The following is a 107,207-nucleotide window of genomic DNA, read 5'->3' as shown; positions in this document are numbered from 1 at the left end:
GAAGGCCAAGTATGCACCAAGTATGTAGAACATGGGTGTGGTCCAAGCGAGTAGGGAAGAGTATCAAGCTTAAAAGTATATAACGTCATTTCGGTGTTTGGTCATTCAGCCAAATATCTACGGGTTGGCCTTCTATGGTAAATGGATTTGCATATAACAAGTGTGAACAACATTGTTAAGAGACACCAGTACCTTCAAATTCAAAATGTGTTTCACCGAAGGAAGTGATTCTTTAATGAACAGGTATTGGTCTATTGTCTGAGTGTTACATACCAAATGAATGGGTAAAAAACACAATGACACAAATACAGTTAGAATACAATAATTACAATTCCATAAAACGAAGGGTCCATGAGGATGTTTAAAAGGCAGTTTAAAACAGTCCTAACTGTACGCTGTACTAAAGAGGAAAGTCTTAGCCTACTCTTAAATGTGTGGACACTGTCTGCCTCCCTAATCAGCACTGGAAGTTGGTTCCAGAGGAACAGAGCTTGGTAGTTGAAAGCTCTAGCACCTGATCTTATTTTATTGACTCTGGGAAACACCAACAGACCTGCACTCTGGGATCTTAGTGCCCTAGAGGGGCAATAGGGGATTAAAATATTCTGTAGGTAGGATGGTACACTGTAAAAAAGGATTTTGGAGTGTAGTATATATTATCCAAGCAAATCATTTAAATTGTAGCCTACTCAAGGTATATAAGTGAGCATTGTTAGTATATATGAATGGGTACATTCAAGTTGTGTTTCACGTTAGCATCGTGCATGCTTAGCAGAGAAGGCTATTGTTTGCTAGCTAAGTACTAACAAGAAAAGCGCGCGGAAGGCAGCATTCGTTTAAATCAACCTTTGAAGTTGGTCGTCCTCTATATAAGGTGTGTTTGTCCAATGTTATTTTCCACACAGTATCCAATGGACATGTTGACATGACTGACCCGGTTGAGTAGTATTGAGTACAGTAACGGCTTGCGGGGGACACATTCAAATGATATTATTTTAGCAACTGCTTGAACGGCAACGCGATGTTTACAGTGACAACAGCTGTGGTCCGTGCAGAAAGCAGAGCAGTGTGTAAAATATATATCACTCAGTAGAACCGGCCTACATTACTCTCTGTATTTGTATGCTGTAGTTTAGTAGATATCTACAAACAAAGAGTCGATATTTTCTAAGACCATTTAGTGCTTCACATAATAAAATACACAACGGCTGTAGCCTGATTATGCTTTAGGAGCTAGGTGTGTGTGTTGTACAGTGTGTAGATGTGGCGGACAGACGGGTCTCAGTTGGTTTGGTGTCCTATGCTTAGCTACTTTTAATACTTGTAAATACAACTTTTGGCCCGTAATTTCAATTCCCCATTTCAGCGACCAGAGAGAGGGGGGGGGGGATATATCCAGTCTCTGATTGTGTTACGTTATTATGAGAGTGCTCTCATACTTGTTTGATTCTGAAATTGTATATATTTATATAAATATATGTGTGTGTGTGTATATGTCCGCATCTGTAGCCTGTTATTGTCTCATTATACCGCACTGTGAATGAATTAAAAGTAAATATATAAGTCATCATGAACACATCTGTCCATCAGACAGAGGGCTGCTGTGCCTCCTGTCATCATTAATGGACGTCTCTTTAAAATGACCGCTCCTCGGTTCCCCTCCTCAGTCCTCCGCTCGCATCTCCTGTGGGCGGGACTAAGTCTCGAGGAGGAGTCGAGGATAGGAGTCGAGGAGGGGACATTTGAGTATTGAGAAACCTCTTGAGACAACTATCTCGCGACTATCTCTTAGTGAAAAATAACCATCGTATATTCAGCCAAGCGACAGTAATAATGATTTATGATTAATTTGTCTTTTTTGAAGTATAGCTACAGCAATAGCCTATAGACTTATGTTTACATTAAACTTACTGTATATTATCGTGAGGACTGGATAGATTACCACGGAGCAGAGCCAAAGCTCATTGTTATATATTTTAGGATTTTTCTACATATAAATGTTTAATTGTGTTTATTTTTTCCCATTTCAACTCACTGTTGTCAGAGTTGTGAGTAATGAGTGTTGTCCCCTATGCTTTTTATTAGATCAAGGAGGAGTTCCGACACATAACAACTCTTTCACTGGAAGAGACTTTGATGCTGAAACTGGATGGGTAACACCACTCGCTCCAGCTGATGCGTGCCAAAGGAGGAGATGCTGGCTCCAGGATGCGCCCTCTTTTGAGCACAATTGATGAGGTACATTTATTTAAATGTTTCATTCAAGAATATGAAAATGCAGAAATAAGTCTTCTCACTAAAATGCATTTCCTCACAGGCCCAGAGTATTGGAAAAAAGGAATGCAGTGGCCAGGTGCCTGATTGAAGACCTTGGGGAACGCCAAGAAGACCTTTTTCAAGACAGCCAGGTATGTCATTAAAGAGTTATTTCGGAGGTTGCTCTGATACCATTGTTTAATTTCTGTGATTAACCACTCTTACACCTAACAAATAAATATGCAATGTATTGCTGTAAATCTGTAAACATCTTATTGTTTTTATAAATGGTTTAGCATTCACAGGAAAATGATTATGGGATAATTTACTGATGTGCTTAGCTACTTAACATATAAAACCTTCTTTTGGTGTTAAAGTGAAATAAGATAAATAAAATCATGCACTGAAAAGTTATGAAAGCTTTAGCGCAAGTTCAATAAGGAAGACCTAACACGAGTCACTTACACGTCACTCTATGGCTCCCTTCCCCCCTCATTAAATACGAGGGCGTCACCCCTCAGCAGCCAATCGCTGCACATGCTAAATGCCTTAAATGCCTGCTCTTCCTCCCTGTCAGTTGTCATTGCAGATGATCACACGCAACCCGCCTCCACCCCTCTCGCCTCCCGTCTCCTTCAGGACAAAGCTAAACCTTCCTCCTTCAGACCGGTCTCACCTACTCATCACCACCACCAGTGTCTAGACCCCGGGGATTTCATCGGAGCGGTTCTTTCCCTGCTGAATGATTATCCTGCAAACCGGGGCCTAATCGCCGAACACCATTACATTCTCCTGTTGTATTATCGTGGCAATCATTTCATTCATATGACGTGTAAACAAATACATATGTAATTCTTACATCACGTCTCTCCGGTTTGAACTGTTTATGGGAAATAATCAATTTAATGTCATTGATTAGATCGATGGGCAATTTGACTGGGCCTGACATTTTTTATTTAAGTTAGAAATATTTTTTTGTTTTTAATCGCTGCCACACATTTTTTCAAATCATTTAAAAAAAGTCAATCCCTGGTTTTATTGATTAGGCCTAATGCTAGACCACAAAGCCTATATTGTATAATAGCTTCTTGTTAATATGCCTAATTTAAAGTGAATATGCTTTTCTTTAATTATTTTCAACATGGAGGACGAACATGACAACGTCGTGGACCAAACTATGAAGGTGCTTGTGATCCATGATGCCAGGGACAGGGGACCAGCAGATGTGTCCATTGTCATAGAGGGAGACAGAGTTTTGAATTTGTGCGGAAACCAAACAAAGGCATGTGCATTGTTGATGGGATTCATCTACGCCTTCAACCTGGAATACCCCAACAAGCTCAAATACACCTTTGAGGTATTCTAAAAACTGTTTTTGGAGCTTGATGGAGCCAAGCTGCTCAAACAGGTCCAGAGCCTCAAATAAACAATTTGTTCTGAAGTGGAAGTGGATGTTGACTTGTTTTAGTGCCGAGTGACACAAACACAAAATAATGTGATGTGGAATGTAACCTTTTTCTATTAAAAGTGGACTGTTTACTGGCACGTAAAGGTTTTAATAGTTGAGTAAATTGCACTTGGAAGATTGTATTCAAAATGTTTACAATTTCCATGCACTTTACTGTTAAAACAATGTGATTGTATGACTATTTTGAAGATTCTGCTCAGTGTTAACAATTGAAATGCACTTAACTGTTTAAATAATCTCAATGTATACATTTTTTATCATTTGGTCAATAAAAAAAAACATGATCAATAAAATCTTGTGTGTGGCAATATATTGTTTGCTGGTAACCTTACTAATAAAGTAATATTAATGTGTAATATGGATCAATTATTAAGTAAATAGCTGCCTATGATTAGGAGTAAATATTACTCATTTATAAATAATATGTTTTATTAAGTAATTGAGTTAGATTTTACTTAATTTCTTAAAGTAAGTCTTATATATTAAATATTAGTAACCTTTACACAAAAACATTGGGTAAAAAATACTCAAAAGAAGTGTGTGCAAATTTTTAGGAGTGGTTGTGAGTGACTCATGTCAATCATCTACACATTTAACATCCTCATACCTTACCAGGTTTAAATAAAATGTGCCAGTGACTGCCAACCACAAGATATAATCTGCAACAGTCACGCAAGGGCTGTCTACTTTTAAACTTGTTCTGCTAAACAATTGGTTATACATATTATTTAGCACAAAGGATTACTCAGTTAGGTTTAGGATCGATTAAGGTTTGGGTTAAAATAAATGAGTTTTTGTTGCAAAGGTTACAACAAAACAAAGGGTACTACGTTACATACGTGACTTGGTTACATAAGTGACTTGGTTACATAAGTGACTTGGTTACATACGTGACTTGGTTACATAAGTGACTTGGTTACATACGTGACTTGGTTACATAAGTGACTTGGTTACATACGTGACTTGGTTACATAAGTGACTTGGTTACATAAGTGACTTGGTTACATACGTGACTTGGTTACATACGTGACTTGGTTACATACATGACTTGGTTACATAAGTGACTTGGTTACATAAGTGACTTGGTTACATAAGTGACTTGGTTACATAAGTGACTTGGTTACATAAGTGACTTGGTTACATAAGTGACTTGGTATAACTTCGGTATATCAGTTCAACAAATTGGTTATTGGTTATGCAAGGGACACAATCAGTGGCCCAACTTTGTTGCTTTATACTTCATCACCTGAGTTGTACCTTAGGTTGTATTTACTTAAAATCATTTGTATTTATTTGTAACTTTACATTTTCATGTATCGTTAGTTTTTGATATGTTTGTATGCACCTTTTACTACTTAGATTCTTCTTATGAACATCTAAGAGCCATAGTGTTTTGTACACTGATTTATTACATACCAGTACTAATGTACAAACAAACATTAAATGTCATTAAACACTTTAAGATCGACTATCTGGCTGCCAGAGGGTTGTGTTAAATCATCTTCACACCCTGTTCTGTAGATCATGTTACGGTTGAGTGAAGCAGGCAGGACCCAAATGCAGAAAAAACTGAAAATACCTTTATTTCAAGGATATGGAACACGGACAATCAGAACACAGTCACAGACAAACGACGAACCAACAATGACAGACAGAAAAACCAGAACTTAAATACACACAAGACTAATCACACAAACAAGACACAGGTGAGGAGGGAGGAGAAAACACAGGGGCACCAGGTGAACACAATCGGGTAATTAGGTAGGAGGGAAAACAGACAGACAGCAACAGGCAAGACAGGAAACCAAAGACAGATCTAAACAAGACAAAACACAACGCAGACATATCGTGACAGATCCGAGACGTCTTGAAGACTCCAGCTATCAACAGGTCCTTGGCCTAATGTGGTTTACTCACTCACCCACACATACAAGAAGCTCATTCATAAACACATCAGTTCATGTAACTGAAGCCACTCTGGGCTTCTATGCTACCCATTGTAAGTAGTTAAATAAGAAAGTGAGGGCTTAACAACAAGGAGAAGAATGAGTGTCTGGGAGGACTGGTGAACGATATGAACAAACAATCAAATATCAGAAATTCCTGAAAGTTGTACATCCGTGAGTTGTCCACAAGTCAAGGAAATATGTAATTAACTTGGTGGAAATTCCCTTTAGCTTCTAAAATTTCAAAGAACAGGTACTTATCATGCTGGCTTCCTGCTTACCTTGCATGATGAGTCCAAATATTTTAAATGTGATAAGATTAACCCCCTACAGTGACACAATGAGAGACTGAAACAGTTCTACAGGATGGAGGAAATGACAAAGGATTTGTCTGTGTGGAAAAGTCACCTTTAAGTCTGTGTGTTGCTGAATAGAAAAATATGAAAAAGTTTATTTTAAAATGTTTCTAATATTTTCTTGTTATTTTAAGATGGAAATATTATGCTCATGTTCAGACTCATATTATATGTAGTGTCTCTACTATGACATGTCTCCATGCTTTAATGTTTAAAAAGCTCTTTATTTGGTGCAGCACCTCCTTTCACCCTCTGTCTGAAACCATTACATTACATTACATTGCATTTAGTTGACGCTTTTATCCAAAGCCACTTACAATAAGTGCGTTCGACCAAGAAGATATAAACCTGAAGAAAACAGAATCATATAAGTACATCAGGTTTCATAGAGCCAATACATTTCAAGTGCTACTCAACTGGTTTTAGATAAGCCAGCCCTTTATTAGTATATAAGTGCTTTGTTAATAGTTCTATCGCTCGAAGTGGAGTCGAAAGAGATGAGTTTTCAGTCTGCGCCGGAAGGTGTGTAAGCTTTCTGCTGTCCTGATGTCAATGGGGAGCTCATTCCACCATTTAGGAGCCAGGATAGCAAACCCACGTGTTTTTGCTGATGGGAACTTGGGTCCCCCTCGCAGTGAGGGTGCAGCGAGCCGTTTGGTTGATGCAGAGCGGAGTGTACGTGCTAGGGTGTACAGTTTAACCATGTCCTGGATGTAGGAAGGGCCAGATCCATTCGCAGCATGGTACGCAAGTACCAGTGTCTTGAAGTGGATTATAGCAGTTACTAGAAGCCAGTGAAGGGAGCGGAGGAGCGGAGTAGCGGAGGAGCGGCGTGGTGTGGGAAAATGTTGGAAGGTTGAGGAGGGAGTTGCAGTAGTCTAGTCGTGAGATGACGAGAGCATGGACCAGAAGTTGCGTCGCTTTCTGGGTCAGCTGGGGATGTATCCTCCTGATGTTGTAAAGAGTGTATCTGCAGCAGCGGGTTGTATCAGCGATGTTTGCAGTGAAGGACAGGTTGTTATCTAGGGTCACACCCAGATTCCTTGCAGTCTGAGTCGGGGAAACAACAGAGGTGCCAATGTTGATTGTCAGGTCAAGAGTGGGACAATCTTTTCCCGGAAGGAAAAGCAGTTCAGTCTTGTCAAGGTTGAGCTTGAGGTGGTGAGCAGACATCCACTGAGAGATGTCAGCTAGACAAGCAGAGATGCGTGCGACGACCTGGGTCTCTGAGCGGGGAAAGGACAGAATTAATAGGGTGTCATCAGCGTAGCAGTGGTATGAAAAACCATGCGGGCTAATGACAGATCCGAGCGAGTTTGTGTACAGAGAGAAGAGGAAGGGACCAAGAATAGAGCCCTGAGGGACCCCTGTAGTTAATTGACAAGGGTCGAACTCGGACCCTCTCCAAGTAACCCTGTAGGTGCGGTCTTTGAGGTATGAGGTGAGGAGGGAAAGTGCAGAGCCTGAAACTCCAAGTTCTTGGAGAGTGCGAAGGAGGATCTGATGATTCACCGTGTCGAATGCAGCAGACAGGTCCAACAAGATGATGACAGAGGAGAGGGATGCAGTTTTGGCAGTGGGCAGTTCCTCCGTGACAGCAAGGAGAGCAGTTTCTGTGGAGTGACCTGCCTTGAAACCAGACTGGTGCGGATCCAGAAGGTTGTTCTGATGGAGATAACAGGAGAGTTGTTTAAAGACAGCGCGTTCAAGTGATTTAGACAGGAACGGGAGTAGAGAGACAGGCCTGTAGTTTATAACATCTGACGGGTTGAGAGTGGGTTTCTTTAGGAGAGGGTTTACTCTTGCCTCCTTGAGACTGTTTGGAAAGTGACCAGAAGTTAGAGAAGTGTTGATAAAATGGGTGAGAAACGGTAGAATATCAGGAGCGATAGTCTGAAGGAGGTGTGAGGGGATAGGGTCCAGAGGACAGGTGGTAGGGCGGGCAGAGGTAATGAGGGTAAGAACCTCACTTGGAGAGAGAGGGGAAAAGGAGGTAAGTGTGTTGGTGGAAGGAGGGTCTGGTGACCCAGCGGTGAGTAAAGGTGAGTCAGAAAAAGAAGAGCGAATATCATCAACCTTTTTTTCAAAGTGGATAACAAAGTCGCTTGACAGAAGTGAGGAGGGGGGAGGGGCTTTGGGAGGGTCCAAGAGGGAGGAGAAGATGGAAAATAGTTTTTTGGGATTGGAATAGGAAGAATGGATCTTATCTTGAAAGAAAGTGCTTTTTGCCTGAGAGATCGAAGCAGAGAAAGAGGAGAGGAGAGCCTGATAGGTTAGGAGGTCGTCACGGTGTTTGGATTTCCACCATTTCCTCTCTGCCGCCCGAAGGACGGTTCTATTAGCACGCAGTGCGTCATTTAGCCAGGGAGCAGGAGGGGCCTGACGAGCCTGTCGAGATGTGAGAGGACAGAAAGAGTCCAGAGAGGATGAGAGAGTAGAGAGGAGAGTTTCTGCAGCAGAGTTTGGAGGCAGGAGATGGAACGAGTCAGAGGAAGGGAGGGCTGAGAGCACCGACGAGGCAAAGCTAGAGGGGGAGAGGGAGCGAAGGTTACGGCGGACAGGTGCAGGATGAGAAGAGATTAGTTTTTTATGTTTGGAAAGGGGTAGAGAGAATGAAATGAAGAAGTGATCGGATGTGTGGAGTGGGTTTACAGAGAGGTTAGAAGTAGTGCAGTTCCTTGAGAATATGAGATCAAGGACATTGCCAGCTTTATGAGTCGGTGGGGAAGGAGACAGCGAGAAAGCAAAGGCGGTTAACAGAGATGTTAGTTCGTCTATCTTCCCCATCTGGAGGTTGAAGTCTCCGAGAAGTACAGCGGGAGGGCCAGAGCCCAGTCTGCTCTGATTGGTTAGCTGGCTGGCTCTGTTGTGATTGGTCAACCGCTTAGAGATGTACCGCCCCTTGACATATCAAGTACAATGTGTTGGATCGCTAACCAATAGAAGTGTGAGAGTTAGTGATGTCATTATGCTCCAGAAGTGAGTCCAATGGAGGCGTTTCAGGCAGGGGGGAGTGTGTGGGAGAATAATTGTAGCCTTCGCAGACCATTTACATGCACTAAAACCTGTATAACACCCCATAGGAAATTATAACACAAATGTTGAATTAGTGACAACTTCACACAAAGTATAAGAAATGCTTCGAGCTTTATTGGTTGATTTTAAGAGGTTACATAGTAGTAAACATACTGGTTACACACGTGAAGTTTGTTGAAATCATCCACTCGAGCCACATGTGCGTTTCACATCTCACCTTCATCCTGTCAAACTTCCTTAGAAAAACTCACACATTCTCATCCTCATCATCACCGACAACATGCCACATTTCGCAGCAGCACGACCCTTTATCTTCTTCATTTAGTCTGGAATACTTGAAATAGTTATAAGTCGGGGCTGAAGGAGCCCTGTGTCAGGCCAACCGGTGAGAGTTCACATCTAGCACCTTAAAAGAAAGAGTACATTATTTCTTCCTCAATTAAAATAAGTATACTTCAAGTCTTCTTGTCACACCAAGCAGTCGGGGGGAATACATCTGAATGCCCATGACAATATGAGCTACAAAGAATCAAACTAAATGTAGAAAACATTAGGACCAAAACAAATGTTAGTGAACTGCATTTTTAAATTAAATAAAATGCAGGAGAATGAAATGTCTACCTCTCCAATAGAAAATATAATTAGTGCATCATTATTACATTTCTATCAACTTCATAGATCATGTAGCAACATAGCACTGCATGAAAAACATCACTTGTATTCTTTTAATTGTAGTAAACACTCACACCTGAAGCTCCGAAATGTATCACTTTATCAAAGCTACATTTGTTGAGGCAAACAAGGTTAGCTAGCAGAGATTTGAGTGAGCGTACTTGTAGACGTGCTTATACCCTACTGTCCATGAGTCCAACTGTACTAGAGCAAAGCAACATATCTAAAACATTTCAGAAATATTGCTTTGGTTCAATAGAAGCAGGCAGAGTCAGTAAACACTGCACACTTCCTGTTCAGTTCATTTTTAGTTTTGAACCCTTTTTTCAACAACTTTTCAAAGACAAAGCCATATATCATAGTATTATATTAGGTTTTGGGTTAATGGTACTCCAATATTGCAATATTTGCTTGTTTATTATGTTTAATCCAGTATTTTTGATATATGGCTTTGGATCTGGAGCAGATGAGCCCTCTCATCTAGCACTGCCCCCTGCTGGCTGGCGCAGTGCTTACAAGCTATTATGCTAAAACCAAACAATGATCTGTTCCAGGTACAGGCAACTGGAGTCGGTGGAAAAAAGAAATGAAGGGCTGAGAAAAGCTCAGGCACACAACTTACAGGTCAATTCATACCTGGCCAAAATATATATGAATGTGGTTTCAGAGAAACTCTAAGAACAATACCAGTGTCATTTAGAGTTATAGCTTATGTAGTTTCTCTTGTTGCCAATCAGTAAGCAATAACCATCATGTTAAATGAACACTGACATCTTGTTAAAGACAAAGGGAAAGCCTGGAAGATTAGTAGAACCTACACAAAACTGTGGAATTACCCTTTAAAAGTGAAGGCGTTGGCTAGTTATGAAAACAAAGTGCTTTATATGTTTTTTCTTCAAACAAGGTTGGAGACTCTTTGGCCTAATTTCGAAGGTCACAAGTAACACTCAAGGACACCTAAACATACTTTAGAAAAATTAAAAAGTGCTCCCCTGCAGGGTTTCCGTTAGCCGGTAATTACCGGTTTTTAGCTGGTAAAATTAATTCAAAACCGGTAAATTCAAAACCTGCCGGTCAAAATGTCTGGTAATAATTAGGGATGCTGCGATCGATCGGCCACCGATCATAAACGGCCGATATTCACTCTTAATAGTTTGATCGGTGCTCTCTATAAAGGCCGATCAGGAGAGCTGGATCTGATCGATATGGACATAAACGCAGTGAAGTATAACCGGACACGAGAGAGAGATCAGATCAGCTGCTGAGTCTGACACAGACACCAGCTCTGCATAATCACCTGAAGCCCCGCCCTCTGTTTAGCGAGCTGCATGAGAAACTGACGGGCTGTCAGGAGAGAGAGAGAGGGAGAGGGGAAAAGAGAGGATCCGTTTCTCCCGTGTTATTATTCAAAGTTAATGTAAACTTTTGAATAATGTACTTCATCTACTACAAGTAGTTTGTTTGAATGTAATAATTATGTTGTTTGTGGAATCATTTATTGAAAAATGAATCTACATTTTTTCGATCTGTTACGATTATAGACTGAAGCAATATAAAAATGAGCCCCGTGAACTGAGTTTTAAACCTCAGCATATCCGCTCATAGTCCGGTAATTACCTGCTAACGGAAACTCTGCTACATAACTCTTATTATTATTATTGAAATATGACCGGTAAGTTTCAAATGTATCCGGTAAAATAAATTCTGCCCGGACATTTGACCGGCGAGAAAAAATCCTAGCGGAAACCCTGCTCCCCTGGTGTGACACTAGAAGAACATTGAGCGTTGACCCTATCTCATGACACACAAGACCACTGATGCACATTGGAGGGTAAGCATTAGACTATCAGTGAAGTTTGGAAAGAGTCTTTTGAGGGAGTAGATTACAACTACACCTAGCTCAAATCTTGTGACAGTGTGACATAACACATCGTACTCAGATGTTGGGGAAATATTTTCCAAGGTCCATAACTTTGACCCAGTTTATCAGTTCTGTCCTGACTGAGCACACGCACCTGTAACCCTGGCTGCTGTGCTCTCGGTGTTCTGTCTCCCTGTTCCTGCCTGATGGCGTCAGCTGATAGAGGTGTTATCGTTCAATCGTCAATCTGTGTAGTTCCTTCCTCCTTTATAACAGGTCAGGGAGGTGGCTGTAGACCGAGTCCAGAAGCGTCTGGCTGGCCTCTTGACTCTTGACCCCCGCGATCTGAAACAGCTGGTCCAGCTTGTTCTCGTCGGCTGGGATCTCCTCGATGATGTGCAGCTCTTCTGGGTTCAGGATGTGCAGCATGTCGTGGAAGATGGGCTGCATGTCTCAGGGGTCGAGAAGCACCTGCTGCAGAACTGTGTCTTTCTTCTCTGGAGGCGAATTGGAGAAGGGAAGCAATTACTATACAGCTTCTCCAATCAATATTTATATATTAACAACAGATATGTGAAAGGGGGTTGCTTGTGGCATGGAACCATAGACTGTATTAAGATCAGTGGCGTTTTTATATGTACAAAAGTGGTGGGGCACAAAAACGTAGATGTCTATATATAAGCTTCTGCAGTGAGGTTCATGGCTGCTGAGGCTCTGACTCTTCAGGTTTACAAATATTATATTTTGACCTAAATCAAAATATATTATTTTCAAAAGCTTTTTTTGTCTGATGCTTCAATTAATTTTAAACAGACAGTTCAACAAAAGGATACCCAAACAATTTAATTTGATCATTTAAATATTGAATTGTTCTCTCTCAGTAAGATCCCATTTTCAATCAAATTGCAGTCTTACCTTGACATGAAGATGAAGTCCATTTGCCTATCCCTCTGGACAAAAATCTCTATTACTTTTTTGTAAAAGTCCTCCTAATGTTCTTGTAGTTTCAAAAGTCTATCATAAATCTGATCTAATCAATAGATTTATGATTAGAAAATTATAAAAGTAGGGTAGACATGTGGATATTATCCGGCTGAACAAAACGTGCATTTATCTAACAGGTTTGTTTCCCACAGATCTTATTTGGAGCTATTTTCTAAAATCCTATGGAGAAATATCATTGCTTTTTTGTGGAGGGAAGCCATGCGCAGCTTACTTCCGGGTTTTAGGACGCCTCACTGCAGCTCTCTCTCCTCCTCTTCACCTACCACACTTTTCGCAGCACACGTACTTACAGCCAATCAGCTCTGAATGATGTGAGATGACGTATGGTGGGGATGGCAGCTCTATGCCCCTATGGTCATTATTTTTTTGCCACACATAGGACATAGGAAAATACTCTGAGCATGCGCAGTGTAGTTTTTACAGTCACCATTGACTTAAACAGGGAGAGGGAGGGGCAGGATCGGGTTTTGTCCCACATGGCTCTAAACAGCTCAATAGGCACACACTGTAGACACTAATTAGAAGAACACAGACTAAAACAGCAATGAGACGAATCAGATGATTAAACATGATCTTAAAATATATTTTATAATTTATTTGTTGCCTTTTTTTGTAATCATTATTTGTAATACTTTCTGCTGACACTAGGTGGGGCTGTGCACCTGCCCCTAATGACCAGTCGCCACTGATTAAGATGGACGACATGACAGCTCCTAGTGAACCCGCAGCATCTAAATCACTCCCTGGTGACTGGCGGCATTATATATATTATAAACGTCCATGTTAGCAGATGGGACATGGGCACCATTAAAACATCAAAGTACACATTGAATACATTTTTCTCATGGTTGTCATTTGAGGTAGTTCTTATCACACAGATTTTTGTTTAAGTGTATACTTTTTGGAAGAGTTAGGTTGAATTGGTTGTTTCATATATAAATGTTTTTTTGATGACAGCTGCTGTAAATTAGTCAAGGAGTAAGAATGTTGAGAGGATATGTAACTCAAACATTCTACAACCATAATTGTACAAGATTTGTACACAAAGATCTTTAGAGTAACCTCTTTTAAAGATAGTCCCTGACCAATCACTAACTAGCTTAGCAACATGTCCCGTGACAGTGAGGTGTCAGAGGACGAAAACAAGCCATCTGAAATATAAACCCTGTATATGAGATCTTCCCAATTACAATACAATTACATCTTAGTTCTGCAATCATCAGTCCCAATCACCATCATTGTAAACATTTTAAACATGTTACTTAAATAGAAAAGTATTACATTTTATTTTTCATTAATTAAAATACAGCTATTGCTATTACAAAATTAGATGTAAGGAAATGCAGAATTTCAAACATTAACGCACAGTGACCACATGAGGGCAGTCAGCATCCAAAGATCCAGGAGCATGTTTTGCAATATTGTCAACATTTGCTGGTGGTGTAAATAATGTGAAATGCTGAAAAGTATTCACACAGGCCTCAGACAACCAACCCGAGTCCCTGAGAACAATAATCTGCCTCGCCTACCAAAAGTGCCTTGTCAGGGTAAAATGTGCGACAAGTGTTTGTTTTTCTTTGCATTGTGAGAGTCTGACTCACATAACACACAGCTGATTTTCCTGTCATCTTTTCGGTTCCTTCAACTTTAAAGCAGACTGGGTTCGCCTGGTCTGTAAAAAGTGTTGATTGATCAGTTGCATTGTTCTGCCAGTTGAGGGCACCAATATACAACGCTTAATTGTTGACCAATATTGGACGACTCCCTTCAGAATGGCTACATCAATTAAAACCAAAGTCTTAAACTCTAGGAATTATTATCAATAATAATCTTTAGTGAATCAGAGATTCAGCCGCCAATGCTACAGTAAGTTACCACCAAAGCAACTGCACCTATACTCTAGGGCAGGGGTGGCCAACCAGTCAGAGGTTAAGAGCCAAATGTTTTCTATGTTACTGCAAAGAGCCACATCAAACACACTGATACCGCTTGTTTCAGTTTTTTGTTTTCTGGAGACACGATTTCAACCACGTCACTGATGCATTTTTGTGGCATTGGGATATATATTTTTAAAATCCTCTGGAGCAGAGAGAGGAGCTGTGGATTATTGTTATTGATTAATGCATCAGTGTTTCTTAGGGTCAAAAACACTAAACTCACAACTTAAAATGAAAGCGTTTAGTTTATTTAATAAAAGAGCACATGTTCAATGTGAAAAGTGACAGTAGTTATAGATTATTTGCAATTTGGTGCTATATAATATATTTTTAAAAAAAATTATATATTTTTTTTAAACACCTTGAATTTCAGGGGGTGCACGGGGCTCCGTTGGCGGGGTGCAGCGCCCCTCCAAGACAATGGTAGGGGAAACACTGGATAATGTTTAATCAACGATAGGTTTTCCCCCCCTCAAAGATGATTGGTTCACTGCATCGCAGGTATTATTGTGATTGGCTCTTGGGCCACATCAAAATTAGACGCGCTGGCATCCTCTCATACTGACACCTGACACCACACATACACACGTAGGGAGAGCCGGGACGAAAGTAACACGGGACCAAAGTAACGGAGCGATTTTATCCGAGCCCAAACAACTTTGACCGGCCAAATTACGTCAGAATGATCAGCATTCAATACTTAACAGACCTACTAAATATTAGGTTTAACTCTGAGGAGTAGTGTTGTCACGGTACCAGGGCCGGCCCTGACCAATTTGCCGCCCTAGGCGAGATTTTAGATGGCGCCCCCCCCCCCCCCCCCCCCCCAAAAAAAATAAAATAATAATAAATCACACAGAAGCTGTATACGTTTTTGGGATATTTTTTTATTTTAACACAAATACAACATTAAAACCTATAATTGCAGTCAGCAGCCTCGCCAACACACCAGTGCTTTCTAAAGGCCTATTCACACATGGCCCCTCCACTTGCTCCCTGCTGAGGTCAGACAGGGCAACAAGTTGCTCCTCTGCTGACAGGCACACAATCCACCTGTACTGATATACAGTCCGTGAGAGACTAATTGCCTCACCTTAAGAGCTGGATGTGTAAGAAGTACAACCCAGAAACATTTACTAATTTAAAACAAAAGCTGCTTTGCTGAACACTTAAACATACTACTTCTGGGTACCGAAATATTTGCTATCAATCACTTCAGTCTTGGTTAAAAGCAAGATTTAGCCAAAATCCAACCATTAAAATACTACAGGCCTCAATCTCACACCTCAACACCTTACCTTAGCCTGACTCTCCTTGCCTTTCTTGAAGCAAAATGATCTATGACATCATCATAAGACAGCTGTTTTGAGACCACATGGTTGATGCTTATGATGGATAGTCCACTGAGACGTTCTTGTCCCATAGAAGCTCTCAGGTAAGTTTTGACCAGTTTGAGCTTTGAGAAGCTTCTTTCAGCAGCAGCCACTGTAACAGGAAGAGTGGCAGAGATTCTCAGAGCAACCCACAAATTGGGGTACATTTCTGTCAGCTTCTTCTCATGAAGGAAGGTCAATAGTTCCATGTTTGTCATCTTCTTTGATGGCAAATGTGGAACATTTTGCATTTCTGCAGCAAGTTCCCTGCCATCATGGGTCAGAGCAGAGCTCAGGGTTTGACAGTGCTTTGGCAGTTCTTCGTTTGATGTGGTGGGAAAGTTGATGAGCACTCCAAACTTGTCATTTACCTCTTCAAGGTGCTGAAATCTCTCATCAAGTGAAGAGAGGGCTGTATCCACAACCACATTAAAAAAAAGGGATTTCCATTTTTTTAAGTGCATCATCAATAGGCTCATCTGGAGACTCATAACCAAACTGCCGTTTTGTGGATCTCAACCGCTTTTGCTTGAGAACAGACTCCACGTTCATCTCCTCACACATCTCCTTTGCAGTTGTCTGTGCATCAGAAAATCCAGTCCTTCTGTAGCAGGTGAGGGAATCTCCTGTTTTCTTCAGCCGGTCGACAGCCACATCTAACTGCACGGAGGGTGACTGCATCAGTTTGCTCAAATGCTGGATCTTGTAGAGGATGTCATACCATATGGTTGTGCAAATGATAAAACGGTAAGATCCAATCTCCTCAGCCAAAGACTGGGCTTCAACTCTCACCACAGGGTCTGCAGTTGTTTCCCTCACCTCCAGAAGAGCCTCTCTGATTTGCCCAGCCTGGTACATTACTGCCTCAACGCTTTTTATCCTGCTTTCCCATCTGGTCTCTGACCACGATTTCAGGGTTGTTTTGACATGTTTCAGCAGGATGTCCCATCTATGCGTGGAGGCAGAGAAGAGTTTGTACAACTTTGTTAAATAGCCAAAGTAGCCTATAGCATCTGGTGAGCTCTTTGCAGCATCAGCTACCACCAGATTTAAGGTGTGAGCACCACAAGGGACAAAAAAAGCTCTTGGGTTCTGCTGAAGCAACCTAGCCTGAACACCTTTATTCTTACCCTTCATGTTGGCACCGTTGTCATACGACTGTCCTCTGCAGTCCTCAAAGGGGATGTTAAGTTCCTCCAGCCTTTTGAGAATGAGCAATGTCAAACTTTCCCCTGTTGACTGCTCTGCCACAAGAAAGCCCAGGAAATGTTCTTTAACCTGTGGTTTGTCTACTAGTGATACTATCCTGACAATAACAGAGAGTTGTTCTTTATGACTCAGATCAGGAGTGCAATTCAAAATGATGGAGAAATACTTACACGTTTTTATCTCTTCCACAATTGTGTCCAGTATTTTAGAGCTGATTGAGTCAATCAGTTCATTTTGAATTATTTTGCCCATATAATGTGTGTGACTGCCAGCTCCACTTGCCACCCTACCAACATGCTGCTTTATGACTGGATCGAATTTGGCCATAAGCTCCACTTCTTTTAAAAAGTTGCCATTGTCTGGTTGGTTTAATGTGTCTGTGGACCCCCTCAGAGCCAGGTTTCTCTCTGCTAAGGACTGAATTATTGCCACGAATCGGGTGAGAACGTCGCGCCACCTATTTCTCTCAGCCTGAGCAAGGGCCATCTCTTGCATATCTATTGTAAGCCCCCTGGCAAGACGGACGTCTAACTCCTTCCATGTTGCCATGTTTGTGTTGTGCTCCTTGCTTTCTTCATGTACCTTGAGCAAGTGACTTGCATTTTTCCAGTCCTTTAGTCCTTCCCTATTGAGTATGTAATTTCTCTGTGAAAACATTTTGCAGCAGCAGCAGTGCAAGCTATCATTCTTTTTTGAATACATCAACCAGCTTCTTTTGATTTTTTCTCCGTTGATTAAGACTCTGTTAAAATAGTCTTGCTGACACCTTCTCCCGTCTTTTTGTTTGGGAAAGATAAAACTAGGTTTCATTTGATATTGTCCACTCTGAACAAACTCTGTCCTGTCATTATCAGTAAGAACAGATGGCCAGTCGGCAGGGTCTATTGGTGAAGCCTTTATCCCTGATGCTGTATAACTTGGCTCTGCTGAGGTGGAGGGGACAGGAGCGCTTGATGCTGTATCACTGGGCTCTGCTGAGGTGGAGGAGACAGGAGCGCTTGATGCTGTATCACTGGGCTCTGCTGAGGTGGAGGGGACAGGAGCGCTTGATGCTGTATCACTGGGCTCTGCTGAGGTGGAGGGGACAGGAGCGCTTGATGCTGTATTACTGGGCTCTGCTGAGGTGGAGGGGACAGGAGCGCTTGATGCTGTATCACTGGGCTCTGCTGAGGTGGAGGGGACAGGAGCGCTTGATGCTGTATCACTGGGCTCTGCTGAGGTGGAAGGGACAGGAGCGCTTGATGCTGTATCACTGGGCTCTGCTGAGGTGGAGGGGACAGGAGCGCTTGATGCTGCAGGGCTGGGCTCTGCTGAGGTGGTATGAGGCCCAAAAAATGTCAATAGTGCATCTGGAGAGAGAAGAGAAGTATATGTGACCATCAAGAGATGTATTATATTTGCTAGACCAAATTATATTATAGAAATCAGAAAACAGGAGCAGCTCACAAAATAATTAGAATATCATGGAATATATTGCCTCCATGTAGAATTGATGCATTTATCTCTGCAAAAGGAGCCCCGACCAAGTACTGAGTACATATTTGAATAAACTTTTCAGAAGATCGAAATATCTGTATTATAAATCCTTATCTAATATTATACTAGATACAGGATTATTGATTTTCATGATCTGTAAGCTGTAATAATCACAATTAAAACAAAAAAGGTTTGAAATATTTCACTTCATGCATAATGAATCTAGAATATATGATTAATTTGTTTTATTAAATTAAAGAAAAACAGTTCTATGATATAGTTATTCTTTTAGATGCACCTGCATATTCTGCGACTTACCAGATGGCAAAGAAGCAGCTACATACATTGTAATATAGCATATTAAAGATAAAGGCTAAGGTATGCAGTATTTACAGTAGTGACAAGCATTTTAACACTGATGTAAACGTTACACTATTGATTATTGAACATACTTTAGACAGCATAAACTGTAAGGCAATACAATTAAAGGCCTACAACTATAAATTATTGAGGGGATGTAAAAGGAATAGCATTTTAATGACTATCATTATTAGCCTATTACTACAAGCAGGGCAAACATTGGCTCACCTCAACAGATATAGTAGATGATATATAGCAGGTGATGTAACTCTTTCCAAATGTCCCTGAATTTAAGGTGGGAGTAACGGTAATAATTGACGTTAACTCTAAATGTAACTATTGACTAGCAAACAAACGACCTCGCTATCGTCTAAAAGTAAGCTAGCAAGTTAAAACTGTTCCATCAACGGTAACTACAATCAATTTTTTGACTTTGTTTAATCATCATCACATTAACGTTACTGTACCTTTGTCTTTCTCCCGTTTGTCCTCCTCCTCTTTTCTTTTCTTTCTTCCCTGGGCGCCAGATAACTTTGTTCTTTTCGACATGCTAATTACCGTCTTTGTTTTCTTCTCCCGAGTCAAAGCAGGTCAAAGGCGGCGGGTCAAGTGTCAGTCAGTGACACTTGACCCGCCCCCCTCGCTCCTTGAGGACATAAACAGCCTGCGGGTCTGGGGCAGTTCAACTTACCTGAATTAGGGGGGGGGGGGCGCCATAGTGTATGGGCTCTGTACGCAATATAGACGTAGTTCTGTTAAGATAAGATAATAAGATGTACTTTGTTGATCCAAAATCGGGAAATTGTTTTATTTAAAAAAAAAAAAAATCACAATTACATTTTTTAATAAAATATATATTTCCCCCAATTTTCGGCGCCCCCCTGGCTTGATGCGCCCTTAGCATTCGCCTATACTGCCTATGCCAAGGGCCGGCCCTGCACGGTACCAACATTTTGGTTTCGATACCAAGTCAAGAATTGCGATTCCGATTCTTTTTCGATACTTTTCTTAAAAAAAAGGGAAACAGTCTTAAATGTAACTATTGTGCTTTATTTCACATCAGAACCATAACACCAACTTTTAAACAATGAGAACAATAAATAAAATAAATGACAATAATTCGTATTAAATACAATTAATACATGTCTTACAGACAGGCCGAGGCGCAGCGGCAGTTGCACTCCCACTTGCAGCCATGCTTCTCATTTTCTCACATGCTCTGGCAGCTAGCGCGTGCACGAGAGAGGGGAGGGACTTAGAGCGTGAAGGGAGGGGCTGCAAGCACGGCTGCAGTGCAGGGAGTGGAAGCAGAGCGCTGAACACACACGGCTCTTATTAAAACAGCGCTTTCTCACCGGAGTACTTTTCTCCGTCATTCTTAAAGTACCGATACTAATGAAACGGAGGAATCGTAACGTTTTTAACGGCAGGGTATTGCGGTACCTTTCAAGTATTGGTACACCGTGCAACACTAGTCAGGAGTCAGTGTCTCTCCCCCAAACATATAAAATTCGATATGAACTGAAGAGCCGCATGAAACTAGGCAAAGAGCCGCATGCGGCTCGAGAGCCGCGGGTTGGCCACCCCTGCTCTAGGGTATTTTCAAAAAGAGTGTGTTCTTAGGGCCCCAGAACCTAATTTTGGCCAGGAGCCTCTTAGCAGAGTCTGCTCTTGCATGATGCCTTGATATGTAAAAGTGAAAGATGCTCCATTCCTTTTTCATTGATGACCATTTGGACTAAAGTCGGAGGGCCCCCTTGGATAGGCCTAAGGCCCACTTATACCTCATTCACACCAACGGTGTTTCAGGGCCGGTTCGGAGCTGGAGCTTGAAAAGCACCGGGTTTTCCTGTTCACACCGCAGCGGAGCAGCCTCTTAGCTCCGAAATCCGGTTAGTTTCAAGCACCAAAAAATTGTCCGGCCAGAGCAAAAGCACCGCATACGTCACGCTTACGTCGAGGCGGGGGCAGGGGCGGGATCAACTCCTGAACAACAACAAGAAGCCCGCGTTTTATCCAGCTTGTACACAACGATGGAGAAACTTAACAAGCAGCAGTGGTCCACTGGAGAGACCATCTACCTACTGGGAATCTGGTCTTCCGAAGAGGTACAGAGGAAGCTGGAGCACAATCGGCCATTGTTGTTGTTGTTGGTGTGAGCTGTGGTTTGGCTTTATGAAGCAGGCACGCAAACGGTTACGTCATGACGCAAACGATGACGCAATGACGCAGCATCAGTCGGACTCTGGGCAGTGTGAAAAGAGCCGGAGCTAAACCGAAGAACCGGTTCTGAACCTGAAAAGCTCTAGCACGGAGCTTGAACCGGAGTTGCGTTGGTGTGAATGAGGTAATACACAGGTATGTTTAAAAACTGCATTTTACATCCTTACTTTTTAAAAGATCCCATCCCATCCACAATGTCTCCATTAGTGAGGGCTCTCTGAGGCGTACACTAAAGCGTGACACAGCAGGAAGTTTATAGGGGAAGTCGGAAAACGTTTTTGACCGCACACATCCGTACGCCTGCTGGTTTTGTTTGTTTATTTTATTTAAACGCCATGCATATGTTACATGTCGGTAGTGGGCCGCCAACTTGAACTTTCGAATAAAGCACTTGAAAGGAACGATGCAAGGTATCTGGATTTCTTTAAGTTTCCGCGAGTCAATACTCGAATTGATGACGTTATTTTTGTGCCTCTATCCTGAGCACGCAATGAAACATTTTGAGCATAGAAAATGTTATTCAGCGCGCAATTTAACATTTTTGAGCACAGAAAAATATATTTTGCAAGCACAATTGACTCTAAGCCCTCTCACAAACTCCTGCTCCGTGCACAAGAAGACTGCTGCACGCACTCTCCCTCCCTCTCTCCCCCTCGCTCAACCTCACCCTGTGTGCGCTCAGGGTTGCCTGTGTGCGCGCTCAAGTTGGCACATCGTTACAAATGGGCCACAAAACCAACCAATCGGAGAACTCAAGGAGGTCCATTCTGATTGGCTGTTTCATCTCCAATCATATCTTCTATCTGAGATAAGGAAAGAGAGGGATTTGAGTTTGGCCAAACTAATACATTTATAATTAATTATATATTATATATTCACAGTTAAGAATGAGATATTCATTATTAATGCCATAAATGATTGCATACATGTACAGTTTCTTATTTATCCAGTATGATAGATTATGAGCTACGTACGGCAACCCATGTAGGACATTTGACACGTTTCGCAAAAAAGTTTAAAAGAAACGACCACATTAATCTGAACGAGAGAGATGAGTTCATGTTATTACAACGTAATTCCACGATTATTTGAGAAGTAATCCTTTTAGTGGGTTAAGATCGTTCTTAGAATAGCGAGAAATGTATTTAACTTCTGTTTGACAGCTATCACACTGGAGAAATAAGAAACTGTAAATATGCAATAATTTATGATATTCATAATAAATATCTAATTCTTAACTGTGAATGGTTTTCATTTAATTACCAGACCTCGTGTGAAAAGACATTCACACACACTGGATCACCGGGGATTTCGTCTACACACACACACTCCCCAAACACACGTATCTGCTGAATCCACAAATTCATTCATATGTATTGTCACATCCATGCACACACACGCACACACACACTCAAGTATAAGTAGTGATACCACAGTGTAGAAATACTTTGTTACAAGTAAAAGTATTGCATTTCAATTCAAGGTAAGTATAGAAGTCTTAGCATCAACATAGATAAGATATATATACGTTGTATATGTATATATTATTGTCTACTTTATTAGTTTAATGCTCGATTCTGAGGTTATTAATTTTCCAATTAATTTTAGAATTATAATTTTTTCATTGCAAAGTTAATTTTTATTATTTTATTGGTGGTGTAAATGTGTTTCCATAGCGACCTGACGCTTTAATTATAATATCTGAAGAAAGTTCGGGCCATGCACACACCGCTTATTTTGCTAATGACAGCAACATAATGAAAGCATGCATCCAGTGAAATATAAACACTACATGACTTCCAATTATAACTCACTTGATTTCTGCGTCGCTCCCTCCACCTGTGTCTTCTCCAAAGAGCCGTACTGCTTTGAGGATCTTCTCTCCTTTTCCATATTGTTAAAAAAAAATGCTGCTCTTTCAGGACTCTGCGACACAAAGATCTGCAGCCTGAAAAATATGTGTAAGATACCGACCAAGTGCTCTGTGTGAGGGAATATAACGGGAGGAGCTGCAAACATATGCTCACACACTCCTTCCCATACACTGGATAAATGGAGCTCCTTCCTATAACACAGGTTGATGCTCTGCAGGACGCCACCTGCTGGAAGAATCGCAGCATGACGAGAGGTGACGAGAGGGAAGTATATTTGAGTGGTGGTATAAAAAGGCATTCAGATCCTCTTCTCTAGTGTCTCACTTAAAATTATGAATAAGAAATCCTATTGATGAAGAAAAGTCACAATTCTGAGAAAAGTCAACATTTGGAAGAAATGTATTTTCCTTGAAAAAGTCAAAATTCACATTTCTAAATAAAAGTGAAAATATTGGAAGAAAGCTGGACACCTATACAGATAACATCTCAAATTTTAGAAGCAAAACAGAAAGAATAGCACAACAGTTAAAAGGAGAAATGTAAAAAACATAAAAAATATGTTTATTTGTTTTTCACTGTCCCTTAAAGGTGGGGTAGGTAAGTTTGAGAAACCGGCTCGAGATACACTTTTTGTTATATTCCATTGAATGCTCTTAATATCCCGATAGCAATGAATATCTGAAGTGCTTTGACAAAAAATCCATTAAAAAAGTCATCTGTGGAAGCCGTAATACTGTAAAAAGTACAAACAATTGGATTGCTGCCCTGTCTGTCAGCCTTCCATCTCGTGCACGCACAAATTTATCTCGTGCCCTCATTGGGCGTGCCGTCATTGGACGTGCATTGCAGCAGTACTTCAATGACTCGCCAGCAACAGGCGGCCACTTTCACCAGTCTGCTGACGTCATGTGCGCGTTCATGTGTGTTGGAGGAGGTGCTCTGTAAGGAAGTCTGAAGGAAGGGGCGGATTCTTTTCGGCTGTGTACTTTTAAATTGTAGTGCACTCGAGCCGGTTTCTGAAACTTACCTACCCCACCTTTAAAGTCAACATTTCTGAAAAAGGCAAGATTCTGAAGAAGTTTACATTTCTGAGAAAAAAGTCAAAAACCTGAGAAAATCAATACAATTCTGAGAAAAGTCAAAATGTAAATTGAAGTGAAAATATTGGAAGAAAGCCGGACACCTATACAGATAAAATCTCTCAAACATTAGAAGCAAAACAGAAAGAATAGCACTACAGTAGAAAGGAAAAATATAAAAGGAAAAATGTTTATTTGTTTTGCACAAACAAAATATTTTCTTTTCAACACACATCTCTAATGATTTCTAACACATGCGGTATGTTTCGTGAAATTGAAATACAGGTTTGATAAACATTTTCCGGCACAGCTCAAAAAACACATTTGCTTTCACATATAACACAAGATTCTCACACAAAATTACAATCCCAGTTACCCTTTGTTTCTAAGTATCATTCAGTTTGACTCCAAGAGTTTTTTAAACCAAGACGATCAAAATATCAAACAACTATAATCCTTTTATTTTCGGCAAAATGGAAGGAAGCTCTTAGAGAACAAACATTAGACAATCAGTACATAGATAACTCTAGGACAAACGTATGGTCTCCAACTTAATACATTTTCCTAGGAAATGTAATTGAGCTGTTGATTAAACATTCACAACATCTCTCCACTGGCCCTTTTTAGGACCTTGTTTTCGACAAATAAAATAAATTATAATGAGAAACTCTTTAGAAATTACTTAAATACCATACCAAGTGATTTACATAGTTTGCATATAATGAACTGCCAGAACGATCACCATCCCGCCTTTTAAATAGTTTCAGCAGTTTAAAGGGTGTAGAATAAAAGGCATGAACACAATGCATGACAGTGGTGATAATCACATCAGATAAACAGGCTTTGGGGTGTGGTGAAACCAGACGTCAGAGCCTCATCGTCTGCAAACATCTTGTGTTTAAGCCTGAAGAAAAACAACTTAAACCCGAGCGGTTAAACTTGCCTCGTCGTCTTCTTCTGCAGAGCCATCATCCTGCTACCTTGTTTGCTTTATATAAAAGACAATGATTGCTTATGCTAATGTGAAAAGGCTCAGAGAGGAAGTCCATCAGTAACTGCAGACTGCCACTCCATTTAACTCTGGTGGAAGAAATGATGAGCAGCTAAAGTTAAACATTGGCACTTTGACTTTAATTAAAGCTGTCAAAGTAGGAAATCCATGAGCTTTCTTTCGGCTGAGCTTCCTTATGAAGTAAAGGATACAAGCAAGACAGTATGAAACAAATATATTGGTAGGATTAGTTAGGGTTAGTAGTTGTAGTTATCACACAACTTCTGACATCACTGGTGTAACATCCTGTATCAATTAGTACGTTTTTTTGTCTTTTTCTTGCTGAATCACTTTTTCTATGACACTTATGATCAGAAGAGTTTTTTTGTAACATAAGACAACATACAATTTAAGATTGACAAAGAAAATAACAAATGTTTTGCATTGTTTGTACCCTACCTCAGAAATAAAAAGGGGTTCTCTAATGTTGTAAAAGTAGGGTCAAGTATATAAATATATTATGCAGATATTTGTTTTAGAAAAGCAGAACTTTTCAGTCATAATTCACTATAGTTGTTGCTTTTGCACACATCTCTTAGAAACGGGGGTTTATAAAGTTGTGCTTTTTCATAATTCTGTCAATTAAGACAAAAAATTGATTGGTCGACAAAGTTATACGAGTGCAAGTCGACCAACAATTTCTTCATGATAACTCTTATATACCCTCTGATAGAAATGGATCTATCATTTTACTTTGGAGAGGTAAATCATCTCTTGCTACTTCACTTTTTGAATTATTTTGCTTTCAGTTCAGTGGATCTTTCTCCCCGAGTTGATTTTGCTTCTGTTCTCTTCCATCGCTTTCTCCAGCCAGTCCGATTCGCTCTCAGAGTCGCTGGCGTCGCTCCCGTTAGCCGCCAGCAGTCTCGAGTAATTAATCCTGCACTGTTGAGGGGCTTTAAACTGCAGCAGAGGCAGACACACACACCACAACATCACACACATCGCCGTCCCTCTGAACAGCCACGTCAACCCGAACCTCTGCCCCACAAAGCCCCCAGAAAAACTCCCCAAACTACTCCCCAAATTTAGCGAAAGAGAGCTGAAGATCCTCCTTACACTCCTCTCCGATCCCGGTGTAGCCACCTCCTCACACTGTATCTTCACGGCCCACCAGAGGGCGCCAGAGCTCAAACAACTCAACATCTGGGCGGGAATTACAGCCCACGGCCCCCACAGGAAGGAGAAGTAGAAACACTGCACACCGAGGCTTGCTGTCCCGACGACAAGCACCTTTCCTGGGGTGAGCAGCTTCGAAATCCGCCCTTTGAGTAAAGGATAGGCAGCCTGTGAAACTAAAGCGAGAGCTAACGAGACCCCCATGTGCATCTCGCTGCTCCCGTGGTCCTGCATCTGCCACAAGAGGAAATTATCCACAACGGATCCAGCGCACCCCACTAAAAAGGTGGTGGCGACGCAAAGCAAAGCGTGGGGGGAGTTGTGGACCAGCTGCAACGCTTTTAGGGGACCGAAACCCTGATCCCGCTTCTTATTCAGGTGCAGAGGGAGGTAGGCGGCGACAGGAAGCGCCACAAATCCGATGACAGCGTAGAGGAAGAAGTGTGCGGCCATCCGAGGGAAATTCCCGGCTATGAGGCAGGGTAATCGGCTAACGAGTAGTCCGGTTCCTCCGACGCCAAACGCGGCTCCGAGGATCCTCCAAATAGAGGTGATTCTGTATCGATCCGAAGCATCCGCGAAGTCGAGATACTCGTAAAGTCCGTCGTCCGCCGTCCATTCAAGAGGCGACGCCATTAGCTCCCACAGCGACACGGTGATGAGGATGAGGAAGAAGAGCTGGTGATGAGCGTCCATCACCTTCAGGCTGCCCAGAAACTCAAACCGTCTCTGGTTGTTCTCCTCCTCCATTTTTATTTCTGACCTTTTATTCCTAGTTTTGGATACAGAGGAAAGTGCAACACTGCTCTTAATCGCACCACCACCATCTGTCTGACTTTTGTTTGTGATATCTTCTGAAAGCGGAGGTATATCCAGATCATAAAGCGCCGTTTCGTTCGTCAGAAGCGGAGCAGGTTGAGCATCAGCGAGTGTCTTTACAGGAGTTTGAGAATCCGTAGTTCTGGGTAACGTGTGAGGTGCAACGCTGCTCTTAATCACACCACCACCTGTCGGACTTTGCGTCGGACCACCGCTCAGATCACTCGTAAAATGACAGTTTTCGTGCACTTCCACAGGCGGGAAGAACAGTAGAAGAAGAGCGACGGACGCCGAACAAACCAGAGATCCAACGATCACCGCCCTCCTCTGGTTGTAGTGTTTGGACAGCAGGCTGGAGGCGGGGCTCCACAGCAGAGCGATGAGGTGTTTAGTGCCCATGATGATGCCCGTCATGGAGGGAGAGAGACCCTGCTGACGGAGGAAGAGCGTGAGGAAGGGCAGCAGCGAGGCCCGGGCGCAAGAGGACAGGAAGTGGAAGGCGCCGGCCAGAGCGAGGGTACGCTGGATGTTGATCTGCTTGTTCCTCTTCATGGTGGAACGATGGTGGTCTGACAGGGAGTGGGTTTCAACTGGGAGACAAACAGAGGGGAGAGAGAGAGGGGAGAGAATACATTAAAGGTCACCTAGTATGCAAAAAATCCACTTTTTCACGTTCTCTTCTACATCAACATGTGTCCCCTCTTCTTCATGTCTCTTCTTATACATCAACATGTGTCCCCTCTTCTTCATGTCTCTTCGTACATCAACATGTGTCCCCTCTCTTCATGTTCTTCTTCTACATTCCAACTTGTGTCCCCTCTTCCTTCATGTCTCTTTCTTCATACAACATGTGTCCCCTTCTTCTTCATTGTCTCTTCTCCATCAACATGTGTTCCCACTGCCTGTCCCCTCTTCTTTCATGTCTCTTTTCTTACCATCAACATTGTGTTCCCCTCTTTTTCATGTCTCTTCTCCATTCAACATTGTGTTCCCCTCTTCTTCATTGTTCTCTTTCTACAATCACACATGTGTCCCCTCTTCTTCATGTCTCTTCTACATCAACTTTTGTCCCCTCCTTCTCATGTCTCTTCTACATCAACTTGTGTCCCCTCTTCTTCATGTCTCTTCTTCATCAACATGTGTCCCCCTCTTCTTCATGTCTCTTCTCCATCAACATGTGTCCCCTCTTCTTCATGTCTCTTCTACATCAACATGTGTCCCCTCTTCTTCATGTCTCTTCTACATCAACATGTGTCCCCTCTTCTTCATGTCTCTTCTACATCAACATGTGTCCCCTCTTCTTCATGTCTCTTCTACATCAACTTGTGTCCCCTCTTCTTCATGTCTCTTCTACATCAACTTGTGTCCCCTCTTCTTCATGTCTCTTCTACATCAACTTGTGTCCCCTCTTCTTCATGTCTCTTCTTCATCAACATGTGTCCCCTCTTCTTCATGTCTCTTCTCCATCAACATGTGTCCCCTCTTCTTCATGTCTCTTCTACATCAACATGTGTCCCCTCTTTTTCATGTCTCTTCTCCATCAACATGTGTCCCCTCTTCTTCATGTCTCTTCTACATCAACATGTGTCCCCTCTTCTTCATGTCTCTTCTACATCAACTTGTGTCCCCTCTTCTTCATGTCTCTTCTACATCAACATGTGTCCCCTCTTCTTCATGTCTCTTCTACATCAACTTGTGTCCCCTCTTCTCCATGTCTCTTCTACATCAACATGTGTCCCCTCTTTTTCATGTCTCTTCTACATCAACATGTGTCCCCTCTTTTTCATGTCTCTTCTACATCAACATGTGTCCCCTCTTCTCCATGTCTCTTCTTCATCAACATGTGTCCCCTCTTCTTCATGTCTCTTCTCCATCAACATGTGTCCCCTCTTCTTCATGTCTCTTCTACATCAACATGTGTCCCCTCTTCTTCATGTCTCTTCTACATCAACTTGTGTCCCCTCTTCTCCATGTCTCTTCGACATCAACATGTGTCCCCTCTTCTTCATGTCTCTTCTACATCAACATTTGTCCCCTCTTCTTCACGTCTCTTCTACATCAACATGTGTCCCCTCTTCTCCATGTCTCTTCTACATCAACATGTGTCCCCTCTTCTTCATGTCTCTTCTACATCAACATGTGTCCCCTCTTTTTCATGTCTCTTCTACATCAACATGTGTCCCCTCTTCTTCATGTCTCTTCTACATCAACATGTGTCCCCTCTTCTTCATGTCTCTTCTACATCAACATGTGTCCCCTCTTCTTCATGTCTCTTCTACATCAACTTGTGTCCCCTCTTCTCCATGTCTCTTCTACATCACCATGTGTCCCCTCTTCTTCATGTCTCTTCTACATCAACATGTGTCCCCTCTTCTTCATGTCTCTTCTACATCAACATGTGTCCCCTCTTCTCCATGTCTCTTCTACATCAACATGTGTCCCCTCTTCTTCATGTCTCTTCAACATCAACATTTGTCCCCTCTTCTTCACGTCTCTTCTACATCAACATGTGTCCCCTCTTCTCCATGTCTCCTCTACATCAACATGTGTCCCCTCTTTTTCATGTCTCTTCTACATCAACATGTGTCCCTCTTCTTCATGTCTCTTCTACATCAACATGGTTGTCCCCCTCTTTTCATGTGCTCTGTCTACATCAACATGTGTCCCCTCTTCTGTCATGTCCTTCTACATCAACATGTGTCCCCTCTTCTTCATGTCTCTTCTACATCAAATGTGTCCCCTCTTCTTCATGTCTCTTCTACATCAACATGTGTCCCCTCTTCTCCATGTCTCCTTCTACATCAACATGTGTCCCCTCTTCTTCATGTCTCCTCTACATCAACATGTGTCCCTCTTCTTTTTCATGTCTCTTCTACTCAACATGTGTCCCCTTCTTCTCATGTCTCTTCTACATCAACATGTGTCCCCTCTTCTTCATGTCTCTTCTACATCAACATGTGTCCCCTCTTCTTCATCTTCTTCATGTCTCTTCTACATCAACTTGTGTCCCCTCTTCTTCATGTCTCTTCTACATCAACTTGTGTCCCCTCTTCTTCATGTCTCTTCTACATCAACATGTGTCCCCCTCTTCTTCATGTCTCGTTCTAACATCAACATGTGTCCCCTCTTCTTCATGTCTCTTCTACATCAACATGTGGTCCCCTCTTTTTCATGTCTCTTCTACATCAACATGTGTCCCCTCTTCTTCATGTCTCTTCTACATCAACATGTGTCCCCTCTTCTTCATGTCTCTTCTACATCAACTTGTGTCCCCTCTTCTCCATGTCTCTTCTACATCAACATGTGTCCCCTCTTCTCCATGTCTCTTCTACATCAACATGTGTCCCCTCTTTTTCATGTCTCTTCTACATCAACATGTGTCCCCTCTTTTTTCATGTCTCTTCTACATCAACATGTGTCCCCTCTTCTCCATGTCTCTTCTTCATCAACATGTGTCCCCTCTTCTTCATGTCTCTTCTCCATCAACATGTGTCCCCTCTTCTTCATGTCTCTTCTACATCAACATGTGTCCCCTCTTCTTCATGTCTCTTCTACATCAACTTGTGTCCCCTCTTCTCCATGTCTCTTCGACATCAACATGTGTCCCCTCTTCTTCATGTCTCTTCTACATCAACATTTGTCCCCTCTTCTTCACGTCTCTTCTACATCAACATGTGTCCCCTCTTCTCCATGTCTCTTCTACATCAACATGTGTCCCCTCTTCTTCATGTCTCTTCTACATCAACATGTGTCCCCTCTTTTTCATGTCTCTTCTACATCAACATGTGTCCCCTCTTCTTCATGTCTCTTCTACATCAACATGTGTCCCCTCTTCTTCATGTCTCTTCTACATCAACATGTGTCCCCTCTTCTTCATGTCTCTTCTACATCAACTTGTGTCCCCTCTTCTCCATGTCTCTTCTACATCACCATGTGTCCCCTCTTCTTCATGTCTCTTCTACATCAACATGTGTCCCCTCTTCTCCATGTCTCTTCTACATCAACATGTGTCCCCTCTTCTTCATGTCTCTTCTACATCAACATTTGTCCCCTCTTCTTCACGTCTCTTCTACATCAACATGTGTCCCCTCTTCTCCATGTCTCCTCTACATCAACATGTGTCCCCTCTTTTTCATGTCTCTTCTACATCAACATGTGTCCCCTCTTCTTCATGTCTCTTCTACATCAACATGTGTCCCCTCTTTTTCATGTCTCTTCTACATCAACATGTGTCCCCTCTTCTCCATGTCTCTTCTACATCAACATGTGTCCCCTCTTCTTCATGTCTCTTCTACATCAACATGTGTCCCCTCTTCTTCATGTCTCTTCTACATCAACATGTGTCCCCCTCTTCTTCATGTCTCCTCTACATCAACATGTGTCCCCTCTTCTTCATGTCTCTTCTACATCAACATGTGTCCCCTCTTCTTCATGTCTCCTCTACATCAACATGTGTCCCCTCTTCTTCATGTCTCCTCTACATCAACATGTGTCCCCTCTTCTTCATGTCTCTTCTACATCAACGTGTGTCCCCTCTTCTTCATGTCTCTTCTACATCAACATGTGTCCCCTCCCTCTTCTTCATGTCTCTCTACATCAACATGTGTCCCCTCTTTTTCATGTCTCTTCTACATCAACATGTGTCCCCTCTTCTTCATGTCTCTTCTACATCAACATGTGTCCCCTCTTCTTCATGTCTCTTCTACATCAACATGTGTCCCCTCTTCTTCATGTCTCTTCTACATCAACATATGTCCCCTCTTCTTCATGTCTCTTCTACATCAACATGTGTCCCCTCTTCTTCATGTCTCTTCTACATCAACATGTGTCCCCTCTTCTTCATGTCTCTTCTACATCAACATGTGTCCCCTCTTCTTCATGTCTCTCTTCTACATCAACATGTGTCCCCTCTTCTCCATGTCTCTTCTACATCAACATGTGTCCCCTCTTCTTCATGTCTCTGCTACAGCAGCATGTGTCCCTTCTTCTTCTTCATCTCTCCTCTACATCAACATGTGTCCCCTCTTCTTCATGTCTCTTCTACATCAACATGTGTCCCCTCTTCTTCATGTCTCCTCTACATCAACATGTGTCCCCTCTTCTCCATGTCTCTTCTACATCAACATGTGTCCCCTCTTCTTCATGTCTCTTCTACATCAACATGTGTCCCCTCTTCTTCATGTCTCTTCTACATCAACATGTGTCCCCCTCTTCTTCATGTCTCTTCTACATCAACATGTGTCCCCTCTTCTCCATGTCTCTTCTACATCAACATGTGTCCCCTCTTCTTCAATGTCTCTTCTACATCAACATGTGTCCCCCCTCCTTCTTCATGTCTCTTCTACATCAACATGTGTCCCCTCTTCTTCATGTCTCTTCTACATCAACAGTGTGTCCCCTCTTCTTCATGTCTCTTCTACATCAACATGTTCCCCTCTTTCTCCATGTCTCCTCTACATCAACATGTTGTCCCCTCTTTCTTCAATGTCTCTTCTACATCAACATGTGTCCCCTCTTCTTCATGTCTCTTCTACATCAACATGTGTCCCCCTCGTCTCCATGTCTCTTCTACATCAACATGTGTCCCCTCTTCTTCATGTCTCTTCTACATCAACATGTGTCCCCTCTTCTTCATGTCTCTTCTACATCAACATGTGTCCCCTCTTCTTCATGTCTCTTCTACATCAACATGTGTCCCCTCTTCTTCATGTCTCTTCTACATCAACATGTGTCCCCTCTTCTTCATGTCTCTTCTACATCAACATGTGTCCCCTCTTCTTCATGTCTCTTCTACATCAACATGTGTCCCCTCTTCTTCATGTACTTCTACTTTTACTCAAGTAAAAAATCTAAGTACTTCTACTTTTACTCAAGTACATGATCTGAGTACTTCTACTTTTACTCAAGTACATGATCGGAGTACTTCTACTTTTACTCAAGTAAAAGATCTGAGTACTTCTACTTTTACTCAAGTACATGATCTGAGTACTTCTACTTTTACTCAAGTACTTGATCTGAGTACTTCTACAATTACTCAAGTACATGATCTGAGTACTTCTACTTTTACTCAAGTACATGATCGGAGTACTTCTACTTTTACTCAAGTAAAACATAAGTACTTCTTCCACCTCTGCATGAAAGCATAAACAGCTCAGTTCACCTGTGCAGCAGGATGCAACTGTTTGTCCAGGATCTGCAGATGTGGAGCTTTAGTCCACGTCACTTAAACTTTACAAGATAATACAATAAAAAATACTCTTTTACCTTTTAGACCTGTGGCCCTCAGGAACCTTCTTTAAACTTTTGTACCGGTCATCCTGCAGCTCAATCTGTTGCTTTATATCCACGATGAGTCTCTTTGGGAAGGAGTGCACCTGTTGCCGTGTGAATACGCTTCTTTATCGGTGTTTACCTGAGAGATTTTACAGCACTGCAGTGCCCCCTACAGGCGGGGAGGTCAATGTGCACCGAAGGAAAAGGAATATTTTGTTGAATAGCCATTATTGGGAAATTAATGTTCTGTTTGAATATTTTGAGTCAGTAGTTCTTTTTTGTTTTTCAACCTGTACGTTTTATATATTTCATTATTATTATTATTATTATTGACAGAAGGGGGGTAGGAACATATTTTAGTGGGGGGAAAATCTGTTATTTAAATTAACAAATGTAAACACATAAGTAGAAGTCAATAACAGATACATTTTTCATAATAATAATAATACCTTTAATAATAACAGTAATAATTATAATAACACTTTTTATTTTATATAATAATGCTACCGTTTTAAAAATGTTCCCATTTCTAATAAAAGAAAATCATTATTTCACACTTAAGTAAAATATTTAGTCATAGGTTATTTAATTTACAGCATTTTACTTTATGACACGTTTCTTTTACATAACATTCACATTGAGGAATTTAGAAACTCAACATTATTTTCCCAGAATAACACTTTATTTTGTTACCAGTTTAAACGGAAACACAAACTTAAAGTACCTTTAACTAAACCTTAAACCGTACTAAAGTAAATTAAGTTATATAAAGATTTAATACGAGATTAATTATGAACTCCACCATTAAAACAAATGATCAAGTCACTATCAGTTCACACAATGGACCGTCAATTAATGATTACTAACTTCCAGTTGCTATATATTGATGAACATGCCACACAATTAGCTGGAATAAACAAAAACGGACATTTCCAAGTGGTAGTCCGACTGCATTGAAAGCAACTCTTATACATTGCTTTAGCATTATTTTCATATTTTAAATAAGTGTGATAATAAAAAATGTATTTTAAGGGATTAAAATTACAATAACAAAGGTTTTTTGTCAAATAAGATAGAAAAATGTTGGTAATGCTTTGATTTAAGCTCCCATTTTTAGCATTTACAATTAGCATAAACATTGGATTAATTTACACTTAGTAACCCACTATTTTGTGCAACAAGAGCATTATCTACAGCGTTTTCTGCACACAGCTGACGGTCCTCAGACGGTCACACCTGTGAACGTTTGGATGGGCAGCGAGAGGGCTTTGTCCAGATATTTGCTAAAGTCCACAATTGGAACTAAAGATCTTCGGGAGCCGATGTCACATCCTGGGTCCAAACAGGGAGTGATATCTAGCCTGTAAAGTTATAACATTACATTTATATCACTTTCAATCTGCTTACTGTTAAGAGAAAATGTGAAAAAAGCTATATTTGAGTGTCGTAAATGACCTTTGAACGTCAGTGTATGTCCTGCAGGAGTCTTTGTCCAAACACACAGAGAGCGTTCGATGCTCCAGCGTCCGGATGGTGATGCTCTGGGTTTTGATCGTCTAAAATGAAAACAGAAAAGGTTTAGAAAGGTTCAGTTACAATAAAGTGGTGCAGGAATGAGTCCTAAAAAACCCTGAATTGAGTCAGCATTGTAGCACTTCCTGTTCCCTCATCTGGAAGTTTTTTTGTATGTGTTCTACGCATGGCAATGTTAGTTCAGCATTTTCATTGCGATCATGTTAGCACGCTATTTAGCATTAGCTCAAACCGCTGCTTTACCACTAGAAATATTACTTTGAATGACAGAAATATAATTAAATACTTACTGAGTTGTACACCGGGTTCAGACTGTCAAACATGACATCAAGTCGATTTACACCTGAAGAAAAAGTGATAAGGATTTCATTTTCTTGCATTGATATATATCTGTAAACGTAGTAAAAAATAAAAGAAGGTAAACCTGATGTTAAAGCTGCCGGCTCTGATGTAACCGCCACGCCATAGATCATGGTCGCCTCTCCATCTACAACCTGTCGTCTGCTTAGAGAGATCTGATGAGGATATGATAGTTAGCCAATATTCTGCTGAAGTTAATACTAAAAAGAAGGTATTCAAATGACCATTAATGATAAGGACTGTACCTTTGTGTAGCTGACAGAGATGACTGCTCCGAGGACTTTTGTTGGCTTCTTTGGCCATACAGACGTCCTCTCTGCCAAAGACAACACGTCACTTTGAGTAGCTATGATTTTAACACAGTCACAGTTAGTATACGAGGATAAAAAGAGGTCCAGAAACATACTTGATAACTTTTCTTTGAGGTGTCTGAACTCTGGGATGTCGGCCTCCAGATGGGACACAAACATCTCCTCCACCACAGATTGCCCTTCAGAGCTGGAGCGGGTTATCTAAACAGCAGGAAGTGCATGTGAACCCAACATCCCTCTGCCTTTTACATTTGCATACATGTTCATTATATCACTGTACCTTCACTGAATAGAGCGGCACGTTGACTGGCTGCGTCCCACAGCGAAGGTAGTAACACAGCGTGTCCAGTAAGTAGTGGTTTTGCACCGGTGACTCGCTTTTGTTAGCCTGCTGCAGTAGAGAAACATTGCAGAGATGTTAGCTATGATAGCATTTTCAAGATTCAAAGGTTTTAATGTCATATGCACATAAGCTACAGTGTAGAAATGGCAATGAAAATGACCCGAGCTCCTCCAACGATGCAACATGTATAATAAAATACAAAAATACAAATACAAAATTGTGCAAGAAGTCTATATACAAGTAAATAGAATATGATGTAAACAAGAATAGAATGTAAAATTAAATATTGTACAGTAAGATGAAATTAAATAACTATTTAGATAATGGCTCTATGGATGCAAATGTTAGTGCTAAATGCTAATTGCCCAAATGTTAGCATCCTTAAACAGTAGGCCTATACTATGTGGTAGATATTGTACCCTCTTAACATTAGCATCTAAGCATTTTCATTGCGAGCATGTAAGCATGCTACTTAGCATTAGCCCAAAGCACTGCTCTGCTAACAACTTCGATGTTTCGTTGTCTCAAAGTTGTTTTTGATGAGTTATGGGTAGATGCATGAAAAATGTAGTGGTTAATACAGGTTTAAGAGGTTTTGTTCTAAGCCAAAACCACGTCAGTAAATACCCCACTAGTGAATTCAAAAACGGCAGTGGCTAAATAACCAACCCAGTCTCACAGGATTTCGTGTTATAGCCTACTCACGAAATGTAATCTATTGATTCGTGTTCACCAACACGATTTCCCCATTTTTTTCGTGTCACACAGAACGATTTTAAAAGCAATGTAAATAATAACAAAATAGAAAGAAAACATATTTTAAAAATACAGATTTCAGTATTCTGAGGCTCTGAGACCAGTGGTGGCGCCAGGGTATGGCTGGGGTAGGCTACAGCCATACCAAGAAATGGCTTAGCCCCACCATGAAAAATGATGTTAAAGTAAGCTAAATAAGGTCCGCCAACTCGCGCGGAGTAAATTGCACAGACAGCGGTTAGTAAGATTGATTTCAGTAGCCACTTGTCCACTTGTCTGGAAATACCGAAGACTAGAAACGGTTTTGAAAAAACTTTTGTCACATAGTGATCGTCTTCTTAATAGAACATCTTTGATAATGTCTTCTGGCCAATCAGAATCAAGATAACGGCGTGTTGTTGTTGCAGGAAGTCCCGACGGAGAATACTTTTACTGTAATACATCTCTATATACATCGATACAACATTACGTGTTGATAGAAATCAACCCGTAATGAAATAAGACCCCACGGTTTGATGATAGATAGGTGTGTGGGCTGTCTTTCATTTTGACACACAGAACAATGGGGGCTATCCACCCTTATCCACAATGTAAAGTAATTCACAGCCTCTTCCCTCTTCTCTCTGTGAGGAGCAGCAGGTTCAGCTTTCAGAACAAAGTAACAAAAAACTAAAATGGCATTCATTTTTTTAAATATGTCGTGTAGTAATAGATTTATTTATTGTTCTTCTGAAGAGAGTACAAGAATGTGTATTTGATGTTAGTATTTCAAAAAATCTCCTGGGGGACAATCCCCCCAGACCCCCCTGCAGGGGTTGGGTTTTCAGGATGTCAACTCTTTCACCTGTGGAGAAATTGCAGGATTGGCTCCAGGTCGCCCTTTTTATTTACTACAAGACAGATGTCCCTTTTTATTTCATACAGTTCAATTTGGATTGAGACAGGGAAATAATCTAAACCTCACGCGTGGCGTTTCACTGTCAAGGGGAGCGTGTATGTAATTACATTAGAAATACTGACTTGAGCCCCACCACTGTGGGTTAGCCCTACCATAGATTACCCAACAAAAATACTCTGGAGCCGCCACTGTCTGAGCCCCATATATTTTCCTCACGGACGGCAAAAAAAGTCAGACATTATACAATTAAAAATAAAAACAATAATCGTGGCTTGATATTGAGTAATAAAATGTTTTTATGAACCGCACAGCTTCCGGTCTTCCAAGACCCAACCGGACAAAAAGACGTGGTGCAGGCACAAAACCAGGGACGTGCACAGACATTTGGACCTTTTGAAAATTGTAACTTGTTTTTAATGTAAAAGAAACGATTATTACATCAACTAAATTGAACAGTAATTCACATCTCATAACAAAATACGCTAAGGCGACTACTTGCATTCGGTGACTTGATTTTAAAAATGAAAACCAGGGAACATTTTTGTTTTGCGGTCCATATCTCATTAAAAATATCTAATGTTAGTAACAATTACAAACAAAATGGAGACAATTCTGTTTTAATGTAGTTTGATGATTGTAACTGCTGTGCAGTCCAGACATACTGATAAAATAGGGCCTCTAACTAATTACCTTAAATAAACTCACTAATTAATGAAACCAGTTCAAAACGCATTCTTATTCTTATCATTCTTTATGAGCACACTAACGGTAAGGTATCTAATTACTTATTTATTTAGTATTCCATAACTTAGTAACAGAGATTGTCAAACTGAAGTGGTAGAGACATGGCAGAAATCCTACAATGAAGCGGGACATTGAACTGTTCACCCGTGAGAGGGCGATCAAGAAAAGAGAGCGAGCGTTGAGGGAGTTTACAGATGAGAAGACACAGAAAGACAGAAGCTCAATAACAACAAGTAGGCTATATTTAGGTGTTCTTTTGTAAATAACCGACGGTATCAAGAGGAAGTAAAGTCCCCTGGTTTGTCCCTTATACCCTAACTGCCTTGAGACAACTCAAAATCAAGTTTCCAAAATCCGACACTGAGGTGGTCTTAACGCACCGGCAGATGAGAGCGCTGACAAAGTGTGTTTCCCGCAGCGAGACGCTACAATACTAATTGTGGGTTCATCATGTTGATTCGGCCACAACAGAAAAACAAACTCTCGCTCTCTCCAGAGGGGCAGGTCAGCCAAAAAGGCCAAAGGGGCTGTTGCCCAGGTAACATTAGCCCGTACCTGTGCACGTCCCTGCACAAAACATACTACCAATAGATATACATTGCTATTAAAATTGTTCTGTGTGACACGAAAAAAAGGGGGAAGTCGTGTTGATGAACACGAATCAATAGATTACATTTTATATTCGTGACTATTACACGAAATGCCGTGAGACTGGGTTGAAATAACACTACTATACGTGTCATCACACCAAACACTAGCCGCTTTTAGCTTAGCGGTGGTGATGTGAAGTCATGTGACCGTGCTGTAGTTCCTTTATAGCCCAACATTAGCCACCTTTAGCTTAGCGGTGGTGACGTGAAGTCATGTGACCGTGCTGTAGTTCCTTTATAGCCCAACATTAGCCACCTTTAGCTTAGCGGTGGTGACGTGAAGTCATGTGACCGTGCTGCAGTTCCTTTATAGCCCAACATTAGTCACCTTTAGCTTAGCGGTGGTGACGTGAAGTCATGTGACCGTGCTGTAGTTCCTTTATAGCCCAACATTAGCCACCTTTAGCTTAGCGGTGGTGACGTGAAGTCATGTGACCGTGCTGTAGTTCCTTTATAGCCCAACATTAGCCACCTTTAGCTTAGCGTGGTGACGTGAAGTCATGTGACCGTGCTGTAGTTCCTTTATAGCCCAACATTAGCCACCTTTAGCTTAGCGGTGGTGACGTGAAGTCATGTGACCGTGCTGTAGTTCCTTTATAGCCCAACATTAGCCGCCTTTAGCTTAGCGTGGTGACGTGAAGTCATGTGACCGTGCTGTAGTTCCTTTATAGCCCAACATCAACCGCCTTTAGCTTAGCGGTGGTGACATGAAGTCATGAGACCGTCTAAACTAAGAGCTGCTAGCATCACTGTCTTGTCTAATCTATGGTTACCTTTCCAGTCAGTTTGGAGATTGCAGCTCCCAGACTGTTGATGTTGTTGTTGTAACATGGATCTACTCTTCCCAATAAAGAAGAAAGAGACAATGTGCCTCCATCCTGACATGGGCTTCCCTTTGAGAAATAACAGACATATTAGGGTCATGTACTGTACTTCAATTACGGCAGTTAGTTTAGCTTTGAGTATAACTCACAGTTGAACTGAGCGAAGGATCCCCATCAGTGACTGGGATGTAGTACAACCGTATGTTCAGTTTATTGGTCAAAATTAGATGTTTTGACTCTCTTTTTCTGTTGGGAAATACACGGAAAACAGTGGTGGTAAAATGAGTAAACTTATAGAAGTGCACAGACATAATGCAAAAGCAGAAAAGGTTTAAGAAACATTCTTATTAGCAGATTCTGCATGCATACCAAGATTTTGCCATGGTTTCTGTTTTTGATTGAAGTAGTTTTAACCAATTTGAGCGGGCTGTGGTTCTTTGCAAGTAAACAGTCCGTGTCGAGAACAATACAGGCCAAACACAATGCTCTCGATGCATTATTTCTCCCCCTTTACCCTCCGTCCCTAAATCCAAAAGTGATGTGATAGCTTTGAAAAACCTACTGGCAAGAGGACAAACATTGGCTAAATGGCTAATGCATCTGCTCATCATAATTACTAGATTAATGACCTCCTACCAAAGGTCAGGTTTTTCCTAAGTGGCTCCTAAAATGCATTTGGGAAAGCGTTGATCCTATTTTTCATCCCAATCATTGCTGATTGAAGTGTTGCATTTCTAAAAAGGATCACTTTCTATTAGCCTAAAATCAGCGTGTCAAGAGTCTACTTGTGATACAATCCAATCCTTCACGTAGTCTTTCTACTCCATCTCCATTCTCACGTCTTAAGTTGCTAATTGGACTGTAAGCAATTAAGGGGCACACATACAAGGAAGTCATAGTTCAGATATCCCATAGCAATATTGCCACGTTCCTTCTAAGAATAAATTGTCATCTGACCGATGGGTTTCGAGATTAGAAACACATGTAATAATACACCTTTTGGAAGAAGAACAAACCAGCAACTCACCGGATCGAGTGATAAGCCCTGGAAAGTCTTCCAAGCACACGGTTGTCTCCCAGTACCACGACCCTGGCTGTGTGATGACCTCTGTTTTCATCGAGGAGAGGAGAACTTCCAGGACATGCTTCCATCTTCTTCATCACGAGACTCAGTTTATCTGCTAAGCTTGAGTTCTTATAGCCATTTCTTCGTGAGATTGCCGGTGCATGATTTCTGACCGGAGATGTCACTGCGTCGTCACAGTCGTTCCGATCTCTCACTATGCCACTGTCTCTAGACTGGACTGAATCCCTTTTGTCCTTCTCCTCTTCATCAACACTGGCTGAGTTAGAGCAGGCGAAGTTTGCCAGCAGATTCCCTTTGGGACAGATTCATTAAGTTTTACTGCATCAACTGGATTTTACTGACAGAAATATAGAATAGTTTGTCTGATTGACTCACATAGATCCTCTTCTTCTCTCCACAAGAGGAAGTTGATCCCTGGGAAAGGCATTGCAGTGCTGCGCACAGAACCAGGATCTAGTCTGGGTCCATCTGAAAACACAGGGTAACGTTAACGTCGTGGTAACCCTGTCAATATCTTAATTCATATCTACAACAGAGCAGAACACACACCTTCTTTAGAGGCACTCAAGATGTCTCTGTAAATGTGTTGTAGTTTGTTCAGATAGTTTGCACGACCCTCTGCACCTTGCTTCAAACTCTTCTCCACGGCCAGAATCACTTCCTGGAAATGTTTCTCTACCATGGGTTCCTCTAAAGCCTGAAACACAAAAACAAGAAGCAGGATTATACTGAATCGGAAATCCTTCATTCGTTCCAAAGCAGGGACATTTATAATACATAATCCTAGTTTAAGGGAGATGGAATTGGTCATAAACTAAATTATTGGACAAATCACAAGAGTGTTTGTAAGAGCCATTTCCTTAGTTTATAATAATTTATCAATTTAGACTACATTCTTGGGAGTGTGACACTATAGTGTGGTTCCTTATTCTCCTTTTAGTATACATTTAAGTACCAGTTTATGTAGGAAATAGTTTGTTTGAAAAAGTGTATTCATTTTTTGCATCACCTTTTGGAATATCAAGAATATTTTACTTTTCAATCGCATCTGGACATTCCTTTTTTCTCAACAACAAGCGTCTATTCATCTGTCAGCCCATGAGGGAATCACAAACAAAAGAATCAAACAAATCGATATCGTGGTCACTACAGTGTTCTTGAGGCTACTTTTCACCGCTATGAATATCAATCAATCAATCAATGTTTATTTATACAGCCCAATATCACAAATGTTACATTTGTCTCAGTGGACTTCACAGTTTGTACAGAATATCAGTATGACAATACGACACCCTCTGTCCTTAGACCCTCTGTCCTTAGACCCTCTGTCCTTAGACCCTCTGTCCTTAGACCCTCACATCGTACAAGGAAAAACTTCCGGAGAAAACCCACAGTTTAAAGGGAACAAGGGAGAAACCTCAGGGAGAGCAAGAGAGGAGGGATCCCTCTCCGAGGACGGACAGACGTGCAATAGATGCCGTGTGTAAATCGAAGAGATAATACATTAATAATATGTGTAGGTTTTGAGATTATGTCTTGCTCTGGGGAAGTATAACTCTGAAAGGATCATCCAGTGAGATGATTGAATGTCTGAACCAAATATCCAAATACACAATAGTTATATTATATAAACATATCTGTCTTACTTTACCCAAACAACTTCATAATCTATCTCACCTCCAGAGCTTGAGCCAGTCTGGAGCTCTGACAGTTAATTCCCAGCCCCGTCTGCAGCACACGTTGCAACACATTTCTCTCCATGGTTGGTGCGTCTTTGAGAAAGTTGGACGCCTCCAAATGTGCTCTTACTGCTGCCTCCAGTGGAGCAGAAAACACAGCCGGGTCAGCGAGCACAAACACCCTGCAGGACATCAGCAGGTAGTAGTAAAGGTTTAGGTAGTGTTACATTTTGCAAGTTAAAGGTCTCCTATTATGCAAAATCCACTTCTTCATGTCTCTTCTATATCAACATGTGTCCCGTCTTCTTCATGTCTCTTCTATATCGACATGTGTCCCCTCTTCTTCATGTCTCTTCTACATCAACATGTGTCCCCTCTTCTTCATGTCTCTTCTACATCAACATGTGTCCCCTCTTCTTCATGTCTCTTCTACATCAACATGTGTCCCCTCTTCTTCATGTCTCCTCTACATCAACATGTGTCCCCTCTTCTTCATGTCTCTTCTACATCAACATGTGTCCCCTCTTCTTCATGTCTCTTCTACATCAACATGTGTCCCCTCTTCTTCATGTCTCTTCTACAACAACATGTGTCCCCTCTTCTTCACGTCTCTTCTACATCAACATGTGTCCCCTCTTCCTCATGTCTCTTCTACATCAACATGTGTCCCCTCTTCTTCATGTCTCTTCTACATCAACATGTTTCCCCTCTTCTTCATGTCTCTTCTACATCAACATGTGTCCCCTCTTCTTCATGTCTCTTCTTCATCTCCATGTGTCCCCTCTTCTTCATGTCTCTTCTACATCAACATGTGTCCCCTCTTCTTCATGTCTCTTCTACATCAACATGTGTCCCCTCTTCTTCATGTCTCTTCTACATCAATATGTGTCCCCTCTTCTTCATGTCTCCTCTACATCAACATGTGTCCCCTCTTCTCCATGTCTCTTCTACATCAACATGTGTCCCCTCTTCTTCATGTGTCTTCGACATCAACATGTGTCCCCTCTTCTTCATGTCTCTTCTACATCAACATGTGTCCCCTCTTCTTCATGTCTCTTCTACATCAACATGTGTCCCCTCTTCTTCATGTCTCTTCTACATCAACATGTGTCCCCTCTTCTTCATGTCTCTTCTACATCAACATATGTCCCCTCTTCTTCATGTCTCTTCTAAATCAACATGTGTCCCCTCTTCTTCATGTCTCTTCTACATCAACATGTGTCCCCTCTTCTTCATGTCTCTTCTACATCAACATATGTCCCCTCTTCTTCATGTCTCTTCTAAATCAACATGTGTCCCCTCTTCTTCATGTCTCTTCTAAATCAACATGTGTCCCCTCTTCTTCATGTCTCTTCTACATCAACATATGTCCCCTCTTCTTCATGTCTCTTCTAAATCAACATGTGTCCCCTCTTCCTCATGTCTCTTCTACATCAACATGTGTCCCCTCTTCTTCATGTCTCTTCTACATCAACATGTGTCCCCTCTTCTTCATGTCTCTTCTACATCAACATGTGTCCCCTCTGTGGAAAGAGACTCTGAAAGTTTCAGGAACAAAGATTCTCTCTCTTTTTGATCCATTTCTATAAAAACCTGTCTGAAAATGAGCTGATCAGATTTTGGCCACTTTGTGATGTCATAACGATGTGTTGTCTTGTGTAACCATTAGCCAATCAGCAACCAAGGTAACCCCCCCCCCCCCCCCCCTTATCACCTGAATCTCCTCCTAGAGCTCCATTGAGTTCTTTGTAACCAAATCTCTCTCAGAGGGGCGTGGGGAGGGGCTCCTTATTTTCATCTAAAGTAACAGACAGAGCATCAACACTTTGGAAACAGGGCTGAAACAGAGGGGATTATGGGTAATGCTGCAATGAGCTGTTTGGTGTTTCAGCCAATCAAAGACAGGCTCTGGATATATCTGAGACCTATAATATATTGATGGAAAACAGTATAATAGGGGACCTTTAATACAAGATGATTGTCATTCAAACTATAAACTCACTTTTCCTGCAAGGCGTGATGCTCCTTCCTCAAGTTCTGCTCTGCAGTGACTGTCCTTAGATATAAGGAACCTGTTAGAGGAAGGATTAGACCGTCAAGAAAACTTATTTTACACCATGATACTCTATAGTGGTGCAGGAATGAGTCTTAAACCCCGTAATGAGTAAGCATTTTGGCCCTTCCAGTTCGCCTGTCTCAAAGGCAATGGTTTATTGAATTGGTTTTTGGTTTGAAGTCTGAAACAAGTTCTGTGCTGAAAATATTTTTACATTTTATTCTATGAGTGGTGCAATAATGCATCCTAAAACAGGTAATCAAGACAATTGTTTGGTATTTCCGGGATCTATGGTCTTGAAGTCAATGAGTTTGTGGTTAACACAACCGAAACAGATTTTAACATTTTGTTCTACTATATAAAACAAGTCATTAAATACCCCACAGGCGAATTTAAAAACAAGAGTCTAAATGAGACGACTAAACGTCATCACGCCCAACATTAGCCACCTTTAGCTTAGCGGTGGTGACGTGAAGTCATGTGACCGTGCTGTAGTTCCTTTATAGCCCAACATTAGCCACCTTTAGCTTAGCGGTGGTGATGTGAAGTCATGTGACCGTGCTGTAGTTCCTTTATAGCCCAACATTAGCCGCCTTTAGCTTAGCGGTGGTGACGTGAAGTCATGTGACCGTGCTGTAGTTCCTTTAGAGCCCAACATTAGCCTCCTTTAGCTTAGCAGTGGTGACGTGAAGTCATGTGACCGTGCTGTAGTTCCTTTATAGCCCAACATTAGCCACCTTTAACTTAGCGGTGGTGACGTGAAGTCATGTGACCGTGCTGTAGTTCCTTTATAGCCCAACATTAGCCTCCTTTAGCTTAGCAGTGGTGACGTGAAGTCATGTGACCGTGCTGTAGTTCCTTTATAGCCCAACGTTAGCCACCTTTAGCTTAGCGGTGTTGAAGTAAAACCCCTGCACCACTCTTTTGTGTCTGCTGATGCTTCATACCTGGTGTGGTCATTTCCATTTTGATGCTCCTCATAGTGCTGTGGGCCACAGTGGAGTAAGGCGACGGTAATATCAGCAATTTCATCAAACGGTCATACACTGTCTGGAAAAGGCTGGTAGGAATCATGACACCTGACTGGAAAGATAAGTACAGAATCAGCAAAACTGTAAAACTGACATCACTACCAACTGTATTTCGGACAAGGCAATGCTATTTCATTGTTAAATAAAGTCAAAAATAGTGTGTGAATCCGGATCAGATTCGTTCCCAAATGTAAAGAGGGTGTCGTTTTTCACATACTGATATACTGAACAATCTGTGCTGTTGTATTTGCTGTAAAGTGTCTCTACTGTAGGCTATTTTTATTATATGTACAGCACTTTGGCTCCACCAAAAATCGTTTATAAATGTGCTATAAATAAAACTTGATTTGATTTGATTTGAAATTTAATGAGTTCTTCCTTGTTGCATGCTTCCCCCTTTCACCAAGTTTCATTAAAATTCGGACAGTGGTTTTTCTATAATCTTACTGAAAGACAAACCACCTGAACTGAAAACATAACTTCCTTAATGAAGGTATAGAGATGTGTCTTACCTTAATAACCACAGAGTAGAGCATGTGCAGCACTGGGATCACATGTGTGAAGGATTGTGTTTTTTGGATCTAAGAGACATCAAATAAAAGATAACAGTTACATAACATTTATGAAAAAAATTAAGTATGCAGGCAGAATTATAAACAACTCTTCCTCTACAAGACAGACACACACAAGTCTTTGGAAATCTACATTGTAATTTGTAATGGACATTGAAATCTGAAGGCATATTTTAATGGTTTACCATCTCCTGCCTCTTTTTCAGCTCTTTGACCAGCAGTCTGATCAATGAAACGCTGCAGGAGGGATCGGCCTCCAGCTTCCTCTGAAGACTCCATCGCAGCATCCCTGCAGAGCACACAGATTCAAGATTCAAAGGTTTTAATGTCATGTGTGGTGGAAACTTATTGAGACAAACCAGTAAATAATATAAAATGGTGAGGAAACCTTTCCGTAACTGAATTGAAGATTCTTGAAATAAGACAGTCTTTTAGGGAGTTTATTCTTGCAAGAAGGTACATCGTACAGCTGACATCCTCGTGGATTCATCTTCTTATTACAGACACATGCATTTCCTAACATTCGGTCTATATGCTGTAAAATGTATTATCTCTTGGATTTACACACGGCATCTATTGCACGTCTGTCCGTCCTGGGAGAGGGATCCCTCCTCTGTTGCTCTCCCTGAGGTTTCTCCCATGTTCCCTTAAACTGTGGGTTTTCTCTGGAAGTGTTTCCTTGTACGATGTGAGGGTCTAAGGACAGAGGGTCTGAGGACAGAGGGTCTAAGGACAGAGGGTCTGAGGACAGAGGGTCTGAGGACAGAGGGTCTAAGGACAGAGGGTCTAAGGATAGAGGGTCTAAGGACAGAGGGTCTAAGGATAGAGGGTCTAAGGACAGAGGGTCTAAGGACAGAGGGTCTAAGGACAGAGGGTCTAAGGATAGAGGGTCTAAGGACAGAGGGACTAAGGACAGAGGGTCTAAGGATAAAGGGTGTCATTTTTCTCATACTTATATTCTGAACAATCTGTGCTGTTGTATTTGCTGTAAAGTGTCTCTACTGTAGGCTATTTTTATTTTATGTACAGCACTTTGGCTCCACCAAAAATCGTTTATAAATGTGCTACATAAATAAAACTTGATTTGATTTGATCGTTACAGAGAGTCAAGCAGTCTGCAGCGAAGTACAAAGTCAGAAGGTCTTCAGAGGGTCTGATATTCACACCAAGAATAGAAGAGGAGGGGCTGAGACACACAGAAAAGATAATCATACTATATATAGGATTCTTCAAAACATGTCTTCTAGCAAATGGAGAAACGTCTACACTTCACAAAAGGACAACACCCTAACCTTACGACACTGAATAGCTCTAACCCCATTCACCACTCATTTAGGTTATTGCTGCTTCCTGAAATAGCTTGTAAAAGAAGAACAGATGGTGAACTTTAAAAGCTCCCTAAGTATGATACAAGTTTCCATCACACATGCACATGAGCTACAGTGTAGAAATGGAAATGATAATCCTATGAACCTAGCTCGTCCAGCGATGCAACATATATAATAAAATACAAATAAAAAATAGTGCAAGAAGTCTATATACAGGTTAATAGAATATGAACAGAATGTAAAATTAAATATTGTTTATTGCGGTGATAACTATTTAGATAAATACGTAAATTGCAAGATGACAAACAGATGAATGTTTATCGAGGCACTTAACATGATGTTGATGTTGGACTGTGGACATTACACTGATGTTTGTTGACTAATATATCAATTATTCTTGGGGATTGTAGTCCAGTGTAGACAATATCATGTTCAAGTAATATAGAGATGCTTGTAAGACCTCAAAACTAAAAGTAATACAGGTTTAGGATATTGTTAAAATCTAAAACCTAAATCTAAGACTTTTCGAGAAATAAAGTATTTGTTTTTAGGTGTTTACATTTTAGTACTTCTCTTCGTTTATTTATACTCTTTTACTTCTCTTATGTGTAAGGCCTTAATGCTGCTGCAATGCAAACAAACTGTTAAATAGGCTTAGTTTTCTTTTAAATTGCCCTTCATTCCCTAATTTCTACCTTTCTGAAAAGCATTTTGTCCGCCCGTCTCTTTGAGGAGAGCCTGGATGTTGTTGTTCAGACTGGACTCCAAAGTCGAGGGACGAACATCAGCTTAAAAAACAAGATCATACATGTTGTTGTTATATTATCCTCCACAGTCAAGTTCACATTCTCCTACGCCGAGTTTCAACCAGCTGAACAGGTTCGATTCGTTTTTGGAGGAAATTAAAAAGCACTTACTGGTAGAATCCACCATGTTGTCTGCTTTTCAGACTCTCACGAAACAGGTCGTCCCAACCAGAGCAAATGAGGAAAACTGAAACATCAGCTTAACTAACATTAATGATAAAAACACTTGCAACCAATCAGAAGAAATACAAGCAAAACAACCTAAATTAAACTGTCAGAGCTTACCATTGTAGCTTTCTACTTTAATTAATGTCTTCCTCTGCTTCTACCTGTGCTGGAAATGACGTAGTAAAGCCAGGTAGTTTCAAGTGAGACAGGGTGAGAGGAGGAGGAAGTTCACAAGAGGGCAGTCCCTGTCTAGACTGCAAGAGCCAACAAAATGAACACAACTGCATTAAGAAGGATTTTATTTTTGAAATGTGGCGAGATATAAACACACAATGAAATGCAATCACTTCAAAAATAAATAGCTTATTTTACAACACATATATTTACTCAGCAGGAAGTACACAGTGGTAATCAAGTAATCAGTTTAATGCTCCTGACAGCAGATCATTGGCATTCATTTTCTATTTTTACAAACTTCAAGCAACTACGGGAATTAAACTAGACTGAAAATAAACGTTTCTGGAAACAGTCCAACACGCCTCCTTTTGATCAAGATGTGACACAGCTGTATATCATCTACAGATAAACCTGAAATGTGAGTGCTTTAATACATGTATTTGTACAGTGCTACTTCATAAAGTGGTGCAGGAAGGAGGAACCAAGAAATTAGTCAGCACTTTAGGAGTTTATGTTATCGCTCATCTGGAAGTCAATTATGTTTTTGGTTGTTAGCCTGAAATAAGGTCTGTGGTTAACAGATATTTTTGATCTACAACATAGAATACGTCACTAAATACCACGTTGATGAATTTAAAAATGGCGGTTGCTAACAAGTGTCTAAATGAGACTACTAAACGTCATCACGCCCAACATTAGCCTCCTTTAGCTGAGCGGTGGTGACGTGAAGTCATGTGACCGTGCTGTAGTTCCTTTATTTATAGCCCAACATTAGCCAAAATCCAATTGAAAAATCCCATTGGCTTTTTGCTGAGTGAACCAGGTAGATGCTAACTTTCAGATTATCCTACAAAAATACCTCATCCCTGCACCACTTGAATCTCTTTTATCTACACAGTCTCTTTATTCCGCATCCAGCATTGCTTCAGTTTTAAGAATCCGTGGATTGTCTCAGACTGAGTGTTTTCAGGGCGGAGAGGCAGAGAAGGAGGTGAGGGGGAGGCAGAGCAGGGAGCAGTAGGACGGGTGCAGAGGCTGAACCTGACCCGGAGACGGTTTATAGGATCTCCAGTCTGAACCACTTCCTGATTTAGAGCACAGAGACACCTCACACCTGCAGGCACAGAATATAATGATTAACGCAAGTGCAGAAAATTAGGCTGTGAAATTCAAATGTAATATCTGCTTTAACTAACACATCATGTAAACATTTTAGTATTTACTCATTTCCACCACATTTAGCCATTATCTTATGTTTGACCTATGGTGCAAATAAATGCTATTCTCCTGGTTTCTATTAGAGGCATATTAGCTGTTTTACTGCATGAAAATCAATGTTGCTGCTCATCATTGACATATCCCAGACTGTGAAGAAAAATAAATTCAGCTTAGCATTTAGTACACAGAAAGTTGCATTATTTAAACATGATGATAACTGAAAAGTAATGTAGGGAGGTTTACACTTTTGTATTGGTACTTATTATTGTGTTAAGGTTTATGATCTACCTGGTGACACTTTGGATGAACTTCTTCTCATCCTGATCCAGACACACAGCAAAAGTCGTTCCAACTTCTCTTCCATGAACCTGCACCTTATCCACCTTCACCTCGGAGACACAGATGTGCTGCAAGCGGAGAGAAAAGAGTTGTCATATTCATGTGTTCACACCACCTGTATGCTAGGCTATAAAGGAACTACAGCACGGTCACATGACTTCACGTCAACACCGCTAAGCTAAAGGCGGCTAATGTTGGGCTAAAAAGGAACTACAGCACGGTCACATGACTTCACGTCAACACCGCTAAGCTAAAGGCGGCTAATGATGGGCTATAAAGGACATACAGCACGGTCACATCACTTCACGTCCACACCGCTAAGCTAAAGGCAGCTAATGTTGGGCTAAAAAGGAACTACAGCACGGTCACATGACTTCACGTCACCACCGCTAAGCTAAAGGCGGCTAATGATGGGCTATAAAGGAACTACAGCAGGGTCACATGACTTCACGTCCACACCGCTAAGCTAAAGGCAGCTAATGTTGGGCTATAAAGGAACTACAGCACGGTCACATGACTTCACGTCACCACCGCTAAGCTAAAGGCGGCTAATGATGGGCTATAAAGGAACTACAGCAGGGTCACATGACTTCACGTCCACACCGCTAAGCTAAAGGCAGCTAATGTTGGGCTATAAAGGACATACAGCACGGTCACATGACTTCACGTCACCACCGCTAAGCTAAAGGCGGCTAATGTTGGGCTAAAAAGGAACTACAGCACGGTCACATGACTTCACGTCACCACCGCTAAGCTAAAGGTGGCTAATGTTGGGCTATAAAGGAACTACAGCACGGTCACATGACTTCACGTCACCACCGCCAAGCTAAAGGTGGCTAATGTTGGGCTATAAAGGAACTACAGCACGGTCACATGACTTCACGTCACCACCGCAAAGCTAAAGGAGGCTAATGTTGGGCTATAAAGGAACTACAGCACAGTCACATGACTTCACGTCACCACCGCTAAGCTAAAGGCGGCTAATGTTGGGCTATAAAGGACATACAGCACGGTCACATGACTTCACGTCCCCACCGCTAAGCTAAAGGTGGCTAATGTTGGGCTATAAAGGAACTACAGCACGGTCACATGACTTCACGTCACCACCGCTAAGCTAAAGGAGGCTAATGTTGGGCTATAAAGGAACTACAGCACAGTCACATGACTTCACGTCACCACCGCTAAGCTAAAGGCAGCTAATGTTGGGCTATAAAGGAACTATAGCTCGGTCACATGACTTCACGTCACCACCGCTAAGCTAAAGGCGGCTAATGTTGGGCTATAAAGGACATACAGCACGGTCACATGATTTCACGTCCCCACCGCTAAGCTAAAGGTGGCTAATGTTGGGCTATAAAGGAACTCCAGCACGGTCACATGACTTCACGTCACCACCACTAAGCTAAAGGAGGCTAATGTTGGGCTATAAAGGAACTACAGCACAGTCACATGACTTCACGTCACCACCGCTAAGCTAAAGGCAGCTAATGTTGGGCTATAAAGGAACTATAGCTCGGTCACATGACTTCACGTCACCACCACTAAGCTAAAGGAGGCTAATGTTGGGCTATAAAGGAACTACAGCACAGTCACATGACTTCACGTCACCACCGCTAAGCTAAAGGCAGCTAATGTTGGGCTATAAAGGAACTACGGCACGGTCACATGACTTCATGTCACCACCGCTAAGCTAAAGGAGGCTAATGTTGGGCTATAAAGGAACTACAGCACAGTCACATGACTTCACATCACCACCGCTAAGCTAAAGGCAGCTAATGTTGGGCTATAAAGGAACTACGGCACGGTCACATGACTTCATGTCACCACCACTAAGCTAAAGGAGGCTAATGTTGGGCTATAAAGGAACTACAGCACAGTCACATGACTTCACGTCACCACCGCTAAGCTAAAGGCAGCTAATGTTGGGCTATAAAGGAACTACAGCACGGTCACATGACTTCACGTCACCACCACTAAGCTAAAGGAGGCTAATGTTGGGCTATAAAGGAACTACAGCACAGTCACATGACTTCACGTCACCACCGCTAAGCTAAAGGCAGCTAATGTTGGGCTATAAAGGAACTACGGCACGGTCACATGACTTCATGTCACCACCGCTAAGCTAAAGGAGGCTAATGTTGGGCTATAAAGGAACTACAGCACAGTCACATGACTTCACGTCACCACCGCTAAGCTAAAGGCAGCTAATGTTGGGCTATAAAGGAACTATAGCTCGGTCACATGACTTCACGTCCCCACCGCTAAGCTAAAGGCAACTAATGTTGGGCGTGATGACGTTTAGTCGTCTCATTTAAACACTTTAAATTCACCAGTGGGGTATTTACTGACGTATTTTATGTTAAAGAACAAAACTTTAAAATCTCTTTAGCCTCAGACCTTATTTCAGGCTAACAACCAAACTCACAATCCGAAAACCATTGAATTCTAGACGAGGGAAAGGAATTCATCAAATGCTGACTCATTTCTGGGTTTTAGGGCTCATTCCTTTACCACTCTATGAGATTATGTTTGAACCCTTTACCTGGTTGTAGCCCTTTTTCGACTTGGAGCTCTTCAGGACTTCTGTCATTGTCAGCTGCAGACTTTCTATTCTTGTATCTGGACAGAAGAGATTTGATTTGCTTGGAAAACAATAACAAATAATATATATATCGAATAAAAACACAGGAATGTCTCAGTTATACACACCTAGCTGCTCAGGTTTCCTGCAGGCTTTGTAAAGATTTATTGACGTGCAAACCATATCTGTCTGGGTCCACTGACTCCTCCCACTGACAGCCACCTGTAAACGGGTGCAGATGTAGAAATACCTTACAGTGCGTTATTGTTTGTGTAGACAGGAAATCTGTGTGTGCCAAATCAGGAAAATACCTTGTTGTAGCCAACTCGCAGATCTAAAGGAACAGCCTCCCGCTCTTTATCTATTCCAAACCTTTTGCTGGCAGCACCTACAGAAATACACATTAGACCAAGTGTGTGTGTGTGTGTGTGTGTGTGTGTGTGTGTGTGTGTGTGTGTGTGTGTGTGTGTGTGTGTGTGTGTGTGTGTGTGTGTGTGTGTGTGTGTGTGTGTGTGTGTGTGTGTGTGTGTGTACATTATTGTGATTGTCTGGGTTTGTCTGTCTGAGTGTGACGAGTGTGACTCACCCATGGCCTTCACCGCTCTGATTCCTGCAGAGTGTCCGAGCTCCAGAGAGTGGAGGAACACCTCCCTCCTCCTCTCTCCTCCAGCCAGGGTGAGCTGTGTGGAGGAGGAAACATTTTTATTAGCATCCATTACATTACATTACATGACTTTTAGCTGACGCTTTTATCCAAAGCGACTTACAATAAGTGCATTCGACCAGGAAGACACAACCTTGAAGAAAACAGAATCATATAAGTACATCAGGTTTCATAGAGCCAAACATTTCAAGTGCTACTCCATTGGCTTTAGGTAAGCCAGTCCTTTATTAGTATAAAAGTGCTTCGTTAATAGTTCTAACGCTCGAAGTGGAGTCGAAAGAGATGAGTTTTCAGTTTGCGCCGGAAGATGTGCAAGCTATCTGCCGTCCTGATGTCAATGGGGAGCTCATTCCACCATCTTGGAGCCAGGACAGCAAACCCACGTGTTTTCGCCGATGGGAACTTGGGTCCCCCTCGCAGCGAGGGCGCAACGAGTCGTTTGGCTGATGCAGAGCGTAGTGCACGCGCTGGGGTGTACAGTTTAACCATGTCCTGGATGTACGAAGGGCCAGATCCATTCGCAGCATGGTAAGCAAGTACCAGTGTCTTGAAGTGGATTCTAGCAGTTACCGGAAGCTAGTGAAGGGAGCGGAGGAGCGGAGTAGTGTGGGAACATTTAGGAAGGTTGAAGACCAGACGAGCCGCTGCATTCTGGATGAGCTGCAGAGGTCGGATGGCACATGCAGGTAGACCAGCCAGGAGGGAGTTGCAGTAGTTTAGGCGTGAGATGACGAGAGCCTGGACCAGAACCTGAGTCGCTTTCTGGGTCAGCTGGGGACGTATCTTCCTGATGTTGTAAAGCGTGTATCTGCAGCAACGGGTTGTAGCAGCGATGTTTGCAGTGAAGGACAGGTTGTTATCTAGGATCACACCCAGATTCCTTGCAGTCTGAGTCGGGGAAACAACTGAGGTGCCGATGTTGATTGTTAGGTCAAGAGTGGGACAATCTTTTCCCGGGAGGAAGAGCAGCTCAGTCTTGTCAAGGTTTAGCTTGAGGTGGTGAGCAGACATCCACTGAGAGATGTCAGCTAGACAAGCAGAGATGCGTGCAACGACCTGGGTCTCTGAGCGGGGAAAGGACAGAATTAATTGGGTGTCGTCAGCGTAGCAGTGGTATGAAAAACCATGCGGGCTAATGACTGATCCGAGCGAGTTTGTGTACACGGAGAAGAGGAGGGGACCAAGAACAGAGCCCTGAGGGACCCCCGTAGTTAATTGACAAGGGTCGGACTCAGACCCTCTCCAAGTCACCCTGTAGGTACGGTCTTTCAGGTATGAGGTGAGGAGGGAAAGTGCAGAGCCTGAAACTCCATGTTTTTGGAGAGTGCGAAGGAGGATCTGATGATTCACCGTGTCGAATGCAGCAGACAGGTCCAACAGGATGATGACAGAGGAGAGGGATGCCGTTTTGGCAGTGTGCAGTTCCTCCGTGACAGCAATGAGAGCAGTTTCTGTGGAGTGACCTGCCTTGAAACCAGACTGGTGCGGATCCAGAAGGTTGTTCTGATTGAGATAACAGGAGAGTTGTTTAAAGACAGCGCGTTCAAGTGATTTAGACAGGAACGGGAGTAGAGAGACAGGCCTGTAGTTTATAACATCAGATGGGTTGAGAGTGGGTTTCTTTAGGAGAGGGTTTACTCTTGCCTCCTTGAGACTGTTTGGAAAGTGACCAGAAGTTAGAGAAGTGTTGATGAAATGGGTGAGAAACGGTAGAATATCAGGAGTGATAGTCTGAAGGAGGTTTGAAGGGATAGGGTCCAGAGGACAGGTGGTAGGGCGGGCAGAGGTAATGAGGGTAAGAACCTCACTTGGAGAGAGAGGGGAAAAGGAGGTTAGTGTGTAGGTGAAAGGAGGGTCTGGTGACCCAGCGGTGAGTAAAGGTGAGTCAGAAAAAGAAGAGCGAATATCATCAACCTTTTTTTCAAAGTGGGTAACAAAGTCGCTTGACAGAAGTGAGGATAATAATAATAATGTATTAGCATCCCCATTAGCACTAGCATTAGCACTAGCTATCTTCCTGATGTCCACACACAAACATACAGGTAAAAACATATTTACACACTATACAGCGGTACAGGGATGATGTCATTTTGTAAGCCGACCCTGAGGGTAGAATCTCTCTGGTTCCCTTGACAAAAAGCCAATGGGATTTTTCCATGTGATTTTGGATTATTGCAGAAAATAATCTCAGTGTAAAACAAAAGTTTATGATACTTCCACGTTTTGTTCAGCAAGGTCCCATCACATGGCCATTTCTACTGATCATAATTCCATTGTTGAGGTCTACTAGAATAGATTTACATTGTTCAATGTTCCAAACTCACATTGGTTTCTCACAGCATCTCTGTATAGTATGTGTATTCACTCTCTGTCCTAAACGGCTTGTTGGAGCTCCCCCCCCTCCCTATGAGCCCCTGTGCTCTCATTCCTGCACCACTCTTGGGCCTATTCCTCAACTAATAACAAACTTTATCTACAAATAAATAGTAATTCATGACAAACATAAGTCCATTAGTCTGAAATGATTTTTAAATTCTATATTTGTCTTTTCTGCACCCTCAGACATAATAAATTCCATATTTAAAAGGTATTCAGGCAGGTATTTACTGCTGTGTGAGACGTGTGTGTGTGTGTGTGTGTGTGTGTGTGTGTGTGTGTGTGTGTGTGTGTGTGTGTGTGTGTGTGTGTGTGTGTGTGTGTGTGTGTGTGTGTGTGTGTGTGTGTGTGTGTGTGTGTGTGTGTGTGTGTGTGTGTCTCACCTCTGCCTGGTAGAGCTGCAGCAGAACAGGCTGGTCTGCATGTCGACAGTAATAAAGCACCATGTCAGTCAGCAGGTTCTCCGTGCTGCTCACTTCCTTACAGGCAGGCTGCACACACAACACAGTCAACATTTCAGTCAATATATCAGAACAACTTCACCCTATTTACAAACAGCTTGTGAACAATTATTTAAAAACTCCTAATTTTCCATAAAATGCATGAAAGGCTCCCTCTTGTTTTCCCTTAAGTTTGTAATGTATATCATCCAAAGAGGCAGGAAGACATTTTTCCAAGATAAAGCTATGAGACGATTAGCATGGAGGAGGCCCTTATCAATTAAAGCTCTCTTATTTTTATTGGATGATAAGCATAGTTGGAATCACTTCGGGTTTAGAGGTCGTTTGATGCCTATCATCCCGGCTGCCTGACACAAAAACTCCCTAATTTCCCTAGAAAAAATCCAGGTCTGTTACGTGAGCAGTTTTTCTAAATGTAAAAGCTCATAAAGGGTGCCTCTTGATGTCGCTGAAGGAATAAGATGCCAAAATAAACACTTTAACATGAAGTGTTATCTTGAGTGATGTGACGCATGGAGCAGAAAGATGGCGGACCTGACAGAGGACTTCAGAGGACAGGCTGAGCAGACTGAGGACGTTCCTCTCGTACCACGAGTCCATCAGACCCAGCATGTGGGCGATATCAGTGGAGTCCTCCAACACACCACCATTACACTCCTGGAACAATAAAAGGACACAAGGGAATACAGGAATTACATTTAATTATAGTTTACTGTTAACATGTCTGTGAAAAGTAGTATCTGTAACACCTTCTAATGACTTCTGAATTCTTGATTCTGATTGGTCCATTTTTTGACTGTCTGGAGTCTGTTATTACTTAATAGCAGACTGTTGCTAAGAAAACTCTAATTTGTTCTTTCAAGTATGGACAGTAACGTTTAACACACCAGGGGTAATTTATAGTGTTATGCACAGCTTAGTTGAATACTAGATTCTGATTGGTTGGTTTGGAAATGAGTGGTCTATTATTACTTAATAGCAGACTGTTGCTAAGGACGCTCCGATCAGTTCTTTCAAGCATGGACAGTAAGTTTAAACTAGTGATTCCACACCAGGGGTAATGTATGTTGTTACCCACAGCTTAGTTGAATACTTGATTCTGATTGGTCGATGTTAGACGTTCTGCAGTCTGTTATTTCTCTATAGCAGACTGTTGCTAAGGGGACACTCTGATCTGTTCTTTCAAGTATGGACAGTAAAGTTTAAACTAGTGATTCCACACCAGGATTAATGTTTGTTATTATACACAGCTTAGTTTAATACTTGATTCTGATTGGTTGGTTTGGACATACTGGTCTGTTATTACAGCAGACTGTTGCTAAGGACGCTCTGATTGAGAGTTGATATGCAGTTATATCTATTAACAGAACTGTTATTTTCAAGCTTTTCTATTTCTAAACTACTTTTGAGTCTTTTTTTGGTCAACAATATTGCATCTTGATATCGTCACAGTTGGTGTTTAATGATATCCGTGCCCAGTTTTCATGGTCTCGTCTTAGCCATTGAAAAATAGACTGTTGTACATATTCGACTATAGTCATTTTTGTGGTTAGATTCTTAAGTTAGAGTACCAGTACCACATTGAAAAATACTGCCCTACAAGTAAAAGTCCTGCATTCAAATCTTACTGAAGTTAAGGTACAATAATTGACATGAAGATATATTAAAAGAACTTGAGTAAATGTCCGTTATTATATCCCACCACTGTGTTTACACTAGTTGGTCATTGGTCGGCTATTTTTATTTTATTTAGTCCTGTAATGAAGGTGTATTTTCATATTAAGTCAACCTCATCCTGAGAAATGTTGACAAAGATGGCGCCGGTGATGATGGCTGCCGTGTCTTTCGCTCCTCTCCAACTCTGCCTTTTTTTCTGCTTTATTTCAGTGTTTGTTTCCAATTACTTGTATATAGACTATTCTGCACTATTTCTATTATATTCTAACCCTATTTAAACTATTTTATTGTGTTGCACTGTTGGAGGAGCCTGTGACCTAAGATTTTCATCGTCATAACTACACTGTATGTACAAATGACAAAAAAAGCCTTGAATCTTAAATGAATCTTGAATGTTTTAATACTATAGGACTGGTATACATAGTCACAGATGTTCTCACCACAGAAGCAGCAGATCTTGAGCTTCCTGTCGACCCCTCAGTGGAAGTGTTTCCTCCTCCTGCACTTCCTGTCGTCCTCCCTCTGGTGGGAATGAGGTAAAACTGCAGTTTGCACGTCTTGGTGAGTCGTGGACATTTGCTCTCCTTCTGCTGCAGGTCGCTGTACGCCCTCGCCAGCCTCCCTGCCTCCTTATCTCCTCCAAACACCACCACTCTGACCAGCGTGGGCACTTTTCATCGAAAAGAAAAGTGGTTTAATGGCCAAAGATTCACGAGGGAAGACTTAAAACAGGTTTAATTATCCTAATTCGGGGAAACAGTATTTTATCTATCCATCCATCCATCCATCCATACATACATCCATCCATCCATACATACAGGTACAGACAGCCAGCCAGCGAGCCAGCCATCCATCCGCCATCCAGCCAGCGAGCGAGCGAGCCAGCCAGAGAGCCAGCCAGCCAGCGAGCCAGCCAGCCAGCGAGCCAGCCAGCCAGCCAGCCAGCCAGCGAGGCAGCCAGCGAGCCAGCCAGAGAGCCAGCCAGCCAGAGAGCGAGCGAGCCAGCGAGCCAGCCAGCCAGCCAGCCAGGAGAGAGCGAGCCAGCCAGCGAGCCTAGCCAGCCAGCCAGCCAGCCAGCGAGGCAGCCAGCGATGCCAGCCAGAGAGCCAGCCAGCCAGAGTAGGCGAGCGATGCCAGCGAGCCAGCCAGCCAGCCAGCCAGCGAGAGAGCGAGCGAGCGAGCCAGCCAGCGAGTCCAGCCAGCCATGCGAGCGAGCGAGCGAGCCATGCCAGCGAGGCAGCCATCCAGCCAGCCAGCCAGCGAGCGAGCGAGCGAGCGAGCCAGCCAGCGAGCCAGCGAGCGAGCCAGCCAGCCATCCATCGATGCAGCCAGCTAGTTCATCCAGCCATCCATCCAGCCATCCATCCATCCATCCATCTATCTATCTATCCATCCATCCATCCATCTATCTATCCATCCATCCATCCATCCATCTATCTATCTATCTATCTATCTATCTATCTATCTTACCTTCCTCCACCACCCCTTCGTAGCAGCTCAGGATCGGTCTCCTGCGGACACAAACGTGCTTCCTCGGGGAAAGAGGATCCGGATGTTTGGAGAGGAACGTCGGGTGTTTGAGCTGCGATCCATTTCTTTGAGCGTCTTTAGTGAAATCGACCCGGTTGCCCATACTCTGAACTCTCCGGCAGCTCGCTGGGCTTCGTGGAGTCTTGAAGAACGAGGAGAATCGTTCCACGCCTAAGATGCTTCTCGACTTCTTCTTGGGTTTCTTCCGAAGCTTTGGCGGTCCCTCTTGTACGTCTTCGTGGGTTATATCCTCACTGAAGTCGCTCTCCACGCCTGAAGATCCAGAAGGCGTGGAGAGGGAGTATCCGGAGTCTCTGGAGGAGGAGGAGGAGGCGAAGGAGATACGATTGTTCAGAAAGTCCACATCTTTGTTCCCCTCGGCCTCGTCTTCCTCGTCCAAGCTGGTGTCGTTTTTATCCTCCTCGTCTATTTCTGCTTCCAGGAAACAATCCGCAGCGGAGTCCATGTCGGAGTCCAGAAGGCTGTTCAGAAAATCTGCAGGAATGGGGAGAAGATTTGAGAAATGTTACGGGTAATTACGTATATCTATCATCTTCTAATCTATTTTATTGTATTTACTTGTACTATTTTATCTGTTTTATTGTGTTGCTCTGTTGAAGGAGCCTGTGACCTCAGATTTTCATCAACATATCTACACTGTAGCTACTGTATGTACACATGACAATAAAAGCCTTGAATCTTGAATATCTTGAATCTTGAATATCCAGTTTGAATCCCGCCTCGGTCAGGCCGTTGTGTCCTTGGGCAAGACACTTTACCCGCATTTTGCTCCTGTGGGTAATGTCCGCAGTAATGACTCTTACATGTCTAATATGTGTAATGTGTACTTGTAAAGCGCTTTGAGCACCTGTAAAAGCGCTCTAATAAAAAATGTAATACATTATTATTATTATTATTATTATCTAGAATGCTGGATTTGAGATTGTCTGTTTATAAATGTTTTCACTGTGTATTATACAGTCAGTGTAACATGTCATGCTTTGTGATTTGTCGTCTGCGTGTTGTCCTTTGCCTCATTTTACTTTGCATTTTTACTGGACCAGTCTTGTATTAATAACCTGATTGTTTGTTGTTTTGTGCACCTTTATTGAAAAAAATCAATAAAAAAATAGACAAAAAAAGACAAATCTAGTGAATAATGCAACATTTGAAAGTGATTCAAATTGACTTTATAACCAATAATATGTACAGTATCTCTGGAATAAAAAACAGACGTTCAAGGTTTTGGGTTAATCTTTAAAAATAATGTTATAGTAAAGTATAGTTATAGAGGTATTTTGATCCATATATGTACTTGTATACAATTTCTTATATTGATTTAAATTTATTTTTAATGTATGTGTTAATAAGTATTTTCGCTTAGTTTGTTTTCAGTTTGTATTATTATTTTATGATTTAAAGTATATTTATCAATCACGAAATTATGAATGAATTACTTTTCATTTCATGCTTTAGTACTGTATTATTGTTTCAGCCCCTGTACATTCCTTTGCTAAATTCCTATCTTGAGACTTGAAATAATATATATTTTGTATTGTTATATTTGAAATTGATTATACATTTATAGTTTTTTTTTACCATAACATTTGAGGCTGTTAACCAAAACTATTTAATTGGATTACTCATGTGAGGGTTTTCTGCACTTTGCTCCAACTAACTTGGTTTTCTTGTACTTTTTCAGTCGGGACCCCCTTGGGTATTGGAAATATTCTCGGGACCCCCCAACCCGGTTCCCATCTATATTGGTAGGATTAATTGTATATTGTTGTAAAAACATTACATTTTCTCTGCTAATAATAAGAAGACACAAAGATCCAACTATATTTATATTTTATTATGGATTACACATGAACTAAAGTGCATGTAATAGATACTGTGAATGAATTTGGCCTAATTAAAACTGGTTGGCCTTCTTCCCTGAGTAGCAGATTTTTAAATTCAAATTTCTATAAGGAAAATATATTAATTAACTACTATTTCTACTGCAGGTTGCAAACGATCACATCACTTTACCATTCCTATTCCACACATAGCTTATCAATTACTTGTTTTGAGACTGCCCCTCTCAGTTCATTCTCAATGTTCAGCTTTGATCTGTATTTGGTTTTGATGGCAGCAGAAAAGCCGATCTCACACAAGTAGGATGTTGCAAAAGGCAGCATTATGCCCACAGCTCTCTGACCAATGAGATATTTTCGAGCAGTGTTTGTTTACAATTGAATAATAATAATACATTTGATTTATATAGGTGCACTTTAAAAACAACGTCATCTCAAGGTGCTTCACAAAGCTAAAAGGAGAACATAATAAAACAAAAAAATCTCCCCGCGACCCCCCCTGCAGTACCTCCGCGACCCACCAGGGGTCTCGCCCCACAGTTTGAAAACCACTGGTTTAATGTATTACATGGCGTAGTTGAATACTCAATTCTTAACATGTGACACGTTGTTAATACAGTAGCACAGACCGCTGTCAAGACGGAGCGCTGGACGTCAGATAAGTGAACAGAAGAAGGCAGAGAGGAAGTAAACACCAACAGAAACACGGTATGAGCTCTGTAGAGTTAAGGACTTGTCAGTGGATCAGAAACTGTAAACAGAGTTGGACAGTGCTGCCGTAAAGTTGTTGCTGTCGCAGTTCCAGACGTTGGTGCGAGTTTTTTCTTAGCGGAAGAAATACGATCATTTTTAAGTCAATAAAATAATTTCAATTAATATTGGGAGTCGATTCATTAGTTTGTTTAGTAGGGATAATGTGCAGCGACCTGGTCATTATGGGGAAAATAACCCCCGACAGGCTGATCAGGAGCCCGACACGAAGCAGAGGGACCTTGATCATAATGACCGCCTCTCTGCACATTATCCCTTACTTAATAAATAAATAAAGATATAGAAACTTACCAAAGTTGTCGTTTTCCCAGGAGCATGTGTAACATTTGGGTGAGGGCAGCACGAGAGTCTCAACATTTCCTAAAGAGAAAAGGTCATGTTAAATAAGTACTACTGTTTACGTCAGTGTTTCTCAAAGTGTGGTCTGCAAACATTTTAAATAAATAAAGTGTTTCTCAAATTGTTTAAACATGACTAATAGAGGTGGCAACAGAGACACGCAGTCAATCAGTGCGTAAACAATGCTAAATAAATGGAACAGTGTAAATAATTAATCTGTGTGTAATGTTGAATTAATGTTAAACTTGGGCCTGCAACCATAGTTTTTGCTGTATTTTATTTTGAAAATCCACAGCGGATGTTTGTACTACATGCGGAGCTTTTAGCCAACGATGTGAGTCTGTTGGCTCGGACATAAAATCCGTCATAAATGTAGTCTACATTTCATATGAGGTGTAAACCCTATTTTAAATCACATATGAAGGAAATGCTTGTATAATCTGTAGTTGTATTGTTGATTTATTGTGTGAACGAGGCGATACAGATAAATTAAGCAGTCATTATTAGGCTGTAATTTGTTATACTGTTGGAGTGGTAAGCAGGCCTTTTGGTTTTTGGATATTTGGGGAGTTAGAAGGTCCGTGTGTGTTGTTTTGTATTACCTACCTACCCCTCTCTCTATCTATCTAGTTAGGTGGTCAGTGTGTTATTGGTTAAGTGGTCCTTGGTATGAAAACGTTTGAGAAACACTGGTTTACCTAATACGTTAAATAATTATCTATCCATGTCATTTTATGTTTATATCTTTTTTTTTACCAGTTTCAGTGCAGCCTTCAGGAGGAGAAGTGATGCTCTCTCCTAGTCTCTCCATACTCTGGATTAAAGTAGTCCTGGCTGTACTGAGATCAACTGTAGCAACTGCGTTCTCCATGAGATTATTCACCGTCTCCATCAAATACTCCAGCTCTCCAGGCCGCTTACTCTGCAGGAACATTAGAGAAAGCTTCTTTTAGTTGAGGAACCTATTAACTGCATTTTGACTGGTGTATCATAGACTGCATGTAATGTGAGTCCCTGTAAAAGTAGAAGTACTCAGATCTTGTAGCTACTTGAGTAAAAGTAGAAGAACTCAGATCTTGTACTTGAGTGAAAGTAGAAGTACTCAGATCTTGTACTTGAGTAAAAGTAGAAGAACTCAGATCTTGTACTTGAGTAAAGTAGAAGAACTCAGATCTTGTACTTGAATTAAAGTAGAAGTACTCAGATCTTGTACTTGAGTAAAAGTACTCAGATCGTGTACTTGAGTAAAAGTAGAAGTACATAATATTTCTGACAACATTTAACAAAGTATAAGTTGACCAGGAGTGATGCCAACTTTTATTTAGGTCTTAATGTGTGTATATGTATAAATGTGTTGATCGTGTATATATAGGTATATACATATTTGTATACATATTTTTATATATATTTGTTTTTGTATTCGGGATTGTGGGAAACGGTATTTCGATCTCTCTGTCTGTACACACAAACTGAAAGATTGAAACTAAAGTTGACTTTGACTAAAGAAGCCAGAACAGGTGTGAGGAGGTGGGTCACCTGCAGGGCGCAGCGGAGCGTCTGCAGCTTCTGATTGGATCCCAGAGCAGCCTGGAAGGCGTGGAGGATGAGGAGAACAGAGACGTCTCTGCAGGAGTCCTGGCTGCTGATCAGCTGATCTGAGACGGATCGGACCTCCGGAGGGACGTCCTCCACCGGACCCACCAACAGCACCGTCCTGATAACATATGACACACACTAGTCAAGAGCAATTGTTGGGAAAATAGTGAATGTCCTCTTCCAATATCAAGGTATCCCAACTGCAGCTGTGAACATGACAGGATGTTTGATTACCTAGAAGAGCCTCAGGACTGTTTGAGGCATATGATAGCTATGTGATTAACATGATGATTCAGCCTCTATGGAGATAGACATAATATGTCTATCTCCATAGAGGCTGAATCATCATGTTAATAAGTGTTAACATCATGTTAATTAAGTGCTTGTCATATTATGACAAGCATGCTCATTTCTGACGTGGAGCTAATCTGAAGTAAACATTGAATACTGCTTTCTATTCCTCCATCTTGTGACTGTGTAACTCCCTCTCTTGGATATCAGCATGTGAAGGACACTGCTCAGGAACTACTTGATGCTCTGTATGTGATGACTCCTTCCATTCTGGAGAGGATCACAAACACATGGATCCTGATGTTGAAGCTCAAGCCGGAGAGCAGTGAGATTTTTCAACAGCAATGATGTGAAAATACTATTAAACAGATCTCAAGTGAAGTTAAGAGCCTTGATTAAGTGCTGTTAATGCAATAAATGTAGCCAATTTGAATAGCTTTTAATGTCTTTAGGTGTGAGAGCCGGACTTACATGGTTTTGGAGTGGTGAATCTCAGGGGAAATGCCCTGCTCTGACTGAACCAGTCTTTGAAATGAAATACCTGAAACAAAAGGAGGAAGACCATTCAGTATCTCAGAGGGTAAACAGCGCCCCCCTGTGGTCACACTGATACATGATTTTTCTTACATAGCTCTTTTAGATGAACCTCGAACCACCAATTTAGGACTCACATCTATAATTTAGAAATGTCCTTAAAGTCGTCTTGAAAAAAAGACAGACTGAAAACAAAGTTACTTTTGTTTGTTGTGATTTTCATTCTGGCCACAGTTGCTGAAGTGCTAATGTGTTCTCTGTTGAGTGCATGGAGTTTTTTAACTTACCTCATCCATTCATTTATATTCCTACTTATCCTGACATTAATAACCTGTTTTTCTCACTTACATCTCAGGGCTTCTGTACATACTATTAATTTAAATCATTACCATAGACCCCATACTTGATCCCCAATCCTTAAATGAACACACAGGACGGACATCAGGTTTATTTTATTGCAGCACAGTCACCTGGTGCTCTGAGCTCCTGCTGCAGGACGTTCAGCAGCCGTTTGCTGGCCGAGCTGCAGGGCTCCGGCCAGGTCAGGAAGCTGTGGAACAACAGGTAGGCTTCCTGTAGCAAAACCAGGTCTGCAGCCACGTGAGGAGCCTGAGAGAAACAAGGACCAGAGGCTGGAAATCAATGGTTTTCTGAATGTGTTTTTGGTTATTAGCCTGCAATAAGGTCTGTGGTTAACACAAGGCGAATACATTTTTATTCTACGACATTGAATACATCAGTAAATACCCCACTGGTGGATTTAGAAATAGATGTTGCTAACAAGTGTCTAAATGAGACAATTAAACTTCATCACGACCAACATTAGCCGCCTTTAGCTTAGCGGTGGAGACGTGAAGTCATGTGACCGTACTGTAGTTCCTTTATAGACCAACATTAGCCGCCTTTAGCTTAGCGGTGGTGACGTGAATTCATGTGACCGTGCTGTAGTTCCTTTATAGCCCAACATTAGCCACCTTTAGCTTAGCGGTGATAATGTGACGTGATGTGACCGTGCAACCCTGTTTCGCGGCATTTCGTGTAATAGTCACGAAATTAATTTAATCTATTGATTCGTGTTCACCAACACGATTTTCCCATTTTTTTCGTGTCACACAGAACGATTTTAAAAGTAATGTATTTCTATTGGTAGTATGTTTCGTGCCTGCACCACGTATTTTTGTCCGGTCGGGTCTTGGTAGACCGGAAGCTGTGTGGTTCATAAAAACATTTTCTTACTCAATATCAAGCCACGATTATTGTTTTTATTTTAAATTGTATAATGTCGGACTTTTTTTGCTGTCCGTGAGGAAAATAAATGAGGCTCAGAGCCTCAGAATACTGAAATCTGTATTTTTTAACCTGTTAAACCCCGAGCCTGTTTTTCAGGTTTCAGACTCGAAAATGACATTCCCAGAACAAATGACCATATCTTCTAAAAGGGTTAAATTAATAATCTTTTTTCTCAAAGTAATGATAAACCTGTGAGTTGGATGTAGAAAAGTCAGATTCAATATAGATGTTTTTTATTTTAAAGAAAATTCAGATTGAACATGGTAAAAAACTGTAAATTATCCGTCCAAAAAATATGTTGTACTTATAGTGAAAACTAACCTTGGATGATGGGTTAGTAGACTAAAAGCTTTAGGAATCCAAAGTACAACATATAATAAGTACCCTGTATCAAGATTGATGCAAAACAAGTGATATTTGACCTTTTTAGACAGATTTAGCACAAAAAAACCTCTTCTGGGGCCATTTGGGTGGATTTTTCATATCTCTGGCCCCCCTTGCTCGATTTTGACATGTGACATCTCTTTCTAACCGCCAGAGCCAATGGAATCGAGGGGAACTCCCACATAGTCCTTATTTGGTCATGTGTATGTGTGAGACTGCTGCATCGCCGAGACCGGAAGCAGCCGCTAGCTGTGGTGGCTACCATTAGCAGCTAGCATTTACTCTCCGATTTTTACATAAAAATGGAATTATGGATTATAAATTCAATCAGTTTTTTATACATGGACGTTAAGAACCTATGGATTAACAGATTCAGCCGCGTTTTTTCTCATTTTAATGCCATTGAACACATACTTTGATCAGATTGACAGCTACTTGTGAGACGATCTCCCTAGAAGCTTCGTAAAGGTACGTGTTGTGATGACTGTATTTGCTTCCCCTGTCGCGAGTCCGGATCACTCAGTGATGATACTATATACCTACATAATCTATGGAGTCTCAGCTTTAATCGGATATATTGTATGTGCAGCTATGATAAGTAATAAGGGTACTTTTATCTTGAGTTCTGTGCCAATGTCCGTTAGCATTTTTCGCTCAGGGGTAATTTAGATGCTTCTTGTGAGACTTGTGTTTTGTTTTGGTAAACATGGTTTGTATCGGCAGTTAGCTGAGATTATTTCCGTTAATCTGGTATAACACATTAATAGGTTCTTAAATATTAAGATCCCCTGAGACACAGTATCGTGAAAAAAAGACCCAGGGTCCCCGCCGGCGGGGACCTTCGGGCTTAACAGGTTAAATCTTTTTTTCCTTCTAATTTGTTATTATTTACATTGCTTTTTAAATCGTTCTGTCTGACACGAAAAAAATTGGGAAATCGTGTTGGTGAACACGAATCAATAGATTAATTTTGTGACCATAACACGAAATGCCGTGAGACTGGGTTGGATCGTGCCATAAATTGTAGCAACAGTACATTTTAAAAATAAAAAATCCTCTTACTTTAAGCAGGGTAGAAGAGAACAGAAGGGTAAGTGGCACCACCAGTTCATACCGACACTCTTCCAGCACCTGTAAAAGACGGAAGAATCCTGAAATTAAACCTGTTATTCCTCATATAACTCTCTGGAAAATGATGTTGTTGTTTTTTTAGCTCTCTTTTCACCTCCTTTGTTTTCTTCAGTATTTTCTGCAGAAGTATGAGGAAGTTTTCTGGATGTCTCTTTACAAGTTCCTCCAAACACCAGCGGTTAATGCACAGCCCGGCTGAACAGACAAACAGAAACACTTATTTCTCCTTTTAGCTTTCATTCTGGTGTCAAAACACTTTAAATACACACACATAACTCACATTATGAGATGCAGAGAGAACAATGGTTATGCCACTTCTCTTTGTGGCCAAAAGTGTAGATTTAGTTGTTTTAGGAAGTCGTTGACAATAAAACTTGAAACTAAAGAGGACAAATGATGCTGATCTTCAGGTTCATATCAGTATGTAGTGTCTCCACTTTAAAGAGTCCTCTCCTGCTGATGTTCAGGTGTATATCAGTATGTAGTGTCTCTACTTTAAAGAGTCCTCTCCTGCTGATGTTCAGGTGTATATCAGAATGTAGTGTCTCTACTTTAAAGAGTCCTCTCCTGCTGATGTTCAGGTGTATATCAGAATGTAGTGTCTCTACTTTAAAGAGTTCTCTCCTGCTGATGTTCAGGTGTATATCAGAATGTAGTGTCTCTACTTTAAAGAGTCCTCTCCTGCTGATGTTCAGGTGTATATCAGTATGTAGTGTCTCTACTTTAAAGAGTCCTCTCCTGCTGATGTTCAGGTGTATATCAGTATGTAGTGTCTCTACTGTAAAGAGTCCTCTCCTGCTGATGTTCAGGTGTATATCAGTATGTAGTGTCTACTTTAAAGAGTCCTCTCCTGCTGATGTTCAGGTGTATATCAGTATGTAGTGTCTCTACTTTAAAGAGTCCTCTCCTGCTGATGTTCAGGTGTATATCAGTATGTAGTGTCTCTACTTTAAAGAGTCCTCTCCTGCTGATGGTCAGGTGTATATCAGTATGTAGTGTCTCTACTTTAAAGAGTCCTCTCCTGCTGATGTTCAGGTGTATATCAGTATGTAGTGTCTCTACTTTAAAGAGTCCTCTCCTGCTGATGTTCAGGTGTATATCAGTATGTAGTGTCTCTACTTTAAAGAGTCCTCTCCTGCTGATGTTCAGGTGTATATCAGTATGTAGTGCCTCTACTTTAAAGAGTCCTCTCCTGCTGATGTTCAGGTGTATATCAGTATGTAGTGTCTCTACTTTAAAGAGTCCTCTCCTGCTGATGTTCAGGTGTATATCAGTATATAGTATCTCTACTTTAAAGAGTCCTCTCCTGCTGATGTTCAGGTGTATATCAGTATATAGTATCTCTACTTTAAAGAGTCCTCTCCTGCTGATGTTCAGGTGTATATCAGTTTGTAGTGTCTCTACATGTCTCCATGCTTTAATGTTCAAAAAGCTCTTTATTTTTCTCATACTGTCTGTGCTGCAGCACCTCTTTTCACCCTCCGTCTGAAACCAGAGCCCAGTCTGCTCTGATTGGTTAGCTGGCTGGCTCTGTTGTGATTGGTCAACCGCTTAGAGATGTCCCGCCCCTTAGCCTATCACGAACAATGTGTTGAAGCGCTAGCGAATAGGTGTGTGAGTGTTACATAGTGATGTCATAGTGATGGGAGAGAAACTCCCTCTGGAGGGAACACAGGGATTTTAGCCTTTCCAGACCATTTACATGCACTAAAACCTAGTGCCAAAAAATCCCAATAGTGCCTCTTTAACCACGGATACTCCTCCACACTCTGTCACCTATCTATCTGTGTCACCACTTTCAATTCCCGTTTGTCTTTGAAAGATGGACAACATGTTCCCTTTTTGGTATCTGTTACAGGTTTGAAAGCTTCATTCAATGGATAACATAATTGTACTCTGCATGTTACGCTACTACGTGGAAGTGAATGTTAACACGTACATATATAAAACTATTGTTTACAGAAAAAAGCAGTAAGGATTCTATATTATTCAAGAGAACATGCTAAAGGAATATTTACACTTTTAAATGTAATGTTTTTACAGACATTGTTGGAGAAATACCTGAGGACAATCAGAAGGATATTTCATTCGTAACATCAAGAAGCACGCCTCGCCTCTCTGTGCTTGTATGTCCTGCATTGTTCCTGTGGTTTTACAATTACATTATACAGTTATCCTTTATCCTTTCTGTCCTATTTCTTCTTGTCTTTCTTCCACAATAGCTTGTGATGTATTGTGCTTTTAGGGTGTCTATTATCATCTGGCAGCTGGAAATTAACCATGTTGACTAAGGCTGCCCCATTTACTCTTTTGTGTTATGTTAATTAAAGGGGACTGTCCACGAAACCAGAAACTAATAAACCATTTTATTATTTTGCATCAAACTGTGAAACAAAATGACTTAAGCTTATTTATTTAAATGTGTTTAAGTTCAAGAAAATCTTTGAAGAAAGAATGATTAGACTTAACAAAGTGTCCGGTTATTCATTTCCTTACGCTCATCTTGATTCTTAATGTTTCTAATTTTTTAGAGGTCTGTTTTGATTGTGAATTGCAAACAAATACGGCAGTGTGCAAACTTTTCTCATCAACATTGGTTCAACTTATCATTTGTACTTTTTACCACATGTAGTTTTCTCCTGTGGTACATTATGTATTTACAGCATTGTGTTATGTTACCATTAAAAGCATATATGAGTCTTACCATTCCAGAGTTGTTTATCCGGAGTGTCGATGCCCAAACCACAGAGGCAGCGCTCGAGGACATGCTGGATCCGATCCTCCGTGCACGAGCTCGACTCCATCTTCATCATCATCTTCTTCTGCTGTGTGAACATCCACAGGAGATAAAAACCAACAGGAAGTCCCAAAATAAAAAAATAAAAAGAATTACAGCCTTTGATTGTGTTCCGGGAAACCTAAAAAAAACTTCCTGTTATGGCCGTTTCCAGCACTGTATGATCATTATTGTTCCTCTCAGGAGACAATCAAACACAGTGTAGAGTTAACGGCTCAGTCGCACTAACAGAGATGCAAAAATAGATAGTGAGGGCAAAGACATGGTGCCACTTCCTACCCCAAGCTGTGAGTGAGTCACAGACTGTGGCAGCAAACCGGAGATGAGCTGGTCGAAAACATCAGTCACAACTCCTACTTCTCTACTTCATTCTTAAAAACCTCCTGCAGCTGCTGACTCAACACTTTGTATGACTCAGAGCAGCGATGGAGATGAGTCTTGCACAAGCGCAACTTCCCATTTTGGGGTTTTAACAACAGACATTTAGCTAAGTTAGAGCAACAAAACCCAATCTAGAGTTATGGACAAAACACATTGCTTTCTACAGATCATATGACACCTGTGGTTAGGCTGCATCTGATGAGAGACGAGTAGGCCTACCACACGCACCACACGATGAAATAGAACATGTTCTGTTTCACTCGGGAGATGTAAAGGTAATCTATCATGCTATTTTTGGGCATATATTATAGGTCGCAGATATATACAAATATATAAAAAACATATCTATGAAGTAGGGATGCTCCGATCGCCAATTTCGGGGCCGATCGCCGGAATCAGTATCGGCCGATACCGATCGCTGATCCGATCGAGTGGGCGGGGCCTAAATGGAAGATTCAAACATCACTTTAAATCTTCCATTTAAAGTGATGTTTAAAACTCAGTTAATGGGGCTCATTCACTGGAGCTTCCACAAACAACAATCAACTTAATTATTACATTCAAATGTTGTACATTATTCAAGTTTACATTCACTTTGGAGAATAACACGGGAGAAATGAGCGGAAGCGCTCTCTTTTCCTCTCTCTCTCCTGACAGCCTGTCAGTATCTCATGCAGCTCACTGATCCAGTAATGAGTGACCCGACAGTGAAGAATACATATATTTATAACTAGTTTAGCTTGTTCAAAAGGTAGATGAAATAGCTAAGTGTGTGAGGTCTAACTCTTGTGTGTTTCGTTCCGCTCACCGGTCCGGCGGGCGGAGCTGCAGGATTTCTGCTTCACGTTGCATTCCGCTATTTTACTGTCTTTTTCGGACACCTTAAAATAATGCCAGACCGGTGAAGCCATTTTGGCGAGCTTGTTTTGCCGCACACAGAGAAAAGTGTCATGTATTTTACGTCATGCGATCGGCTCTCGCGATCGGCATGTTTAGAGAGCACGATCGATCGGTAGAGAGTGAGTATCGGCCGATCTCGATCGGTGACCGATCGATCAGAGCATCCCTAGTATGAAGTGTTTTGCTCAAAATACAGATCATGCATTTTAGACATCCCTCATACCCCTCTATTCCAGTCCTGTTAGAGAACTGCAGGTTCGGGGTCCTTAGCTTGAAAAAAGAGGAGGTGGAGCGTGTGCCCGCTCAGAATTATAGGAGATACAGCTAAATGATTAAACGCCATCATGTTCCAAACCACTTCTAGGATTATTTCTGAAACAGTTTGGAGCTCAAAGGCTTTCTCTCTTGCCGGTTATACCACAAGGTGAGTTCCTTTTTTTATTTCCTGCTTCTTCACACACATGCTCTCCAGTACAGGTTAGCTCTGAGTGTTAGCGATGCTAATGTAAACACCGACCATATTACGTCCAAAACAGTTGGGCATTGTTTCTGATAGCAACGTTTCTGATTGGGCCGTGGGTCCACATTTCAGATATTACGTCATATCGGACGCAAATCTGGATCAGCTCCGTTGTTCCCCGTTTTTAGAGATTTGGGTACGGAGGAAAAGAGATAGGGTTTTATTTTCTGACGCTGCGTGAGTTCTCTGACACACCGGGGACACATATGTATGTATAAAAGACATCAGTGCACTATAGGTCCCCTTTAAGAATATTTCTCCGCCAATTTGCAAAGAAAGGTTTCAATACGACTGCAATGAGATTTACCTCTTGATAAGAAAGAAGCTTTTCCTCCTATTTGGCTTCCAGGATGTCGATGTGCATTAGGAAGCAGCGATTGTGCCCAGCTGTGTCGTTGAATAATGTGTTTAGTGACAGAACTGGAGAGCTGGGTCACCTGGGCTCGTCAAAACAGGAAAAGGCCTACAGGGAAATATGAATGAGCCGTTAAGAAAGGACAATGAGAGAAGCTGCACCTCAAAATAAAGCCTATACACAGTAGAGTGTGTTCACAGCTAGTTATCCTACTCTTCATTAACTGTGACCGTCAGCTTTTACTGTAAATGTGTTTATACAATGGATAGAAGATAGACTTAAATGATTCGTTTCAATCTAACTGTTGAACTGTTCATCCATTACTTTAGCAAGCCATTTCAACTCATTCATTATTCTTTAGCTAGCTATATCATCTGTTGAAACCATTGAACAGTATATCCACAGCTTTTAGCTAACACTTTAAAATGACACTTAGCTAACTTTTTTTAACTGTTTTTATCCATTACTTTAAGCTAGCTTTACCAACTGTGCATTCATCACTTTTAGCTAACAAGTGCATTACCTTTAGCAACCAATGGAGTGTTTTCCACCCCCATTATCTTTAGCAAACTATTAAAACTGCTTTATCTTTAAGCTAGCTCTTCAGTCATTTTAGCTTATTAGTTGAACTGTGTTATCCATTTCTTTTAGCTAACAGTTTGAGATGTTTGTCCATTACTTTTAGCTAGCAATTTCTGTTTAAACTACTTAGCCAGCAAACAATGTCAGTATTCACACACACCCCCAATTGCCAAAAATGTAGTATTCAAAAGTTCCAGCTGACTAAATACCCTTGTTGTAACTCTAGTTACACACACATGCACTAGCAGGGATTATTCTAAAAGAAACAACAGTATATATAGAAATTGTATTCATTGGGATAAACCCCTTGAGATGCACCATCTCGTTTTCAAGGGGGTCCGACAATAGCAACAACTTACAGACATACATAAACAAAAAGACAAAATGCAAAACATGACACACAAGACAAACCACACACAGTCTGTGGAAGCTATTCAGTATTTTTCACATTTATTTAATGTATTTATTTGTTGTTTTTTGTTTTGTAGAATTAATTAATTTACAGCCATATTATTTAAGTTAAGTTGTGTTCCAGCTGAAATGCTTTTATTTTGAAGGTGATGGGTCACTTTGGGCACACAGCTGGGTTTATTGAAGTCAATCATGCACACAGCAGTCAGTGGGCACCGGGAAGGTCTATGGTTTTTTATCAGTATCAGGGCTGAGAGCAGCAAACATTTAAACACCTTTTGCTGTTCTTGCCAAGGTGAAGCTAATAAATACCACAAAAACGTCGATGCCTTGTCTGGACAATGGACTCATTACCAACTCATGATCTGCGTAAAATCCACTATACCTGGTGCCTCAGTGGCCTTTTGAAGTTTTATTGTTGTTGACAAATAGCCACTACACAGTCTGTTAAGTGAAATTCAAGCAATGCACACAATCATTACAATTTGAGACAGTCGAGCAAATCAGTTTCATCAATATCAGTTATAACAAGTACAGAGCAGTTGAAAGTGAGATAACAATGCATGTTGAAATAAACCCAATGATGGGGCTTTGAACATGAACGCTCTTCTGCCAATCCATTTCTCTGCAGAGGGGACAGAGAAATAAATCTGAACAGAAAGTCTAACTTGATGATTTGGTGAGTAGGGTACAAAATATTGCTTTAAATAAGGGGGATAGTTAAGATACATGCATTTAAATATCAGCTGGAGCCAATGCGTGTGTCTTCTTACATTTAAAGAAGGCCATTTAAGTTGGTTACACATTGTGCAGTGATGTGTACGAAAAGGACAACCAAGAACAAATCTGCATAGTCTGTTGTAGGCTAAGTTGAGTGGAGCAAGATCTGATTTATGTGCATTTTGGTAGACAACATCACAATTGTCCATAATCGGAAGAATAAGTAACAGTAATATAACAGTGGGCTACAACTATTTGAAGCTTCTGGAAAGAATGAAATGACTACATGCACATACAGCTCATAATGTGCAGCAGCTCTGACTACCTGTCATATTCAGCTTCTGCAGGCAGGACAAATGGAGTAATTGTCTACTGAGGAAGCAGGTGTTACTCCATTGTTTGTTGCCCTGCAATGCCCTGTTACTGCCACAATGCAAAATCATTGGTCTCTATTCTGGATGGGTCTTTTAAAATAAAGATCATTTAATGCATGTGTTGCTTTGATTGCACAAAGTGGGGGAATAGTGAAGATACTTCTGGTGTACAGCTGCCCTTTACTCTTTAAAACATATTGCAGTATCTTATCTTTCAATAAGGAAAAAGAAATACCAATGAGACTCAATTATCTGTTAAATACTTTGGCACGTCAAGCTGCTTTTAAAAGAAAGGGAACAGGAAATCTGCAGAGCTTGAATGACACATTGCAGTTACAAATAATGGAAGTTATGCAACAGAAGCTTGTTCCTGCTAGTGAGAGACCACATGAATAACTGTGTTGGCTTCTCTGCACGACTGACACTAAAACATGTAATGCGCTGTAAGCATGTTAAGGCATATGACGAGGTTAAACATGAAGACAAATAGACATAAGTCTCACCAATCTACTGCAGTCATCAGTGTCCTGTATCATCCCAGATCAACCACAGCAGAGCAGAGGGAAACCATTCAGAGGCCACATCCTCCTGGGTTTGAGCTCTTCAGAAATAGACCCTCCGACTGTTCGAGAGTCTGTGCTGCAAAACAGGAACTGAAGGAGTCTTTAGGCCGAGGTGGTTTACATCACTTCATATAATGTCGTAGGAGGAGTTTACGTGACATGATATCAATCATTTCACAAGAGCTTGTTCAGTGCAATATGGTTCTAATCAGAGGAGGGAGAAGTACTCAGATCTTATACTTCAGTGAAAGTAGAAGTACTCAGATCTTATACTTCAGTGAAAGTAGAAGTACTCAGATCTTATACTTCAGTGAAAGTAGAAGTACTCAGATCTTATACTTCAGTTAAAGTAGAAGTACTCAGATCTTATACTTCAGTGAAAGTAGAAGTACTCAGATCTTATACTTCAGTGAAAGTAGAAGTACTCAGATCTTATACTTCAGTGAAAGTAGAAGTACTCAGATCTTATACTTCAGTGAAAGTAGAAGTACTCAGATCTTGAGTAAAAGTAGAAGTACTCAGATATTGTACTTGAGTAAAAGGAGAAGTACTCAGGTCTTGTACTTGAGTAAAAGTAGAAGTACTCAGATCTTGTACTTGAGTAAAAGGAGAAGTACTCAGATCTTGTACTTGAGTAAAAGGAGAAGTACTCAGGTCTTGTACTTGAGTAAAAGTAGAAGTACTCAGATCTTGTACTTGAGTAAAAGGAGAAGTACTCAGGTCTTGCACTTGAGTAAAAGTAGAAGTATTCAGATCTTGAGTAAAAGTAGAAGTACTTAGGTCTTGTACATGAGTAAAAGTAGAAGTACTCAGATCTTGAGTAAAAGTAGAAGTACTCAGATCTTGAGTAAAAGTAGAAGTACTCAGATCTAGTACTTGAGTAAAAGTAGAAGTACTCAGATCTTGTACTTGAGTAAAAGTAGAAGTACTCAGATCTTGTTCTTGAGTAAAAGTAGAAGTACTCAGGTGCTTGTACTTGAGTAAAAGTAGAAGTACTCAGGTCTTGTGCTTGAGTAAAAGTATAAGTACTCAGGTATTGTACTTGAGTAAAAGTAGAAGTACTCAGGTGCTTGTACTTGAGTAAAAGTAGAAGTACTCAGGTCTTGTGCTTGAGTAAAAGTAGAAGTACTCAGGTGCTTGTACTTGAGTAAAAGTAGAAGTACTCAGGTGCTTGTTCTTGAGTAAACGTAGAAGTACTCAGATCTAGTACTTGAGTAAAAGTAGAAGTACTCAGGTGCTTGTACTTGAGTAAAAGTAGAAGTACTCAGGTCTTGTGCTTGAGTAAAAGTATAAGTACTCAGGTATTGTACTTGAGTAAAACTAGAAGTACTCAGATCTTGTACTTGAGTAAAAGTAGTAGTAATAGTGTCGGAATACTCTGTTACAGTAAAAGTCCTGCATTCAAAATGTTGCTGAAGTAAAAATAGAAAAGTATTATCATCTAAATATTCAAATGAAGGTTGCTCCTCACTAACCTGGGGTATGAATGCATTTCCCCAGTTAGGATCTTTGTGATGAGCTGCTGTTAAATGCAATTTATTTTTACAGGACAAAATGTTCAAAACCTCTTTTCCTTACGATCCAGTGAGATCACAGCTTGGTTTAAAGCTTTTAATCTACTTGCTACTGTTTAAATAAATGGACAAAGTTGTGTTTGCATAAATTAACATGAAGGTAGAACATCTGTTTTATTTCTAAATAAATTGCCAATCGGATTTTATACTGGAGAAACTTACTGTTATACAAATAATGAAATGGTGTTATTTAGGCAATAATTATTTGGCAAAAACAATGAATTAAATACTTGAATCTTCCATATATTTGACCTATGTGTCTTACTAAAAAGTGTAATACATGATGTCACTGTGTTTGTGAGACGCTGCATACATGTCACTGATGATTGAAATAAGATTTGATTTGAAACCTCTATTAAAAAATAATTATTACATGGTTTAGTTGAATACTCGTTTCTGATTGGTCAATTCAGAACACGTGACACGTTGTTAATCCAAAACCATAGACTGTATATACAGTCCAGAACAGACAGACCGCTGTCAAGGATTTATTGACCGTTGTTAAGGACGCTCAAATCTGCAGAAAGAAGTTCGGTCGATGTAACTGTATACACATACTGATGTGTTTCGAACCGACAAGACAAGAGGGACAAGAAAACAGCGGAGAAGCCACGGGTCGTTAACCACGACGCTGAAGTTGGCTTCCGATTCAGAGCATCCGATTCGGCAGTTAAGGGGAAATTGAGGGACATTTAATTTACAGCGCTGAGCGAACAATCCTTCGTGTTTGAACCTCTTAAATCGCTGCATAGCCGATTTATCTGGACTGGATTATCCCAGAGAGTCTAAAGATTCTTTATAACCCAGTTTCAGATTTGTGAAACCTTTATTCTATTTGTGAAAATACAAGCACAGGTGGAAGGCTGAGGTCGCTGCAGCAGGCCAGGATCAGACTCAGAGAGTGAACCTCCCAGCAGGGCAAGCCTTTATGCCTTCTTTTCACAAATAGAATTAAGGTTTCACAAATCTCAAACTGTGTTATAAAGAATCTTTAGACTCTCTGGGATAATCCAGTCCAGATTTGATGAGTCTAGGTCTAGTGGTTTCAGATCAGGACCTGGTCTAATGTGGTCTACATGTGAAAAAAGCATTGAAATCTCCCTTTTTTGTATTTTCACAAATAGAATAAAGGTTTCACAAATCTGAAACTGGGTTATAAATAATCTTTAGATTCTCTGGGATAATCCGGTCCAGATAAATCGGCTATGCAGCGATTTAAGAGGTTCAAACACGGAGGATTGTTCGCTCAGCGCTGTAAATTAAATGTCCCTTAACTTTCCCCTTAACTGCCGAATCGGATGCTCTGAATCGGAAGCCAACTTCAGCGTCGTGCAGAAACCCTCCTTTTTACGCAACCGTCCAGACATAGACATCAGACGGCAACACATATTCAGATTCCAGTTCCTTTGGCATTAGGGCAGGGATATCTAGATACTTTCCAAGGTTTGACATCATGAATTGTGCTACTTTTAAAGCAAGCAGCGATGTTTTCAAATCTGTAATCAAAAAGCTCCGCAAAAACGCAGCTTCGCGTCTGTTCTTTCCCCCATAATGACCGCCTAGCTGCACATACATACTTACATAACACATCCATATTTTTAAATGTATAATAAAATCAAAAATGTATATTTGTTCATAAATTAGTAACAAAAACAAATAAGTAAATAAATAAAAATAGTATTATTGTCATATTGTTAAACATCATTCACATAACACTTTTTACCTGTTTAACCAGATACTAAAGAACACAAAATCATTAACAGGTTCACATTGACTGATTTACCGGTTGTAGAAAACTGCGCTATATTTACCCATAAAGATCGACTCTGGTGGGACTCGAACCCACAGCCTTTGAATGCCTTCACAAACCTAGAAGTCCAATGCGCTATCCATTGCGCCACAGAGCCGGATGATTATATATTTACCCATAATGCATTTTGTTTTTCAAAATATTTTTTTTAATTAATTAAACACACAATACCAACATCCCTACCGGAAACTAGGAAAGTCATGTATGAACCTCTTTGAGAACACATTAGAAAACGGCTTTTTGGAACATGCAGTGTCAATAATCCACCACAAGATGGCGCTGCTGCCTTTCGCTTCGCAGAGAACAGTCTCCCACTCCTCTGAGAGGGAGCAAGACATACAGCGTTAGTCTATGTTTGATAACCGTGAAGTAGCCGAAATACACCCTACGAGCGCGGCTTCGAATCCCGCTCAATCCCTTGTATGTCAGAACATGCATAAATGTAAAAGTGGAGCTTATTTATTATTTTACCAAAGTTTTGGGTAGGTTGTGAATAAAATCAATGCATCATTTTCAGTTCTTCACCATAATCATATCGTGATTCATTGTCTGTTTATATGATTGTACTTTGTAACAGAATGTAAATCTTCAAAGTAACTCATGTTATCAAATCTGAGGTTCAGTCAAATCTTTGCCTCTGAGATGTAGTGAAGTATTAAGGAGCATGCAAGGAAGTACATCATTGTACAGTACTTCTATAGATGTACTTCTATAGAATAGTACTTAGAATATAAGTACTATGCCAAATATGTATGTGGATTATTGTTATGTTGTGCATTTATTATTATAATTACAACTTTTAATAAATGTATTAAAACTTAAGAACAAAGAATTAAGTAAATATAACAATAATGAAAGTGAAATATGATGATGAAATATTCAAAACAGAAACATCCATACTTGTTTTATATGTATTTATATATTTCAAACAACAGTAATAATATGTATAGTAAAGTGTAAAATAAATACTAATAACAAAACAAACAGTGCAAAATATATTAAAGTGAAAAAGTTGCAAAATAAATATCAAATATTTAAAAGAAGTTAAAAACACAGAAACATCCAAAACTGTTTTATACGTGCTATGAGGTCACAACAACATTGTAATACTAATATAAACAATAATAATACAAGTGTACTATATAACATAACTAACTAAACAGTGCCATCAAATGTAAAGAAATAAAGTGTCAAATAAATAACAAAATGACCCACCGGCTCACAACATGAGGTCCTTTAAGGTGCATCCCCTCTCTTTTTGTCCCATACCCTCTTTGCTCCAGCACAGCCTCCAGTCCTCATAGGACCGGCTCTCTGATTCTTGACAGAACCAATTGCCAAAGTACTGTAAGTGGGCTGGTGGCTTCCTGTCTTTGTTGCACTTTTTGCAAAGGATGGCGTCTGTCTTTTTGACTTTCTTTTGCCTGATCCAGATTGCTCCCTCTCCTCTTGTCTTTCCCTGTTCTGCTGTGTGGTGTACGGCACGTTACTCTGACCGGATGTTAGCGCCTGAGTAGCTGATGGCATGTTGAGAAGCATAATCTGAGAGCTTCCAGGCACAACCTGTGAGGGTCCAGGCTCTTGAGGAAGCTGCACAGATGGTACCATGTATGGTGTTGAGAAGGGTGGAGTCGGTGCAAGGAAGGGAAGAGCATAGCATGGAGGTGGTGGGGGGACCTGTGAGATGGCCACTGGTTGGGATCTGTGCTGGAGCTTTGCCTCACCAGCAGTGTGTGGTGGTAGAACAAAGGTGTGAGGCTCAGCCAGACTGCCAGGAGTCAGAGATGTCCCTTTCTGCTTTGCCACAAGAAGCTTCTCAGGTCCTGCCATGGGAGCGTCAGGAGCGGGGATACCTGCTTCAGGACCTGCTCTCCCTGAGACCTGCCGCGCCTGCTGAGCCTGCGGAAATATGAAACAATCAATATTAATGAACAAAATTGAGTATTTGTAATAAAAAAAAGTTGGGATTATTTGGAACAGTAAATCATTTGATTGGGTAAGTATTACAGAGTAAGTATACATGTCTTGCAGTATATGCTTATTTACTCACCATTATGTGACAGTTCCAACATTCACCTCTGGGAGCTGGATGGTGGTCTCAGTCATCACCTTGGGGTGGAAAGCTGGTCTTCTTTTTGGCGGTGCCCTCCCTTCACACTGGAGCCAGTTTGTGCGTAGAACTTCTTGACCTTTGTTGCTTCCAAAGTGTCTGTCAAGTTGAGAATACCGTCCCGTTTTCGAAAGCGTGGTTCCATCTAGAGAATAAGAAAATAGTCATATTTAAAAAAACTGAGAAATATGTAATTTATAATACATATTTAATAAACAAGCTGTAAAAGATTACATATTGATTCAAAGAAAAACTGATGACAACATACAATACAAGTTAAAGATGAATAAAAACAAATGCATATTATGCATTTAAATGTAATAAATAAATCGAAATGTATATAACCTATATTTTGTATGAAAAACTCGACCTTCATACTAACTATTTCATAATTTCCTCTCAATTATAGTGTATTAAAGTACCTTACAATGGAAACAGGCCTGCCTACTCAAGTACAAGTCTTTCATAATATAAGGTGGTGTTAACTGCATTGTAACTTCCTTTCACTGTCCCCCCCGGACATTCATTGTTTACAGGTGAGGTTAAAGGATGATGTACTTACTTTCGTGGTGTTGGGAAAAAGTGAATCTCTCGCTCGCGGCGTCCGCACAGTATAGCCCGCCTACATAGACGCTGATCGGTCAATTATTGGTTGCACTCACAAGCGACCGGGACAGCCGGATGATTATATATTTACCCATAATGCATCTTGTTTTTCCGAATAATTGTTTTTATTAATCAAACACACAACAGCAATGCCCCTACCGGAAACGAGGAAAGTCGTAATTAACCTATTTGAGAAAATATTAGAAAACGGCTTTTTGGAACATGCAGTGTCAATAATCCACCACAAGATGGCACTGCTGCTTTTCTCCTCTGAGAGGGAGCGGACCCCTTTCTCCTTTTATAACAGAGAGGGAATGGGACAGAGGGAGATAGAGGTGGGCAGAGGTGAGAGTGAGAGGACAGCAGCTGGGCTCCTGCCATATGTCATTTATATTTAGGGATCTCAAAGAAGAGGGGGGAAAGGACTAAAGCAGGAGTGTTTGGTGCGTAAAACGGGATAGGTTGGTCTCCAAATTCTAGGAGTTCACTTTGAGGCTGATCGGTTTTATTTGGAGGTGGGTTTCTGTGCCTCGTAGGAATATTTTTTACACGATTTGCGTCCATTTCAGATCAGAATTCTTGTTATTATAAGTAATTCCGGAGTTGTTAACTCTGATTTTTTTTAAACTATAGCAGGATTGTTTGGTGCGTAAAACGAAATAGGTTGGTCTCCAAATTCTAGCACTTTGAGGCTGATCGGTTTTCTTTGGAGGTGGGTTTCTTTGCCTCATAGGAAAATGTTGTACATGTTTTATTATTACATCCTTATCACATCATCAGAATGTTATTAAAAGTACTTCTTAATTCTGTCCATTTGGCTCTATTTCAGCGCATCGGTGCACGGATTACAATGCAAAGTGTTTTGGAGGTTTGGCTCACCTTGGTGACGGTGGGGTCGCTCACAGAGGGGGTCTCTGGAGGGTATGGGCTCAGCATGTTCGCGGCTCAGTCGTCCCCCCCGGATCCGTGCTACGATGAGAACGGGAACCCTCGGAGGTGCATCCCGGACTTCGTGAACTCCGCGTTTGGAAAGGACGTACGCGTGTCCAGCACCTGCGGGACCCCGGCCGCCAGGTACTGTGTGGTGACCGAGAAGGAGGAGGAGAGGACTCGGGACTGTCACACCTGCGACGCCGGAGACCCCAAGAAATCTCACCCTCCTGCGTACTTAACGGACCTCAACAACCCCCACAACCTCACCTGCTGGCAGTCCGAGAACTACGTGCAGTTCCCGCAGAATCTCACCCTCACTTTATCCCTGGGGAAGAAGTTCGAGGTGACCTATGTGAGCCTGCAGTTCTGCTCACCCAGACCCGAGTCCATGGCCATCTACAAGTCCATGGACTACGGGAAGTCCTGGGTGCCGTTTCAGTATTACTCCACTCAGTGCAAGAAGATGTACAACCGGCAGAATAAAGCAGCGATCACCAAGCAGAACGAGCAGGAGGCCATCTGCACGGACTCCCACACCGACATGCACCCTCTGACGGGGGGGCTCATCGCCTTCAGCACCCTGGATGGGAGACCCTCTGCGCACGACTTCGATAATTCCCCCGTGCTGCAGGACTGGGTGACGGCCACCGACATCAAGGTGATCTTCAGCCGGCTGCACACGTTTGGAGACGAGAACGAGGACGACTCGGAGCTGGCGAGAGACTCCTACTTTTACGCGGTGTCTGACCTGCAGGTCGGGGGCAGGTGCAAGTGCAACGGGCACGCGTCGAAATGCGTGAAAGACCGCGAGGGGAACCTGGTGTGTGAGTGCAAGCATCACACCGCGGGCCCGGAGTGCGACAGGTGCAAACCCTTCCACTACGACCGGCCCTGGCAACGCGCAACGGCCCGTGAAGCCAACGAGTGTGTTGGTAAGGAATCTGCTTCTTTTTTTTGTCCTTTACTGTGGATTTATTTCAGCTCTGAAATCTGCTTTTGATTGTTTATATATTTTATGATCCATGTAAAAAAAAACTCGTTGTAATTACGCACAATCATTTTCTTGCCATTACGCACGACAATTACGCACAAGTGTTACTCGAAAATGTGAATTTTGTAATTATTTCTTACTGGGAATGAAATTGGGTCGCTGAAAACTTGATTTTATTCTACATACATGTTTGTGCTGTAAACACGGATTATTAGGAGGTGATATAAACTCGAATTAGGGTTTTATTAATTTGTCTGTGGCTAATAAATCCTTTTTGAGGCAAAGAGAGAAAATAAGGCCTCCATCTGAAACCCCACGGCCTGAATAGTAAAAAGTAATTTCTTGATATTTAAAAGAGATATTTTTTTTAACATTGAAATCTAATCTAATTGATCATAATTGTATTTCGAAAAACGACCTCTCTAGGTATTATTTAAAATGCTCTAAATAGAGTAAATTGCAAAAGGGCCATGCTAATTCAATATACTGCAGGCCTAAACACATTACACATATTCAAATTAATTATTAAACCCACCTTTTCTATTTTGTCAGAGAATTGATCATATATCTATCAAGCATCCTCCTTTTTAAGAATCTTAAATACACACAATTTAACTGCCTAATTAAAGAAATGTCTCAATCAAAAATGTAAAGTAATATTTCCTTTATGCCAAGATAAAATCAAAGTGTGTTTCACAATCCACCCTCTATGTATTGTTCAGTAATACATTGCCTGCTGATTTGTATCAACACCCAGAAGAAAAGAAAGCGCCGGAAGTCATTTCCACAAACACAGTGCGCCTGTCCGAATGCGTAATTGCGCTTTGACCCGCGGGGTTTCCGACTGTAGTAGTGGAGCTTTCTTTTTTAAATAGGAAGGAAACATTGCTGCTGCGGAGATAGACTGCAGGGGCGTTTTGTGTTTCCATAAGCAGGTGCTGCTGCAGATTGCATGGCAGATTAAGGCGCTTTTATTGACATTTTTGGCACGTAGTGTATAAACTACTGCTGTGGAGCCAGAGAGAGGAGGACAAAGAAGGAGGTCATTTGAAGCCTGATGTGAGTTTTTTATTGTAGCAGTAGTGCATTTGCTGTGATGCTGATTTTCAACAGAGCATGGGGGGGTTATATCAACAGCTCAAGCCCCTGAAGTCCTGACAGTGCCATGGTTTGCTTATCCAAACGGAACAAGTGAACAAGCTGTTCCCCTTGGCCTCCGACTTCTGCCTCTGCAGAGCCAGCATCTCGGTGTATTTCACTAAAACAAAAGCGTGTGGCATCCATCTCGGTGTCAGTGCGAGACCCCTGCATCCCCCCCCCCCACCCTTTCACCATGTTACTTTTTGTCGGAGGGTGTCATCAGATAAATCAAACGCAGAAAAGACAAAGCATGTCTTCCAAAGAGGAAATAATAGAGGGAGCCTGACGCGAGACCTCTAAGTGACACAGGTTCACACAATGACCAAAAGAGGCTGTAATCGATTACAAAAGGATGTAAAATGACAAAACAAACCCCGCATGGATAGGCGAAAGAGTGCAAAGTGACGCAAAATAAAAATAGCCACAAACTGACGACACAGAGAGATGAAAAATGACCTCAAATAGATACAAAATGGTGAAGAAAATGCAAAATGACTATAAAGTGACCAGAAAGTGAAAGGGTGACTCAAAATGACTCAAAAATACTACTTTTAGAGGCTACTACTTAAGATATAAAAAATTGCGGCCTGGCATTTAATAACAAGACGACCAAAAGTGACTATGAAGGGTCACAAAATTAAAGACAAACACTGCATATAGAACTTCATTGATTAAGAAGTGATGCATATTGACAAAAAACTCCACAAATGGACCACAAAGTGTCGAAAGAGTGACTCAAAGTGACAACAAAAACAACCTTCAAGACACCATCTGCGGTCACCGAAGCCTGATAAGAATGTGTGTGTACAAAACACAGAAAACTCTTACTGATATGTGCTGGGTCCAGGCTCAAGGGCGTATGGCACTCTCAACTCTTTCCAGGACATGCCGGGGCCCTGCCTGCCAGTAGCTTTGCCGATATCTGTGTTGATAGGTAATAGATTAAGAGCGGTGAATCATAGAAACTGCAAGCGCTCAACGTTTGTGTGAGTTTATCTAATTTAGCAGTGATTCCATGTCAGCCACAGCTTGTTACAAAAAACATGACTGATAGTGTGTTTAACAAACTTAAACTAGCTTTATTAAAGGTCAGGTCTTTGGCAGGAAAAACATTTTTAATCAATGATTTTATCACTGAGCACAATCTCGATTTTATGTTTTAACGGAAACATGGATTGAACAAAATAACAGTGCAGCTGTTCTTATCGAATCAACCCCTCCCAACTTTAGTTTTATGAGTCAGGAAAGAATGCATAAGAAAGGGGGTGGAGTTGCTATTCTGTTCAATGATTCCCTTCAATGCAGGAAGACATCGTATGGAAACTTTGATTCTTTTGAATATGTGGCCCTTCAGCTGAAATGCTCCTCTCGAGCTCTGTTCCTAAATATCTATAGACCACCCAAATACTGTGCAAGCTTTTTTGATGACTTTACTGAACTGCTGTCTATAGTGTGTATTGACTTTGACCGTCTAGTCATTGTTGGTGATTTTAACATCCATGTTGACAACCCCCAGGACAGAGGGGCTAAAGAACTGTTTTGTGTTCTTGATAGCTATGGACTGACTCAGCATGTGACGGAGCCCACGCACAATAAGGGGCACACTCTGGACTTAATTATCTCAAAGGGTGTGAATATCTCTAAGGTTGTGGTGACTGATGTTGCACTCTCTGACCATTCCTGTGTTTTCTTTGAGAGCTCTATTTCTGTTCACAAAATGTTCAAAAAGAGGTAACCACAAAGCGATATTTAACTGAAAACACTAGGGAAATGTTTACTCAGAATTTTTCCGAGAAAAAGTATCTCAGAAAATGAGCTAGTAGATCATTTTAATTCACAAATTAAAAATGTTATAGATGCCATTGCTCCAACTAAGGTAAAGGAAGTGACTGGGAAGAAAATATCTCCATGGAGAAAGGCCATGAGCGTGAAAACAGAAAAAAGAGAATGTCGAAAAGCTGAACGCAGGTGGCGAAAAACAAATCTCCAGGTTCACTTTGAAATCTATAAAGAGAGACTTGGCCTTTATAATTTGGAATTGAAAAACGCACGACAATCGTTCTTCTCTGACATCATTACCAAAAACAAAAACAACGCACGTGCCTTGTTTGCTACCGTCGACAGACTAACTAACCCCCCGGTGTCAGTAGCCTCTGAATTTCTATCCACCAGGGCGTGCAATGATTTTGCCTCCTTCTTCACTGACAACATTCAGAAAATCAGACAAGCAGTCAGTGCCTCTGCATCAGGAACAGCAAATGTGTTGTCCCTATCTCCACTTAACATCAATTCAGACACCATGACACAATTCCATCAGATTAATGATAAAAACCTAGAGGACATTATTCAACTTCTGAAATCCTCCTCCTGCTGCCTTGATATTATTCCAACAGGATTTTTCAAAGATGTTTTGCCTTGCATGGCCTCAGATCTACTTCATATAGTAAACAAATCTCTTCACTCAGGTATTTTTCCACAGGCCCTGAAAACTGCAGTCATTAAACCGCTCTTAAAAAAGAATAATCTAGATGCTTCAGTAATGAATAATTACAGGCCCATATCAAACCTCCCATTTCTAGGTAAAATCATTGAAAAAGTTGTTTTTCAACAGTTGAGTAATTTCTTGCATTTAAATAACTGTTTCGATGTGTTCCAGTCAGGCTTTCGTCCAAACCACAGCACTGAGACTGCTCTTGTAAAGGTCTTTAATGACATCCACTTAAACACAGACAGTGGCAGAACTTCAGTGTTAGTATTATTAGATCTCAGTGCTGCGTTTGACACTGTTGACCACAGCATATTACTAGACCGACTGGAAAACTGGGTGGGACTTTCGGAAACAGTTCTAAATTGGTTTGAATCCTACTTAAAGGACAGAAACAACTTTGTTTCTATAGGTAAATACACATCTGAGTTCACAAATATGACATGTGGGGTACCTCAAGGCTCCATCTTGGGGCCTCTTCTCTTTAACATCTACATGCTACCACTGGCTCAGATAATGAAAAACGACAACATAAGTTACCATAGCTATGCAGATGACACACAAATTTACATAACAATTTCACCAGGAGACTATGCTCCAATTCAAACACTGAGTAAGTGCATTGAACAAATCAATGACTGGATGTGTCAGAACTTTCTCCAATTAAACAAAGATAAAACTGAGGTAATGGTTTTTGGAGCCAAGGCAGAACGTATAAAAGTTAGCGCTGAGCTTCAGTCTGCAATGTTCAAAACAACAGATAAAGCCAGAAATCTAGGTGTAGTCATGGACTCTGACCTGAGTTTCAACAGTCACATTAAAACTGTTACTAAATCAGCCTACTATCACCTAAAGAATATATCTAGGATTAAAAGACTAATGTCACAGCAGGATTTGGAAAAACTTGTCCATGCTTTTATCTTCAGTAGACTCGACTACTGCAATGGTGTCTTCACAGGTCTCACTAAAAAATCTATTAGGAAGCTGCAGCTGATTCAGAACGCTGCTGCTCGAGTCCTCACTAACACTAAGAAAGTGGATCACATCACTCCTGTTCTGAAGTCTTTACACTGGCTTCCTGTGTGTCAAAGAATAGATTTCTAAATACTGCTGCTGGTTTATAAAGCACTGAATGGTTTAGGCCCAAAATACATTTCTGACCTCCTGCTAAATGATGAACCATCCAGATCTCAGGTCTTCAGGGACTGGTCAGCTTTCTGTCCCCAGAGTCAGAACTAAACATGGAGAAGCAGCGTTCAGTTATTATGCTCCAAATATCTGGAACAAACTCCCAGAAACCTGCAGGTCCGCTGCAACTCTGACTACTTTTAAATCCAGGCTGAAGACTTTTCTTTTTGTCGCTGCTTTTAATTGAACTATTCATATCTTAAACTGCACCGTAACTTTTATTATCTTTGCTTTATAATGCCATTTTCTTAATTTCTTTCATTTTTGTAAAGCACTTTGAATTGCCTTGTAGGTTGCCAAAGGTAGTTAAAGTCATTATTGGGGTTAAAGTCCCCTACGTGTTCCGTTTTGGTTTTAAGACCCTGGTTCACGGAGGATACCAAAAAAGTCCTGGAAAGACAAGGTAAACTTAACTATCTGCATTTAAAAATAAAAAAGAGGAATAGTTTCGGCAAAAACTAAAAGGTACCATGGGGTCAGATTGTGATTTTCCAAAGGGGGGTTCGTTTAGATGTGTGTATCTCACACTGCACTGTAACTGTGATTCATGTATCATTGCTTTTAAATGAGTATTTCTAGATATCATTTCATAATATGTTTCTTAAATGCTATTAATGTCTTTCATTTTTGTAAAACACTTTGAATTGCCTTGTGTTGAAATGTGCTATATAAATAGCCTTGCCTTGCTTAGAGAGGCTGTTGCTACTAAGAGAGACCATAAGGATGTCTGACACCTAAAGCATGGAAGAAGAAGTAGTATGTTGGTGTTGATAATCTGTCTGGATTCCTCCTCGGATGTTTCAGATCCGTTGTAAGAAGGAGAGATGTGTGGAGAGAAGTTGCTTTCACTTGAGGAAGGCAGAGTGAGTTTCCCATGACTCTACATGCATGTTGGCAGCAGCAGCTTCACATTCTGCAGGACTTACACATGTGACCATAAAAGTATAAAAGTATAAAATAGGGGCGTTAACCTGAGGATCCCATCCATTTCTGCCTCTGTAATCGAGTATTTTAATGTTTTTTACCTTTTTTCATAATGGTATTCCCTCTGTTTATTTGTAACCCTATTGCATATTATCAATTATTACTAAATACTTCACTCAAAATATTGATTACAAAATAATTGTAATCGTATTGCTTCCACTATGAAAAAAAGGTCTGTTCCACATTTTCTTTAGCTGTTCCCTTTAGTGTTTGTCTTCTTCTGCACATATTCCCTTGATCCCCCTTAGCAACGGTCTGTTCTCCTTAGCAACAGTCTTTTAATTAAGTTAAAAATTAAGAACTAACAACCTCTGGAATGTCCGAATTGACCAATCAGAATCAAGTGTTGAACGAAGCAGTGTATTAATGCACGATAATGTTTGACCATAATTCAATGTAAAGGCAGGAATTATGTGCACACAGCTGATTCATATTCTCCCCATGCCCCCCCCCCCCCACACCTGAACTGTGGGGAAATCCTTTTTGCCAAGTGTGTTTTGAGACAAGTTGAAAATGGTAGCTTTTGTCACGTTACATTTTGCAGTGTTTTGTCAGCGTGTGATGTTCTGTTAGATGTCGTCTGGAGATTCAATCAGTCGTGTTTCCAGCTGTGCATTTCAGAATCATGTATATGAAATAACTGGAATATGATTAATAATGCATTCATCACAGCTGGTAAACGTTGAGCTCCTTTTAATGACTTTATATCCTGCAGCTATATAACTTAACCTATCAATGTTTATTTATTAGTGGATTTAGATTTAGTTTTCTGTGAAAAGCTGTCAGGTAAATGTAGTGGGTGAAAAGTACAATACTGGCTTCTGAAGTGTAGTCAACTAACATGGAAATACTCAGGTTAAGTACCAATACCTCAAAATTGGACTTAAATACTCGAGTAAATTCACTCAAATGCCAAAGAGGTTGTGTTTCGGTTCATTTTTTTGGCTTTGTTTATCAGATTGTCAGGAGGCTTATGTAAAAATTACTTTCTCAATTCTCATGAGACTTGGGTTTAGGATGAAGCCTGAGCTAAAAAACAACTTAAAGGTCACCTATTATGCAAAATCCACTTCTTCACGTCTCTTCTACATCAACATGTGTCCCCTCTTCTTCGTGTCTCTTCTACATCAACATGTGTCCTCTCTTCTTCATGTCTCTTCTACATCAACATGTGTCCCCTCTTCTTCATGTCTCTTCTACATCAACATGTGTCCCCTCTTCTTCATGTCTCTTCTACATCAACATGTGTCCCCTCTTCTTCATGTCTCTTCTACATCAACATGTGTCCCCTCTTCTTCATGTCTCTTCTACATCAACATGTGTCCCCTCTTCTTCATGTCTCTTCTACATCAACATGTGTCCCCTCTTCTTCATGTCTCTTCTACAATCAACATGTGTCCCCTCTTCTTCATGTCTCTTCTACATCAACATGTGTCCCCTCTTCTTCATGTCTCTTCTACATCAACATGTGTCCCCTCTTCTTCATGTCTCTTCTACATCAACATGTGTCCCCTCTTCTTCATGTCTCTTCTACATCAACATGTGTCCCCTCTTCTCCATGTCTCTTCTACATCAACATGTTTCCCCTCTTCTTTATGTCTCTTCTACATCAACATGTGTCCCCTCTTCTTCATGTCTCTTCTACATCAACATGTGTCCCCTCTTCTTCATGTCTCTTCTACATCAACATGTGTCCCCGCTTCTTCATGTCTCTTCTACATCAACATGTGTCCCCTCTTCTTCATGTCTCTTCTACATCAACATGTGTTCCTTCTTCTTCATGTCTCTTCTACATCAACATGTGTCCCCTCTTCTTCATGTCTCTTCTACATCAACATGTGTCCCCTCTTCTCCATGTCTCTTCTACATCAACATGTGTCCCCTCTTCTTCATGTCTCTTCTTCATCAACATGTGTCCCCTCTTCTTCATGTCTCTTCTTCATCAACATGTGTCCCCTCTTCTTCATGTCTCTTCTACATCAACATGTGTCCCCTCTTCTTCATGTCTCTTCTACATCAACATGTGTCCCCTCTTCTTCATGTCTCTTCTACATCAACATGTGTCCCCTCTGTGGAAAGAGACTCTGAAAGTTTCAGGAACAAAGATTCTCTCTCTTTTTGATCCATTTCTATAAAAACCTGCCTGAAAATGAGCTGATCAGATTTTGGCCACTTTATGATGTCATAACGATGTTTTGGCTTTTGTAACCATTAGCCAATCAGCAACCAAGGCAACCCCCCCCCCCCCCCCACCTTACCACCTGCACCTCCTCCTAGAGCACCATTGAGTTCTTGAGGGCTCCTTATTTTCATCTAAAGTAACAGACAGAGAATCAGCACTTTGGAAACAGGGCTGAAACAGAGGGGATTATGGGTAATGCTGCAATGATCTGTTTGGTGTTTCAGCCAATCAGAGACAGGTTCTGGATATATCTGAGACCTGTGATGTATTGATGAAAAACAGTATAATAGGGGACCTTTAATACAAATTGTAGCATGCACCAGTTTCAGTGCCTTTCCATCGACTCTGCTGAATGTGCCGCAGTTTTCTCACCATCTGGCTCTCATTTCAGCTCCAAGTGACGGAGAGAAGAATTCCTGTAAAGCACGATGTCAGATATTCTTCTTTCTCCTTCGTCCTCTGGTATTCTGGTTCTTTTTCTCTGGCCCATTATTGTGTGCCACCGCCGCGGGACACTCGTCCATTTACATTTAATTTGTAATCTGAGACAGACTTGAGGGTTGGAGGATTGTTTTACACGTGAAGTTAGTGAAACAAACAATAGCCAGATGATTGGGTGATTTCTGTGGTTGTTTTTGTTTGGTTTCCTTCTGTTTTGATGGGGTCAATGTGTAACTAAATTAACTTAACGTATCAAACAGAATGACAATGAAAACAGGCTGCGTTTGCAAAACTATTGTGTCGCAAGGAATACCTAAAACATGCAATAGTGGCAGTGGCGGCTCCAGCAGCGACGTGCAGTCAGGGGAGGCAGAGCCTCACCTGTCATACTCATAGACTGGCCATACTACAATGTAACGGAAAAACAACTAAAGAAAAAACAGTAATAATGATAACATGTCTCCACTGATCTGTGTTGTAAATGTGATTTATGTTTGATTCCAATCGCTTTTTATAGTCAAAATCAGCAAATTTGCCGAGCTCCGCTACAACTACGGGTAGCGATGAGAAGTGAGGCAGGGACGAGCTCTGCCTCTCATAAGCCCACAGAAACTGGCTGGAAAGCGGGCCCTAAGCGCATGCCTGCACCATCTCACTGTATGTCACCAATGTAATGTTTGTAGATCCCTCTATTACATTTATCCTCGCCATAGTCTCTAAATAACTTATTTCACGTATATATGATATTTAGGCTCGCCGTACAACGGCAATGAAAAAAGCACCAGGGGAGGCAGCCATAACCTCTGCCGCACTGAAGGGGGCGCAAGTGAGCCCACAGGTCCTTGTTGCTACTGTTATTCTACGCAGAGACGGTAGACCAGACGCAAACAACAAACTAGACTTTTGAAACTAGAGGAAGATAAGGAGGACTTTTACAAAAAAGTAATGGAGATTGTTGTCCAGAAGGATAGCATGGACTTCATCTTCAAGTCAAGGTAAGACCACATTGGTAATGAACATGGGATCCAGTGTTTCCCACAGATATGAAATATACTTGGGCGGGTGGTGGCAAGGGGGGGGGGGGGGGGGGGGTGAGCGAAAAAAAAAAAAGTTTTAACAACATTATTTATTGACTTTTCATTCCGGTATAATCATTTTGCGCAAAGATGGCACTGTTTGTCAGAGCACTTCATCCTTCTGGGATTTCATGAAGAACAGCTCCAACGCCTGTGTGTATGGGAATGCCTCTGGTGCTGGTCCATTAACTGCCAGTGTTTCCCACAGATCTGGAATATACTTTGGGGGGTGGTGGTAGCGGGTGGGGTTGTGGTGACGTGCAACAACATTAACCTTTCTGTTGGTCGCTTGTTAGCAGACCCTTCACGCGATGGCAGAGCGAACAGGTACAGGCAGGGTCCATAATGATAGCCCTATAGTTTAAATCTACTACCCACACATGAACATATGGAAATGGGTTACTATTTAAAAAAATAAATGTATTTATTAATGTATTTAGGAACCTATCTATGTGATTTTTAGTGGGGGTCGACCTCAAATCCTCTAGGGGGGTCCAGGGGCATGCCCCCCCGGTAAGATTTTATTTTTTATTTTGGAGTTAAATGCATCAATCTGGTGCATTTTGAGGGGAAAATAAAGAGACTAGATCTATGGAAACACCTATATTTAACAGAACTGTATACATTTCAATAATCATAAAATCAAGGCCATAACCAATAACATCCCATTTCCAATATGAAAAAAACACTGAAACTTGTTTATTAATTTATTTTTGGTTCATTTATAGTTGTGAGTGTGTCTGTGCTCCTGAATCAGCCTCTCCTGTCTCCCTCCTCTCCCCCCTCTCCATCCTCTCCCCCCCTCCTCTTTGAGGCAGCAGCAAAGACTAGTTTTCTCTCAACAAGTTTTAAAAGTGTATCTTACCTTTTTTCACCTAGTTAACTTTTTATTTATTTATTCATGCATATTTTACTAATCACATTTCATTTCATTTAGCTGACGCTTTTATCCAAAGCAACTTATAATGACCGATTACAGGGACATTCTCCCTGGAGTAACTAAGGGCTAAGTGCCTTACTCAAGGGCACACTAGTGGTGGTGTTCCTGGCGGGATTTGAACTCACAGCCTTCCGATCTTCAGCCCACCTCACTCTCCATTAGACCAATCACTACCCTCTCAAATGGAAATATGTGTTTACATAAATGGTGACCACACCGTTTGAGACCCACTGAGAACTTAGACTAAGTTAACTATCTAAACACTCAAGAGTCCTTTACCTCACCTGAGCTGAGGTTATCCCGAGCTTGAATGACACACAGAGACCAATCAAGGGCTTTGATTTATGATCTGTATGACAGTGGCCATGTCGGCATCATGTGGACAGCCAGTCACCCTGTGTGAGGCAGGCCACTTAACAGGCCAGAAGGAGGCGAGATCAGAGCAAGGGAGCGAGGGATCATTGTCTACAAGTTAATCGATCGCAGATGGCGTCGTGGTCACGGACGAATAAAAAAAATATATATAAAAAAAAAAAATTATAAAAAAAAACTAAATGGGTCGCGAAATATACTTGGGCGGCCGTTAATATACCTGGGCGGCCCGCCCAAGTATAGTCTATGTGTGGGAAACCCTGGGATCTTACTAAGAAAGAACAATCCAATATTTAGATTGTGGGTATCCTTTTGTTGAACGGTCTGTTTAAAATGAATTGAAGCATCAGACTAAAAAAGCTTTTGAAAATAACAGAATATTTCGATTAAGGTCAGAATATAATATTTGTAAATCTGACTTTGAAAGAGTCAGTGCCTCACCAGCCATGAACCTCACCGCACGTCACTGGGCTCCAGGGTATGGCTGGGGTAGGCTACAGCCATACCAAGAAACGGCTTAGCCCCACCATGAACAATTATGTTAAAGTAAGCAAAAAAAAGCACAGACAGCGGTTAGTAAGATTGATTTCAGCCACTTGTCTGGAAATACCGAAGACTAGAAACGGGTTTGAAAACTTTTGTCACGTAGTGATCGTCTTCTTAATAGAACATCTTTGATAATGTCTTCTGGCCAATCAGAATCAAGATAACGGTGTGGTGTTGTTGCAGGAAGTCCCGACGGAGAATACTTTTGCGGTAGAACTTCTCTTTATACATCCATGGATACAACATTACTGAATGAATGAAATAAGACCCCACGGTTTGATGATAGATAGGTGTGTGGGCTGTCTTTCATTTTGACACACAGAACAATGGGGGCTATCCACCCTTATCCACAATGTAAAGTAATTCACAGCCTCTTCCCTCTTCTCTCTGTGAGGAGCAGCAGGTTCAGCTTTCAGAACAAAGTAACAGAAAACTAAAATGGCATTCATTTTTTTAAATATGTCGTGTAGTAATAGATTTATTTTTTTCTTCTCTAGAGAGTACCAGAATGTGTATTTTATGTTAGTATATCAAAAAATCTCCCAGACCCCCCTGCAGGGGTTGGGTTTTCAGCATGTCAACTCTTTCACCTGTGGGGAAATTGCAGGATTGGCTCCAGGTCGCCCTTTTTATTTACTACAAGACAAATGTGCCTTTTTATTTCATACAGTTCAATTTGGATTGAGACAGGGAAATAATCTAAACCTCACGCGTGTCGTTTCACTGTCAAGGGGAGCGTGTATGTAATTACATTAGAAATACTGACTTGAGCCCCACCACTGTGGGTTAGCCCTACCATAGAGTACCCAACACAAATACTCTGGAGCCGCCACTGGATAGTGGGTAGGGGACACTTACTGTGAATACCCATGAGCAAGGCATGGAGTTCTCTTTACCGCCTCCGACTCTGACCTTTGACCTTTGGTAGAAAAAAAAGAGAAATGCCTCTTTTAGGTGTGAGTTGAAGCATGCTTAACATACATTCACTGACAGTAGTAAACATCAACGAGGGATACGATAATACAGCCAAAATAAAACTAAACTCTCATACATTACTTTAATTTGCATATTGTAATCATTTATACATTACATTTAGCCGACTATTTCATCCAATGATCCATTACCTTTATCTCACCATTGACAGTCAGTAGTAGACAATAAAGTGGAAGTTGAGAATGCAGGAAAAAACGTCCTGCATTCTTGATCATGCAGGACAAAAACACGTGGAAAAGCTACCAACACAAAAAAGACAACAGATAAATGTTATTGTGCTCTTGTTGTTGTTTGTTTTGATCGTCATTAGAGATCACAGGGGAACAGGGATTTCCATAAAAACTTTAACATTACAACCTTCAGATGTGCAACAGTTAAAACAGACCTGAACACAACATGGCATATTGGGAAACATCAGTGTTAGAGCCAGTATTTATTTATTTGTATAAGAAAGGCCACCTAATTGTGACGTCTGTAGTCAACCAGAGTATAAAAGACTACAATTCCCAGGGCGCCTCCTCTAAAGAGACAGAGGTGTGCAGCAAGATGCCATCGAGAAACAGTTTTTAACCGTTCAATTACCCTTTAAGTTATCAAGTTATATAAGCCTTATCAAGAAAGAAAGAATACCCAAGTTGGCTTTTGTAAAGGCCTCTTTTCTTTGTTGCATGCGTAAAAGTGTGTTATCACATCGAGGCCAAGCAACTCTTCAAACTGTTATACAAAAGGAAGAAAACTAGTTAAAAATGTCTGTTTAAGGCGTCTAGTGGCTTTAAGAAAAACAAGGAAGGAAGCCACGACAATCAATATTACATGGAAGTAGTAACCATAGTTAGTATAAAGCATGTCAAATATGTGATATTAAGTGAAAACAAAGACAGAGGCTAGAGTGGTGGATAGGAAACAGGTGTTTTGCAGGTTAGGAGACTTTCATAAACTTTATGACAGGTAGATGGACAGAAGAGTTGAAATAATCTAGAACATGTCAAAGGTTGAGTGGAGCTCGGGGCTCTGGGGAGGAAGATCCAAAGGGTCTGACCGATAGAGTTCAGAGAAAGTAATTGGAGATGGGAGTGACCCTGAAGCAGAAATGTATAAAACCAATCAGTTTCAATCAGATATAGAGTGGTGCAGATATGACACATTTTGTGTGGGCTCACTTTTGTTCTTGCGGAAAATAATCTCTGTGACTGAACGAAAACAGCAACAGTGAGGAAACTGCACTGAGAAAACTGAACCGTTGACTTTAATTAAATGTATTGCGTCAACTAGTTTCACATAACTGTATTTGGTTAGTTGAAAGCAATACTTTTAAGTTGAACCTAATATTTTTTCTTTAAGCTTAAAGGTGGGGTAGGTCATTTTGGAGAAACCAGCTCGAGTGCGCTAGAATTTTAAAATACACAACCGGAACAAATCTGCCACTTCCTCAGAGCCCCTCCTCCAACACACACGAACGCGCACATGACCAATGAGGGCACGAGATACGTTTGTGCCCAGATGGAAGGCTGACAGGCAGGTAGGCCATCCAGTTACTTTAGCCGGCTCAGGTGATTGGTCGTGCTTTTTACAGCGCCACGGCTTCCACAGATGAATTTTTTTAATGTATTTATTGTCAAAGCATTTAATATATTCGTTGCTATCGGGATGATAAGAGCATTCCATGGAATATAACTAAAAGTGTATCTCGAGCCGGTTTCTCAAACTTACCTACCCCACCTTTAATAGTATTGCTAACTAATATACTGTAGTTATGTGAAATCTCTTGACATAATATTTTAATTAAAGTCAACGTTTCAGTTCTTTCAGTGTGTGAGGAAACTGTTGTCAATCAAAGGGATTGAGCAAAGATATGTTGGTTTCTAAATATTCTTCAAATCAGACACAATCTGTGTGTCGGTAAAACGTTTAATGGACATTTTAGTAACCTTTTAGCCAAGAAACTACCACTAACCCTAATGTGTTTTCTATGTACAGATATTTTATTTCTGCAGTGTTTTGTGATTGACCAACAACTGAGAATTGACTCCAAATTATAAACAAATCCACATTTCTACAAACAAACTCCCTGCATTCCTTTAAAATGTTCTACAATAATCCTGGTGATTGTGGGAGTGTAAAAGCCGGCTTTAAAAATGACAGGAGCTCCTTATCATGATTAATACCTTACAAGATGTTTAAGTTATTCTTGTAAAAGTCGAGTTAAGGCTTGACATCCTGACCCTGCCCTCACATCCAAATATATTTCACTCTGTCACGATTACAAACGGAGAACAATACTTCTGAAATCGTCTTATTCCTCTGTCGCCTCCGGTCTTTTCTTGCACCATAATCCTGCGTGATTTAGCAAGAGGTTTCTCTGTATACAACCAGGCCGTAAAACAAAGAACTGTATTTGGGGGATTAAACAAAAGAAAAACTATCCGTGTAGTACTACGATCGCGTGTCCTCTGGGTAAAAGTTGCATGTTTTGCAGATTTTGTTTTGTTGAGCTCATAATTCAACACAGACATGTGATGGTTTGAGCCAGAGAGGTCTCACTTTTAGGGCTTTTAGGAGAAGTCTTGTTCTGCTATGTTGTGGACGGCAGTTTGGAGGGGTGTGTTTTCAGAGGAGTGTGTGAGCTGTGATTTAATGTTCACACATGGGGTGTTGGATATCATGGCAGGGAATAATGATGATCTGTGTGGAACATACGCCGAATACAGTGGCTTTATTCTGCACGTACAGGTTTTTGAGTTTAACATTTGGCTGAAAGATATTCGAGACACACTGTAGGACACATTGTGTGTGTGTTGTGGGACTTATTGTGTCCTTATTCATGCAATAGACACTAGCAGTGATGTGTAAGTACTGGGAATAGGCTGCACTATTCAGATATGAACAGATACAAACTTTTATTAGCTAAAGCGGCCAAGTTTCCACAAGGCATATTTTTATAGCCCAACATTAGCCACCTTTAGCTTAGCGGTGGTGACGTGAAGTCATGTGACCGTGCTGTAGTTCCTTTATAGCCCAACATTAGCCACCTTTAGCTTAGCGGTGGTGACGTGAAGTCATATGACCGTGCTGTAGTTCCTTTATAGCCCAACATTAGCCACCTTTAGCTTAGCGGTGGTGACGTGAAGTCATGTGACCGTGCTGTAGTTCCTTTATAGCCCAACATTAGCCTCCTTTTGCTTAGCGGTGGTGACGTGAAGTCATAAGACCGTACTGTAGTTCCTTTATAGCCCAACATTAGCCTCCTTTAGCTTAGCGGTGGTGACGTGAAGTCATGTGACCGTGCTGTAGTTCCTTTATAGCCCAACATTAGCCTCCTGTTGCTTAGCGGTGGTGACGTGAAGTCATGTGACCGTACTGTAGTTCCTTTATAGCCCAACATTAGCCGCCTTTAGCTTAGCGGTGGTGACGTGAAGTCATGTGACCGTGCTGTAGTTAATTTATAGCCCAACATTAGCCGCCTTTAGCTTAGCGGTGGTGACGTGAAGTCATGTGACCGTACTGTAGTTCCTTTATAGCCCAACATTAGCCACCTTTAGCTTAGCAGTGGTGACGTGAAGTCATGTGACCGTGCTGTAGTTCCTTTATAGCCCAACATTAGCTTTTTACTTCAGAAATCATAAAGTGGTGTTACTATGTGGAGATTATCCTGCTGAACTAAACGTGTAAGTATCATAAACTTTTGTTTGACACAGAGATTATTTTCCGCAATAATCCAAAATAACGTGGAGAAATCCCATTGGACCAGGGAGATGCTGCCTTCAGGGTCGGACTAAAACAATATGTCATGTCATGTGTTTTGAGCACACAAGACAACATCACTGCAGGATCTTCTCCTGTCTTTGTTGTTTATTTGAGTTTGTTGACGGGCCTCTCTGCTCTCTGGTCCAACATGAAGAAGATGCTCATGTTGGAGCGTCTGTGTGGAGGCTGCTCTCTTTGTGCCCCCCCGCCTGTCCACACACTGCCTGCCGGGTGGCATCAGGACCACCAGGAGCGTCACGTCGAGCCCCTTTGAGGCGCTGCAGCAGGGCATGCTGGGAATAATTAATGTGCCAGAGAAGGGACACGCTTCACAGCTCGGCTTCAGACACCCGACCCACCCCCCCCCCCCAACCCGCTGCGCTGCCACCCGACAGCACCACACACTTCCTCAGTGTCATTACCCTAGAAAAACAGATTATTGAGATTAACAATTGGCTCAAAGACAATTTTTCTATCCAATTCGTTGAGCCACACACTGACTTTGGGACACATTGTGTGTGTGTTGTTAGAAAAATCTCACTGGTCACCGTCTTGAGCTTCAATCTCAGGATCCATGTGTTTGTGATCCTCTCCAGAATGGAAGTAGTCATCACATACAGAGCATCAAGTAGTTCCTGAACAGTGTCCTTCACATGCTGATATCCAAGAGAGGGAGTTACACAGTCACAAGATGGAGGAACAGAAAGCAGTATTCAATGTTTACTTCAGATTAGCTCCACGTCAGAAATGAGCATGCTTGATGTCTATCTCCATAGAGGCTGAATCATCATGTTAATCACATCGCTATCATATGCCTCAAACAGTCCTGATGCTCTTCTAGGTCATCACACATCCTGTCATGAACACAGCTACAGTTGATACCTTCGTTATCATGTGTACTCGGATTATGGAAGAGTACATTCAGTATTTTCCCAACAGTGTTGTGTGACTTATTGTGTCTTTATTCATGCAGTAGACACTAGCAGTGATGTGTCAATACTGGGAATAGGCTGCACTATTCAGATAGGAACAGATACAACATTAACACATTACATGTTACTTGTTAGACGCTTTTATCCAAAGCGACTTACATACTCAATACTGTGGACAATCACCACAGGAGCAGTTTGGCGGTGACGTGTCTCAGGGACACAACGACATGCTGACTGCAGTGGGATTTGAACCTGTGCCCCCCTGATCCGAACACCAACGCACTAGACCACTACGCCACACGCCTCACTACAAACTTTCAGAAGCTAAAGTGGCGAACTTTCCACAAGGCATATTTGCCAAAATGTAAACAAAGAGGCTTAAACTAGTGAGGTTTAAGACTAAAACGAACAATAAGAAACTGTCCATGTAAAAGTAAAAAGCTAATGTTGGGCTATAAAGGAACTACAGCACGGTCACATAACTTCACGTCACCACCGCTAAGCTAAAGGAGGCTAATGTTGGGCTATAAAGGAAGTACAGCACGGTCACATAACTTCACGTCACCACCGCTAAGCTAAAGGAGGCTAATGTTGGGCTATATAGGAACTACAGCACGGTCACATGACTTCACGTCACCATCGCTAAGCTAAAGGCGGCTAATGTTGGGCTATATAGGAACTACAGCACGGTCACATGACTTCACGTCACCATCGCTAAGCTAAAGGAGGCTAATGTTGGGCTATAAAGGAACTACAGCACGGTCACATGACTTCACGTCACCACCGCTAAGCTAAAGGTGGCTAATGTTGGGCTATAGAGGAACTACAGCACGGTCACATGACTTCACGTCACCATCGCTAAGCCAAAGGTGGCTAATGTTGGGCTATAGAGGAACTACAGCACGGTCACATGACTTCACGTCACCATCGCTAAGCTAAAGGCGGCTAATGTTGGGCTATATAGGAACTACAGCACGGTCACATGACTTCACGTCACCACCGCTAAGCTAAAGGTGGCTAATGTTGGGCTATAGAGGAACTACAGCACGGTCACATGACTTCACGTCACCATCGCTAAGCTAAAGGCGGCTAATGTTGGGCTATAGAGGAACTACAGCACGGTCACATGACTTCACGTCACCACCACTAAGCTAAAGGTGGCTAATGTTGGGCTATAGAGGAACTACAGCACGGTCACATGACTTCACGTCACCATCGCTAAGCTAAAGGCGGCTAATGTTGGGCTATATAGGAACTACAGCACGGTCACATGACTTCACGTCACCATCGCTAAGCTAAAGGAGGCTAATGTTGGGCTATAGAGGAACTACAGCACGGTCACATGACTTCACGTCACCATCGCTAAGCTAAAGGCGGCTAATGTTGGGCTATATAGGAACTACAGCACGGTCACATGACTTCACATCACCATCGCTAAGCTAAAGGAGGCTAATGTTGGGCTATAGAGGAACTACAGCACGGTCACATGACTTCACGTCACCATCGCTAAGCTAAAGGCGGCTAATGTTGGGCTATATAGGAACTACAGCACGGTCACATGACTTCACGTCACCATCGCTAAGCTAAAGGAGGCTAATGTTGGGCTATAAAGGAACTACAGCACGGTCACATGACTTCACAGCACCACACACTTCCTCAGTGTCATTACCCGACTCACCCCCTGACTAGAAAAAAGCATGAAGGAATCCTCTCTGGAGGGAATCCTCCCCCCCGCTGTGCTGGGGACACGGGGGCTTTAAGACAAAGACACAAAGAGACAACCGGATTAATTCAAGTTGAATAACATCTTGATACTTAATTAGAATGACATTTACAGTTAGTCTGCGGGGGCTCTCATACAGTTCGAGGGATACACAATCTGAATACTTTATTTATCCCTGTGGGAAAGTGGGTTTTGTGACGGAGACTGCGGTTTTGAATAAAAAATACAGTAAAATAAAATAAATAAAAACAAAATATTCAAACAAACATGAATTTTTATTACACATTCTAATAAAGTGAATAACACAAATAAATGTTATTATACAATTTATGCAATGGCGTGAAAGAAGTGCACAGCTCAAAATAAAATCTGCTTTCCTTCTTTTTTTGGGGGTCTTTTTAAAAATCTGAATACTTTAGTAATCCCAGTGAGTTTCATGACAGATGCATTTAGAATAAAAATGTTAAGACAATAAAGAAAAATACATTAAATAGTGCACTAAAACCTGCAATAAAATAGTTGTAAATAAATAGATTGTGCTTGTGTGGAGGCTTTATTAAATGCCTGCAGCTTCATACTCCACCAAGTATAAGGAGTGTGTCACGTTTTATATTGAACAGCAGAGATGGCAAAAGTACACACATCCTTTACTCAAGTAGAAGTACAGATACTCGTGTTTAAAAATACTCTGGTAAAAGTAGAAGTACTGACTAAACTTCTTAAGTAAAAGTAACGAGGCTTTGAAATGTACTTCAGTAGAAAGTACCCATAACTAGCAGCTGCTTTAAAGAGTACCTGACCTCCCTTTATATTAATAGAACAATAATGTCATTGTTAGCTAATGAATGTTTCCATGCTGAACAACGGCAACATGACAACGTTTCCATTGGTCCCTCTTCTTTAGAGAAGACCAGGAAATGATGGATACACGGATCGTGTTCAAATCAATAGGCACGCAATGACTCTAAAGAATAATGATCACGCACCAAACACACATTCAGACTAAAGGAACCAGCTGTTTGGGAAATGAGAGAAGTAGAAAGTACAGGTATTTGAGTTCAACATGTAAGAAGTAGAAAGTACAGGTATTTGAGTTCAACATGTAAGAAGTAGAAAGTACAGGTATTTGAGTTCAACATGTAAGAAGTAGAAAGTACAGGTATTTGTGTTCAACATGTAAGAAGTAGAAAGTACAGGTATTTGAGTTCAACATGTGAGAAGTAGAAAGTACAGGTATTTGAGTTCAACATGTAAGAAGTAGAAAGTACAGGTATTTGAGTTCAACATGTAAGAAGTAGAAAGTACAGGTATTTGAGTTCAACATGTAAGAAGTAGAAAGTACAGGTATTAGAGTTCAACATGTAAGAAGTAGAAAGTACAGGTATTTGTGTTCAACATGTAAGAAGTAGAAAGTACAGGTATTTGTGTTCAACATGTAAGAAGTAGAAAGTACAGGTATTTGTGTTCAACATGTAAGAAGTAGAAAGTACAGGTATTTGGGTTCAACATGTAAGAAGTAGAAAGTACAGGTATTTGAGTTCAACATGTAAGAAGTAGAAAGTACAGGTATTTGAGTTCAAAGTGTAAGAAGTAGAAAGTACAGGTATTTGAGTTCAACATGTAAGAAGTAGAAAGTACAGGTATTTGGGTTCAACATGTGAGAAGTAGAAAGTACAGGTATTTGGGTTCAACATGTGAGAAGTAGAAAGTACAGGTATTTGAGTTCAACATGTAAGAAGTAGAAAGTACAGGTATTTGGGTTCAACATGTAAGAAGTAGAAAGTACAGGTATTTGGGTTCAACATGTAAGAAGTAGAAAGTACAGGTATTTGAGTTCAACATGTAAGAAGTAGAAAGTACAGGTATTTGAGTTCAACATGTAAGAAGTAGAAAGTACAGGTATTTGTGTTCAACATGTAAGAAGTAGAAAGTACAGGTATTTGTGTTCAACATGTAAGAAGTAGAAAGTACAGGTATTTGTGTTCAACATGTAAGAAGTAGAAAGTACAGGTATTTGTGTTCAACATGTAAGAAGTAGAAAGTACAGGTATTTGTGTTCAACATGTAAGAAGTAGAAAGTACAGGTATTTGGGTTCAACATGTAAGAAGTAGAAAGTACAGGTATTTGTGTTCAACATGTAAGAAGTAGAAAGTTCAGGTATTTGAGTTCAACATGTAAGAAGTAGAAAGTACAGGTATTTGAGTTCAACATGTGAGAAGTAGAAAGTACAGGTATTTGAGTTCAACATGTAAGAAGTAGAAAGTACAGGTATTTGGGTTCAACATGTAAGAAGTAGAAAGTACAGGTATTTGAGTTCAACATGTAAGAAGTAGAAAGTACAGGTATTTGAGTTCAACATGTTAGAAGTAGAAAGTATAGGTATTTGAGTTCAACATGTTAGAAGTAGAAAGTACAGGTATTTGAGTTCAACATGTAAGAAGTAGAAAGTACAGGTATTTGAGTTCAACATGAGAGAAGTAGAAAGTACAGGTATTTGAGTTCAACATGTTAGAAGTAGAAAGTACAGGTATTTGAGTTCAACATGTTAGAAGTAGAAAGTACAGGTATTTGAGTTCAACATGTAAGAAGTAGAAAGTACAGGTATTTGAGTTCAACATGTTAGAAGTAGAAAGTACAGGTATTTGAGTTCAACATGAGAGAAGTAGAAAGTACAGGTATTTGAGTTCAACATGTTAGAAGTAGAAAGTACAGGTATTTGAGTTCAACATGTTAGAAGTAGAAAAGTACAGGTATTTGTGTTCAACATGTAAGAAGTAGAAAGTACAGGTATTTGAGTTCAACATGTTAGAAGTAGAAAGTACAGGTATTTGAGTTCAACATGTTAGAAGTAGAAAGTACAGGTATTTGAGTTCAACATGTTAGAAGTAGAAAGTACAGGTATTTGAGTTCAACATGAGAGAAGTAGAAAGTACAGGTATTTGAGTTCAACATGTTAGAAGTAGAAAGTACAGGTATTTGAGTTCAACATGTTAGAAGTAGAAAGTACAGGTATTTGTGTTCAACATGTAAGAAGTAGAAAGTACAGGTATTTGAGTTCAACATGTTAGAAGTAGAAAGTACAGGTATTTGTGTTCAACATGTAAGAAGTAGAAAGTACAGGTATTTGAGTTCAACATGTAAGAAGTAGAAAGTACAGGTATTTGAGTTCAACATGAGAGAAGTAGAAAGTACAGGTATTTGAGTTCAACATGTAAGAAGTAGAAAGTACAGGTATTTGAGTTCAACATGAGAGAAGTAGAAAGTACAGGTATTTGAGTTCAACATGTTAGAAGTAGAAAGTACAGGTATTTGAGTTCAACATGAGAGAAGTAGAAAGTACAGGTATTTGAGTTCAACATGTAAGAAGTAGAAAGTACAGGTATTTGAGTTCAACATGTTAGAAGTAGAAAGTACAGGTATTTGAGTTCAACATGTTAGAAGTAGAAAGTACAGGTATTTGAGTTCAACATGTTAGAAGTAGAAAGTACAGGTACTTGAGTTCAACATGTAAGAAGTCAAAGTAAAAAGTGGTCACAAAAAGAAGTAGTGGAGTAAAGTACAGATACCAGAAACATTTACTAAAGTGCAGTAACAAAGTATTTGTACTCCACTACTTCCCAGCTCTGAAATGAAGAGCCACTTATCTGCAGAACTCTGTAAAGCAAACACAGACATGAAGCCTGGCTGTCAGAGGAAATGGAGTTGTTGCTGCCCGCTTCATATTTATTCTTCTTTCTTATAACTCCTGCGATGGATGTCTTCATCCTCCCTGCTCGGCCTCCATCTCTCTCACCCCAGTGACCAATCCCTCTCCGAGCGGGAATGAGGAACCACTTATTGGATTTGAGGGGGGGATCTGCAGCAGGATGGATGGAGGAGAGGAGGAACTCATTGACTTCCACGACAATAAATATCCCAGGGTTTCCTCGTGTGCTCAAAGAAAGAGGAACCTGGGGATTCATCCTCCTGCTGCACACTGTGTTTGTGATTGAACTCAGACAGGGATTAATCCTTCTAACTCTTCCAGTCTGCAAGCAGCGCTGTTTTAAAGATCAGAAACAGAATCGGTGAAGCTGACCGTTGAGCGGCCAAGCAAGGAGGCAGAGGCAGAACGTCCAAAATACAACCCGGTGTGGGCATTTACTACATCACAAACATATGATAATCTGCTGTTCACATGAGCACAGCCACCAGCCACCAGGATCTCACACCTAGGGTGCCCAGATCCCAACAAACCAAATGTGGGACAAGGAGTATGGTTGTGTGGGACAATGTGGGACACCCTCTCAACAGCACCTCCCCCCCCCCCGGGAAAACGTAACAAATATATAACAGAGCAGAAAGTGAAGTCAAAATGCAGTAAGGGGGGGGGGTGTGTGAGTGAGGTACTCTCATTGGCCAGCACCCGCCGTGTGTTACAGTTTGATTGACAGCAAACACAGCCCCGTGATGATAGCCTTCCCTGCTTTCTCAACAGCCATTGGATGAATCTGATTTTAGAAAAAAGTTTTAGCCAATCAAAATGAAATATGCGGGACATCGTCTCAATTTGCGGGACGCACCAAAAGTCGTGAAAATGCTGTGCAGTCCCGCTGGTCACCCTACTCACACCCCCTACCTGCCCACACAGACAGGGAGACAGAGCCTAAATACCCTCACACTAATCAGCAATTAGACACAGGGGGGGGGGGGGGGTACGGGACAACACAGGGCACCAGGTGAACATAATCAGGTGTAACAGACATGGGGAAAGGGAAACACTTTTCAAAATAAAACCACATGTGCAATAGTACAAGGCCCGAAGCCGTCAGTCCACAGTGACGAAGTTACCTTGGTCACATAATCAGAAACAGGTTTATCACCAGGTAGGTTTACACGTACGAGGAATTCGACTTGGTGTTGTGGTGCACGCATCAAAATAAAACAAGAATTAAAAACACAGATAGAGAACTAGAAAAATATTAAAAATAATAAAAAATAGAATAAAATATAACAGTATTTACATAGAAATGGAATAAGAAGGAATCAAATGTGGAATACATATCGGCAGTAATAAAAAAAAGAAAACGTAACATT

The 107,207-nt window shown here is 41.1% G+C and overlaps 6 protein-coding genes and 1 non-coding gene across 11 annotated transcripts; 1 reads left to right on the top strand and 6 right to left on the bottom strand.

The window, feature by feature from the left end:
* Window positions 1–16,361: 16,361 nt before the first annotated feature.
* On the bottom strand, window positions 16,362–18,156 carry LOC117550319 (zinc finger MYM-type protein 1-like). The gene is made up of 2 exons (XM_034222698.1): window positions 17,041–18,156; window positions 16,362–16,859 (listed from the first exon to the last, which is right to left on the bottom strand). The coding sequence occupies exons 1-2, from the start codon at window positions 17,927–17,929 to the stop codon at window positions 16,843–16,845; spliced, it is 906 nt and encodes a 301-aa protein (XP_034078589.1). The 5' UTR covers window positions 17,930–18,156; the 3' UTR covers window positions 16,362–16,842.
* Window positions 18,157–24,302: 6,146 nt separating this feature from the next.
* LOC117550315 (major facilitator superfamily domain-containing protein 6-like) lies at window positions 24,303–33,546 on the bottom strand. Its single transcript, XM_034222691.1, has 2 exons — window positions 33,385–33,546; window positions 24,303–27,710 (listed from the first exon to the last, which is right to left on the bottom strand). The coding sequence occupies exon 2, from the start codon at window positions 27,670–27,672 to the stop codon at window positions 25,933–25,935; it is 1,740 nt and encodes a 579-aa protein (XP_034078582.1). The 5' UTR covers window positions 27,673–27,710; window positions 33,385–33,546; the 3' UTR covers window positions 24,303–25,932.
* Window positions 33,547–33,955: 409 nt separating this feature from the next.
* Window positions 33,956–48,721, bottom strand: LOC117550334 (phosphoinositide 3-kinase regulatory subunit 6-like). 3 transcript variants are annotated; one of them, XM_034222732.1, is made up of 20 exons: window positions 48,657–48,721; window positions 48,483–48,558; window positions 48,261–48,353; window positions 46,423–46,526; window positions 46,178–46,246; window positions 45,582–45,717; window positions 44,581–44,650; window positions 42,577–42,760; window positions 41,449–41,596; window positions 41,275–41,367; window positions 40,840–41,191; window positions 39,962–40,058; window positions 39,762–39,881; window positions 35,878–35,988; window positions 35,693–35,798; window positions 35,532–35,602; window positions 35,351–35,441; window positions 35,217–35,269; window positions 34,849–34,949; window positions 33,956–34,754 (listed from the first exon to the last, which is right to left on the bottom strand). In XM_034222732.1, the coding sequence occupies exons 2-20, from the start codon at window positions 48,496–48,498 to the stop codon at window positions 34,616–34,618; spliced, it is 2,154 nt and encodes a 717-aa protein (XP_034078623.1). In that variant the 5' UTR covers window positions 48,499–48,558; window positions 48,657–48,721; the 3' UTR covers window positions 33,956–34,615. The 3 variants fall into 3 exon arrangements, with proteins under 3 accessions (XP_034078623.1, XP_034078625.1, XP_034078624.1); XM_034222734.1 differs by having other exon boundaries at window positions 48,483–48,575; window positions 48,657–48,703; XM_034222733.1 differs by having other exon boundaries at window positions 48,483–48,704.
* Window positions 48,722–48,821: 100 nt separating this feature from the next.
* On the bottom strand, window positions 48,822–75,434 carry LOC117550333 (phosphoinositide 3-kinase regulatory subunit 5-like). Of its 3 annotated transcripts, none has more exons than XM_034222730.1 (20): window positions 75,301–75,434; window positions 72,663–72,818; window positions 70,462–70,582; window positions 67,852–67,952; window positions 67,689–67,757; window positions 65,423–65,561; window positions 64,890–64,959; window positions 64,068–64,245; window positions 63,288–63,453; window positions 62,484–62,552; window positions 59,503–60,057; window positions 58,473–58,702; window positions 56,890–57,012; window positions 56,278–56,385; window positions 53,441–53,534; window positions 53,166–53,242; window positions 52,983–53,076; window positions 52,816–52,892; window positions 50,223–50,341; window positions 48,822–49,830 (listed from the first exon to the last, which is right to left on the bottom strand). In XM_034222730.1, exons 3-20 carry the CDS (start codon window positions 70,571–70,573, stop codon window positions 49,683–49,685), a joined length of 2,529 nt encoding a protein of 842 aa, XP_034078621.1. In that variant the 5' UTR covers window positions 70,574–70,582; window positions 72,663–72,818; window positions 75,301–75,434; the 3' UTR covers window positions 48,822–49,682. The 3 variants fall into 3 exon arrangements, with proteins under 3 accessions (XP_034078621.1, XP_034078622.1, XP_034078620.1); XM_034222731.1 differs by having other exon boundaries at window positions 70,462–70,579; XM_034222729.1 differs by lacking the exons at window positions 72,663–72,818; window positions 75,301–75,434 and having other exon boundaries at window positions 70,462–70,871.
* Window positions 75,435–78,755: 3,321 nt separating this feature from the next.
* trnar-ucu lies at window positions 78,756–78,841 on the bottom strand. Its single transcript is given in 2 exon segments — window positions 78,756–78,791; window positions 78,805–78,841. It is a non-coding gene; the product is annotated as a tRNA-Arg (tRNA).
* A 1,139-nt stretch (window positions 78,842–79,980) lies between these two features.
* LOC117550311 (protein transport protein Sec24-like CEF) lies at window positions 79,981–80,858 on the bottom strand. The gene is made up of 2 exons (XM_034222686.1): window positions 80,795–80,858; window positions 79,981–80,643 (listed from the first exon to the last, which is right to left on the bottom strand). The coding sequence occupies exons 1-2, from the start codon at window positions 80,795–80,797 to the stop codon at window positions 79,981–79,983; spliced, it is 666 nt and encodes a 221-aa protein (XP_034078577.1). The 5' UTR covers window positions 80,798–80,858.
* Window positions 80,859–81,962: 1,104 nt separating this feature from the next.
* On the top strand, window positions 81,963–83,325 carry LOC117550325 (netrin-1-like; the record flags this gene model as incomplete). Its single annotated transcript, XM_034222703.1, has 2 exons — window positions 81,963–81,975; window positions 82,290–83,325. A coding segment is annotated over exon 2 (1,015 nt), but the record flags the coding sequence as incomplete, so codon positions are not given.
* Between the last annotated feature and the right edge of the window lie 23,882 nt (window positions 83,326–107,207).

Source organism: Gymnodraco acuticeps, unplaced genomic scaffold, assembly GCF_902827175.1.
Source record: "Gymnodraco acuticeps unplaced genomic scaffold, fGymAcu1.1, whole genome shotgun sequence".
In the NCBI taxonomy this organism is placed as follows: domain Eukaryota; kingdom Metazoa; phylum Chordata; class Actinopteri; order Perciformes; family Bathydraconidae; genus Gymnodraco; species Gymnodraco acuticeps.
Note: the sequence above shows the minus strand (reverse complement) of the source record. Positions and strands in the feature narration are given on the sequence as shown.

Coding starts and splice junctions, on each gene's coding strand:
- LOC117550333 (XM_034222729.1), bottom strand. CDS start 70,594: ATGTTCACACAGCAGAAGAAGATGATGATGAAGATGGAGTCGAGCTCG. Junction 64,246..64,889: donor ATTCACCACTCCAAAACCAT/GTAAGTCCGGCT, acceptor ATATGTTATCAG/GACGGTGCTGTTGGTGGGTC. Junction 62,553..63,287: donor TGAAGGCTGCACTGAAACTG/GTAAAAAAAAAG, acceptor TTTTCTCTTTAG/GAAATGTTGAGACTCTCGTG.
- LOC117550319 (XM_034222698.1), bottom strand. CDS start 17,929: ATGAAACCTAGTTTTATCTTTCCCAAACAAAAAGACGGGAGAAGGTGT.
- LOC117550315 (XM_034222691.1), bottom strand. CDS start 27,672: ATGAAGAGGAACAAGCAGATCAACATCCAGCGTACCCTCGCTCTGGCC.
- LOC117550334 (XM_034222732.1), bottom strand. Junction 41,192..41,274: donor GAGAGAAGAAGAGGATCTAT/GTGAGTCAATCA, acceptor TCTGTCCCAAAG/GGAATCTGCTGGCAAACTTC. Junction 35,799..35,877: donor TGCCGCTCTATTCAGTGAAG/GTACAGTGATAT, acceptor CCTGCTGTTTAG/ATAACCCGCTCCAGCTCTGA.